This window comes from Vicugna pacos, unplaced genomic scaffold (assembly GCF_048564905.1).
Source record: "Vicugna pacos unplaced genomic scaffold, VicPac4 scaffold_19, whole genome shotgun sequence".
In the NCBI taxonomy this organism is placed as follows: domain Eukaryota; kingdom Metazoa; phylum Chordata; class Mammalia; order Artiodactyla; family Camelidae; genus Vicugna; species Vicugna pacos.
The window spans coordinates 55200904-55322799 of NW_027328740.1; the positions used below are offsets into that span (position 1 = coordinate 55200904).

General features: G+C 38.7%; 1 long non-coding RNA gene across 6 annotated transcripts; it reads right to left on the reverse strand.

Moving 5' to 3' along the window:
• Nucleotides 1-58404: 58404 nt before the first annotated feature.
• LOC140693325 (uncharacterized) lies at nucleotides 58405-121244 on the reverse strand. Of its 6 annotated transcripts, XR_012069046.1 has the most exons (7): nucleotides 119420-121244; nucleotides 117110-117222; nucleotides 110061-110219; nucleotides 80669-80727; nucleotides 60658-60879; nucleotides 59766-59939; nucleotides 58405-58980 (listed from the first exon to the last, which is right to left on the reverse strand). It is a non-coding gene; the product is annotated as an uncharacterized lncRNA (long non-coding RNA). The 6 variants fall into 6 exon arrangements; XR_012069047.1 differs by lacking the exon at nucleotides 60658-60879 and having other exon boundaries at nucleotides 58469-58980; XR_012069048.1 differs by lacking the exons at nucleotides 59766-59939; nucleotides 60658-60879 and having other exon boundaries at nucleotides 58472-58980.
• Nucleotides 121245-121896: the final 652 nt, after the last annotated feature.

A 121896-nucleotide genomic window follows, 5' to 3' on the forward strand; every position in this document is an offset into this window, starting at 1 on the left:
AAAAAGTCTTCTAAATTAAAAGCTATCTCTATTATCCATCCAATAAAGCATCGTGTAAGTTATCATGAAAAATTGAACTAGACATTAGAAAATCAAAGTAAAAGACATCGTCTCCCATTGATCCCAGCTTTCCAACTGTCTGTTCATATCCAAATGTCCTTGCTTTTATGCTTGAAATGATAATTGCTCTTATTCTTTAATCTGCTGCAGTGTGCTTTTCTATCCTACTGAAATTCCCTGCAGAGCATCATTCCTCTCTGGTAGGTCAACTCTAACTACCTTCTCTGGGCCCTTGTGGTTTTGCTTGCCCCTTCCCTAGTATTCGCTCTTTCTCCTTAGCCCAGCTCTTGTGTTCATGATGCTATGCCATACCATGCCATCTGAGTTTCTCTCACCTCTCCTGTCTGTTTCCCTCACTCAGCCTGGCCCTGACATAGGTGTTGCCTTCCCTTCTGGTCCTTAGTGCTCTCTTCTCCTCATACTCTGCTCTCACCCTTTGTGATCTTATTTTCATTCATGTGACCAACAGGGACTTGTAGATGGGAGATGCCAAAATCGAATCTGTGCAGCCTTGAATTCACTTCTAAGGTATTTGCCCATCTCCTTGCTATTCCTTTTCCTTCTGATTGGCCTACAAACATTTCAGATTCAATTTGTCCAAACTGTGTGCCTGTCTCCAGACTGTTCTTGAATTTATGCCTTTCCAAGCTGGAAATCTGACTTATCCATGGCTGTTATCTTTATTCTCTACTTCCAAGGCTTTGCCAAGTCCTGTTGATTCTATTTCTAAAACCTTTTAGGAATCAGTCTGTTTTCCAATTCTATTTCTAAGGTCAGAGTTGAGACTTTTCATCCAAAATTACTGAGCACCTACTCTGTGTCAGGCATTGGGCTAGAAGTACAAATGTAGATAAGGGATCATTCCTGCATCAGGGATGCTAACATCCTAACACCATGGAATAAATGATTCATAGAACTGAGACTAGAGCTCTTTCTGTTTGCAGGGGCCAAGGATATATTCCAGAGTTGGGGGGGGCAGTGTGGGGAGACAGAGAGAGAGAGCACGAGAGAGAAAGGAATTCAGAGGATTTGTGGCAGTATTAAAGAGTCAACCTTGTCTCTAGGCAACCATGACCTTCCAGTTTCCATTAACCCACACTCCTCTGGCCACACTGACTAGGGCTCCTTCTTCCATAATCCTTTCCACCAGGTCTGTTGCTTTCCCATTGGTCTCCAAGTCACCGGAGGACCTGTTCTGTGTCAGGAGATAAAGGTACTTATGGTTCAGGGGCTAGGATGAGACTTGTTCAATTTCAAGAATTGGCAAATACAAATACAATTCTTTAAGGAAAATCAGGTTTCTAATATAATATATTAAGTTACTTTGACATATTTACTATGATTCTTATTCCTAAAGAAACATATAAAAGACTAAATGGAACAAACATTTCAGCTATTGTTTTGTTCATATGATCTTTGAGAGTGTATCCAAGAATATTAATTTGGGGAAAAGTTTCAGTTACCAATTGCATTCAGCGTGGGTTTTATTTACTTATTAACATACTGAAACTCTCAGTTTTCTGTTTTGCCAAAATGTGTAATCCAAAGTGGAAGTTATAATTTCTTAATGTTATACAGTGTTCTAGAGGCTTTCTGGACATAAATAATATTTCAGTGTTATTTTATTTAATTAATAATAGAAAACTATTTTGAAACTATAATATCACCAACAGAGCAAAGGTATTAATCCCAAAATTATTATTCTGCTTTAAGGGTAGGTATATTTTAAAATTTTTATTTGATGAAAACATCACCCTATTCTTCTGTAGAACACAGAAAAAAATTAGGAACTAAAATTTTACTGATAAAAGTTGGTAGTCATCTCAGTACATGGACAAAATACTCACAGTTCTCTTTGAACATTTAAAAGTCTGTTGTATCATGCTCTGGACAAGCTTTTAGGTTTAAAAAAAAGTTGGCTAATTGACCTATTTTAAACTCTTCTCACTATGTCCCCAGTCTGAAGACCAGAGTGCTTTTCTAAAGAGCTGGATTTTTTATGAGGTGTTAAATAAACATTGCCAAATGTGACTTTGTGGAGATCTCTGCACCCTCATAGTAGAGTGATGCAGGCTACTTGATCATTTGTGTATCCTTAATAGCCCACAATTAACCCTTCTTATAAGGAAATGTGTGGGATGGCTTGGTTATATATAAATCATCATGAATAGAATGCATTTGTATTTATGTAGGACCAAGGCCAGGAATTCCTCCATTTATCCATTGATATTTGTTCTGCAGACTTAAAAATGTTGGCAGGACAGACTGCATGCATGGCATCTTGAGTAGTGATGCATTCTTGATACACTGATGAAGAAAAATTGGTAAAGCAGCTTAGGTTTCTTAGATTTTTGCAGGGGGAGGAGAAGGACTTTGTTTCAAGAGTACAGTAATAATCTCTTACCTCCACATAGTCCTTTCCATTTCCCTGTGTGAATTGTCCCATATTCACTGCCATGATCCTCCCAGCTTCCCTGAGAGCTGAGAAGGGCAGGTGAGACTCTCAGTTTGTAGTGGAGGAAACTATACTCAGGAACATTTGCTTGAAAATGTACTGAAAATGGCCCTCAAGTCCATTGTCCTTACTTATCCTTTCATTATAGGAGTCTCAGTGTGGTCTCAGGAAGTTTGAGAAGAAAAAGCTTTTTAAAAACTTTAATCTGTAGCATTTGGTTGCTCAGGCCCTAGACCAAGCTGGTGGTTCATTTTTCTGTAATTGGGAATTTGATGACAGAAATCTAGCCTGAGAATAGTATGGGAATGACTGGCAGAGACAAAGAGGACATTTAGGCATTGATGGAGTTGATGGAAGTGGAGGAGAAAGAGAACTCAAGTAAATATTTTAATGATTCCCAAATGAATTTTAAAAGTTTAGATTCTAAATACATTGAAGACTCATTATAATATTGTTTTTGAGGTTTATGCTTTAGAATGAAATTAGAGGTGAAATCTTGACCCTTTTTGGGTGAAGTCTCAATTTTCTTAATTTAATGAAGAATGTTATAGTCATAGCTTAATAGTAAGGCTATGCCTACTTTTTCAATAAAATAGCATTTCTTCCTTTTGAAAGTGTTTGCTAAATAAAGAAGAATAAATTCTTCTCTTGTTTCTCTGGTTATATCGATGTTTGTGTGTGTGTTGTCCTTCTAATCTAAGCTGTAATTTCTAAAAAAAATGGGAGCTAAATATTATACATACTACTCGTACAATAAATATTTGTCAACTTAAATTACCTGTGCTTTTCAGGCAAATACTTACTATATAATCCATGTGCCTATGCAATTTCTCTTTTGTGCAGTTGAAAATACTTTTTAATAATGGCTTTTAAAATAATGGTTCTAGTTCTCTCATTCATGTATATCTACCTACTTAAAATAGATTTGATCTCAAATTTCATGGCTATTAAATGTTACGCATAGGCACATGCCAGATATAATGATTGCATGGCTTTTTCTAGTATGAAGGTCACTATGGCATCATTTGGTGATTTAATGCTGTACTTAGTTCAGATTTCAGCTCTGGGACATCTTACCTGTGAAACTTTGGGCAAATGACTGCAGTGTCCTCATCTGACAGCACTGAGGATCATTAGAGTGTTGTGAGAACCAAATGAGGCAGGACTTGGCATAGAGTAAATTCTCCTATATTAGATGTTATTAAGATTATCTTGAATTGAGGACATTTACATAAGTGCTTGCTCCAAATAAGATAATTATAAGATAAGTGATATCCTTGAGTGGCAGTTGAATTGCTTTCATAGTTCACTTTTCTGATCTGAGTAAAAATGTTGTGGATTTTATGTTTCAAGATAAAAACAGATATTAGAAAATGTTTGGAAAATTAAATTATATAATCAATTCACATTTCTAATTGATTTTTTTTGTCACAACTCTGGACATCAGGTCTTATTTTAAGTTATTTTTTAAGTAGTAAATATATAGTATGTATTTGCTTCCTTTGATGTGTATAATTCCCTAGTGTGTGGTCTGTTCTCACCACTACACTGTCTTTTCCAAAGATGACAACACCTCCCGCATGTGTCCTTTCATCATCTGAAAACACTGCTGGAGTTACTACAACTCTGAGATGCTAAATCATGCTTTAGTCTTGCCAGGAATCCTTTAGCTATCAAGTGTTTATCAGCCTTTAAGAGGAAAGTACTTCATTATTACATAAAATCACTCATTACATGGTTGGGTGGTTTCATTTGTTTGTGTGGTTTCTGAAAGCTGCAGGAAGGAAAAAAAATGCTACACAGATTTGAGGGACCTCAAATGTAATACACAGTATAGTAGAGATTCCTAACTTTAATCAATTAAAAGTATTTGCTAAACTTACAACTGCCCAGGCCCCTTCCTTGAAGATTCTGAGCAGTAGGTCTGGGGTGGGGTCCTGAATCTGTATTTTTAACAAGTGTGTCAGATGATTCTTCTGATCTGGCCAGTTTGGAAAACACTGCATGTAGAAACCTATGAGAGTACAAGAACAACCACAAGGAAACATTTCTTTATTTTCCTCCCATTTTAGAAATATCAGTAAGCAAAGAGAAAGAGTAGTAAAATAACCTATAATATTATTTCTCAGAATTATTATGGCTGTTAACAAGCATTGCAGGTGGGGGCTCCAGAACCAGACTGTTGGGTTCTAATACTGGGAGGTAGCCAAGTCATGGAGAAGCTGCATGTAGGTGTTCTGGTTGCCAGCCCAAGTCTTTGATTCATCCCAGCCAAGATATGTCAGTGAAGGAGCCTAGAGGTGATTCCAGCCTCCTGCTGTCATCTTTAGCTATCAAGTCTTCCAGCTGAGGTCCCAGACATCATGGAGAAGAGATAAAACATTCCTGCATGCCCTGTCCAAATTCCTAAGTCACACAATCTGTAAGCATAGAAAAGATGGTTGCTGTTTTAAGCCACAAAATTTTGGAGTCTTTTTTTATGTAACAAGAGTCACTGGAACATACATCTTTCCAACTCCATGAATGTAGTAACAGTATGTCTCATTCATGACTTAATCTTTGTCACCTAGCATATAATAGCCCTCAAACATTTGTTGAACAATGTATTATGTTTTAAACAAGACTTCATTGTCAGGAAACTAGATAGTTTTCCATTATACTCTGTGATTCCACTTTAGCCTTGGAGTAAAGACCTGGATGTGGAAATGCTGAGTCATAGAATATGGTAAATGATCTTGATATGGAGATACTGAAACATTCAACTACTGTTATTGCCCATGAATAATCATCCAGAGAGAGCCTGTCAAAGTTAAACCATTGGCATGTAACTTAAAAAACTAACATGTGCCAATTAAATGCACAGGACTGATTTATAAACCAGAGTGATGACTTTTGAACACAATGCAATTTAATTTAAAACAAGAGGTTTGCTAGACTGGTGGTTCTTCACTTGATGTCCAGAAGTCCAAGAAAGTTGTGAAAAGACGTCCATAGGCTATGTCAAATATTTCTTCAAACCTAATTTATCTTACATGTTCTTGAATTAAGGCAAGATGTTAACAAGCATGATGAGTTTCATTTCCTTTGGCCAGACTTATAAGTCATCTCATGTCGCTCAGGCATTCTGATGTTGAAATCATAGGAACGTTGAGGTGTAGTTGCTTTAGCCATATGCTATTAGCAGAGCCACATATTAGATAGTGTCTGAACTGAATGCATCTCACCCATCATTTCACCACCTCTGATAAGATACAGTGGAGGTAGCCAAAATTAAAGTAAACAGTGCTCAAATTTCTAAATCCTTATTTAAATTATTTACTCATCATCATAGCCTTATTAGTGATTTATAATATATAATATTTATATTAGTGATTTCATAATATTACTGTGAGTACTTGCTGATTTTGAATCTTTAGGTAAGACTTAGATTTTGTAACAGAGCACACATTATGTAATATAACCTGTTTGGTCATCAAAAACCTTTCAAATCATGTAACCTATGGGGACAAAATACTATAAAACCATAGGGACAGAAGTTTGAAAAATACAGATGTGTGTACAGGAGTGTCACTGACAGTTGCTCCAACACTGAAGAACATATTAGGTTGTTTATTAACACAAACTTATAAGAAAGGGAAATGGATTAGTTTTTTCATGTCTAGGATAGTTAGAACCCCCCCAATCACTGAAGAGTAAACATAATTGCAAAAACATTGGGATTTGGAGTCAGAGAACAAGGGGGTTAAATTCTAAGCAGATGATCCTGGACAGTTTCTGGACATCTGTGCACCTCATCTGCAATGTTGGGATAATATTAACTCAGGGTTTTGTGGAGAATAAATGAGCTAACATATGAAAGATCCAATCATAATGGATGGCATACTGGTGTTCAGTAAATGTTAGTGGAATTCAGATTTATTTTCTGGGTGTCTGTCACTGACTTTCAGGATTGGGGCATCCTCTGCCTTGGATAGTAATGTAAACATAATAATTCTGGATTTTTTTCCAGCCACAAGATAACTCATGCTTATGCTGATTTGTAATTTTCCCCAACTGTCAGGTGAGTTTACACTTTCTTTATGTTAGTTGCATTACTGATAACCAAGTGGGCACCACATTTGAAACCATTTCATTGCATGAGTTACCAGAAAGATGATGAATGGTATCTGTTTTGTCTTATTTTAATGTCAGGTCCAGAAGGTGACATTTTCTGATTGTTTTTAATCTCTGAAATGGTATCATATATTTTGGAACTTGTAGATAAAAGTCTACAGGCATCCACAGTGCCCATGAATGAAATGTAGTCAAGTTAATATTGGAAGTCAACATAGAATTCACTTGGTTTTGTTATCATTTCCATTGTATTGATTAAGAAATCAAAAAGTACAACTAAGTTAAGAGAATCTAGGAAGCAGAAGAAGCAAACTAAGTAATCATCTAACAAAACTCTCACTTAATGCATTTGGGGGGCTAGACGTTCACTGTGGCGAAGCACAGAGACTCGCTCTTGGGAATCACATTTACTAGTCCAGTGCTTTTCCCAACAAGTCCCTGTGATTTTATAAGTCATGAAATTGATATTACCAAATTAATAACAAAAATGTAGATCCTTAATTTCTAGTTGAGCAAATGCTTCATACAAGGTTTGAATACGGTCCTTATGAAAACACTGGGCAAAACTTAGAGAGTTCCTTTGCTATAAAAGGAATTATAAAATTAAATTGGAATATAAGGTGACTTTATAGTGACAAATCTTCAGGTGATTGCAATAATATTAGTGTCTTTTGTATACTTCTCATTTTGTCTTGAGTTTTAAATCCAAACAAAGTCACTGGAATAACAAAAGAATGAAGCAAGTCCCTGGATAGGTTTGAAGCTCAGTTTGATTTCATATATGGTTAAATTGTATGAAAGCTCACATCTGTCTTTGAACAACAGAAACATAAAAATGTACATTAAATGCTGATAAAAGTTTGATTCATTATTTTTCACAAATAAATATTTGATACTGTTTTGATTCATGGGCCCTGAAAGCAGATAGGTATTTAAACCTACAGAGTTTATATCTCTCTTCCTTTTCTTGGAAGTGAATTATTTTTAAAGATTTTTTTTCTAAGCTCCCCTAATATACCACTATCAGATCAGAGCAACTTGACAGTCAGCTTTTGTCAATTCAGTAACAAGCGCAGACTGGACTATATACACTTACAGCTGAGACTGCACCATGGATTCTAATCAACTGCTTTCTTTAATCATCTCATATTTGTTATTCTGTCTTTTGGTTATAGAAACTTAAAAAAACGAGGGTACATAGATTGTTTTACTCCAGCAGTTCTCATGAATAATTTTTCTAGCTCCCTTCCTTTTTTAAAAAAGTAAATGGGACAAGTACCTCCATTTTTGGAATAGAATTTTAACAACTGTAACTCTGAAAAGGGCAGAGGTAGAAGTGAGAATTTTACAAAGGTGATTAGACACAGTTACATATTTATTCTTTACAGTAAGGGAACTAGAAAAGATAAAAGAAATAGTAGATTATTTGCTAAAAAAAAAAGTTTGTCAGTAGAATAGTGCCCAAGAGCTGTCTGAAATATTGTTTGACTGTTTTGAATCTGTTCCAAGCCTTCTTAGGTTGATCCCACCCTACACCCTGCCACCTCCAAGTCAGGTTACCTATGATGTTTGTTGTTTGTTAATTGCCTGGGAGTGGGGAAGGGGATTGTGAAGAGGGAAAGGAATAGAAATAAAAGTGCTTTCTTTGCAAAATAGGGAGCATCCATTCAACTTTCCCCATTTTACATATCTGAAAGGAAATAAATCAGATGACCATAGTGAGTGATGTCAAGAGTTTGAAAAGGAATCACTGATTATTTCTAATAGAAAAATCCCTATATCTTTTAAATCCTCTGGTAATTGTTTCTTTAGGTGTCCAGGTGTCGGAAGTGAGAATTATTGTCTAGCATCTATTATCCCAAGATAGCAAAGAAAGCTTAACCACCATGTGTTCCTCCTGTTTAAGCCTAAAGTATGTCTACATGATGATGGCAACGTGGGAAGAAGTCAGCAACAAGTCTTTTTGAAAAAAAAAATTTTGTTTTTGCAATATTGTGTCAAATATCCAGTTGGATTTTCTTCAGGCTGGTTATTTGACTGCTGCAGGGTGGAAGGGAGGGGAGAGAGGGAGGGAAGGAGGGAGTGCTGCTGGGAGGTTTGGGTTATTTCATCTCTCTCTGGTGCAACACGTTGGGGTCAAGGCTCACTGACTCCGTATAGCTGAACCATATGAAACTGCTGTTTTTATTGGTCAGAATGGTTGCATATCCGTGAGTTCATATGCTGTAACTTATTAGATAACAGTGAACACCTATGCTTTCATTATCCATTAAGTGAACAAGTAATTATTGGATCCCACCTTATATAAGAGGATGTAAAAAACCAAAAGCTCTTCTATAGCCCCTTGGCTTGAGACTTGCAAGCTCTTATTTCTTTTAAGACTACTTAAGTAGTCAGAATTACTTAGTCTTTACATAAGAGTGACCAATTTGTACATATAATTTTCATCTTAACTTTCTATTTAACATGAGAAAAATATTCCATGTTATAAAATTTTCATAACTCTACTTCAAGGGCTATAAAATGTTCCTTGGTGGATAGTTTATTGGCCATTCCTGTATTTCAGGTACATTTAGGTAGTTGGCTTACTGTCTTTGTGCATATAGTGTTTTTCTGTTATTCAGGTTATTTCCCTAGGATAGAGTCCCCAAAGTGGAATTACTTGGTCAAAGGGTATGAACATATAAAAAATCTCTTGATACACATCAGCTGGAAATAGCTGTATTTTTAATACTGCTTGAAATATGAAGTTTGACTCCTCATCAGTCCCAGGATATGTTAAAAACTGTTTAAAATGACTTGCTTGCATGGTGGTCCAAAACCATATGCAATGACAATGTCACAGTCTGGATAAAGGAAAAGGTTTGGAGTTGCTGGTTTCAAGAGAACCACTAGCTTTTCTCAAAGGGAATGGCCTCTGAGTAAGCTGATACCAAGAAGAAAGACCAAACTCCCGATGCATGCACGATTTCTTAAATTTCTGTTTGTAATTATTTTGCCTTCAGGAAATGAGGGAAAAGGAGACCAAGTTTAAGCCTACATTTGGGGACTTTTCTAAAGAATACATTACAATTTTCACTCCTTGGGAAAGAAGAAGTAAAAGACAGAGTAAGTGTAGGTTTAGATAGTGTGTTTTTGCTTAAAATATGTGATAAACTAGAGGGAATTTAGTATTGGGCAGTAATATCCATTGGAGCATATTTTTAAATCCCTGCGTACTTACAGTAATGTCTCTTCCTCGGTAAGATAAAGCAATTGAACTAATGCTAACTAGACTGTAACTTTGAGTCTGAGGAGAACATAAGCTGATGAAGACTAAGTGTCTACATGTGACATCATAGCACTTGGTGAGAGGGGACCTCGGGGAGAGAGAATGGGATGACTGCTGGGTCAAGGTGTGGCTGCTGTGTGTGTCGGCCATCTTGCTTGTTCAGATGATGCTGTGAGACCAGCTTATCCTAGAATCCAGATATAGGGCCCAGCCATGCCTCACATGGGGTCAACATCCCGTAGATCATAGCCATATCCAGAAAAGGAAAATGCCAGGACCATGAGAATATCCTGCTTTGGGGCCAGGGCAAAGCATCAGGAGGCAGGTCAGGGCCTCTGGAGCCACTTCCATGGGAGGCAGTAAAGCACAGTAGTTTGGAGCATGGATCCAGACAGCTTAGGTTAGAAACTGGGTGCCACTCCTTGCTAGCTGTGTGACCTCAGATGAGTTCTTAACCTCTCTGTGCTTTAGATTACTCATCTGTAAGATTGGGCTTATAATAGCCCCTGCCTCAGGGTGGCTATGAAGATTGAGTTAATACACAGTATGTGCTTAGAATGATCCTTGGCGTTAGTAAGTGCTATGAGTATTTTTTTCTCCCAGTATATTAAAATAAACATCTAAAGAGAGTTACAGAAAGCTTTTGGTTTACCAAATGGGTATATTTAACAAATTCACCTCTTGTACACACAGTATAGTGACTGTAGGACAACTTCATTTGGGGATTAAAGCAAAAGTCTACATCCAATGTGATGTGAGATGTGACAAATGGGCCTCCTGGTGAACCCCAGGCAAGGCCCTGGCAGTCAGGCCACTGCTTCCTTCCTTGATCACTATGCTGATTAAAGAGCTGCCTTTTCCTTTTTTAAGAGTGCTTCCCTCAAGTGAAGCATTTGTTGTGCTAGGGAGCAAATTTGGTATGGTGTCATTGCCTCCTCAGCATCCGCAGCTACCTCAGAGCAGCCATTTTGAGCAGAGAACATACCACCGAGTCTCCTGCATTAGTGCCCCTGAGATCTGGACAGCTACGTGTGTGGAGCACTGTGCTCGGGACCAGGGAGAAAGTCAAACTGGGACATGCATGGAAAATTCATTGTTCTACTGGTGCCTTGACACTGGGTGGTTGAATAGCAGGTTGGATGCTGGTCAGAAGAAATAGTGCAGAACAAGACATAGGATTTCTTTTGTTTCTATTCTGGTCAGAGGAAACCGAAGAATCTAAGACTTACGGTCAGTACCAGCCATGCCACGCTTTGGGAAGCAATCTGGAGTAGTTATGCCTGAAAATGTCTAATTCTGTGTTAAATGTAGGAGATATTACAGATCCTTCTTTGTAATTAGACATTTGAAAGGGCACTGTAGAACATTCATACCTGTCTACAAGATCTTTACTGAGGTCTAGAGGACCTCAAGTCATGGTCAGACTTTCAAAAAGCATTGTGCATTATGAAGAGTGGTACCTGAAATACAGACAAAGGAACCCTAGGCATTTTCAATTTTCCAAAGATCAGATATTATGGAAAGGTGTGTTATTTCATTTCCAAAACACAATCTCACTTAAAGTTTCAACAAAGAATTGCTATTGACTTTAGGTCACTTGTATGTGCCTGTAGTAAAATTAAGACTTTTTGCTTCTTTGAACAATTCCATTTAGCCATTATGGAAACTGTTTTCATGGTTCTTCTCCCTCTTAAATCATTTTTCCTTGTTTCTCAGTATCAGTGTCTCAAAATAAAGCATCTAATTATGAGATGCTCAAAGCATCTTTGATCTTTTGTTTTTCTTTAATATATACTGATATATAGATATATATATAAAGTTTATAAACAGCATTTATTTAAATTATGTTTTTTGACAGTAAAATGGGCTCTCATAGACCTGAAAGATATAATTACTTCAAAAATGACAGGTTAAATGAAATTTAACTGTCTGATTCCAGAGATGTTAGCTATGTGTGAAAAGAAAGACTGCAACATGTGAGTTCAAGTTCAAAGATTCATTAAAATTCATGGCAAATCTCATTGGGAGTGAGTTAAATTGGAAAATATTGTTAAAACTATAGCAGAATATGCATTATACCTCTAGGGGTCACTTAATTGGAATTTTTTCTCACACGTGTGCCATATACCTAGATTTTCATCTGTTCCAAGTGTGGTACTTGAGCTTACACGATGCATGTTAAATCTCCTGCAAAGTGAACTTCTCCCTTGTCCCGCAGAATGATTTCTCCCCTCACCTCACACATGCTCTTGCCAGGTAGTTCTTTCAGCTGTTGAGGTCACTTAGTTGGTGTGCTGCTTTGTGTCTGACAGGAGAGGTAATGAAACAGCCTTGGAGATAAAAACTAGTTGTCAAAGATGCTGGGAAAGATTAAAGACAACCAGAGAATTTGCTGGAGCAGCATGAAAAATAAATTACCTGAGTGAAGTAATGATTAATGAAGCCACTCTTAGGAACCAACTAAAATGGTTAGAGAGTGTTCTTAAATACTTTAAGGGGTGTTTCTCTTTTTTGGTTTGTGCACACAGGGACACATATTGTAACATTACTTAGAATGACTAATTTAGAAATAAAGGGTTTTTAATTAGGTGTTGAGAAATTGGAATATACTTTCTCACCATTGCATAATCCTGACTTCATTCCTCATATCTTGCCAATGGCCTTTTGAAGTATGAAACTTCCATGGTAATAGAATCATTTAATGTATTATCAAGAATTATCCTTGAGGATAATTTAATAGTTAAAATAAATTGGCACATATTAACAACTTTCCTCTGTGGGTTATGCTATTCACACACGTAAGTGCAATCAGCATGTTTTATCAAATGATCAGCAAAAAGCTTTTGTCACAGAAGAATGGGAGCACAAAATCTGCAGGCTAGAAATATTTCAACTTGAGCACATTCATAGAATAACGGAATCCCTGAGACAAAAGCTGTAGATTAATATCATCAATTTTAATTTTGGTGAGGGTGAAGAGAACAGGAAATGGCTAAATTTAAGTATATAGATTGGTGTACATATACTTTCTAGATGGGGGGTGGCAAATAGAGCTTAGGAAAATAAAATACTTTTCCATTTCCAAACACTGTGTTTCATATTAAAGTAATTTATCAAGAAGCTATAAGTTATAAATCTTGAGCTTATGACTACAGCAAGGGCCTCGGCTTGATCCCAAGCTGCATAAACCCTGAGATTCCAGCAGATCTGAAAGGCTTGTCATGTGCTTGTCTGGGGACTATTTGAAAAAAAGTCCAAGAAGCCTCCTGAGGAGGGTGAGTCACCATAAGGCAGAGGAAGGTTTGGGGAACCAAGCCTGTATGAAGTGGGGCGGGGGCAGTTCTGCATGGACATCTCAGCTTTGTCTCCTGTGTGCCACAGTTTTTCCTGGGGATGATGCCAGATCCCAGTGGAGAAGACTCACAGTGAAACCAGTAAGAGAGATTTTCCCCTTTATCACTAAAATGTCTGAGATGCTAGGAAACATAATGCAGCGCCACTTTTGGGACCAGGTAGCAGAGTGTGGAGGAAGCGGGGGCCTCCATATGGAGCTGAGTGGGTTGCCTGCAGTGCACAGATTGGGGTAGGGGTTGGCGGGGCTTGATCACCTGCAGAATCACAGGCAGGAGTCTCAGGAGAGGCATTCTCTCCACTTCAGCAGAGGGGCCTCGGGTAGGGGTGACATCAGGAATGCTTGAGTCTGCTACTACTTAGGCAAGATGCAGCATTGATGGAGGACATGCCTCGGGGTATGGCTGGCTTGGGAGGTTGGCGTGGCTTTGGAGAGTTCATAGTCTCAAGCCCAGTAGGAGGTGTCACTTCTCCCAGTAACAGGAGAAGCTGTAGGAGGAATGCTGAGTGGGATCTGGGAGAAGTCCGGATTTTGAACCTACTGAAGCTGTCCAGCAGCGGCTCCCAGACTGGCAGGGGAAGTCAGACCTGGGGGTAGAGGGTGAAACTAAAGGAGGAACAGTGTTTCATGGCTTGTACTCTTAATTACATGTACCCCTCCAAACTCACGTAGCTTCTGGAAAAGTGGATGTTCTATGCTATATTCATTTTATATTTCTGAAAGTACAAACCAAGAACTCATCATCTGGTAACAAAGAATAGAATTGGCACTGTTTATTGAATGGCCATTAAGTGTTAAGAAATATCAATATCCTCTTAAATGGAGGTGCAGAGACCAACATGCGGATTCATCTTGAAGGCCGATGTGGTGGTGCAGGGACTGCTGAGATTCCCTAAGTGGCCAAAGAGGTCCTTCTTTGTATGGATAGTATTTCAGACAGCTGTGTCCCTTCTGTTCACCCACTTCTGCTCTGTGTGGCCACCTCACTCCCACTTAGATTGCTTTCCAAATCAGAGACTTAGCTAGCTCTCAGAGTTAATGTGTGTCGTTCCTTCCCTCTAATCTGTAACCCTCTGGAATGATTCAGTGAGCATCATTATACCCATCTGATAGATGGCAAACCTGAGGTTCATAAGAGCCAAACAGATTGCTAAAGTGGGCAGAAAATAGAGGTAGAATCTTCATGCAAGCCTAGATCCATGTCTTCTTACAACCAATGATCTGTAAGATGTTCTCTTAGGATAAACTGCTGCACTGTAATTAGGGGTAAAAGACCTTACACATAAAAGATTCACTTTTTAGTGCAATTGTCTCATTTAATGGTAGAATATACTGATAGTGTTTTCCCCAATATAGCAAATATGATTCAGTGAAGGAACAACCACATAACTCAGTTATAAATCTAATTCTCCAATTTGGCAAATCTTTAAGCTGTGATTGAGTCCCTTGACTCGTCCTTATATCTAACTTTGTATAAAAGCTATAATGACAACTCTTTGTTTCTGAAAAAGAACAATGGCCTCTAATTGAGGGCTGTTTCTTTAAGAAGAAAGACTACATGGGATGTACCATAAATATGAAGAAATATGAACCCAAGTTTGGTTTCTTGCTATGTCTATCTATTAGGATAATTGCTTTGGTCTTGATGCTGGGTTTATCTATATACAAATGGAAAAAATTTATAAGAATTATACATGAATATTGTCTGTTGTGCAAACACATCATTAGCAAATTTGTGGGAAAGAAGATTGGGTAAGAACAGAAAGTGATTCATAGTTGGCTTGGAAAAGCTAGAGGTCTAGCACAGAACCAAATACTGCCCTATCTGGTTATTTAGCTATCATGTGTGTGATCTTTACTGTCTAATTAAATTATAGCCTCCTGAAAGCAAAGGCCACAACTTATTCTCTGTTTGTACTCTCTGTAGTGCCCTAGTGCAGGGGCAGGCAGAGAAGACAGCCATAAAATTGTTTCTGTATTAAAATGCAACCTTACAACTAACCTGGATCTCAATTCCTGCAAAGGCATATGTTCTAAAACCACCTCCTCTGCATCCATTTTATTTGACATCCACAGTGACTGTGTGCAAGAAACAAAGTTACTCTCTTAACCTGCAAGGCCCAGACCAAGTGTCAACTTTTCTAGGAAGCCTTGCCAGGCTCCTCACTAGGGGCTACGTGCATTCTTTCTGTGTTCAGTATATACTGAATGTGAGGCATTAATCTCATCTATTAAAATTGATTTAATATATCTGTTTTCCCTTGGGGCCCATGAACTTCTTTCAAGGGCAAGGATCACATTTTTCTCCACACATGCAGCACCTCCCCCAAGTCCCCACTGTCTGATAGGCTGGTCCTCGGAGTCCTTTTTAAAATGATGACCATTTGCATGTGAAAATATACTCATTTGCATATGGAAACATTTATCTTTAAGACGCCAAACCAGCTGTATCCTAATTAGGAATCGCTAAGTTATTAGCTTTGATAAAATGTGAGACAGCTCTTAAAGTGGGAAACATGGAAATTAAATCCAGGTCTTCAGTACCACCACATTACTGGGATATCACATAGTCCCATGACTGCCAGCTTCTTCCCTTCTAGGAGGCAGTGGGAAAAGCTCATGTTCTGTGTGAATGGGAATGACTGAAAAAAGTGAGAAATCAACCGTTCTCTCTGTGATGTGTAAATATGATGTTACTTATTTGAGTCTTATCTGCAGCTTCTGTGTAGAAGGACTATTGCTGTTTGACTTTTCTTTTTATACCTAACTTGAGTAATAAGACTACTTGAACAAATGCATTTCTTCTCTCCCACCCTCCTGCCCAGCAGCCTGGTCTCTCCACATCTGTGGTTTTCCATTGATTGCATGCCACACAGCTTAAGGCTGAGCCTCCCTGAGTCCTTGAAATGTTGATTTTCTCTTCTTCATTTTTAAGATAATAGAAATATATCTATTAATAATACAAACATTAAGACATAATATTTTCTATACAGTTACTTATTTATAAAGGTGGCTTCAAATAGGTCCATTGTTTGGTTCTGTTGTTAACAGTTACAAGATGTTTGATAATGACATTATCCTGGCTCTATTCTCAGGTATCTGAATGTTACCTTTAAATTACCAAAATGGCTTCCTGAATTTGTACACAGTTCTAGCCCTTGGCCTATAAATCTCAATACTGCCATTCCATTTTGGTTCTTGGTGTAAGTAAAATGTGTGTTTCTGTGTCCATATCCTGTGCATTGAGGGAAGAGATTTTTCTTCTCCATTTATAATGGCTAATAATCATAATTGCTAGTATTTTTCTGAAGTTGGGCAATGGGATACGTGATAAAGAGTTGTGCTGGTGCCGCTTGCTGTAACTGAGTTTATGAGTTATAACTCTTACTCCAAATGAAATACAATTTTATTTGAGGTAGATCTGCAAGTGGGAGAATGACTATTAATACTGTAATTCTAAAATAACTAATGTACTTGGTGTGAAGCCAGGTACACTGTGAGTTCTGGAGTTAAGTGCTCTTGTGGGAAATACAGAGAGAGACTTTAACATATGGATTCTCAGAAGAAAATGCAACTGTTCCATACAAGAAATATTGAGTTATTCTTAGTACTTTTTAATGCGTGGTTGACTCTGTATTTTTGAGTGGTGCCATTTTTAACACTTGGCAATGCAAACCAAAGATCTTCATTTCCTGGGGTAATTTTACTAACTCACCCATTCATACAACAAGCATTTAGTGAGGATTGATGGTATAGCCCTGTACTTGATTTGATGAGAAATACAAGGAAAGTGGAAGCAAGATATGTCTTCATTGGATTTATAATATTGTTAGAAAATAAAAAAAATATATGTGTATGCAAGTATCTATACAGATAGGTACACTTAAGTATGTGCACACACACACACACACACACACGTGACAGGTAGAAGGCAAAATGGAACTTCATAGTAATGTATTAAAAATTTACATTGCCTCCCCTCTATGCCATGATCCAGGCAGAGGTTTTAGAGTACCTGCCTTTGAGAAGCTCATCATTGGGTAGAGGGATGGGTGGGCCAGATGGATGGGGTGATAATCAAGGGATGAGCCAACTGCCTTGTGAGACACTGTTGACATGATTCTAAGTTCTGCCTGTGAGAGCAGAGGGAGGCTTCAGAGAAGAAGGGGGGTTTGCATATGTTCTTGGGAGAAAGTGTAGTCACACTTGGTTTTGTGTACATACACACCGAGAGAGGGCAGAGAGGAACAGAGATGCCTGTGAGGTCAGAACCAAGTTACATCTTGCAAGAAGTTTACATAGCACAAGGATAAATATTTATAACTTATATTGTCTGTTATGTGCATGTCGAAGAGGGAAGAGTGGGAAGAGAGCCCAGGTGAGAAAACCCTCACAGGCAAAGGGGGAAGGGGTGGAAATAGTTACACATAAGGAGAGTGGTCCACTGAAGTGGAAGACCTTTCCCTAAAATGAGACCAAATTAGGTGGATTTAGGGATAAACAGCATCTGACTGAGGGCTTGGGTCAAACGAGAAACAAAAGCTGTTTAAAAAGATACAAAACATGATGCAGGTGCAGGTTATTTCAGTATATTGGTTAAACACAGACTGGCTTCAAATCAGGGCTCCATCCATCACCGTCTATCTGTATGATCTTGGGCAAATAATTTATTGTCTCTGTGCCTTAGTGTCCCCATCTATAAAAAAGAGGAAGTAATAGCTTTACCTCACAAGGTTGGTATGAGTATTCAATGAGTCAATGTTTTTAAAAGTTTAGAACAAACCCAGTACATTGAGATAATATATGTATATATGTAACATATATAAAAGGATGTACACTAGGTAGTAGAAAACTATCATGGTTTCTTAAGCAGTGGGTGTTAAAATAAAATGGTGTGTCATGATACACAGGGCAGAGTGAGGGAAGTTCTGGGGGCTGGCCGATGTGATGGGGCAGATTCCATGGATGTCTGGATGAAGACAGTGAGGGCCTGGAGCAGAGCAGAGAAAAACCAAGAGGTTTGAATAGAAGATGTATTTCTTTTTTTGGGGGGTATGTATATAAGTTTTTATTGAAGTATAGTCAGTTTACAATGTTGTGTCAATTTCTGGTGAACAGCATAATGCTTCAGCCATACAGGAAGATACATATATTTGTCTTCATAGTCTTTTTGGCTACAAGTTACTACAGAATATTGAATATAGTTCCCTGTGATATACAGTATAAACTTGTTGTTTATCAGATTTTGTGAGAATCCTCTTATATTTCAAAGCTAAACACTCTGCCAGAGTTCAGTAGGTGTTCTGTGCAATTCAGTGGGTTTGTAGATGTAATTCTTGGTGTATTTGTGGGAGAGGGTGAGCTGTGAGTCTCTTTACTTGCCATCTTGGCACCACCACCCTAGAAAACATATCTCAAAGAAAGAAAGAACTGTTAGAACTTGTGGGAGTGGGGTGGGTATGAGGATGTGAGAAGTTGTAGCCAAAGATGACTCTACTGTCGAGGCTTTGAGAAGCTGGGAAGAGTGGAGATGCCATGGACAACTAATGAGAGAGTTATGCATGAATGGACCTCAAAGCTACATAAATGAAATCTACAGCTCTTAGCCTGAATGTGCTCAAATAATAATAATCACTAGCTAGAATTTCATCTTCCTTTGTGCTTTTCTGCAATTCTTTTGCCATCTTTTCTGGGAACAATTCAGGATGTCAGTGCTTTTTGAACAGAAAGCAAATTCTAAAAGAAGAGATTTCTGATTTAAAAATATGTACTTTCCAAGCATTTATTAACTTACAAAATAAGACAAAGATAAGGAAAAACTTAACTTTCCAATCCCGTGGAGTTTTACAGAATCAAGTTGAAAACTTAGTTCAGTTGGGGATAGAAAAAACACAAACAATGAAGTGCAATAAAACAAAACAAAAACTCGGTTAAGAAATGACCCTGAGGCAGAGTTTTAAATCTTAACGGTCAACAGGTCAGTATACTTTAAAAACTGTAATTATAGCTCTTAACTCTTCCCTGGGCTTACTGTGTCATGTTAGGGTTATTCACTCCCATATACCATAGCCCATATTGTCACTGGAGTTATCCTTGTGGCTTCTCCAGGTATTAAAGAAGCTTGATATGTTTTTGTTTCATTAATCTTTTCTCAGAGGCCAGTGATGAGTTCATCTGACTCTTTTCCATCAAGTTGAAAATTCTTTTCAATTAAAAACTCATCTCTACAGATGGTATTAGCATTAGGAGAGTCCTGTTCTGTCTAAAACAACAAATATTGAAATACTTCAGGAATTGCTCTATAAATCTTTGGAAGTAGAATCAACTAAAGGGTTCAGTTGTGTGTGTGTGTGTGTGTGTGTGTGTGTGTGTGTTTTGTTCTGCTTTATTTTATTTTAAGTGAGTAAAAGTTGAACTGATGAGAATTTGGCCCATATGCTTTATTATTGCTCGAATGGATCAATTTCATCCCAGTGCCTGGACAATTTTGTCGCATGTTAATGTGAAATATTGTGAATATTTTAACCAAACTATCAACTATGAAATACTTTATCCAAAACATTATGATTACAAAGGTGATAAGAGAAACAGCTTAAACAAGGAGAGAATGCTCTGTTGAATAGGATTAAAAAGACCATTTATTGAATAGTATGGATTTCTTCCAAGCCCCTGAGTGCAGAAAGCATGCAACATGTAAATAATTCATCTAGAAATTCTATCATGAATTTGTTTCAGTTTCCACAGTAAAACCTGGACACAGAGGAGGAAAATACATCAACATCTGTGACAAGCTCTATGAAGAGACATTGGCAAAGCCTTTCAGGCACCAGGAGCAAAGCAAAATATAATAAATTCACTTCAGTGTCAAATTTGTGTCGGCTGAATAATGACACCACATGTCTGGGCTGCTATGTCACCGTAGGCTGCTCTGAAAAAACACATGGCTTTATGGAAATGGTTGTCACCCTGGGGAAGAAACCTTGCTGGCTATTGCCCTTCTAACAAAGAAAACACAGGCCATCCAATAAATGCAGCTCTGATGATCAGAAATGACTGGTGTTTGGTTTGGTCTGGTTTGAACTAATTGGCCAGCATCTAGAGAGAGCCTGCTGTTTATATTAGGCCATGAACAGTTACAGCCTGCTTTGGGTGTGTTCCTTTAAATCTCCAAATGAGGAGGAGCAAGGTTTTCAAACTGATCAATTGGCCTACTCTGCGTGGGTCTTAATGAGACACCTGTCTTCATCTAGCTCTTAGCAACTCCCTTCACGGTATTTTATAGGCGTTGTCTCACCAATCCTTAATGGTATCCTTGGGAGGTGTCAAGGACTCAGATTTATTTTCTTCCAGGGCAAACCGAGGCACAGAAAGGGTATGGTCACATTAGCCCTTAGGACGCATGATTCTGGGGACAACTCAACCTTCTTTACTCCAGCTAGTTGGCGTTTAAGCAGGCGTGTCAGACACACTTTATGGGAAGGAGGATGTGTCTTTCTCTCCTGGGCTGCTGCCTTCTTCTTCTGGGGTGCACAGAGCTGGCCAGGCGCCCACTTCAAGGCTGCTTCTCCACTCGAAAGGTGCTGTGCCTGGGTCAGCAGCCATGTGAGTGGGGATTCCACAGTTGTTGTTGGGATGCTGTTACTGGAGTTTTCCTGCTTAGACACAGAGACTCCACTGCATGGTGATTATGTCCTGGGTAACTGCTCTGAACATCCTGGAGCTCTGCAGGGTACATGGTCCCACTGCACACTGGAATCGGCAGCCCCATGTCAGCTGCACACCTCCTGCTTTGTCAGGACATTGGTTTCCATCACAGTTAGTCCAATGGTACTTACAGTAGATTGTGGCCAAAATAAGCGTTTGGAATGGTTTATACTTAATTTTATTCACAAGGGCAGAGGCAGGACCAAGAAAATTGTGTGACTGAATCTGATATAAGGAAAAATACTTTACATATATATGAGTTTTCCACGTAAGAGCCTTTCCCCAAAGAATTTAAAGTTAAAAACTTTTAGACAATGCATTCAGCAAAAGGTTGCATATCTCAATCACTTAGAGTTTTCCTGTGTGTGGGGGGTGTGTGTCTGTGTAACTGATTCACTGGATCCAGAGCACAGCCTGGGATTTTAATAAGCCCTCCCCGGTGAGTCTGATGTGAAGTCAGTGATGCCTCAGAGGGCTGCACATGCCCCAGTTCCTCTAGCCCTGCCACTCAGGAGTATAAAACATCAAGGGCAAAGTGAAACAGATAAAAAGATTTGTGGTTTCCTGACCAGACAGGGGTGTTTCCCATTCAGCAGTGTAATGTAAAGAAATGGAAAGGATATTCTAAAGGCAGCAGTTCAGGCTGAATCTGAAAAATGGACTTTAAGGCATGTAAAGGAAGCCTATGGAGCAAGCACAGTGAGAATTTCTGATGCATTTCTGTGCCCCATCACTATCCTAGTTCCCCATCCCTAGTCATTTGTGATAGTAACCCAGTTCTCTGTTGACTGCCTTTCCCTTTCTTGAAATCGAAGGACAGAGGGTATGCAGAGAAATGATGGCCACAAATTCAGAAAGGATATATTTCTCCATCTTCTTGAGCTTGGGCTGAACCTGTGGTTGATGTAATCAACAAAAACCATTAGAAGGGATGCCATATCCATTCTCAGTCCACATCTTTGAAAGGACTGGCTGCCTATGCTTCTCCTCTCTTACCTCCTTGGCTCAGGGGTTGCTCCCTCTTGAAACCCTACTGCCATCTGGATGTGTAGCCCAGATCACATGAAGAGGCTGCATCCAGACATTTTGTTCAACATTATTACCAAGCTCATGGCCAAGAACCAATATTCATTCTTGGCAAGGAGAGTGAACCATCTTGGGAATTCTAGCCCAGTTGAGCCCCAGATAACTGCAACCTCCATCAGCATCACATGGAGCAGAAGTACCACCCAACTGAGCTTGGTCAACTCATAAAATCCGAAGAATTAACACAACAGTGGGTGTTTTATGCCCACTAAGTGTTGGGGTGGTTTGTTACACAGCAACAAATAACTGAAACAAAGTGTATTTTCCAGTCCATGGCAGTCTGAAGGTGAAGATTTGGATGACAACTACAATTTCAATGTAGTATTTTGGCTGTACCTTCACCTACTTTGTGGTAACTCCATTCCCATCATGTTCTTCCCACATAATTTCTCTAAGGGATATCTAGAACATACAAATGTGGACCAGTCCTTTTGGCCACCATTTGATATTGGCTATTTTAAAATTCTCACTTGGATGACATCTCTGCTCTTAGGTGATGTCTCTTTCCCCTGCTGACACTAAGAGTAGGAGCCCAGCCCCCAGTGTCTCTGAAGCTGCACTGCTGTTGACCATGATGGCTGCTGAAGATGACCATGGGCCTGAAGGTGAGGGCCCAGGGATCTGAAGCAAAGTGCCATCTCTGTTACTATTGCAGCTACTGGTGCCACTGGAACTTTGGGAAATAGCTCATTATTATAATTAGCAACCTATGTGACTATATATTTGTACTAAATAACTGTTTTTTCAATTGAACTAAAGAGTTAAGATGTACTGCTTAGCTGATTCTTCCTCTTCCTCTTCCTCTCCTTCCCCGTCTCCCTCCTCCTTCTTCATGCAAATGTTCTAAGAACCCCGGATCAATGTTGCTGCAGTTGAAACACTTAGCCTACAAAGAGACCAATCAAACTGTTTTAATAGTGTCCAGGTGGGAGGCTTTTAGTCAGGTTTTCCTCAGCAGGAATTCCTGCTTCATTTATGTGGGCTAAAAGTATTTGACTAATTTTTTATTCTCTAAATAATATAAGTAGAAGATGAAATATTGTTCTCTTTTAACATAAATGATAACTTTAAAAACATCACAGCCTAACAAATAGGAAATATTTAAAAAACAAAGATTGGAAATCCAGAGAGCAGATTTTTGTCTCTAATCCACTAATTTGGTAGATCTTTGGTATCACATTTATTACACCAATATCTTGGGATTATTTCTCAGAAATAGTTGTATGTACTTCCTTTTTTTACTGTTCTAAAGGACTAAAGTTGAAGCAGATGGAAAATATTTAAAGTAAAAATCATTGTTTGAAAATATGAGGATACATACAAATTTAATGAGATGGGAAATGAGAGAATAAGAGGAAATAAATACAAAGCAGGAGGGTATCAAGGTGGAATTGTCTTCTGAGCATATGTTATAGAGCAGCTCAATTCTCTTGAATGTGGTTTTGGAAGATTGGAAGGAAGGAGAAAGTCCATGTTTCCTGGGCATTAGGGCATCAAGAGATTAATGGGAAGTTGAAGGGGACCTTCATGCCTGAAACAGAACCCTCTATGATATTCTTCTTTGAGATCCTTAGAGAAATAAGATCAGAAAAGGATTCTACTAACTGATTAGGCTACTTCCTACAGTAATATGGTGATTGGACAATGATTAATCCCCTGTGACATTGGTGCATTTCCAGTGTCAAGAAACATCTTAGAAAAATGGAAACATCAGAAAGAACTGGAAAAATAGATGCTTTCCATACTATTTCACCCCCCACCCAAAAGACTTAAGGGGTCCCTTTTCAGAAAGTTAAATACTAATGTTGGAGAATTATTGTTAAATATTTCTAAAAGCAAATTGAGTTCCTTTGAGCTATGTTAAGCTTGGCAGTTTCCACAGTAGAGTATGAATAGGTCCTTGCTTAGTTAGCTTGGCTGTTTTTCCTCATAATGAACATCTGGTTAAATTCTTACATACAAATGTGAAGTAATTCTGTTTTTTGGAGATGCAGTTCTAGGAGTCCATGTGACACTTGGAACTCTCTTTAACCTGCCAAAAGATGCTCTGATAACTTTCAAATTTTGAGACTCACTTTGTCAGACATGTTGGCAGGAGGCCTTTATTTGAGGAGTAAACCTTTTAGAAGTAGGACCCCTTGGCCGATTTGGAAAACTTTGAATCTTTGTTGGAACAATGAAGTTGAGTTCTAAACCCTTTCACCACATGTTATAAATATTAACAATGGAGGTAATGTGGGTGGTGGAGTTTTTTTTTTTTTTTGAAATGAGGATTTCAGTATTGGCTGAGATGATAATAAAGTCATTCACTGAGAAACAGAACAGGAAGTTGTTCTAATTTTATATTTGCCCACTTTTCATGAAGGAGAAGGGAACAAGAAACAGCTTCAGCATAGTAATCAAGTTCATAGGGTCAATAATAATGGATATAATGTGTTAGGCCAAATTACACAAGTATTTACAGTTTGAAATTTTGAGTAAGCACTTTGCTTAGTAGTTAAGAAGGCAGGTTCTTTGGGGCTTAAGCCCTAGCCCTGATCCTTATAAGCTATGTGAACTTGAGCCATACCAAACTTAAACAATTTGCCTTATTTTCTCATCATCACGCCTGCTAGGTTTAATAATTGGACCTAAATCATTAAATAGTTGTGAAGATGTATTTTAGTTCTTGGTATGATATCTGGAGTGAAGCACTAAATGCTCAATAAATATCAGATGTTGCTTTCAATATTACTAAACAGAAAAAATTGCCCATGAACAAATTTACTCACTTAGGAAGAAAAAGAAAAAGAATTTCTTGTTAGTGTTCCCTGGTATCTTTCAGATATGGGGAAAGAGAGTGGGTGAATTGAGAGAATTTCCACAATGATGCACATGAATTTAAGGAATTATTCCTTACATGAGCGTCTTACTTGTAATGCTTAATATGTCAACTTTAATGGTATTAATTCTTTTGGTACCCTTCCTTAAACATATACTGAGCTAGAACTCTTCTTCTGCCTTGCTGGACATGGAAGATCTCTAGCATCCCCTTCATTTTATTATTGAACCACAATTATGCTTCCATAAAACCAGCCAAGCAGCAGAGGCAAGACACTCTAGCCGCATGGGAGCATGGCACACAGCAGAATGCAGTTCCAAATTCGGAAGCAAGGTCAGAAAATGTCACTTCTGAAGATGAATATCAGAAGAGAAAACATTATAGATTAGTTTGTCATCTTCTCAACTGCAGATGTAAGCCCTCTGGTTGGAGTCTAATTTGTGTGTCGCCCACAAAGCTATTTTGTTTCCAGATTTTTATATTGGAAATGCACAATGTCTCACAAATTCAGTCAAGGGCCCTGGACCTTTTCCCTGGCCCTGTCAAAGTTACTGGGGTCTTTACTTTTTTTTTTCAGAAAAAGAATGTTATAATTTACTCAATCACATTTTTGAAGGAATTATCGCCTTACTGTTTAGGGATGGTAGTGATTTACCTAAATTCTAGAAAAATATTAGAAGACTAGTTTATTGGAGGGTCAGCACTGACCAAAGACTGTCCTCCTGTCCTTTTTGAGAACTGTTCCTAGAAATGGATTGGGTAGCACAGGTTGTCACCCTTTGGTGGTACTTCCTGTGAGCATCACCCAGCTCCTTTTAAATGTAATTTGGATTCCTATGTGACTTTTCCTCTAGAGGAAATAATGGTCTTATTATACTCTAGGGCCACTCTGAGCCTTTGGGAGTTATGTTTATGGCTGTGAATTAATAATTTGGTGTTTCAAGTCAGTGTTACAGGTATTTGGCTCATGTCAAAATCTGGAAGCCCGTCACCCTCAGTTAATAGAAAACCAAAACCCAAAACACAATACATTGCAGAGCTGGACCTAGCAGAGGCTGCAGTGGGCCTTTTCAAGATGCAGCCATGCAGGGCCAGTCTAGGGCAGTCAGCATCCCTGCTGACCTTGCTCACCTGCAACCCTGCAGCGAGGACCTCGAAGCTCAGGAAAATCTAGCCTCCCTTTCCTCCAGCCTTCATCTACAGAGATGTATATTACCACACTCCTGTGAGGCTACGCAGTGTTCTGATTCTTCATAAATTGGCAGAGGGTGGGAAGAAAGTAATTCAATTGACTAAAGAATTAGTGAGGGTAACAGCTGAGATCCTGTGAGGTTTGCTAATCTCAGCTGCAGTTATGACGTCATCGGCACAGCATCAGAGAAGACACTCGATTTGTGCTGCATTTTCTTGGCCCAGATCTAATTCTACTAAAAACTGAAGGTGAGATTTTATTTCTTACATCTCAAGTTCTTGGCAAATATCCAGAGAAGTACAGGATCAAAAAGTAGTGTTTGTTTAAAATCTGTCTTGTTCGAGGGGGTAATAATAAGGCTGATGACTGAGGAAATGTGTCTGAGAACTACAGAAAGGTGAATGCATATAATCAAAATATGGCTAATATTTAAACTCGCCCTCACGTCCACCCATGCCATTGGTTCCTGAACATCTTGGATCTTGATGTGGTTATAAAAACTCTTATCCTAGAAGAAGTAATCTCCTCCCACAGTCATTGAGGCCCAGATAATAAAAAGTTTTAATTAGACATGTCCTGTTTGTTCTCATAAAATCTAAAGAAAATATTGACTATTTTTGCCTGCCCTGTTTAGTTCATGGAGAAATTGTATTCAAGAAAATCCATATGCCTTTTGAGAACCAGTTTGAGATGGGGAATACTTTTCCTGGTTTTATATATATATATATACATATATATATATATAAAGTGCCAACCCAAACACAGCCGTGGCTGACAGCCGCTGCCCTCTGCTTTACCTGTGGGAAGTGGCACAAACGCCAGGAACCTGTGCACAGAATGCCCCAGGCACCAAACCTGCAGTCTTAGAAGCCATAACAAGGTGATTTCTTCTCATGACACTTTGCCAGGAACATAAAGAAGATGGGTTACCTCTTAAACTCCTGGCTACCTCTGCTCCCCCTGCAGTCACAAGTTCTTCATTTATCTTTTCTTTTGGAACCCTGGGAAAAGTATGTCAAAGTGACTGGGTTTGCCAAAATTTGTGCACTTAACAGCTGGTGCTGTGACAAATGCCTGCAGAGAAGAGAAAAGATCCCTGTGTTTCTGAGTGTTATTTTCTCCCTTGAGAGGTTTCCAGAGACTTGAAAGGAGGGCCGTGCCAAGGAACTGATTAAATTTGCTTGTATGAAAATTGAAAGTCGGTGTGAACAACCCATTCTCTCTGCCTCTGCCCCTGGCCCAGCAGCCCAGGTAACCAGGGCTCCTTATCAGAGATGAGGGCTGGAAAATGCCAGCGCAGCCCCCATACCCTAATACAAGTGGCAAGTGGAGGGCTGTTCCCTGTGGTCTCCATTGTTTAGTCTGGTTGAATTTTAAAACATGCTTCAGGAAGACAGTGGTCCAGATTTCCTTGGGGAGTTCCTTCATAGATGAAAACTTGTTCAGCTAATAAGTTGAAGATTTCTTTTGCTTCAGCTCATCCTAGTATTTTGAGACAGTCTTTGCCTCTTCTGTGCTTTGTGGTCTTAGGAAATTATTCAGTTCTCCAGTTTCTCCACATCTGAAGAAGGGGATTGTATCATCATTAAAATACTGCTTGGAGAAGACGGGAGGGAGCCGGAGCCAAAGCAAGTGTTTAAACCATCTGCTCCAGGACTAGTTCCATGTGGCCTCAATATTACTTCAGAAAACTCGAGGTTTTCAGAATCTGAAGAAAGCCCTGGTGAATCTTGCTGTTGGCCTGCTGTGTTGTGGAGATGCAGTGCTCAGGACCGAGAGGAGAATCTGGGCGCTAAGCCTGGTGGGACCTTCTGATATGAAGCCTTGACTGAACTGAAAAGGTCAGTAACATTTTTAGGGAGTGCTGACCACCACACCCGAGGCCTTTCTTCCACTGCCAGGCTCCCCATGTGTTGTTCACATCACTCCAGGGCTCTCCTGTCTGGTACCCTTACCCTCATCCCCATTAAGTGTCACCTTGGAGCTGACCCTGGGGTACCCCTCCTCCCAGCCACCTCAGGGAAGTTACCTTTAACAGCAGAGATTGCCTTTAAATGAAAGGAACATTTTCCAAACTCCTGAATTCCAGGTGCCTGGGACAGAAGTGGCAATTGTGGAACATTTTTTTCCCTTTGATACTGAGGAGCAGGGGTCTTGTCACAACACTTCCAATGTCATGCTATGTAAATAAAAGTATAGACGACATGTGATAGCCTAGTGATATGCTTGTTGAACTTAAACTTGACTTCCGCCTCTGTTAGGCCAGTACCATTGTAGTTCCTAGTCTCTGGATAAGCAAACCAAGTCTTGGGAAGCTTAGGTAACTTGGTCAAGATTCCACAGTAAGAGACAGGATTGGAATTGAACTTAAGAACTCTGCCCCAAATCTATGTTCCTCAATCACCCTCACTTTTGGTAGTGGTGGTGGCTGTGACACTCGCCATGGCAGAGAACGTCTATTGATTGCTTATGCACCAGGCATTGTGATAAGTCCCTCATGGGTATTATCTTATTTAACCCCATTAATCATTCCATAAGGCTGGTAGATTTAAAATATCCTCTTTTTATATACAAAGAAAATCAGGCACAGAGAGGGAAAGGTTGTCTCATTCAAGGGAGTGTTCATGGTTGCCCAGCTAGTAAGCTGCAGAGTTGTGGATTCAAACCCAAGCAAGCTGACTCTGCAGTTTGTGCTCTTCCCACATACCTGCCTTCTGTGAGGACCCAGGCTTTGTCTCCTCAGAGATAGAGGTGGCCCTGCCACGTGGCCATGATGACATGCAGGCCTTCAGATGTTGCTGTAGATACTGGCCCACTTATAACTTACTGTACTTGTTGAGGATGGAGTTGGCACCCAAAGGAGGCAGCAGGATGACAGAGTGGGCCCAGTACCACGTGGTCCATCATCTCTGTGCTTCCTTATGTAAGTACAGCTGTTCCAAGTGGAAGCAACTTCATCTCGCTTTAGTTTCTTGTCGCCCACTACACATGTAAAACATGATCAGAACGCCAACCAAATGCTGTCTTTCAGAAGGCCTCCCAAATTGACACCACATCGACGACACTAGGGAGAAAGAGTTTAGATTCTAAGCTCAAAGTCAGCTGGGATAGAGATGCCAGGTGACTATATCCCAAAGGGCTGAGAAGCCACCCGGGAGAAACACTGGCCTGAGGGAAGGAGGAACTGGGCAAGATGCTCCCCAGAAACAAAGCCTGGTCATCAGTAAGGAAGATGGGAGGAGGATTCTGAGTGTGGCCTGGAATATTTAAGGGGCTGTGGGTAAAATTTTAAAGAATTCTTCTATGCCTAGCTCTGTGGCACTGGAGCATAAGCAACACTGCTTGCTGACTTGCTCTTAGAGATGCAGAAGGCCTTCCCCCGCACTTCTCCCTTCCCCAGGCCTTCAGCCTTCCTGAGGCCCTTGTGTCCCCTGGCCAGAGTAGTTCAGGGATGACCATACAACCCCACTGGAACCAGTCCCTGGTCTTTTACAAAAGCCTTTTTTAGGAAGGAAGGCTTATTTCCTCAGGGATTTAAATCTGGGAGTATATAGCCTGTTGGTGCTGCTGGTGACCATGTTTTCATCACAAGACCCCTGTAAATGAAGCCATCATGGAAGACTGCAGACTTAAGAGAGAGAGACATCATCTGAGCCTTTGGATTAATGTTGCTTCCTGCGTAAACCAGTCTGATTTGGGTTTTCCGACTTTTGGCACCCTGAGTTTCCACAGTGGGGTTGGTGGTGATGGACTGGGTCATTTTTTAGTTAGATTTGATGGGGCAGACCTCTCTGAGCATCTGGGCATCTATAGACCAATGTGCTGATAGTGCACACCATTTCCCAGGGCAGGATTAGGGGTGATTTTTTTGTTAGAAACAATTGTTCCTTTGTTAATAGCAAAATATTGAATATACAATTTCAACTTTTACTAGAATTGTGAGGCAGTCCACTGACCACACTGCTTCTTTGCCTCAGCCCCTCAGTATTGGAGATGGAAAATTTTGTCCTCTCAACTCACAGGGAGGATGATGAGGGAGCTCACAGCTGTGCTTTTGCACACACACACATCTCATTTGTCCTCCTTTAGTAAGGTGAGGTTTTGTCCTCTTTCCTGTAACTTGGTTTAACATCTTTTCTAACCCAACAGGTTTCCAAAATCTCAAATCTTGTGAGGTCAATTGTGGGGTTATTTGTCAAATAAAATCATGAATTTATTATGATATCCTCATATTGGGAGCTGATGGTGACTAATAGCTTCTGGAGGCCAGGTGGTCCTCTTGAAAGGGACTGGAGTGAGGAGAATCCAAGTATGTGACCAGACTTGTTTTCCTGGCATGTGTATCTTCTGCTTGAACACACCCACACGATTCACAGGAGAGGTAAAATGGGAGGCTTTATTTGAATAAAAGCCCTGAAGGTAGGCTAAAGGCTCCACGTAAACCCAAGGTCATCTTTGTCCTCCATCTGGGTAGGAATTAGGAATTGTGCGTGAGGGGGAGACTAAGGGGAGCATGGGGCCCTTAAAATGACTAAATTTACTAGCTCCTCTGAATCAGCTTCCTGTACTCCATCTTGGGGAAAAAAATTCAGAGCAAGTGACAAAAAAGTACTTCCGGGCTTTTTGAATACCCTCAGGGGGGAAGGCTTCTAATCTTTCAGAAATTTTTCAAATTGAAGCTTAAAGAGAATGTGTGTGAGCTCTTGTGTGCTTTCCACACAAATTCTGCTTTTACTGTTAGTTGCATGGGGACTTAACTCTCCTGAAAATGCCTCTTCATGTTTACTGTGGATCATGAGATGAATAATGCTAGCGGTCAAGACCGAACTGTCTGCTGTGCCGTATAGAGTCTCATGTTAACGGGATTACTGGAGTACTGGATTGTATGCTTAAAGGTTTGCTTAGAGGACAAATCTTAAAATGAGTTCTTGTGCCAAAAATATATGTAAATAATAGGGTGAGAGGGAAGTTTGGAGGTGATGTCTGTTTCCTGCGTGTCTATGTACCTCCAAAATCATCAAGTTGTATACATTAATTATGTACAGCTTTTTGTATGTCAAAAATAAAAATCAAACTGGCCCATCTTTCCCAAAATGGAATTCTTCACTTCTTTTTCAATTCTAGTAATAAGGAGAGTTATGGTTGCTCCAAAGATGCTGATCAGTGTGCACTTCCAGCAGCAGAAATTAGAGGGATGGGATGTGCTTCTCTAAACAGATACATGTGTGTCTCTTGCCTTGTGTTCTACTTACATGGGCCATGCATGCATTACTCTGTGGTCATCGTCTGTTAAATAATGTGCTATTAATATTTTGCTTCCAAGATTTTGGTAACTTCATAACATACCCTATTATTTCTTAAAATCTTTTAAAAATTGAAGTATAGTTGATTTATAATGTTGTGTTAGTTTCTGGTGTACAGCCTAGTGAGTCAGTTATACATGCATGTACACACATTCTTTGTCATATTCTTTTTCATTATAGGTTATTATGAGGTATTTAATACAGTTCCCTGTGGCAAATGAACTTAATTACAAAAGAGAAACAGACTCACAGACATTGAAAACAAACTTATGGTTACCAAAAGGGAAAGGGGATGGAAGAGGGATAAATTAGAAGTTTGGGATTAGCAGATATACACTGCTATATATAAGACAGATAAACAACAAGATCCTACTATCTAGCATAGGGAACTATATGCAATACCCTATTATTTTTAATTATGAATTTTTAGACATGTCTTTAGACATAAAATCTTTAGAGATAAGAGTACAGAGAATAGTGTAATGAACTGCCATCTACCTATCACTGAGATTTAATACATATTTGCTTCATTTCTCAAAGTATTTGAAAGTCAATCACAGACCTATACCATTCCACTCCTAATATTTTCTTGTATGTGCATCTCTAAAAGAATTTTTCTATAAAAACACTAGTGTCACCACACCTATAAAAATTAATAATTTTTATTAGTAAACATAAGTAGTAAAGTTTTTTTAACTTTATGTAACAGAGAATGTATTTTACATGTTAAGTTTTTAAGTTTAGACTCAGAATCTTCTTGAAATTTATATCATTATCAACAGACAATAGTTTTGTTTTTTATATTTGGAAGAACCTTGACAGAACATAATGGAATGAAATATTTCTGGTGTTCCATCCTAGAGGTTTTATTGAAAAGCTCGCAGAATAAATCTACATCATTTTTCTCTCACATTCTTTAACATAATGTTTTCTTTTTCAAAATACATGTGCTCTTATCATGAATAATCATTTATTCCTTTATGATTTTTTTTGGTAGGAATTGATGGCTTACTCTGAGAAGAGCTGAATCTCCTCTCAAGCCCTACTTCTGGTGTACATGAGAACAGATGACATATTAAACTGTTTCCATTCTATGGGGTTTAAGTCACTGATATGTTGGATGGTCAGGTGTAAGAATTACCACATTAGACCAACAAAGTTCTCTCTAAGGACCTTATTAGAAACCGTGTATTTTCACAATGTCCATGGATGCTTTATAAGAACAGCTACTAAAAGGTGACCAATACAAAAGCTCATCCTGAACACTAGGAAAGAGCTCTAGAATCCCAATAAAAGTCATGTGTTGAGTTCCAGCTTGCATCTTACCTGCTGCATGAACTTGGATCAGCCAACTGACTTCTCTGAGCCTCAGTTACCTAATTTGTTAAATGGAACAAATCACAAAGTTATGGGGATTAAATGATATATTTTAAAAAAACCAATACTCCATTGATGTAAAATGATAGGGGCTGAGCTATGGACAGACTTCCAACTTCCAGAACCATGAGAACATAGGCCTCTGTTAAGACATAAAACCTGTGGTCTCTTGCCATGGTCACCCAAACTGCCTGATATAGGGTAAAAGGAAAGAATATGTCCTGTGGGTGGTGATCTCCTATTTTAGCTAAAAGATCAGGAAAGTGGGTGTACTTAGTAGTAGCAGGAAAGTAGGTGAAACATCATGTAGAGGAGGAACTCTGGCCTAGAATGACAGCTGGAACTTCTAATCTTGCCTTGGGCCTTGCCTGTCTGAGTGATCCTGGGCAAGTAATAAAAGATGAGAGCTTTTGGGATCTTAGTTTCCTAATTTCCAAAATGAAGACATTTTAACAGCATGTCTTTCAAGGTCTTTCTCCCTCTTAGAAGTTGGTTCAAGTTCCATGATCTTTTCTGCCTTCATCTGATGAAACAGTGAGACACTTGAGAGCTGTCTGGGAGAATTATGGAGGCATGCACCGTATAAGTGAGACTGAACCTCACCTGTCTTGAATAATACCTGCTGTTTACCTGTGAGTAAACATGCTAGTTTCTCTCTGGCATTCTCTCTGGTCACCAAGTTTTCTGGTACCTGGTCTTTGCTTTAAATAGTCTGTAGATAGAAATCATAGATTTTTTTTTAAATTGAAGTATATTTGATTTACAACATTGTGTTAGTTTCTGGTGTACAGCATAGTGGTTCAGTTATGCATATATATATACACGTTCTTTTTCATTATGGGTTATTACAAAGTACTGTATATAGTTCCCTGTGCTATGTAGTAGGACGTTGTTGTTTGTCTTTTATATATATAGTAGTTTTTATCTGCTAATCCCAAACTCCTACTTTATTCTCCCTTCCCCTTTGGTAACCATAAATTTGTTTTCTATGTCTATGAATCTGTTTCTGTTTTGTAAATAAGTTAATTTGTTTCAATTTTTAGATTTCACATATAAGTGATATCATATGACACTTGCCCTTCTCTGTCACATTTACTTCACTTTGGATGACAATCTCCAGGTCTATCCATGTTGCTGTAAATGACATTATTTCATTCTTTTTTGTGACTGAGTAGTATTCTACCATGTATATATACCACAACTTCTTTATCCAGTCATCTGTTGATGGACATTTAAGTTGCATCCATGTCTTGGCTATTGTAAATAGTGCTGCTATGAACATTGTGGTGCATGTATCTTTTTGAACTAGAGTTCCCTCCAGATATATGCCCAGGAGTTGGATGGCTTGAACATATGGTAAGTCTGTTTTTAGTTTTTAAGTTGTCTCCTTACTGTTTTCCATAATGACTGCACTAAATTTCATTCCTACCAACAGTGTAGGAGGGTCCCCTTCTCTCCACAGCCTCTCCAGCATTTCTCCTTTGTGGGCTTTCAAATGATAGTCATTCTGACCAGTGTGAGATGAAACCTCATTGTAGTTTTCATTTGCAAGAAATGATACATTTTTTAATTCAATAGACAGAAGCTGTGGTAGGGTTACTAATCCAGGTAAATGTATGTTAAACCTTAATTTATACCTTGAGAAAGTGTTTCACTTGTTTTGAGCCTGGCCTTGTCACAGTGATTCTAAATACACACACACACAGACATTAAATGGTGGCCCCTCTAAAGCTCTATCACCTCGAACCTGTGAATATGACCTTACTTAGTAAGGACCATGGTATTTGCTGTAATTCATGAAGGATCTTGCAATAACCCTGAATTTCCCAGGTGGGCCTTGAATCCAATGACAAGTGTCTTATAACAGGCAGAAGAGGAGAAGCCACAGAAGAGCAGAAGGCTGGTGGAGACAGAGGCAGAGATTTCAGTGGTGCAGCCACAAGCCAAGGAAAGGATGCCTGGACCCACCAGAAGCTGGAAGATGTGAGAAGGATTCTCCCCTGATGCCTTCAGAGGGAGCAGGGCCCTGATAACACCAATTTCAGACTTCTGGCCTCCAGAACTGTGAGAGAATAAATTTCTGTTGTTTTAAGCCTCCTAGTTAACTCATGGTGAGTTGTTGTGGCAACTCTAGGAAACTAATATACATACCTTTTTCTTGTCTACACTTTCATTTTATACCACTTCCCAATAGATCCACTAACTAGATTGAAACAATTTTGCATCTTACGGAAGACAGGCATGTTTCTGGAGTTAAGTTGTGGATGATTATGGCGCTGAAGGGTGAGTCATTATCAGCACACCAATATGCTTCTGGTTGAATATTGAGGGGGATCTTCCTGGTGATTACTGTCGGCTCAGTTCTGAAAGGCAGAAGGACAGTGGTAATGTTGAGTAAGATGAGGTTTTCAGCATGAACAGAATTTTTCAGCCTCAGTCCCAGTGATGTTTGGGGCCTGGTAATTCTTTATTGTCGGGGGCTGTTCCATGCATTGTAGGGGGTTTAACAGCATCTCTGGACTCCATGCAATAGATGCCAGTAGTCCTCCCTGACAAGTCCCCAGCTGTGACAACTGAAATTTTCTCCACACGTTGTCAAATGTTCCCTGGGGGCAGAATCTTCACACCTCCCCCATTAAGAACTGCTGTTTTAAAAGATGACAGATGTATAGGCTCTGGGATAAGGACAACAGTACAGCAAAAATGGCAGAGGATTTTCAAAGCAGAACCATTTTCTTAACAATCATAAATGACCCTGTAACTTAAAAGTGGATGTACATGAGAAAATATCTGCCATTGCTATGATTATCACCCTGACAGTTTTTAATGTGAAAGAGGATCATCCTGTGACAGAAGAGAGATCTTTTCTCAGAGTGGAAAGTTATATATATATGTCTTTTTATATACATATATATTATACACGTACACACGTATACATATATACACATATTTCTGTACACATACGTATGAATGTATGTATGTGTTTTATACACATATGTAGATATGTGTGTGCACACATGAGTACATGTGTATGGCATGTATATGTGCGTGCATATGTGCAAATGCTTTGTTAATGAAGAGGCCTGCAGGGGTTTCATAGTCTTCATTGTCCTGCTCGGGAATTCTGAAGATATGGAGCATAATGAGTCATTTCTAATGATGACGGAGTAAATGAAAAGCCTTTGAGAAAACTCTTCTTTCAGAACAGGTACAGGGCACATTAGTATAAGCAGGTTGAACTGGAACAATAGTGGTGCTAGTGTTTTCCAAAAGCCCTCATGTCTCTCATGGATCTAAGACTCGTCCAACTAATATGAAAGCAGAATTTTGTTCTTTCATTGTGTTCCCTGCAAAGTGCTTGTTCCCTATTTGGAGTGTTGTAGTCCTCCCCATGCAGTGCTGTGAGCCACCCAGCTGGGAACCGCTCTGCCTGCTCACACACACAGTTGCCCAATGTGTCTCATAAGCCACATATAATTACAGTGAATACATCCTTCTAAGGATACTCTTGTGGTGAGCCCGGGTCCTTCTGGAAGAATGTTCACTTGCGGAGAAAAATGCTCCTTTGACAGTATCTAAAATCTTCTTTTAGTAGAGAAGTGTCTATTTATCTTTACCTTTAAAATACATTTCACAGGGTGCAGGTAGAGGCTGAAATGTGCTAAGGGCTGTTTCCTGGCTTGGCAGTTGGACCGAACTGGCTGATGTAATGGTTCTCTGAGATCTTGTTAGAATGACACCCCTTTCCAGAGACAACAAGAACCATGAGATAAGCTCTGGAAACAAATCAAGGATTTTGTGAGAAAACTCCTGGGGTCCCAGGGAGCAAGGAAAACTGTAGGGAGTGTCTTCTTAAAATTGACTTTTGAAATTGAGTTTCATGAGTCACAAGTGTTCCTCAGATTGTCTACAGATATTTCAGATACTCCAGATGGTAACTGAGACACGGGTAAATTAGCTTAGAAATGAAGGAGAACATCAGGCCGGCAGACAGCTATGGGGTTTTCTTGCACAGGGTTATTGGGGGCAGTTTGAGAATTCTTTTCCTGCTTGCAGCTCATTCTCATGTTTGGAATGACTAGCAGTCTACTGGTGGTGGGAGCAGTGCAGTGCCCTGAGGCTGTAGCCCAGTTTGGAGCCATGTTCCAGGTGCATGTCATCTGGGAAATAGCTTTGTGCCTGAAATAATTAGTAAGATGCCCAGTTCTGGTTATAGAACACACTAGCAGGTTTTTTTTTCAATTGAAGTATAGTTGATTTACAATGTTGTGTTAATTTCTGGTGCACAGCATAGTGATTCAGTTATACATATGTATATATTCTTTTTCATTATAGGTTATTACAAGCTATTGAATATAGTTCCCTATACTATATGGTAAGACCTTGTTGTTTATCTATTTTATATACAGTAGTTTCTGTCTGTTAATCCTAAACACCTAATGTATCCCTCTCCCCTCTTGCCCCTTTGGTAACCATCAGTTGGTTTTCTGTGCCTGTGAGTCTTAGAGATGATCACACTAGCAGACTTTTGAAGAGAACAGCACCTGCTTTCAGCCTGCAGTCCCAGGCCACAGGGTGCGGCCGTTTCAGTGCCAGCGTGTCGACCGCTGTGTGGATGTCGCTGGCGTAGGCTGGGTTTTTCCACTGTTAACTGGACAAGAACTTGTTCCTTACACTTTTGTTTGTAGAAGTGCTGGCTTCTGCCCACACAAGCAACTCCAAACTCCAAACTGTAAGTCTCATTTGTGGTTACTGGGATGGGACCTGATGGAAAATTTGACCATAAAGACAAAAAAAGTCATGTGAAAAAAAAAGTCCTCTGGTACAGAAATCAGGAAAGGATTCAAATAATATATTTGTGTAACCAGCACTTGCTTCCCTAACATTGACAGCAGCCTGCTGGCTACATGAGCCGGGTGGTGACAACACTGCCACCACCACCACTTTATGATCTGAATCCCCACAGCAGGGTCACCGGTCTCTCAAAACTAGCCTTTCCCTGCCAGAGTCTGAGGGTCTCCACCTCTCTCTTTCCCACCTTGGATGCTCTCCTGATGCTGCTCTGCCTCAGAAGTGGGTCTCTGCAGCCTCACCTCAGCTCCAGAAGTGGAGCGCCCCTCGCACCACAGTGTTATAAGTTCTTCTGTCTCTAAAGCAGGAATGACTCGCTCCTGCCCGGTGGATGCATCATGTTAGGCCCCTCAAAACTCTCCTGCTGCCTCCAAGTTATACAGTAATAACAGTAGCAGTCATATTTATATCTGATATAGGAAATGACTGTTTCTCTTATAGATAAGTTATAATATGACCTTACAATAAGATACTGTATCTTAATATTTTAAAAAAAAACTGTGCATGGACTCATCTTTAGAAAATTTCACTCTTTTTATCAAACTAACAAAGTCTAAAGTAAAAACATATCTTTATTTTTGTTTTTTTTAATTGAAGTATAGTCCATTTACAATGTTATGTTAATTTCTGATGTACAGCATAGTGATTCAGTTATACATGTATATATATATATATATATTTCTTTTTATATTCTTTTTCATTATAGGCTATTGCAAAGTACTGAATATAGTTGCCTGTGCTATACACTAGGATCTTGTTGTTTATCTATTTTATATTTTATAGTTAGTATCTGCAAATTCTGACCTCCAAATTTATCCTTCCATATCCCCTTCCCCCTTTGGTAACCATAAATTTGTTTTCTGTGTCTGTGAATCTATTTCTGTTTTGTAAATAAGTTTATTTGTCTCATTTTTTCAGATTCCACATGTAAGCGATATCATATGGTATTTTTCTTTCTCTTTCTGGCTTGCTTCACTTAGTATGATAATCTCTACATCCATACATGTTGATGCAAATAACAGTATTCCATTCTTTTTTATGGCTGAGTAGTATTCCATTGTGTATATACACCATATCTTCTTTCCAGTCATCTGTTGATGAACACTTAGGTTGTTTCCATGTCTTGGCTATTGTGAATAGTGCTGCTGTGAACGCTGAGGTGCATGTATTTTTTCAAATTAGAATTCCTTCCAGATATAGAAAGCATGTCTTTACAATACAAACTCCACATGCCTCAACCCCCCAACCAGGAGGTTTTTCTGGAAAATCCACAACATTTTCTTTCAGGGGGCTAGGTTTGTGTTTGTGTTTTCAGCATCCTGGAAGCCATTCTTTAAGGAAACTTGCGACTGCTTTCCTAGGACCTGGGTCATTGGACAATAAGGGTGTCCCCACCACCTCTACTCTCAATTGATCCTGGGTCTGTCACGCCAAAATTTGCTTCCAATGTCACTCTCCATCTATGCTGCATATGCCACTGCTCTCCATTTTGAGAATAAAAGCTGGCAAATTGTTGCTTCTCTTCCTTTTTTCTTCTTTTCTTTCATACTCTGAAATGGAAATCTCATCCATGGGAGACACAGTGGAGGCACTAAGGGGCTTTAGGGTGAAGCCACGTGGATCTTGAGTGCTGGGGGCTGACTTACTGCTTTGCAAATCTCCATGTTGCACTATAACCACCTTCCACCTGACTTTCCACTGGATCTCTGAGTCTGAGTGGGGAGGAATGTGTTACCTTGTCGTTATGTGGCTAAATTGTTTATTCTCATAAAACATTGAGCGCAGTCAATGTTTGACAGACAGTGTGCCATTGCACCTCACCATCATCATCTCCATCAGAGAGCTGAATTGGCTTTTTGTGCCAAGATGGATAAAGGGCTTTTAAAAGTGGCTGGGGTGGGAAGAGGGGGACCAAGTCAGGAAGCTGCCTCTCTCCCACCCTAGCACATCTTCCCTCTGCTTCTCAGTCTTCCTTGAACTGGAAGGTCTTCCTGAACTTGTCTGTCAGGGGCTATAGTAATGGTTGTAGAGCAGAGTCAATCAGAGGAGAGCAGTTTGTTATTTATGTTTGGAACTGACAGATCCCATAAGATCCCAGAACCATGCCTTGGAGCTGCTTTCATTTTTCTTTTTCTTATCTCTAGGGATACGTGACCTTCAAAATGGAAACTTGAGGAGTTAAAACAAAGTCACCAAATCACTTTATAAAGACTTCTTTTTTCCTTCTAATTTCTTTTATCTCATACAAGTCTTCATGGAAATTCACAAAGCTTTAAAATATGCCTAAAATCCCAACAAGAATCATGTCCATTTGTCTTCTGTCTTACCCACTGCAGAATGGCTCTCTAGGGTTGGCAGTTCTCACAGTAAACTCTTCAGTTTGGGGTCTCCACAGCTATTTTTGAGTACAAATTTAATTTTTCTCTGGATGTGATTATAATTGAGGTAGAACTATTCAAAAGACTTAGAGTCTTAATTAGTTGTTTTCTTAAAACATCAGGTGAATTTTTAAGCAATAACTATAAAAATTAGTGGAAATTTGAGTGGTGGTCAGCTAACGTGCATGCACCCAGCATGGCACCTAACCTCAACCTGTTCTAACTGGGAAATGACCCTCCACGGCACTTTTAAAATTAACATTCTCATTCCTTCCATTGGATAAATGGTTAACTTTAGGAGAAAAGGAATCAGATAGCATTTACTACTAGGTACTTTATATGTTCTACCAGGGAACTTCATGTTTTAAATATTTGAACATGGTAGACTAAAGAAGAGGAGAATGGTACAGAAAATGTCAAATATGCACCTTGTACTTTGTGCATGTGAGGAGTCACCTTGCTGTACTAGGAACCCCACAACCCTCCCTCTCCCCCTCAAAAACCCAGTGGCTGGAATGAATCAGGGGTCATTTTTATCTCATGCAAAGGCAGGGTGGAGATAGGTAGTTTGGGACCAGCATGGTGACTTCATGATCCATCAAGGATTTGGGCTTTGCCTTTGCCATTCTCGAGGAATGTGTCTCTTGTCCTTACGCTCCCAAGATGACAACTGAGCCCAAGCCAACTTGTGCACATATCAGGGAGAAAAGGGAAAGGGGAAAGGACAAAAGAAACATATCCCACCTGCATCAGTAGCCTTTAAAGAGTTTTCAAAGCCCTGTCCAGTCCCTCTGCTTATACATCTCTGTCTATAGCTTGTGACCACCCCTTGCTATAAAGGAGGCTGGAAAACAGAGTCATTTATTTAGTTCTTTGTAACTGAGCACTTGCAACCCTGGAAAAAATTGGGTTCTGCTGGACAAGGAGAGAATGAGTTGACTCTTGGAGAGGCGTCGGCAGCTCTGCACTCTTCTTATCATACAGTGTATAAACATCCCAGTTAAAGAAACACTTTATCGACTAGAGTCAACCCCTGAATCTCCACCAGGACTTTTTAGTTTGTCTTCTGTCTCTCCCCACTGAGGAACATGGCTCTATGGGGTTGGGAGCTCTCACAGAGAACTCTTCAGCTGTGTATATCCACAACTTGTTCTGAAGCATTTTCCACTGTTAGAACCATTTATATTTAAAACCATTTCTACTGGTAGAACAACCCATCTAACAACCCTGAGAATTAAACACCTTAAAACTACTTATATGGTTTACTCTTTAGCTTACAACGTGATTTAAACTATCCTCCCAAAAAGGCAGTCAACCGAGCATAGCCACCTGTTCCCCCCAGCCTCACCCCTACCCTGGCCTTTAGGTAGAAACAGCATCAGCCTCTCAACCACTGCAGGGCTTGCTTTGAAGTCGCAATTTGCTAAGCTGTCCTGGTCAAAGCAGCAACAGTTAAGTCTGTCTTTTTAACTGGAATATTTTTCTGTGAATTTCTAAGTTAATGCATTTTGACACTAACCTGGTTTTTTGATCTTGATTTTCTTCATGTCCAATTTGTGTTCTTAGCACCTCAGAACTTCCTTGAAGTAGTCTTCAACCTAAATGATGCTACCTTTTCATGTAAACCCTGGGCTGTTGTCTTTACTACCCCATTGCCTGAAGAAAAAGGTACCTTACAGTGTTTTTCCTGCCACAACAGCTATAAGGTAAATCACTCCTTTACTCTTACCATTGCTAAATTATCTGCCTGTGGCAAGAGATCACAGAGAAACTACTAACAGGGGTCTAACCACATTGCCTGCAGTCTCACGGGTCTGGCAAGAAACTCTACAATCTCTTCCAGACCTCTCCCTGTTCATGGCGCTCTCTTCTTTAGCAAGTTCCCTCTCGTGATGCTTGCATCCTGAATGTCTCCTTTCTCTCTGCACCCATAACTACATCACTAGCTCTGCACCTCTCCACCCATATCATGACAGTGAAATTATCTTAAATAATGAAGTAAAAGAGAAATGATGAGCAGAGTGTGAGAATGACTTCCCAAAGAAAACCCTGGAATGTTTCTGATGTATTTTAGCCATGTACACCCTTTTTTTTTTTTAAGCTCTTGTATCCATGAATTTGTGGTAGTTCCCCAAATTATATCTTTTTTTTACCAAGTAAATTTAAAGGTCATTAAATTGTCTCAGATTTGATGGAGGACTGAGCTCTGAAACATGATTGTTTAAGTGAGGCATAGATTAGCAAAATGATTTCCTTTTCTCTATGCATGGAAAAGATTATGCCACATTTAGCGAGGACCTACTGGAATTCTTGACTGCAGTTAAATCATGTTAGTATTTTCCTTTGGGTAGAGGCAGAGTGGTTGAGTCTGGTGAATGATTCCATATAGGTGAAAACTTGGCGAGGAGCCTTATAACCTCAGACTGTGAATCTGAGCTGAGCCGTAATTTCCACACATTCCTCCGCATCTCGTAGAATACATATGGGGACTAAGTTTTAAAGAGGTAGTGGAATTATTTCCATTTACTCAAGAACTGAACAGAGCTATTAGGAAGAAATCTTCAACTCTTCTGCGGGATGAAAATAATTCTTCCACTGCTGCAAGACAGTGATGGAAGTTTTGTGAGCCAAGAGGAAGGCAGCTGAAAAGGACGAGAAAAATCATCATGAGTGTTTTCCACTCCTTCAAGTCATTAAAATTGGCTAAAACTATTGAGAGTGATTTTTCATTGAAATGGCTCCTCCTACTGTAACCTGTCAAAATAATGGTTTCCTTTCTTTCTTGGTTTTTAAGTGTTACACTGAAGCAAGGTAAGTTTATTCAGAATCACGACAGTGCCGATGTTTCTAGAAGCATTCACGCTCTCGGGTGTTCCTTTCTCTGGTGGTAGAACTTAAAAGAGAACTTTTTTTTTTAAGTTCAAACAAATAAATACTTAATGAGCATAGGGTTTTTTTTAAAGACAAATTTTTAGAGCAGTTATAAGTTTACAATAAAATTGAGAGGGAGATACAGAGATTAGAGTTTGGACATCCACACACATGAATAGCCTCCTCGTTATCAGCATCACTCACCAGTATGGTCCATTTTTTACTAATGATGAGCCTACACTGACACATCACAATCATCCAAGTCCACAGTTCACCTAAGGGCTCACTCTTGGTGTCATATACTCAGTGGATTTAGACAAATGTGCATGATTGGTTCTTAGTAGTGATAATGTTGAGTCAACAAGAAAGTATACTTTTTATTTGATAATTATTAGCAAATTTCTCTCCAAAAAGGCTGCCCCAATTTTGACTCCCCACTAAAGGCATCTGAGAGTGCTCAATACTCCAAGCCCTGACCAGAGCTGGATATTTTTAAAGTTTTGATTTGGTGGCCCTCTGAGAGGTAAGATCAACTATTATACTGGCAAATCATTAGTACAGGATTTAAACCTAAATGTGTGGGGCAGTTTCCAGGAGCCTCATTCATGAAGTGCTATCTATATTTGAATAACATGACCTACTTTCTTCCTTCAGTTGGCCTGCCCTTCTTCCCACTGTTTAATTGCCAGGTGAAAATACCCTCCTCCTCCCCCCTCCATGTTGTTCCAGGCTTTTGTGGAGTACTGTTTCTTAGCCCAAAGTCGAACAAACAAGGGATGGTCTTGTCATCACAGTCCCTTATTGCCAGAGAAACTTCCCTAGGCTAGTCCTGTCTCAAATCAGCAAAGACTGCAATGCTCAAATTGGAGAAATAAAAGCCAGAGCATTGTGAAAAAGATTTGTGTGGGTTCCTCAGTAGGGTCTCATCCTGTAGAACTAAGATGGTGCCAGAAACTTTGTATTCAATAGCACCATATTTGATGCAGGCAGCCCCAAACCAGACTGTTATAGGAGATGGCCAGCTTTTACCCAACCAGATTCAGGCTCTCTGAAGATGTCTTTATAGTCATGAGTGACCAGTAGGTCCCCAGTATCTGGACTCCCCCAGTCACTGTGTGCTCTTTGCCTTTAGGCTGTAATGAGGCTTTGGGAGGGGCAGCTAAAAAGCCAATACCTGATGGCAGTTAAGAAAGGATTTTATTCACCTGGTGATCACTCAGTCACCTGTAAACAACTCCACTGAAGCTCCTTGGTGCGGCCACATCACCTGCCCTTCCAACTGCTCTCTGCACTTCCTACCACCTGGACCCCTGTAACCTCAACAGAATTGGCAGAACTGTCAGGGGAAGCACCGTAACTGTGGTATGTAATTGTGGCTTGGGAAGGGAAGGAGGGAAAGGGGGCATCCAGAAGTAGCTCTTGTTTGTCTCGGAGTTTTTCAGCTCTCTCATCAAGTTTGTAGATGTTGCTATTAATTTGTCCAGCTGGCCTGGCTCTGCTGGCTTCTGATTCCTTTTGCCAGCTTGATCTGCACTTAGCATGGTTCCCAGCTCATGCATGTAGTCAATACATGTTTATTGAAGGTTCATATGTGCCTGCAGCAGACATCTTTGGAGAGTCTGACTCTGGGCGGGCATTTGGGTCCTAGGGGTATGAAGGCAACCAAGGTGGACCTGGTCCTTGCCCCAGGAGGGTTCACATTCTAATTGTCAAGTCCACTGCAAACTGTAGTTCTACCAAGTGCTACAAAGAAGAATGTACAAGCTATTGTGGGAATGATTAATCTAACTGGGGGATCAAGCTCAGAAAAGTGTTCCTTTGGAGCATTGAAGACCAAAAAGAAATAAAGGGATGAATCTTTTTGGTCAATATTATCATCTGTTTCAGGGTACTTTAAGTCATTCTAATGGAGAGCTTTCCAGGACTGATGGGTTTGTCTTCTAGAGTAGATGTATAATGTATAGGGCTTCTTACTCTGGCTCCCTGGTTCATTCTTAAAGACAAGTAGGTGTCTTTTGCCTTTTTTTTGCCCAATATCAAGGCATGTGCTAAGTCCCCTGTGATCTTTCAAATATCAGAGCTAATTTTAGGCCCCAGATGTGGCTTCTGGCCAGAGTGGTCGTGTGACCAGCTCCTGATGTGCTCCTGGAAGCACAATGACTACTCTCTGGAATGCTGATCAGACTTCTCTGAGCAGTGTGCTTTGTAGACAGATGACCCCATGGATGGATGAATGGTGAACAGCTTGAACATCCTTATGCAGTTGTTTTTCAGATATCTCTTCATCACCACATATAGGGACATCTGCCATTGGGATTCTGTGAAATAAATTAACTTATTATGATTTGATCAGTCTGCACAGATGACCTGGATACTCTGGTTTTCTTTGCTCCTGCTATGCAAATAAGTAGTTACTAATACCTATTAAAGTACTCCAAAAAAAGTATGTGCTGTGGACACAGTGACATAATTAAGAATGCTCTCTGATCCACAGGGAGAAAGCTTTTAATGTGCTTATCATTGGTACCATTATAAGCACGTGAGTCAAGAAGTGGTTGTGGAGTTGCAGAGTGAAACCTCTCTGAGCTAATGTCATATAGAATCTGAAACTCCAGCAGTACTCAAATATGAGAATGCATAAATATTAGAGTGTCTGTAAGGGATTGATGCCCTCTGGCATCATAAGATGAAATATTAAGAAGCAATGGTTTGTGCTTATCAAAATCTGATGATACCCATTTGCTCTTCTGGACAGTGGCCTCAGACTGCTTATAATTCTTGAAGTGACTCAGTGATTGTCCAGGTCAACTCGACATAACTGAGTAAAGACCTATACTGTTCCAGGGAAACTGTGCTGGATGCTGGGAGGTGATAAGAATGAACAAATGTTTCCACCCTCAATATTTCATTTACCCCAGGGAACTTGTGGTATAGAAATCACAGTGCAGTTGACCAATATCAAGACAGTTTACTGTAATACCCCTTGTGACATAGGACAAGGTGGAGTAGGTGTGGCTAGTGACCAGGGGGTGAATAACACAGTAAAACCAGCCTTGATGTAGTGACCAGAGAGCGTCTCATTTTTAAATCTTTCCTAAAATGTTCACATCTAATATAACAGAGCAGTTCCAAACTAAATGAAATCTCTCTTGAAATAATTTTATTGGTCTACTGTTCACTTTATAACATTTAGTGCAGTTGTTGCCTCTCTTGTGTGGCCACCCTGCCTGCCCTCTCACTTTGATTCACACTGTGCCCTCTATCTTCCCACGGCTGAGACAGCTCAAACCGCAAAGAACACTGCCTTCTGAGAATCAGAACTTTGGAGTATTAGAGAACAACTAAAACAATCAATCAAATAAAAAAAAAAATTTCTCTGCATAGCCCATTTGGATCCAGTCAGCTATTGCACTCATTCCCTTAAAAACAGGAATGTACTTTTTGCACCAGGGAAAGGTGGGTGGGGGAGGGGAGTAGGAAGCAGGCATCTCAGTCTTAAATAGGCTGTCCTGGCAGGAGTTTTACGACTGGAGGTGGCTGACACCGAGTCAGTCTGCACTGAAGCCCCATGCTGAAGTGGAATTAGGGTGACTTCTTGCAGGGAAGGAGACAGAGCAGCCTGAACCTGTACTCCTACAAGTGTCCAAACCATTGCTCTGGCTGAACCATAGCTCTTAACCAACTTATTCCAGGAGGCTGTCAACGGTACTCCTGCAGATGCCCAAACACAGCCATGTCCAGAAGGGAGGAAGGCAGGAGGGGCGATTGAGCTCCTCCGCTGAGAAGTTGATGGAGTTAGGAAGTTGGGATGGACAAAGATGGAAGGTTGTTCCAAGTGCTTTTTTGGTGCACTTGGAGAGTTAATAAATGGTTATGTGATTTGAGCTGAGCCTGCCTGGGAATTCAAGTTCCTACTCCCTACATTACACAGCCGGCTAGCATTTGGGGGCTTCTCTGCCTAGGAACCATCATGATCATTCAGTGTCAACTGAATGCTTACATTTTCTGGTTTTAATGAATGAGTATCGTAGTTTCTCATGATGACTTTTCCTGTTTTAGAGTCTGTATTTCATAAAGGGAGTTTGATGTAATGTAAAGGGTGTGGGCTTTGGGGTCAAGTGACTCCAAAGTGGGATTTGTCTTCGAATCCTGGCTAGGGCTTCTGGTAGTGCTATGACTCTGGGGCAAGTTACTGAAACTCCCTGAGCCTTAGTTTCCTCGTCTATTAGATTGTGAGGAAAATGCTCACCTTGTAGGATATAGTGATTAGCAGTGATGTATATAAGGCATTTAACATAATATCTGGCCAAGAGTAGGTGCTGAATAAATTACTGAATCATTTATTTCCTTGAATCTGCCAGCAGGGCTTTGGTATAATCTTCTATAGTCATGGTCAGGGCTCAGCTGTCTAAAATGAGTTATGTATGTGGCAAAGAGTACCTTTCTCTTCTTTCCATGATCCTCTGGGTGAGCCTGGGCAGAATGGATTTCAGAAGTTGCTCTCTTTAGAATCTCCCAAACGGGGGGGGGGGGCGGGGTAGAGGGTGGGAAGGGATAGACTGGGATTTCAAAATTGTAGAACAGATAAACAAGATTACACTGTATAGCACAGGGAAATATACACAAAATGTTATGATAAATCACAGAGAAAAAAATGTGACAATGAGTGTGTATATGTCCATGAATGATTGAAAAATTGTGCTGAACACTGGAATTTGACACAACACTGTAAAATGATTATGAATCAATAAAAATGTAAAAAAAAAAAAAAAAGAATCTCCCAAACAGGGCTGCATCTGGTTGCCTTAGAGGCAGAAAATCACTCTAAGGTTGTGGTCCTATCTGTGAAATGTCAGTCTCCAAACTGTGCCTGAGGATGGTGAAAAGACTTCCTTCCGTAACTGTGCAAGCTGGTCAGATATCTTGGCACCACATGAAGCATGGTTTTATGGGAGCTCACTACTGTACATGTTTTGGCTGTAGAGATGGGAACTCTAGATCTTTTTGTTCAGGATTTTCTATTTTGTTTTTGGAAAAACAGGCAGAAAAGTTATTGGAGTTTGACTGGCAGCAAGTATTAGCACACTGCTTGTCTACCCCTGAGATGCTATTTCCTGTGCGAGATGGCCCCAATTCCGGAGTAAAGGGCACACCCAGTTGCCTGCAAATTATATTGATGCTGAACTCATGCTGGCTGCTTGATTCCTTTCTTCATCTTGTCACCTCGGTATGGATTGGTTACAAAGGGGCCAGATGCTGCAGGGGAGGCAGAGGTGACCACAGGCTCCTCACCTGTGTACGCAGCTTCTGTGGGAGGGCACAAGGGGCATACACCCCAAGTGTGGAAAGAACTACTGTACAAAGTACTGGATGAGAAATGTCTTAGGAGGTGTAACAGCCGAGTGCCATGGAGATTCCAAGGAAGGCAATGCTAAATCCAGGGGTGGAGAGTTGGGACATTTTTGGAGAGGAAAACTCCTTCCTTGTGGTTAGAATATCATGTGTTGGGTAGCAGTAAACCAGGTAAGAGGCAAGTAGGTCTTAAATAAATCCATGCTCTGTTATTGAAAAAGCAGCATTGGACTAATATGACTCTTAGTCACTTTAACATATAAGAACAGAAAAGGGAACCACTAGTGAACTAGGGCTCCCCAAGACACACACTGCAGACTCTTCCAGGAGACAAAAATGGGATTTCTTTTTAGTGCAAGAGATTATAGCTTATTAATTGAAGCTTAAATACATAAATCTAAATAGACCGAGTGCACAGATTTCTGAAGGCCAGTATCTCTCTGGAGGGTAAGTGAATGTTTTTTTAGAAATGTTACCAGTGTTAACAGTGTCAAGGATCCATAAATCCACCATTCTGTGTTTAGTTCATAACATCTTCAATCCTAAAATAAAGCAAGCCTGGGTGTATGACATATTGATAGGGTCTTAACTGGCTTAAAATAAACAAAATTTTTTTTTCTTTAAGAAAAGGACTACTTTTTCTTTCTCAAAACATTGATGGCAGAAACATGGAGAGATGTACCAAATTAAAGGGGGACCCACGTCCCCATTTTATCTGAGTTTTATTGTGGGCCTGGAGTGGCCTTTGTATTTCTCCTCAGGGCTTTGAGTTCTTCTGGCAGGGATGGGATTTTATAATTGAAGATTTTTCCATATGACTTTGGCCCTTCAAGTAAATACTGTATAAGCTTTTCATTTTAAATCATGCTGAGTTTGAAGGGAGTCAAAGCAGATGTGCAGTTCCTGTCTCCACCAGGAGACTCCCCTGCAAGCAATCTCAGCTGCTCCTGGTCTTTATCTGCAGGGGATGAAGATAGACAAAAAAGGGATTTTGTGACTGTGCCATTCAGTGCCTTTTCATGCTGCCCCAGTTACTCACCGTCCACCAGGAACATCTCCCAAAGGATCAGTGCTTAACGCAATTTTCAGCATAAACCCCGAATGGCCCCAGCTCCACGCCTCCCTGCTTTCTCCACTCTCCTGTGCTGTCTTTGTGCTCTGTCTCCTCCCTACTCCTCCCCACCATCCTCTCTGAAACCTGATTTTTTGCTCACTTGCTGCCTGGGATACCCTTTATCCCACTCTCCATGGTAACATTCCAATTGCCTTCCATTCCACAGCCCCATTAAACACCTCTTTTCTCTCTTGTATCCACAATCTTTCCCTCCCCACTGGCTTATCTTTTCCTTCTGCTCATAAACATCTTGTTTTTTTCATGTCTTAACAAACAAAGATTAAAAACAAAGAAACAGCGACAATGAAAAACCTTCCTAGACACGTAATGGTCATTTCTGATTTCTTTGATATCCAGACTTCTGATGAGACGAGGCTGTATTTCTAAGCTGTTACTTATTCCACTAAATGTTGCTTTCCTCTCCAAGCTCTTCAGACAAACTGCTCTTCCGAAGGTTACCTGAGGCTCCCTGAGATCAGATGCATTGCAGTCTCTCCACGCCCATGTGAGCTGACTTTGTACAAACTCTGACATTGTCAACCCTTCCTCCAGCCCCCTCATCCTCCATCCTTTAGATCTTCTCCACTGCTGGCTCCTTGACTCCCATCTGTTCCTCAGAGGCATGTGTTTCCCAGGGTTCGGTGCTGACCTCCTGTTTGCCAGGCTACGTTTTCCCCCGACTTGTCTCATTTAGGCCCAAAGCTTTGACTGTCATGTCAACACAGATGACTCCTAAATCTGGCTTTCTAACCCCAATTTCTCTCCTAATTACAAAGTCTTTCCTGAGACTGTTGAAAAAATCTGTGGATATGCATCCAGGCTTTTTAAACTCAAAGCATATACGTCCAGTTCATCTCCAGTTTATTTTCCCATCTAACCCTGCCTCTCCCCTGGCAGCCCTCATCTTTGGTAGTAGTGTCCATCTCAAAGACAGGCAGGCTGGGCCCTTTTGACCTGGTTGACATGTTCTCCACCTTCACTCTTGTTGTCTGGTCAATCCAAAGTACCCCCAGTCCAGTAGTGGTGGGGTCAGAGAGTTCTGTGTCACTAAAGGGGGCTGGGGTCTGAGGAATATATTTTGGACATCAGACTGTACGTTTTCCCAGAGAAATGTGCAATGAGCAGAGATTGCGGGCACCACGATCCACAGAGGGGCTGTGGGAAAGGGACTCAGATCAGGTTCGGGAGGTGCTTGGAAGACAGTGATTCTCTGATGCCCTCACATGGACTTCTAGAACAGTCTCAGAAAGGCTCTATCCCCTTTCTTATTGTGGTCATTCATTCACCTGCTTGTGCTTTACTTAGGATGACCTGTAATTCTATTAGAAATGTATTTGGCCCTGAGAAGTGACTTTGCATTTTCATTGGTAAGTAATTTTTTTTAATTAAAATTATCCAGTACAGGCTACTTTCAAGCTGTGTTCAGTGCAGTGTTCTTTCAGTGAATGGAGGTGATTCCCATTCTGTAATGTGTGCCCTTCAGTGTTTAATAAAGCTTGTAATAAAAGATGTTTCTAACATCAGCAACAAAAAGTCCTCAAGTGCTAGGGAAGCTATAATTTTTCTGCCTTGTGATATATTGAAAAGCATCCAACATCTGCAGGTTAGTGGTCTTCAGGGTATGTTAGAAGGAAATGTAAAAGATTGTGGTGATTTTGAGTTCATTTGGGAAGTCTTTAACTGTTGGCGAGTCAAAAAATAGACCAAAGAAACAAATGAAATGCTCAAAAGATTATTTTATCCTCAAACTCTTTGAACATCCTAGGTACTAGATTTCTCACGAGATTTTAAAAGTCTGGTAAGATTTGAAATTTTACAAGGGTACAAATTTGAATTAGATATATGATTGAAAAGTTTTAACTTAAAAACACTAAAAATCTTTGTTTCTATGATTTATAAATTCAAATCAATTTATAAAATAATTCCTTTTCAATTTTGTCTTAGTAGAACAACAATGTTTTCCAAACTAAAGAAATTAAATATAGGATGTTGGGAGGTCATAGGATGAATTAAGAATGGGTTAAAATTCAAAATTCTATGACTAACTGAATCAAATCAATGACTACTCTAAATATGGATCATAATTTTATATCTCTATATAAATATGGATGAGAATTTTAAAATAATTTTAACATGTACCATATATAAAATCTGAATGGCAAATTCTTTCTTTATAAGAACAAATTCAAGTTTTTGTGTTCATGATGGCATGTGGCTAGAAGCTTGGGCTCTGGGACCATACTGCTAGAATTCAAATCCTAGATCTGCTGCTCACTAGCTGTGTGGCCTTTGCAAGTTTCTGAACTTCTCAGCCTCAGTTTACCTATCTTTAAAACAGGGATAATCATAATAGTTATCATCTTTTGAGCATTTAATGTCTATCAGCACTATTTCAAATGTTTTACATATATTATAGCAATTAATTTTCATTAATATTCCTATTTTGTTGATGAAAGACACAAAAACACAGAGAGGTTAAGTAACTTGCTTAAGGTCATGCAGCTAGTTAAGGGTGTAACCAGCACCAGCCCTATCTCACTCCAGTATCCATGCTATGCTCTTAAATGCTTAACTACTAGGCTAAACTCTCTGGAAATACATCTTAGGGAATCTGCTCATTGGATTTGTTATTATAATTAAATACAAAGTCCATATAAATGGAATTGTCTCATTAAGTTAGTGTTAGCAGATGAATTATTATTATTATCATCACCATTATCATTAATTGGCTTTTCACTTGGTTGCTGAGATACATTTACCATAAATGGACTCCCAGTTGTCTTTCACATTAACTATCATCATAAGATCTATTCAAAAGTATGCAGCTGTTTCTAAAATAAAAATTCTGGCATTTCCAACCACAGTGTTTTGCAGTAACAGGTATTTTGAGGTATATAGTTTCTAAGCTGTGTCAGCAGAAAGCCGTTCTGGTCAATTTTTTAACATTTGACATCTAGCACGATTTGTTTTTCCATCTTGCAAGGTCCAAAAATGTATTAGGAATGACCAGATCTTAAGAAGCTATGAATTCAGTTTTTAAAATTAATTTGAAGTAGTGTTGATAATAAAAATGTGCATAAATGTAATAGTGTATAAAAGTCTTGTGTCCACCTTAAAGACTGACACATTGAAATTTTTATGTCAATGCTGAATCCTTATTCGGCAACAGCAGTGTCTCATTTAATACATCAGGAACATGAAACTCCACAGGGGGTGAATGTTCCAATACTTTATGTTGCCTCCTCTGCATATCTTTTTCATGTTAGCCCCATGCTGCATAGCAGCCTCCTGTTAAACCTGTCTTAAGAGCCTCAGTTGCTTAAATCAAGATCTCCATTCTCATAAACTTGATTTTGCCTTATCACATGCTTTACTAATACCTTTGCTTGTGAGATTTTGGTAGACTGAGCTTCCCTGTAATACGAAAAACAGCTTTCAAGTTTGGCTGTTTTCCTGTTTCCAAATCCACATCTCCATTCTGAAATATGAGTTTCTTCCTTAGAAAAGCTTTTATTTTTCTTCTTTACAGCTGACTTTCTCTGTTCCACTATCACCACACCTGTGTCATATTATCCTGTAAATGCATATTGAGTGCAAATGTATTTTTCTCTTTGAGGGATATAAAGTAACATGTATTCAGAAATATGAATCCATTTCTACAGAGTATATGTAATCAATCATTGCATGAATGAATGAAACTTTGGTACTAATCTGGTACTTTCAAATAGCTTCTTAATAATTTTAGATATTGATAAATTAGTATGCCATTAACTTGTATGTATATGGCTCCCTTTTGTAACAAGGATGTGTTTTAGAATAGTTTTTACCCAAAAGATTTTAAATGCAATTAGAGAATGAAGTAGGTATGAGTGGATAAATAAATAGCTTAGAATAGTTGGCTACTATGAATAAAAATCAGAAGTGAATTCTACAACTGATAAATATGTTTCCTAAAAGCTGTTCATTCTAGGGACTTAAGAATTTGCCTTCCAAAGATGAACCAGCTGTTTCTCACCTCGGTGAGCAACTAGAAGCATATGGTGAAACTTAATAACTTTAGTATATAGCACCTTTCACTCAGGCATCTCCAAAGACTTAATAGATACTAAGCTTGTGCTAGACACCAACTCAATGGCACTTTTCAGAAAACAAGCCATTCTCTCAACCAACTAAAACTGAAGTAAGATTTTGGTGGTGATAGGTCTGCCAAGGTAGTCTTGGCAATTCCTCATTAGCTATTGTCTAGGGAGGAAGGAGGGTGGGAATGAGCTAAATGCTGCACAAACAGGATCTGGAGGACTGCTACAACATCCCTCAATGTTAGGGGCATGTATATCCCATAGTCAGTTCACTATTGGAAAACCTAAATCCTCTGTCTACATCTGGGCTTAAAAAATTGAGTCATAACCCCACACTCTAAATTCCACCTTAGTTTCCCATTTAAACATAATTAGAGCTTTTTCTGTTTTGTTTTGTTTTTTTCCTTAACTGGCTAAACAGTGCTGCTCCCTGCTATTGAAACCCTTTCTCCCTATTCCTGTTTGCAAGCTATTGTTTAACCACAATTGCTCATTCTCCTCTTGGGAAGTCTACACTGTGCAATTTTTCCACACTTTTTCCATCCTTCTCAGCTACCAAAGACTCAATAGTGCCCATTTCTCAAGGACTTCAGCACCTTCCTTCATTTAATAAATATTTATTGTCTGCCTACCATAACAGGGCCAGAGAAAAGCTGGTAATTTTGTTCCCTGCTCTATTGAAGTGTAGATTGGCAGGCTTGATTGTTCACTCATCCATATCTGTGTTTCTCACGGATTCAGCTGGATATAATTTTCACATGCTCACCCAGCCTATGTACAGGCAACTGTTCCATGTATCATTAAAAAATGAATTTAATTTATAAATGTTGACAGGTCTTGAGTGTTAATAAGAATTGCTTTGGATTTTTGAGTCTGTAACAGGGGCACACATTCGAGAATCTGCTTTTACCTTCTGAAAAGCTATATTAGGTGTCGGCAGCCTTGAGTGAGTAGGCCGTGGGGCCCAGGCCAAAGTTCACAATAGCTTGCACCTGGTAACAGGTAAATGTATGCGTGTGCTAGTAGCATGAGTCAGCATTATGAATAATATGCATGTGCCAGTGCATGAGTCAGCGTTATGAACTCTACACATGTGCCACTAGCATTATAAAAGTATAAGTGCGTGCACCTGAGGCAAGCATGCCACCTGCTTGTACTGCAATAAAGTGCTGTTTTGCTTCATGTCGGCCCCTTGCACCTTCTTCCAGCTGGGCAGCTCACCTCCTCGAATCCCTCTTCAGCCACCCTCGGCTGACATTAGGTTAATGATTTGTTGCTCTTTCAGTCTTTGGACTTTGAAGGATAGTGTTTCAAAAGACATTGCTAATCATGTATTCAATAACGTATAGAAATAAACTAGATGTGTGACTACTTTATTAACTACAAAGATCTTCCAGGGTTGTGTGTGCATTTGTGTGTTTGTCACTGAAAGCATGTCAATAAGTGTTTTCCTGCAAACATCAAGGGCTGTCAACGAAAACCTCAGGGATCAAGAACATGTGCAGGACACCTGACCTAGCCTGAGGATCAGCCCTGGTCCCTGTGGGAGGGAGACTCTAATGGAGATTGGATGGATCTTGATTAGCAGGTCAGATGCAAGCAAGAGTGATTCCGCTGGAGGGAGCAGCACGTCAAAGGGACAGAGGTTGTACTGCAAGAAGGTCAGTGAGAGGTGGCTTCAGAGACCAAGATGGATGGTTTGAGATGAGTCTGAAGAGGTGGGCAGGAGTAGGGTCATCAGGCCTTTAGAGCCACCTTAAGGATTTTGGCCTTTATCATATTGGGTCACCATTTTCCAGTCTCTACCATCTCCCACCATTACTCGTCAGAACCTCAACCTCTCTTTTGTTGATTGTTCTCAATCACTGGCCTCATGATTCCTCAGCACCTCTCACTATTCCTTCACAGCTGGTGTAGATATAGCAGATAGCACAAAAATTGTTAACCTCAGTGCTCGGTGGAGAGCACTAAGGAAGGGACCAACAAGGAAAGGCTCACAGAAAATATGATGTTTGATCATCAGCATTTCTACAGGTAGACATGGGCATTAAAAATCACACCCGGATGCTGCTGTCATTCTGTGAAGACTTAGCATTCAGAGGCTTTAACGCAGGGTGAGGGTGTGATCAGTTTGATCTCTTAGGAAGATAACTCTTAGGGGTAATTTGGAGAAAGGACAGAGCAGGCAGGGACCAGAGACAGCTTCCAGTTAGGAATAGGTCTTGATAGTTTAAATCAGACATAAGGAGGACGCAAAACTCAGGAACTAGTTTGGCGAAAAGAGTGCTAGATAAAAGAGATTTTCAAAGAGAAAGATCTATAGGATTTGAGGACCAAGGAAAGCCAAGATTGACTTACAAGAGTTCTTTCTTTTGGCTAAGAATATGAATAATGAAGGCAATATAAGAAGTGGTGATGACAGAGGGTAGGATATATTTGGTGGTGAAAAAGGATAACTGAATGGGGATGAGGAGGAAGAAAGAATGGGGTGATATTTGAGATAGGTTGGGTTCAGCATCTGTGATTAATAGGAATTTCAGACTATCTTTACTTTCCCAACTTCCATCTCCCCCTCTAATATCTCACCCGTGACTCATGTCAGTTAATTCAAGGACTTCAGTTGGCAAGGCTTCCAGATTCACATTTCTCATTTCAGCCTCTCTTCTGAGCTCCAGGTATGCATGTCTAGGTTCCTGGCACAAATCTATGCCAGATCTGGTGCTCTCAGGGACCTCAGATTCAACATATTTAATTGGCTCTCCACGGCTCTTTCAAAGACCCCTGTCTCAGTTAAAGTGAGATGATGCTTTGAGGCATTATTTTCAATACCTCCTCTATCATGCCTACATCCAAAATCATTGCCAAGTTCAGATGATTACATGTCTCAGACTTGCTAAATCTTGTTTCCCTTCTTCCCTATTTACACTACCCTTGTCTTAGTTTGTGCCTTCAATATGACTCAGCTGTCCTCTCCACCACATGTCTCTCCTACTTCTGTTCCATCCTGCACGTGGATGCCCAACTCATTCTCTCAAAGCTCAGATCATCTAATCATGTTTTTTCTAGGCAAGCAATAACAACACCAACCAACTGACCAAAGACAACAACAAAACCACACACACACAACTTTGATAATTCTCCTTTGCCTAACAAAATGTCCATTTTATTTTCAAAGATGTGTTCTTCATGCTTTGTTTCCAGCCTACTTTTTTCCATTTCCTTCCAGCAGGCAGTTTCCTGCACCCAATGCTCCATTCAATGTAATCCACTTGCTGTTTTTCTCCCTAATTAAACCGCTCACCTCTGTAACCTTTGCAGTGCCTGAAACACTGCTCGGAGCATGGCAGGTACTCAACAGATGCATTTGTATTTGGAAATGAGGTAATGATAACTGTGTCTGAGTGAAGGGAGGATTCCTGTATTTTAGGGGATGGAGCAAAACAGTAACAAAAAAGGTATAAGATTTACTTCCTTTTAAAGATTCATTAACATTTAAAAATAAGTTAAAAAGATACTATTATACATGTGTACCTCATCAGAGTGAAGGAATGTTTTTACCCTGAAACTTGGGTTGAAGTAAAGTAGAGCCCTCAGGTTCTAGACTTCTTCTTGCTTTATAAATAGTTTTATAGATTTGTGCACTTTGTTTGTAGGGGTGATATGGGCAGCTGATGGAATGTATCACTCTGGAATTTACTGTTTGTTAGTCCTTTCTTTTTTTTTTAATTGAAGTACAGTCAATTATAATGTGTCAATTTCTTGTGTACAGTACAATGTCCCAGTAGTTTTTTTCTTCTTCTCCCCTCTTCCTTCTTCTTCCTTCTCCCTCTCCCTGCCTCCTCTCTGCCTCCCTTCTTTTTCTTCTTCTTCCTACATTATGTAGCAATTCATTCCTTTTCTTTCCTGAGAAAGTTAAAATTGTTAATTAGATTATGCCCAATATGTGCTTTGATAACTTCAGAAATGCCATAATTACAATTAAATTTTAAATGTCCCCAAATACACAAGGTAATGATACAGATAAGTGGAGTACTAAATCCCCAAGCCCTATTTTAGGACATTTAGCTTCAACATTCCCCCATACTAAACCTTTCAGGAGTTCTGTTATAAACAGTGGAATGATATGCTTTATGTCTTAAACCCTTCTTTCCTTAGTGTCAGGAAAATATGTAACTATAAAAGAAACTAGAAACAATACCCACAAGAAAAGCCATCAGTGTTCTAAAAGCTGGAAATTCAGATACTGATCAAGTTGACTATAAGTACTAGATTATGTAGAAAAGATGTTCAGACTAATTTTCCTAATTTCCATTGAGATACACCTGTTTAGAATTCAGGAATATTTACGGGTCTTCATTTCATGGCTGCAAGAGTGACCCAGAAAATAGGGTGATTTGTCTGAAACCCCATGTTTACCTGATGGCTTTGGTGGGGTATCATGTGGGCGAGCAGTAATTTCTAGCTTACAGTTGGGGTGACCATTTCTACGACATTTCCCGGAATGTGGAGGAAGCTCACCAAAGGTCACAATGTGTATATTAATGCTGCATAATTGAGATTGCCCTGAAGGCCACGTTTGTACTTTCTTCTCTGGGCCGAGGAGCTGGTGATGGGGGCAAGGATGGTAACAACGGCCATCAGAACTCACTCTCTCCCTGAACTTTCAGAGAACCACTTTTCATATGTTATATGTTTCAGATTATATTTGAAAACTGAAGCTTGGCTGAATATATAAATAGAAGTCTAGGGAGCTTTTGTCTTTTTCTGTCTTCTTAGTGTGGTCAGGTCTTCTCAGTGATCTTATGAACAATAAATAGTTTAAGTTTTTTCTTTTTCTAAGAGTCAGTCTGAGGTGTAGATGAACTTCTTATGTGGCTAAAGCTTGTATATCATTGTAATAAGAGACTGTCATTAAAAACTTTCTAGAAACAAGTTCTTACTGTATACTTGCTGAGGAAAGTAAATTAATCATACATGCCAGCTATTTAATATTGTAATTGGGTGTATTTATAGATGCATCATCGATGTGACACCAACAATTATTGGCAATGGATACATCATTAATGATCATTTATACTCTGAGGATCTTGCTTCAGTCTTATTAATGCTTTATTGTGGAAAGGTGGCAAATTCATTAGACCATATGTATATGCATGTGTGTATATACAATACATGTATTTTTAGGCTAAGATAAATGTTTCTACATTTTCTTTCTTAGCTGTTTTCACAACATAAAATGATGCTCTTTTAGAGCTTTAGAGAGAATAAAGGATGCCATGGGGGAAGAAGTGCATTGTAAGAAGGGAGATGGGGGTCATGTGAGGGAAAGGGGCAGAGGGACAGTGAGAAGGAGAGATCAGCGGAGCTGTGTGTGAGAGACCTGAGTGTGACCTGAGGGGCGTTTGAGGCCCTTGCCTCACCAGTTACCTCTGATCGCTTCTTCGGTATCACTACACAAAGTTCAAAATTAAGTAGAAACCAAGGTCAGACAGGACTAGCAGGAGGCTGTTTTCTTTCCATTACAGTAAGATCTTCTTTCTTCATTCAGCCCTTTATTGCTTTGTTTCATCTTTCCACTGCTTGAAGCTGTTGCTGTGTTATCTGTGGAGTAGAAACAGTATCTCTGATTTTAGAACTAGAACCCTGGTCATATACGAATGAGCACAAAGGTGGTGCTATCCATGCTTTCAAGGGCAATTCATCTATTAGGCTAACACCCATGGACTCATCTTTCCAAAGAAGAAAAGGAAAAAAAAAAACACATTCTATACCATTCTGTAACTTCAGGGTTATTTCACTAACTAGATAAAGCCCTTTAAAATTAGACTTTAAATAAATCTTATTTCATTCCTATTAATTTGAAGAAAAAGCACTGGTTTCTACAGAACTTCTTTCTCCAATAGATTATTTGTGTGCAAAATTTAGAAGAACATATTAAGTTATTTAGGAGCGTGAGTACTTGGTGGGGGATGGGCAGTGTAGCTTCTATTTTGTTATGCTGTTTAGTTTTAATGCCAAATTGTTTTATGAAAATCACATTGTCATGAATCACTCATGCAGAATCTATTTGGTTGTAGGCCATGTAGGTTTACATTAATATTATTTTCATTATTGAATAAATCAGGATATTTTCAGAGGTTTAATAGTCTGTTTTAAGGAAGCTTTTTTCCCAAACATGTCTCAAAGAGCTCATAGGACTGTTTTATTCATGTGTGATAAATTTATCTGTGTTGGTTTGCATGGATATAGCAATGATGTGCATGGGGAAATGAGGAGATGTGTTAAAGCAGCCATCTCTGTTAAGCATGGTAATAAATGTTTTCTTAGATATTTTCCCCCTTAGTTAACATAGATTCTTAACGAAAAACTCAGTGGATAGTCATTACCTTAAATTCTGGGTATGATAATTTCCTGCCATTTTTTTCTCCAAAATCTGTCTGACTGTTAAATTCTCTTCTTCCCAAATTATTCTTATAGAGAGAATCTTCTTGAATATATAAAGGCAAATATAAGATGTCTTTTCTTTGAAGCATAAGGGTAAAGCAGCCCAAATAAGGAATCTGTAAGAATAGAAAATGAATCTTTAAAATTATCTAGGAACAGGAGATAGATCAAATGTTTCCAATTTATCCTGGAATTTGGCATATGGCCTATTTAGAATAAAAGATAATTGGGGTCAAACCCAATGGCCTTGGGGATTCTTTTGACCACCCACCTCACCACATGATGTGTGTGTGTGAGGGGATAGATGTAATTATATATCTTCTGATCTTACTGGAACTACTACTGGCTATGAAGGCAAGAAGAAGTCCCATAGTGATTTGAGGCTGATTAACTTTAGCCCATTTGCTCACATGTTTTGCCCTTGAACCAGCCTCAGTGGTTCTGTTCATCTATATTTAGCTCTGAGAATCGTTGGCTTTGTCATTTTCTAGATACAGGGCTTTTTTTTTTTCCTGAGCTTTGGGGGAATTTATTGAGAGCAGCTTTCTTGTACCAAGATGATGCTGAGCTTTTCCCCATCACTGGCAAGTGTCAAAGCAGGTGGCCTCTTGATTGTCACTAGTATGGGGTGTGAAGATTTCAAGTGAATTAGTTTTGAATAAAGAATCTGAAAGAACAGATCTGATATGATCACAAAGTATCTCATGATTTTGTAAGCTAGTTGCTTTTCCTTTATATTTCAAAGTTTATTGATTCCATGCCTAATAATGAACTTACACGCAGTGTGATTTTTATCAAATGTGGATAAAGATGAAACTCAATGGGAAAATTTACCTGATGTCATTCTTTTCTCCTGTGTACATTTTTATTCATTTAACAAGTATGAAATGAATGTCTGCAAGTGAGATGGAAAAATAGGTGGCATGCATGCTGTACTTTCTCCTCTTGAGCTCAGAGCAGACATCACTAATCAATCATCTGCAGTCTTGCTTGGTGTAGTCTAGTCATGAATTCACAATCTTTCTCTGTGTACTTCTCCCTAGACAGACACTGCCACTAAAGTGGAAATGGGAAATAAGACATTTGTTATTCCTACTTTATTTACTCAGCTCCATTCTAGGCATTGCAGGGAAACATAAGTGTGAGACCTAAATCTTTAAAGAGCTTATAGTCTATTTAAAGAAAAACAAAAACAAATAAAACAATTAGAGAGCAGCATAAGGCTTTAAATTTCAATTTAAAATGAATTGTAATTAGAAGAGGGAAATATTTCAATCATCTGTCATATATTTAATCAACACAGCAATAATGTTTCATTTATTCTGATCCAGTCATTTGAAATTTTATCTGTTCATTTCTTCAATTTATCAATAATTCATGACCTTTGAATAGCTCTTGAAGAACATCTCTGTGTCCTTGAACACAATTTCCTAGATATTTTGAAGACGATTTTGTTTCCTTTGTTCCTCTGTGTTAGCTTCATTTCAGGATTAACTTGGCTAAAGATCAGAAGATAGACAGCCTAGTCAAAAGTTACAATGTATTAATAAATTTCAAGGGCTTCCAATGTTTATGTTCAGAGATGTCTGTGAAGAGCTAATGAAAATCTGAACTTAAAATAAAATATCCTTAAATTGGATTAATTTGGAACTTATGATAATCTGGTCAGGGCCTGGGTAGATGGTGACCAGTCTGTTAAGTATTTGAAAGGACTTAGAAAATGTTAATGCTGCAAATAAAGTTATAAGACAAAGTCCTTAGTGATGTTAGAGTATTGTTTTTAACAACTTTAGAAGCATCTGCTTTAGTTTTTACAGTATAAGTGCATGTAATCAGATGTTTGCCTTTTGAATTCTATTTTGATACAGTAATTATAAAGCCTACTAAATTATGACCTTTTCTAGGCATTGTTTCTTGACCTCGTTCAAATTCCATTGTGTACTTAGAATTAATCATAACATTTCATTAAAGAATTTATAATTCAGAAATTAGGCAAATGTATTGACTTCCCCTTATGTAGTATGAGACACTATCTTGATGCTGGTGGTCTTCTTTACCTTATTTCATTCAAAAAAAATTATTTCCCCAATCATATTTTAAACTCCAAAAAGAGGCATTGGATCTTAAAGGTCCTGGAAACCAGATGGCTTAAAATTAGATGTCTAGATGGCATTAGGGTCCTAGCTCCACCTCCTTCAGGAGTGAGGGAAGCAGTAGAAAAACTAAGAACTTTGATGTCCATCAGACCCAAGGCCAGGTCTCAGGTTGGCCTTGCTCTCTAGGTGTGTAGATGCAGGAACTAAACTCATTTCTTCATTTATGAAATGAGGATAATTCCTGTCATCAAGGGGCTAGTCAGTCATGATTTATTATAATAATTTTTGTAGAGAATTTGGCATAGGACCTGTATATTAGATAATATACTTTTGGTTATAAGAAAAGTAAACCGATTGCAGCTAACTTCACATAAAACCAACTTATTACAGTTTCTCTGTCTCTGTCTCTCTGTTTCTCTCAAATCTGAAGTTATTGCTACGTCTTGGGCAGAGGACATATCAGGGCAGTGTTGGGGTTCTCAGCAGTAGGATTGCATGATTATTTTCTACAGGGGTTTATGTTAATAAAGCTCAGGTTTAGCCAGCCTCTGTTTACATTTCAGAGGGAGAGAATCCCATGAGCTCACCTAGGTCAGATATAGATCAATCAGCTATGGCTGGGAAGTGTGGAAACACTGATGACATAGCTCCTGGGGCCCCACTCTGTGTAAAGTGTGCCTCCCTCAGAGGGGGAGTCAGGCAGCGAACCATTTACTGTGTTCCACCACATAGCTCCTGATGCTCCTGCTCTTGCTCGTGCATATGTATTCACACAAGCCCACCCTACTTTCTCCTATTTTCAGATATAAACTGCTATTTGGTTAGAATTAAACTGATTAATCTAACTTCCCTCTGAAATCTTCCATGGAGTCCAAGCAGAACCTAACTGCTCAAAGGAAAGGAAAACTGGTGGGCCAGCCAGAATCATAGATTAAATTTGAGTCTTAGAACTGATTTTCTGGACCTTCCCATTCAGTTAGTAATCTAGAGTCTGGCCTCTGTAGTGGTACAGTGGAGATTTCTGAATTCCTTTATCTACCTTTAGTCTATCAACAGTGTGGCCACCTCTGAGTGATAGACTTTCTTCTGTAACATAGAGCAAAAGCCCAAGAGAGTTGGAGGATTTAACTCAAGTCCACCCTTTCAGGCCACAGGTATTGTGAGGAGACAGACACTTTTAAGGGAAGCTTGGAATGGAACACAAGTTGCCCAATTTCTCTCTCAGACCGAAGTTCAGAATAAAGGAGACCATCATTTCAGTTGATGGGAATTTGAGGGTAGAGTGGATTTTATCATGTTCATATCTGGGAGTCTAGGAAGAAGTGGCCCTAAGCAGTGGTTCTCAAAGTGTGGTCCCAGGATTACCAGTAATCAGTATCACCTGGGAACTTGGTGGAAATGAAGATTATCATGCCCAACTCTAGACCTACTGAATCTGAAACTCTGTGATGAGGCACGGCAGTCTGTGTTTTAACAACCCCTACAGATGTTCTGATGATTGCCTAAGTCTGAGAACTACAACCCCTCTCCTCCTTCCCTGCCCCATCTCTGCTGCCCCTATTTAGGGAAGAGGAGGCTGGAACCAGAGACAAGTTTGTTCCCCAAAGGCCCTTGAGATTCTGCATGTAAAAGATAATTGTGGTCTTCTGACTCTTTACCGCTAGCATCACGGTACACAGAGGTGCCGTATGGAGGCTCCTCAGGTTTCAACTGTATTCCTCTTACATCCTGTGGGGAAGTAGCAACCATATTTTCCCCATGCTATGAGAAATACTCTAGCAAAACAAAGATCTGTGCCCCCCCTTACCCACAACTCTTGAAACGGCATATGGAAGAATTGCCTTCTAATGCAGTGAAATCATTATTTGTCCCTAGGAAGAAAAATTCCTCTTTTGGGCACTAAAGTCTTCAATCAATAGAGTTTAAAATCTTGGCCATGAAGCAGTTACTTTGCAAATGAATCATTAGGTATGTTGACGAGAAACACCAGCTCCACCTACCCAGACAGCTCCCCAGATTTCTTATATTCTGACCATTAAAGAAATGGCAATATATTTGGGCTGTAGGCCTACAGTATACATTGCATCCCTCAAGACAGTATCCCAGAATCATCACTATAGCTGAGTCATAAGGTCAGTGTCATCTTTCTAAAAAGTCATCTACCTCTGGATGACACTGAAAGTAAGAGGACTATAAATGTCATAGGGATGAGCCCATTACCACACTATGTAAGAAGTCAAAGCAGTGTGTAAGGGATTCAGTAAATCCATGTGCAGAAATGATGGTGGTTTATCAGCCACGCAGCCTACAGCATTCTGTTATAGCAGCCTAAGACAGTAAATAACAAGCAGTGAACCGAGGGGTACAAGTTGGGGACACCAGGGATGACTGTGGAGGAATTCCTCAACCACAAGGCTTCTTATAAGTAAATGGGGGGTTAAGAGGTCAGTATTATCAGGTGTGGCATTCTCTGGCTTGGGGACCTGGTACCAGACATCAGCAAGAATGTAGAACTGAACTCTACTTTGAATAGCATGAACCTAGAAAACCAAAATTATTTGTCCAAGGTTACACAAGTGACTACGGTCAGATTGAGAGCTAGTATTCCTCTCAAACTAGCCATTCATTAGGACATATTCAGCACAGGGAAATATAACCATTATTTTGTAATGGTTTTAAGGGGATATAATCTATAAAAATATTGAATCACTATGCTGTACACCTAAAACTGACATAATATTATAAATCAAGTATGTTTCAATTTTAAAAAAAATAGGCAGCTGGTTTTCACTGATGACCAACATGTTCACAAAAGTCATTCCAAGGTGCAACACAAAAGCAGTGATATCAGCATATAGCAAAATGAAATTCTTTCTGGGATAATTAATTACAGAAATTGTAGTCACACAATGGCTCAAACTTCAGTGATCCCAAAATCTAATTTTCATAATCTCATCAGCAATATCACTTTACATTTCCAATGACCAGTTTAATAGTAAGGAAAGATAGTCAACTATAAAATTACAAGATTTCATTGTTTTTACAAAAAGCAGTAGAAAGCAGTTCCTGGCATGTTACAAAATATCATAATTAAAATATGTCTACTTATTACAATAGCAGGATAGTGATGCCATAGTCTAGTTCTTTATTTCCTTTAGTAACAGTCATTTGTAAAATTCAATAACTTCCAGAAGTTACCTGTTATTAGTACATAATGGAATACCATATATGATTAATGACAAAAGAGAAAATGGGGCAATGACTATATATTTTACTGAAAGACAAAAATTAAAGTTTTCATTTGGGAAAAAACAATTCAGAAATGAATCAATATTTTGCTAGCACTCAGTTGAAGTTTTGGAGACAATTACTGAAGTTCTACTTATGAGTAAATTACAGTTATATTCAACATCGAAATGTTGGTTGAATCTGTCTCTATTATTGAAAATATCAATATGAATTTCAAACATCAAAATTCAAAAACCTTCTCACTTGTTTTAATAGTAGTAGCTTCATTTGAGCAGAGAACATGTAATCCAACCTCGACAAACTGTGTACCAAGAAACTATGATGAATTTGCAAATTATTTTTCCCAACTATGGACAATATCCAGCACTAGATTTTTTTTTTTTAAAGATCACTTGATTTTGGAATTGAATTTGGAATCAGCTTTCCTGGGTTCTTCAGGGTGGTGAAAGAGTTAATGGCACCTTACTGTTTTTCATTGTCTCCTGATGGGAGTGTCTTCCAACAACTAATTGCTCCTATTTTGCCTTCTCCAAGCCACCTAATTTTTATCCATGTCCTTAATTGCTTCAGCCATTGCCACCATATGTGTCAGCCCACAAGTAACAATCTCAGTATCATTTGCTGCAAGATGATCCTCGTTCCAGGTGGTTTCATAGCAAGATGAACAAAGGTGAATGAGAAAGTAATTTATTTTTTAAAAACCAGAATGCCAGTTTACTAATGGACAGTTAGAATTGTAACTGTCACACAGACTAAAATATGCATCAGTAAGAGTTGGGCTGATAGGAATATTCTGGTCTGTGTGACAGTCATGAATTTTATTGTAGCTTACACATTTGTTAGCATGTAGGCTGGTGTATAAAGAAAGCCAACTTTCATCCAAAGAGTGAGTAAAGGAAAATTTTCTATTTGAACATTAGTAGTACCAGGCTGATAAAACCTGGGGCCATAGCCATTTCCAAATGGGGTGAGCCTATTATAATTTTAGAATAGAGTCCTATTGTGCACCTGAAAGTTAAGAGATTGTTATTTAATCACATTATGTCAAAAATAATCCAAATTTTACATGTAGGGGACTATAGCAATAATATTTTGGCATATCTAATTATTTTTTCAAGGATGTAGTTCCTGAAACATAGGATCATTAAAGATTAAAATTAATACCTTGAATCTTGGAAAAGAATAGTCAGCCAACATAGTGTGCAAAGCACTGAATAATCTCAATTCAAGTCATATTTGATGATACATCTCAGAATAAAGAATTTATATTTCACTTATGTGTTGAAAGCAGATATTAGCACTTTGGCATGACAATTGTAGTGCATCCATTTTTGTTTTATTATTTTAATTAACTCAGCAAATTCTTATTTATTTTATAACAAAATCCAGTCTAAACAAATAGTATTTATTAAAATTAACCCAGTATTTACATTAACATTTTATTGTGTACCTGAAAGACCACATGCAAACATATATTAGTAATTTGAATCCATTTGTGAAAATGACTTATATGTTTGACTATATCTAAATAGCCAGCATTTTATCTATGATATTGGTAATGTCTTATTTTCCTAGGTGTTGTGCAACATTCATAAGTGCTGAGAAGTTTGAGGTTACATTTTGAACATGGATGTAATTTTTTGGGAAGCTGATAGAAAGTATTATTGCCCTCCTGTAAAAAACACACACAGACACAGATAAATACACGTAGTTTTTCTGACCATTTTTAAAGACACAGAGAAAGAGTTGATGAGTAAACAAGATGGTAAAATGATTTTGAGTGATACCATGTCCTTTAAAACAAATCACATAAGTTGTGTTAACAAGCAGGAAGTTAGTCCAGTTGACCCTTAAACAACACGGGGGAGGTTAAAGGGGCTGACCCTCTGCATGGTGGAAAATCTGCATATAACTTTTATCGCCCCTCCTTACCTGTGATTCCACATCTGCAGATTAAACCGACCAGCAGATCCTATAGTACTATGATATTTACTACTGAAAAAAATCCATGTATTAGGGGACCTGTGCAGTTTAAATCTGTGTTGTTCAGGGGTCAACTGTGTATTGAAAAAGCAGTGCAACTGACTTCAGATCATCTGTCTTAATTCATCCATTTGTTCATGCCTCCACTCATCTACCAACATACCCTTTCAGGGTCCGTTCAGAGAAAATGAAAATTGGTCCTTTCTGTTGACAAGTGCACAGTCAAGACAGGAAGATTATTTAATCCTTTAAGCAGTGAATATTACTTTAGGTCATTGGTCTTAGCTTGTTCTTATATTATTGTGTAGTGTGATCCTTCCCCCTTTCAACTTAGGTTTCTATTCACTATAGCTCTAATTTTTTGTTTTAATGCTTTGCCTTCCTTCGCTGCATTCATCACTTCTCACTGAATTTCTCTGGATACATTTTCTGATAGGTAATCTGCCCTCTTCTTGGTTTTACTCTTTGATGCTTGTTAATTGTTCTCTTCTGGACCTCATGGCCATCCATTGCTTGGTTACCCACCCTCTCCTAAACTTTCTGCCTCTGATGGGTCTGGCTTCTGTTTTACTGGAAGGTAAACCATGAACCAGAAGGATAGGGACCTGGGTCCAGATAAAGATCGTGACCATGGTTGCAATAACCATCACCATAGGCTGATGTTTCCCTTAGGGGAAGGGCTTTCAGAAGTCATAGTTTTAAAAGATGAGTGGATTAGTTAGTCCCTGCCAAAAACTGTCAAAATGCAGAAAGAGAGGGAGAGGGGTTTGGAGGAGATTGAGAATACTTTGGCAGTTTTCCAGAATGTAACTTTAGGATAAAAATGCTTATAAATTTTCTAAATTTAGTTTTCCTGTATACGATGAGATGTAACATTTTCCTCAGTAAAACTTAAGGCATTCCAGTAGTCTCTGGGACTTTGGAGTTGGTTTTGTTTGGATGGAGCAATGTACTGAGACCAGCCTTAAAGAGAGAAAAGGAGTCTGGTTGTATTCAGGATGACTGTACTGTGGTGCCATCCTGGTCAACTTCGACTTACTCCCTGACGCTGTTCCTGACATGATAAATCATAGTTGCTATTAATAGTTCAAGGAATGACACATTTTTTTCTTGAACATTGGGATCCTTCAGGGTAAATGTTGCTAAACTTCTGATTATGATGTTTAGCAGGGACTTGAAACTGGTGCACATCACAATTATCTACACACCTTTAACAAGATACAGCCTCTAGACAGGGCCACAGACCAGACCCACACAGTCAGCTTCTGCCAGAGGGACCTGCATGTGTGCATTTTCAATAAGTTTCTTAAGTATTTCTGAAGTTCAGGATGGTTTGAAAGCTTTCATGCCTTCCTTTGTCATGACCTCAGGGGCAAGGAATTCTGACCATGTGCTCTGCTTTTGAAAGTAGGAAAAGTGGATGTGGAACTTAGAAGCCTGGATGTATAAGGTGTTGAGGTCATTTTGCTGAGGGTGCAATAGAAAAGGAAAGAAAAGGAAAGCCTAGGAGGAAGTACTGAAGAGTGCACTTAGTGGAGGACCTTGGAGGAGGAGTTTTGTTGGGGAAGAAGACAAAGGCAGACCGTCAAAGATGTCAAGAGCTCTGTCTTACTTCAGGAGGGTGGAATTATTCATCAGGGCTGATGCTCCAGGACAGTGAGAATGCCGCAAAGGCAGGTGGACTTGGTGATCCAGAGGTTTTCAGGGATGTTCAAGGGAGAAAATAGTGTTGGAGGTAGAAATCAGGTCGCAAAAGTTGAAGGCTAGTCCTATCAATCCTGACTGTGCCTCATAATCACTTGTGAAGAATTAAAACCAAAAGAATTTCCGATTTCTAGCCCAGATGTGCTAAACTGGGATTTCCAGAAGAGAGGCCTGAACATTTGTTATCCGGATTTTCAGAAAGCTACACAGGGCATTTGGTACAGAAGCTGAGCCCAGGGGCTGGGGAGGAAGTGGAACATAAGGAGGGCGACAGGAATATAGACCACTCTCTGAAAACAGAGGCAGGGAGGAAGAAAAAGCAGATTGCAGAGAATGAGAGGTAGGTAGAGCAGGTGGAAGGAAACTTCTGTGCTTTTGTGTTTTCTCTGGAAGGAAATGAACATGTTTGAAGGGAAAGAATGGTTGAGACCAAGAGGTTACAACAGCAACTAAGAAAGAGTAGTTGAAGTAAAGTCCTTGAGAAAATTGCATTAAAACCTACCTTGGTGTAAGGGGAAGGTTAGGTCAACAATCAGCTCTCATTTCATTGTTAAAATAGCTGAAGGTCACCCTGAAGAGCCAGAAAAGTAATTGGTTCTTATCTGTGGCTACTGAGGGTTCACCTGTTTGAATGTTGCTTTTCAGTGTAAACCCTTCAACCCACTTCCCAGCTTTGACAATGATGGGCCAATGTCAGGCTTGAACAAGCTAGAATGGACCTGTGGGGGTGATCCTGAAGAAGTTCAGGAAGGCCTGAGAAAGGTGGCTGAATGCTAGGTGTTTCCATAGGTTTATGGAAATGGTAATTAGGCAGAGTTTAAGCTTCTGTAGACTTTCAGGTATATTAACCTGTAACTTGTCTATTAACAAGTTATAAATCTTCTGTATTTCTCCACAAAGATAGCCATTGATTCCGAACAATGATTTTTTCATCACATTTGAGTGCTGAGCAGCACTTATTTCTGCTCTCAAAGAAAGTTACCTTTTGCTCTAAGATGATTGATTTTTTATTTTAGGGGACTTCCTTTCTCCTGCCTTAAACTGTAGGAAATGTGGGGGCGATGGGTATTCAGCACGTATTGCAAGTAAATCATTAGAACTCTTGCAAACACACCTTATAGCTGTCAGCCAGCTTATTCTCAGTGAATGGCTCTTTGGCAAAATGTGTTTAAGCTGGTGACAATGAATACAAAACACGGGGTCGAATTTTAACACATGTCATGCCCAGGCAATAGCTTAGTTCACCCAGCTACTACTTATTTTCCTTTTCTAGGTGCAGCAAACAAAATTTCAAAGAAAATAACCTAACTATTAAATTGTTTTCAATAAAGTCTAGGGCAATGTGGCTGCTGCTTGTCATTGTGTTTATCTATTCCCTTACTTGTTGTGGGGGACAGTCATGCCTACCTCCCCTTTTATTGTATCATGCCCTCTGTTTAGGGATTAAGAAATGCAGGTGAGCTTATTTAAGCTAATGATTTCAGAGTTAGACCTAAGCAGTAAATTTTGTTAGATTCTCTTTTTCATTCAGCTGTTGCATTTTGTAAGATAAAGTTAAAATCCACTGGGCCCTTGAAAAATATGTCAAAGGGATGCATAATCTACTTGTTAACTTTACAGTCTTTTTGAAGCAAGGGCCCAGGATCAAGAACTCACAGAATTTCTCCTGGGTGTTTATATTGCCTGGTGAGAAAGAGGTGAGACTTGTTCCTGGGGCCTCTTGGAGGAGGATTTTCTGTCTAAACTCTAGCAGATGCATATGTTCTATAGTAATGCCACGTGGACCATTTGTGGTTATTTTAGGTGTTACTCTAGTAAGAAATTACTGTTCCCCCAAATTTTGAAGACTTTATTGCTAAATTCTAAATAATTTTTACAAGATCATTTATTTATTCTGCCAGCAAATGGAGTACCTTCTGCTGTGTGCTAGGCACTGAGAGTGGTGTTGAAGTCACAGAAATGGATAAAATGGATCCTGACTGCAAGAAAATCACAATGTGATAGAGCAAGCTGGCTTGTCTGTTACTAATGGTTAGTACTTTAGAAATATTTTAATATTATGCATATTTGAATGAAAACCTGTACTTTCCATGCTGGTGTGACCATTTAAGAGTGGATTGCTAATCCCCAAGAATCAATTAGGAAGCCTGAAATAGTCTTTGAAAGGAAATGCCTTCACCTGCGAAGCAATTGAAAGCCCCACCTCCCCCTCGCCCAAACCAGAGGGCAACCAGGAGGTGCAAGAACGTCAGTCCTCCTTAAGAAGTTACCTCACCTTACTTGACCATCACTTCAGTTCTCTCCCTGTGATAAGTCACTTCAGTTTAAATGGAAGAGGATTTCTGTTGTCAAAAGCCCATGGTAGGATGAGTTCCTTCGGTGAAAACCCAAGCCCCACCAATATTGAAAGTGAAAAGGAAATATACTAAGAGGAGAAATCTATCCAAAGATTGATTTTGTTTCCTTCAACAGCCAAAGTGGGTTTTGAAGATCAATAAGTCCTTTGCAGTGCTGCCAAAAGCCAGCAAATGTGCCAAGTCATAAGCTGTCCGAGGAGTAACTACAGGAAGGCTGCCGGGTCTGAGGCAGCTGCTTCACCGTCTGGCTGCCACTGGCCTCGCCAAGGCATGGAGCCAGAGCTGGAGCCGTAAATCTTCACCTTGTCGCCACCGCGGGGTGACTTAGGCTTACGGGCAGCACGTGGATGTGAGTAATTCAGATCTGGGGAGCCTCTCTGACCTGGTGATTGAGTTCACACACTCATGTAAGAACCTAAATATGAGGAAAAGCAAGTCCCATTCTTCCTTTTAATCTCATTTCCCCAGGAAGAGATGGGCCCCAAACTGTGCCATCCTTTCCAGAAATGCTGGAGCTGGTGTGATGGCTTTTCGGGGTTTTGGAGCATGTACGAGGGGTCCCGGCTAACTGGCAGAGATGTCAAATCCATGGGAGTGATTTGAAGCTTATTTTGCAAGTAGCTCAATATGGGCTTCTATGAAGCAAATGCCATTATTAAAATAAGTTTTCCATGGGTGTTCAGGTGGGGAGGAGAGAAACAAGTGGCTCTCCTGAAAAGACAGTCAACTGTTTCAGTTGTCAGAATGTTCTCTCAAGAAACCAGGATTATTTGCTGGATTTTGATAGAAATCTTAGGAAAGTAGTGGATAACTTATGTTGAAGTAACTGAAACAAATTTTAAAATCGGTTAAGTAACTTCTATGAACAACCGCAAAGAACTATTTTGCAACCAAAAAGGTTGTGTGATGCATGAGTGAAGTGTCTCTGAAACGACATCACTAGATGTGCAGTCGCTGTTCTCGGTTGCATCGCTGCTGGACTAAGGGGAAGTGGTGCAGAATGTGGCAGAACGTGACTTGGGCCCATCTCTCAGCTCTGTTAAATGAACCTTATGGATTGGCACATCAGTGAAATAGATGGGGTCTCCGATTTGCATGATAAAGAATTTGTTTCACTTGCTATGTATTTATTTATTTATTCATTCATTTATACAGTACCTAATTAACTCACCCAGCAAGGGGCTGGGTGAATAAGTCACCATGAAAAATATCGCAGTCTACAACCTTAAGGCACGTAGCACCGAGTTAGTGGGAGAGAGACCTGCAGGTGCCGTTAATGAGGAAGCCAAGCAGAACAAAACTGAAAGCTTACATTTTGTCAGAAGTTATTTACTGAAAGTGAGGTGGAAATGGTTGGCCATTTAAGCAGTGCTGGAAAGATTTGGAAAGGCTAGCAGGTAGCACTAATTTGCCTTGATGAAGCTGAACCATCCTCAAAAGTTGCCCTGTGGCAGATAATGAGGACCAGGAACACATAAGAAAGTCCTGCGGGCTGGAGGCCACTGAGGGTGGTTGTCTCAAAACAGGACACTTCTGTCTTCTTAAGAGATGATAACTCAGGAAGCATGGAGTGGGAAATAATTTCCAGCCTTGCCAAAGGCACATAAGAGGGAAAGGTTAACAGGCAAAAAGTCACTAGTAATGAGTCAACATCATGGGGATCGGGGTGAGAACACAATCTTGCAGTGCACCACTGAGGCAGTGGGGTGTAGCAGAATTACTGCGGCTTTTTGTAACTCTGTTTAACCTTTAGAGGAGCTGACGAAATGTTTCCAAAGTGACTGTTATCCCATTTGATATTTCCACAAGCAATGTATGAGGGATCAAATTTTACCTCATTCTCGTCAACCCTTTTTAATTCTAGCCATTCCAGTGGGTAGGGAGTGGTGTTTTATTGTGCTTTCGATTTGCATTTCCATTACGGCTACTGATGTTGAGCATCTTTTCGTGTTGTTGTTAGCCATTTGTATGTTTTCTTTGAAGAAATGTCTGGATACTCTACCTGGCTTGTCTTTTACTATTGAGCTGTTAGGTGTTCTTTAAGTGGTCTAGGACAGTTGCACATCAGGTAAATGCTTTGCAAATATTTCCTCCCATTCTCAGGTGTTTTTTTTTTTCATTTTCGTGCTTTCCTTTGAAGCACAGATTTAAAATTTTTGATTAGATCCACTTTATTTTTTTTATTATTTGTTTTTGCTTTTGTATCTAAGAAATCCTTGTCTAAACCAAGGTCATGTAAATACTCCTATAGTATGACTTTTGAAATAGGAACTCTTGGATATGGATAGCTGAAATGTGATACATCCAAACAGTGGAATATTAATCTTAAACATAAAGGAATAAAGTACTAATACATGCTACAAACTGGTTGAACTTGGAAAACAGTATTTTAAGGGCAAGTAGCCAGCCACAAAACAGCAAGTGTTATACAAGTCTATTTACATGAAAGGTCCAGCACAGGCAAATCTATAGAGACAGAAAGTAGGTTAGTGGTTGCCTATGGTTGCAAGGTTGGGGATGGGAGGGTGGGGGATGGAAAGGATTGTGGGGAAAAAAGGAGTAATTGCTAATGGAGACAGATTTTTTTTTTGTTTTTGGTGAAGATCTAAAATTTACTGATGGTTGCATAAGTTTGAATATACGAATATACTAAAGGACATGAATTTTATACCTTAAGGGGGGTAAATTGTATGGTATGTGAATTAGCTCAAATTGTTATGTGTATTCTTAAAAAAAAAAGATTCTGTGAGCAAGACCTCTGCCAAGTCTTTCATATTAATTATATTGTTTAATGATTACAGCAGCCCTGTTAGGGGGATTATTATTACCATTTTACAGATGAAAAAACTGAGGCTTAGAGAGGTTAAGTAACTTGTCCCAGGTCATATCCTTTGTAAATAACAGATTAAGGCAGGCAATGTGTTTGCAAAGCCCAAAGCTAACCACGGACCTCTTCTAGCTAAGGAGACTTTTTATTTCAGCTCAGCTGACCTCTGCGGGTCATTTTTTCCATCGTTGGTCATACTTTTTGTATCAGTATAGGGAAAGAAAAATGGAGGCTAAAAGCTATCTAAATAATGTGAGTAGCCTTATAAATTTGTACCTACTAAAGAAGAAGCAGAATGATGGATGCCAGCTACTTAAGATGACAGCTCAACTCTCCATGTGTTTTTTTCTGCATAGACACATTCTTCAAGAGAATTTATGTCTATGAACATTTTTTAAAAAGACTGTTGGAGAGAATGGCTTGTTTATAACACTGATTTGTGCTGCAATGAATTAAGGCAGGGGCATAAGGCTCTATTTTGCTCTTTTAAAACTCTTTTGCCATCTTGTTCTCAGCGTCCCCTCAACATAGTTTTCAGGCTGTGAAATTCTGTACATCTTTGTGAAGCCCAAGACTTGACCTTTGAGAGGGAGAAGTCTTAATTTATTATGCTGACACAACACAGCATAACTCTTATTTTGCTTGGAGATCTCATTCAATGTCATCACCAACATGTGCAACAAGAGATATGTCATGTTTATCGCTAGAATATTCCTTTTATTTCCAGTTACAGTTTTCCCATAAAATTTCTACTGAAAATAATCTCCATGCAGTCATTGAATATTATTGCTTGGAACAGAAATGCTAAAACAATTTGCTTATTTAGGATCCTGAGTATTTCCCAACATTTTGAAGCATCTCAATCTTCCACAAAATATCTTTCCAGCCAGAGCAGTAGTAATATAAGTCTGTGGCTTTTCTTGTCGTGTATTTTATGGGACTATTACCTCTCACGTGTATTTTGTATTCCTCCCACGTGTATTGGAGAACAACGGGGAAATAATTCTATTTGGACTCTTCTAGATATTTTATAGCTATGATTGACATTCTCTCAAGAATTGTTCATTAAAAAATAAAATTTCCCAATGAGATTCTTGGATGGTGAAAGGCAGAGTCTGCACATCATACTGAAATACATCTTCAAAGTTAGACCTTGTTTTCTCCCTATCTTTTTCTATATGTACAAGTTCCCTCTTGACCTGGGTAAGCAAGCTGGGAGGGTGACCTTGCCCCAGGAGGCCAAGGGCAAGAGAAGCAGGGTCCCTGGAGAACCCTGAAGGTCAAGTCCTGGGAACAAAATTCAAAGGGTTGATGAGGGGGGAAGGTTGCATTGGAAGAAGCTGAAAACAAAGGTCAGAGAGGAAGAGCCTGGCAGAACTAGCAGGACACGGGCAGAGGAAGCAGTGATTTGGGTGATTTCCATAAATGGAGGCGAATGTGTAAAACTTGGTACTTGTGATCTGATGCAGTGAAATGACTGTGGTTTTGGAGTTGGATCTGAGTTCAAATCTTGCTTAGTAAACTAGCTCCAAGAAGTGATATTCCCCTCTGCACCTGACCTTATCTATTTGATGAGCGTCTTCATCATCACATCAACATCATTACAACAGCTGTCACTTTTCAAATACCCGTTATATGCTAGTTATATGCTACATAAAAAATTGTGTTTAACCACTCATACAATCCAATGAGGTATTTCTTTTTTATCCTCACTTTGCAGATGGGGGAAATCAAAGCTCAGGGAAATTTTAATTTGCTCAAGGTCCTTTCCAACAGCTGGAAAGTAATAGAACCAGGATTTTAACCCAAGTCTGTTGGACTCTGTAGTCCACTGGACCACTGGCTCAGAATGATCTGGAATACATGTTACCAGAGGCTCCAAGACTCCCCCATGAAACTTCTGTGCTTGCATGTCTGTGGTGGGTCCCAGAAGTGTGCATTTGAACTCAGCTCTCAGGTGACTCTTATGCTCTACATAAAAGTACTTGCTCCTCAAGGTGGGGTCTGTGGTCTAGGGGCAGCAGCCTCAGCACCCACTGGGAGCTTGTTAAAAATGTAAATTCTCAGCCCCTACCCCAGTCCTGCTGAATTAGAGTCTGCATTAGAGCTAACCAGGTCCCAAGGTGATTCATGTGCCCTTAAGTTTTAGGGAGACCTGTTCTACAGCGCTGTTGTGAGGATGAGAGTTACCAAATGTAAAGTATCTACCATACCAAAAGTACCCTTTGTTACCATTCCCTTTTTGATCAAGTAGAAAACGGTGTTCTGGGAGAGCCCACAAGCATAGAGTTAAGGGTAAACACCTGTTCTGCTCTCCCCTTCCTCTGGGATCTATGTCAAGTGCTGTTTTGGGATTTCCCAGTGTATGCCACACCCCCTTCCTTTCCTGAAGGCAGGTTGTGATGTCCTTCCTCCACCAGCACTGGAGTCAGAAGATATGGCTTTGACTCTTGGCTTGGCTAATTATTGTCTGTGTCTTTGGGAAAATTAATTAGCATTTTAATGGCCCTCAGGTTTATCAATTATAGAGAGAAAATGATGATGAAAGTAATAAATTTTATCACACTAAAACTGAGTTAGTCCTCTCTGCCTATAGCATTCTTGGGGGTATCAATTGGAGAAGTAAGCAAGAAACAGAAAAGTCTTAGAATGTCTTTTCTAAATTTTTAACACTTCAGTCCTTTGAATACACTTATTTAAAACAAAGGCCATAAAGAAGGACATTTTATAATGATTAAAGGAGTGATACAAGATGAGGATATTACACTCATTAATATCTATGCATCCAATATAGGAGCACCTAAGTACATAAAACAATTACTAACACAGATAAAGGGGGACATTGATGGGAATACAATCATAGCTGGAGATTTTAACACCACATTAACATCACTAGACAGATCTTCCAGACAGAAAAGAAATAATGCAACAGAGAAGTAATACAATAGGAAAATTAGATTTGGTGAATATTTTCAGAGCATTATACATTCTTTTCAAGTGCACATGGAACATTTTCCAGGACTGATCATGTACTTGGGCACAAAAGAAACCTCAGAAATTTTAGAAGATAGAAAAAATCTCAAGCATCTTTACTGACCACAATGCCATGAAACTACAAATCAACAACAGAGAAACAAAGGAGAACAAAAGGAAAGCATGGAGATTAAACAATATGTTATTAAGAAACCAATGGGTCAATGAAGAAATCAAAGCTGAAATTAAAAAACACCTTGAGACAAATGCAAATGAAAGCACAACCACAAAATTTATGGGACACAGCAAAGGCAGTGCTAAGAGGGAAGTTTATAGTGATACAGGCCTTTCTCAAAAAAGAAGAACAATCTCAAACAATTTAACCCACCAGCTGAATGAACTAGAAAAAGAAGAGCAAAACAACCACAAAAGGCAGCAGAAGGAAGGAAATTATAAAGATCAGGGAGGAAATAAATAAAATACAGATTAAAAAGACCATAGAAAAAATAAATTAAACCAAAAGCTGTTTTTTTGAAAAAGTAAATAAAATTGACAAACCTCTGGCCAAACTCACAAAGAAGAAAAAGGAGGGAGCACAAATAAGCAAAATAAGAAAGGATAATGGAGAAATTACAACAAATAAAATAGAAATACAGAAAATCATACAAGAATATTATGAAAAACTATATGGAACCAAACTAGACAACGTAGAGGAGACAGACAAGTTTCTGGAAACATACTGTCCACCAAGACTGAATCAAGAAGAAACTGGCCACTTGAACAAACTGATCACTAGAGATGAAATAGAAATAGCAATAAAAAACCTCCCCACAAATAAAAGTCCTGGACCAGATGGCTTCACTGGGGAATTCTACAAAATGTACAAAGAAGAACTCATACCAGTCCTTCTCAAACTCTTCCAGAAGATTGAAAAGGAGGGAATACTCCCAAACTCATTCTATGAAGCTACCATCACCCTGATACCAAAACCAGGCAAAGACATTACCAAAAAGAATTATAGGCCAATATCACTGATGAACATAGACGCCAAAATCCTCACCAAAATATTAGCAAATAGAATCCAACAACACATAAAAAAGATTATACATCATGATCAGGTGGGGTTCATCCCAGGACACAAGGGTGGTTCAACATATGCAAATCAATCAATGTAATACGTCACATCAACAAGAGAAAGGACAAAAAACACATGATCATATCAATAGATGCAGAAAAAGCACTTGATAAAATTCAACACCCATTTATGATAAAAACTCTCGACAAAGTGGGTATAGAGGGGACGTATCTCAATATCATAAAAGCTATATATGACAAGCCTACAGCCAAAATAGCACTCAACGGTGAAAAACTCAGAAGCTTCCCACTAAAATCTGGGACAAGACAAGGATGCCCACTATCATCACTGCTATTCAACATAGTCCTGGAAGTCCTAGCCACAGCAATCAGGCAATAGAGAGAAATAAAAGGGATCCAAATTGGAAAAGAAGAGGTGAAATTGTCACCATATGCCAATGACATGTTACTATATCTAGAAAGCCCTAAAAGGTCCACACAAAAACTACTAGAGCTGATTGAAGAATTCAGCAAGGTAGCACATTACAAGATTAACGTTCAAAAATCAGTGGCATTTCTTTACACTAACAATGAATCAACAGAAGAAGAAAGTAAAGAAACAATCCCCTTTAAAATAGCACCCAAAGTAATAAAATACCTAGGAATAAATCTAACCAAGGAGGTGAAAGAATTATACACGCAAAACTATAAACCACTGATGAGAGAAATTAAAGAAGACTTTTAAAAAATGAAAAGATATCCCATGCTCTTGGATTGGAAGAATCAATATTGTTAAAATGGTCACACTGCCCACGGCAATCTACTGATTTAATGCAATCCCTATCAAATTACCCAGGCTATATTTTACAAAACTAAAACAAATCATAATGAAATTTATATGGAACCATCAAAGACCTAGAATTGCCAAAACATTAGTGAAGAAAAAGAAAGAGCCTGGGGGAATAACTCTCCCAGACTTCAGGAAATACTACAGACCTACAGTCATCAGGACAGCATGGTGTTGGTACAAAAACAGACATATAGACCAATGGAACAAAATAGAGAGCCCAGAAATGAACGCACAAATTTTTACTCAACTAATCTTCGACAAAGGAGGCAAGAATATACAATGGAAAAAAGACAGTCTCTTCAGCAAATGGTGTTGGGAAAACTGGACAGCAGCATGTAAAGCAATGAAGCTAGAACACTCCCTTACACCATACACAAAAAATAAACTCAAAATGGATCAAAGACTTAAACACAAGACAAGATACAATAAACCTCCTAGAGGAAATTATAGGCAAAACATTATCTGACATACATCTCAAAAATGTTCTCCTAGAATAGTCTACTCAAACAATAGAAATAAAAGCAAGAATAAACAAATGGGATGTAATGAAACTTAACAAGCTTCTGTACAGCAAAGGAAACCATAAATAAAACAAAAAGACAACCTACGGAATGGGAAAAAAAATTTTTGCAAATGAAACTGACAAAGGCTTGATCTCCATAATATATAAGCAGCTCATACAACTTAATAAGAAACAACCAAACAACCCAATCCAAAAATGGGCAAAAGACCTAAACAAGCAATTCTCCAAGGAAGGCATACCAATGATCAATAGGCACATGAAAAAATGCTCAGTATCACTAATTATCAGAGAAATGCAAATCAAAACTACAATGAGGTATCACCTCACACCAGTCAGAATGGCCGTCATTCAAAAATTCACAAATGACAAATCCTGGAGAGGCTGTGGAGAAAGGGGAACCCTCCTACACTGCTAGTGGGAATGCAGTTTGGTGCAGCCACTATGGAAAACAGTATGGAGATTCCACAAAAGAGTAGGAATAGACTTACTGTATGACCCAGGAATCCCGCTCCTGGGCTTATATCCAGAGGGAACCCTACTTCAGGATGACACCTGCACCCCAATGTTCACAGGAGTACTATTTACAACAGCCAAGACATGGAAACAGCCTAAATGTCCATCAATGGATGACTGGATAAAGAAATGGTATATTTATACAATGGAATATTATTCAGCCATAAAAACTGACAACGTAATGCCATTTGCAGCATCCTGGATGTTCCTGGAGAATGTCATTCTTAGTGAAGTAAGCCAGAAAGAGAAAGAAAAATATCGTATGAGATTGTTCATATGTGGAATCTAAAAACAAAAACAAAAACAAACAAACAAAGCATAAATACAAAACAGAAATAGACTCATAGACAGAATACAAACTTGTGTTTGCCATGGGGGCGAAGGGTGGGAAGGGATAGATGGGATTTCAGAATTGTAGAATAGATAAACAAGATTATACTGTATAGCACAGTGAAATATACACAAGATCTTATGGTAGCTCACAGAAAAAATGTGACAATGAATATATATATGTTCATGTATAACTGAAAAATTATGTTCTACATTGCAATTTGACACATTTTTAGATGATTACAAATCAATAAAAAATTTTTAAAAAAGAAAAGCCCAAAGTTAACAGAACAGAAATTTCATCTTAGTTAGCTGAGCAATTAAACCATAACATGGAAACCATCCCTTCATGGTCAGTGGGCTCACCTTGGGTCCTGTCCATTGTCATCTGAGGAGACATCATCTATATGAACTTGGTCACATTCCTAAAATGGAATTAAAATGATACATGTTAATTTTCAAAAAGCATCTACATTTTGGGGGGAAAAAACAAAAAACAAGAAACCACACACATAGCTATTTTTTACTACAACTGGAGTGTTTTCCAACCATGTCAATCAGTAGGTGGCAGTCTTGTTAAATTCACATTTTTACCTACTTTAGGTCCTTTTTCACTATTAGAAACTAGCATGTCATTAAGAACTACTGTTACTCAGCTTCAGAAAACACAGTTTTGTGCTTAGAAGGGAAAGTGACTGAAAACAATCAGCATATGTATTCCATGAACCTCAGGTACCTGAAGACATTGCGCTGGTCAGAGAGCTGATTCAGTCAGTGCCGAAGCATAACTGAAACCAGACATTTTGGTAAACCTAACATGGTAGAAAAACTAAACCTGCTGCTAACTGCCAATGAAATTATGACCTTTGATTGCTGTCAAGCCACACACCAACACAGCCCGAGGCCAGTGTGCGGAGGAGCCCAGACCAGAAAATCTGTTACTGGTTTGCCATTGATTTGAGAGATGCAGGTTTTATTCTTTGTGTGTGAGCATGTGCGTGTGTGTGTAGGAAAAAAGCATGGAAGATGACTTCATAACCTAAATAAAAATAATCAAACATATTTTATTTATTTTTTACCATTTTTAAAACTTTTTTACTCTTTTTTTCCTACTGTTTCACTATTATTACACATTCATTTAAAATACTGGATTTCTGAGTTGATTAGACAATAATGTGATTTGAACAGACCTGGTTTTTAAATCCCAAACTGCGGGTAAACTATTTAGAATAGAAGGTGTGATTGTGGGCTGAAGCCCCACTGGACAGTTTCATGGTTATGAACATGCGGACACAGAAGCTCCCCATGTCTTACTGGTGTGTCCCAAGCCCTGAGCATCTTTATGGGAAGAGCAGACACTCTATAAATACTCGTTGAACAGACGAATGCATACTAATATGGAGACAAGGTCTCCAGTCCAGAAACAAGTAGCACGCACTTGGCATGCGTGAATATTTTAGTCATGATCCTTCTTTAGGCAGTCAGCCTCCAGACACCCCAGAGGGCTTTATGACAGTTACTTCCATGAAAAGTTTTAGTTAAAAAATATTCGAAGAAATTTGCAAGCCTGCAACCTGTATTGTAAAAGGTTCTTCTGACTAAAGCTCTGGTCATCTTTACTGTGTAGTTCATTTTATAAAATCTAACCTATCCCTTGAGTGCTTTACATGCAACTTGTAACAAAGATAACACAGGTAAAGCACCGCCATAATAAAAGGTGTATTTTTATTTTGTCGGTACCTTCTGAACAAATTATTTTCTCTCCATGGATTTGCGAGGAAGGGAGCAGGAAATAGAAGTGGAAAGAAACTCAAACCAGCTGTTGCTTTAACAGAATTAAAATTGTGACCCCCCCAACCTCTTCTCTAAAGCATCTATTTTCCAGTCAACACTCTCCCAGCAAGCAGCAAGTTCCAAGGAGGAAAAGACTTGGAACTTGAAACCCTCTCCTGCTCTCCTGAGGTCCATAACCCCAGATAAGAAAAAAGGAATAGAAGTCCAGGAGGCCTCACAGGCATTTAAAATACAGGTCATTCCTGGAAAACATGTTTGGGAATTTCTCAGTTATTAATTTAATCATAATTTGGAAGATGAATGATAGCTGTGTCTTTTCAACAATGTACTTCTGGGTTTAAAAAGTTAGTAAATTCCAAGTTTCTACTATAAGCCATTTAACCAGCCAGAAATACAAAAATGGTGCTGTTGGTAAAAGGCTCTTTCAGAGTGCAGGGCTAGTGTACAATGCAAACAAATGCAAAAAAGCGTACCCCCTTCAAAGAAACGAAGCCATAGCACCGTAGTGGAGGAGTTTCCTCTCTTGGGAGAAAGAATAGAGGGGAGGAGGAAGCTGAGGATTTAGAAAAGATACGTTAAAAAGAATTTAATTCAAGGAATCAGAGCTGACTTAAAGTTATGTGGTTAATTCTTGGGGTGGGAAGAATTCTTTGGAAAAACAGGCTTTTCTTAAGCTGATGCAGTCGATAATTTCCATCACTAATAGAGCAGCCTTATCTTCTCAGGGCTGGGGATGACTCCAGTCTTCCTATTGTTGGGCCACATCTTTTATTTGTTTTCTCCTGCCAGCTTTAGTCAAGACTTTTTGTTCCCAGGCTGATGTCCTTATTTGAAGTATTGTTCAGAAGCGTCATTCGCTCTAATTAAGTAAATGTCGACAGTTTCTAGCCTTTACCTGCAGATACCAAACTCACTTCACAGTGATCTGATTAAAGCGAAGTTTGGTGTGATGGCCACAAGGAAATCCTCCCTCCCTCTTTTCAGCAGAATTTTTGTAGAACAATTTATTTAAAAATTTTTTTAAAATTATTTGTAGGTTTATTTTTTGGGGGGTAATTAGGGGTGTGTGTGTGTGTATTTTAATGGAGGTACTGGGGATTGAACCCAGGACCTCGTGCATGCTAAGCACACACTACCACTCAGCTATACCCTCCTCTGCATAGAAACATTTTAATCAAAATAGATTAAAAAATCAAGAGCATTTTAACCCTGGAATTTGACACAACATTGTAAAGGGCCTGAGTAGTGCTTTTAGGAATTAAAAAAATCAATCATTAAAATGTCTATGGAAAATGTACTTTTGGAGTTGGTGTTCACCCAACAATAGACAAGTATTCTGTTGCACAGACTTTGACAAGATACATCCTAAAGCCTCATCACCACTAAGTCTTTGTATGAGTTTACAAATAATGGCAAAAATGTCTTGGGAAATAAGTTGTGTATTTTTTTAAAAAATTAATGAAAAACTAGGATATCATGATTTTGATGATGACCTATTAAAAATTTTAATTCCTCAAAGAATGGAGAATATTAAGATACCAAAATACCATTTCCTGTCCCAGAAGAGCCGTGTGATGTGTGCACCTGTACTAAATGCATCTGCGCCCATGTTAGAATTGGTGGGTCTCTGCATTCTGACTTCCTGGAATTGTTCCCATTGTGGGGCTGAGACCCCCCCACCCCCACCTTCTCCTACTTTTCAGAAGCCATCTAGCTTTTTGTTTGTCTTCCTAAGAGCCTCATTTTAGGTTTTCATTTTTGCTTTCTATAGTTGGTTGTTTTTAGTTTCTGCATTCGTTACAAACCCAGAACTTGAGGGAGGGGGAGCAGAAGGGGCCCCAGACCCATCAGGACAACAGCAGCAGCAAACGTTCAAAGCCCCAGTGGAAGAATCGAGATACTCAGAGGACAAAAATGAAAGCTTTCTACGGTCTCAAGTGCCAAATATATTCCTAAAAACCCTAGTCAGGTGCTTCATGCACAGAGTGTGGAACATACAGGAGTCCACGAGAAAATAAGTTTTTATTTCAGAAAGACTGAATGTGTTGAAAATGTACTTTTGAAAAAAACTTCCAAAAAGTATGTGGTAGGGTTTTAAAGAGTTCAAGTCGTCACCGAATCCAAGTCTCAGCAGAGCACTCACACAGGGTCCACCGCTGCCAGTTCAGCCAGTTCAGCATATTTTATGCAGTAATCTGTCCCGTTGAACCTTGAAATGCCCAAAGGACCCCTAATCCGTTTGGGTGTCAGACTTGGGGCAGAAAGTACTCCTCGTAGATTCTGCACTCAACACCCATCTAAGCTGTTTGATGGGTGCCTTTGCTTAGAAAGGTGGTCATTTACTCATTCATGTGTCTGATTATTTACTAAGGGGCAGCCGTGATCTGGCTACTGTTCTAGATGCTAAGGACACACCATGAACACAAAAATCCTTACCATCTTGGAATTCACATTCTAGTTGGGAGAGATACCCAAGCAAGAGAATATGCAAAATGTACAATCTGTTAGATAGGGGTAAGTGCGAAGGAGAAAAAGACAGCAGGTGAGGGGAATATGCAGGCTGTGAAGGTGTCTGGGAAAGAGCTCTGCAGGCCAAGGGAAGAGCAAGTTCAGAGGCCCTTAGGCAGGAGGGGAGGAATCATGTGGGCCAGCAGGTGACAGTGAGGAGCTGGCTTTGCCTTGAAAGTAGCATCAAGTGATGGTTCCCTGCCCTTAAGACACTTACAGCTTTGCAGGAAAGACAGAAGCTAATTAACTAACCACATGTGTGAGAAATTAATTGCAGTTGTGGGAAATGCCGCAGTCCCTTCCTGGAGCCCAAAGGAATATCCTCTTGCTAAGTAGTGGAAATCTGTTTAGTCCAAGAGGGTTGCAGAGGTCTGGAAAACTGAAATGATAGTTTGCTAGATCAGGAGGGACAGCCCAGCCCACTGTTCATCTTGCTGCCTTTGTGATGAAAGGACTCTAATAGAGATATGCAGTGGAGGACGAGAGATGGTGCACATTCACTGAAGCTGTGGTAATGGAAGCAAAGCATAGCTCTTTGATTCTAGACTCTCAATGCTGGTCCTCTACTTCTGAATGGCTGTGGGTGGGAATGGGGGAAGGTGGTACTTTCCGGGCAAGCCAAACTTCTCTCTAGGAAATACCCGGGCCTTAGAGATGCAAAGGGACTCTGCTCCGTGGCACCACGGGCCACGTCAGCCGGACGCGCACAGGAGAGGCGGCGCGCAGGCCCAGGCGGGCGGCTCAATTGTCAGAAGCAGAGTCCGCTATCAGGCCAGGGCCCACGCAGAGGAAAGCCCAGAGCCCTGCAGGCGGCCGGCGACCGGAAACCCTTGGTGACAGGCACCGAGGAAGACCGTGTCAGCACCTATCTGCTAGGATCTGGGTCTCAGGGGTCAAAGCCGCTTCTCGCTGCACCTGCCCAGCCTCTCTGGCAGCAGGCACTGACCAGGGAACTTCTTACCACCCATGCCTGACCCAGGGCCTCCCCCAATCCTCTCCGCTCCCTCTCTGGCTGCAGACTGGCCCCTCAGGGCCCCTCTCCATCCACACCTGAGGAGTCCTCTGGCTCCGCGCGGGGCGAGCTCACTTCCCCCTCCCTCCCCTGCAGGCTGTCCGGCGAGCCCGCCCTCCGCCAGCGCCGTGGGGTTGGCAAGGGCCCCGCGGGGGTCTCGGGCTCCCAGCCCACTGCCCGCCCTCCCTGCCACCCACTAGGCATCGGCCGGGGACGCCCATCTCCAAGAGGGGCTTCCGCTGAGAAAGGACGCCCCTCGCCGAGAGAGACCCTCAATCCGAGGTCACCAGGCCCTCCGCACCCTCCTCGCCGTGCCATGCAACTCCGCCCCCGAGCCGCCCTTCCTATCTCCATGCAGTACCCCTCGCCCCTCGCTGGGAAGAACGCAGTGATTCCAGCAGCCGTGGTGGCTCTTTGAGCCCAAGGAGCGGGCGGGGCAGCCATTGGCGGAGGCCGCTGCCTCCGGCTGTCAATCCCGGAGCCCGGCCCCGCCCCACCAGCAGAGCTTAGCAGGACGCAGGGCCGCGGGGGCTGTCGGGACGGCTCCAAGATGGCCGGGCGCTTGGATTCCGCATCTGCTGGCGGCCCCGAGCCCCATTCACTGCCGCCGCTGCTGAGCGGAGCCGCCAGTCGGCCCAGCGACTCCTGGGGCTGTCCCTGCGGGACGGAAGGCCGCCATGGCGACCCTGGAAAAGCCGGTGAAGGCCTTGGAGTCCCTCAAGTCCTTCCAGCAACAGCAGAGGCCGCCTCAGCCCCCTCAGCCGGCGCCGCCGCCGCCGCCGCCTCAGCTCACTCAGCCGGAACCGCCGTCGCCTCAGCCCCTCAGCCGGTACCGCCGCCGTCGCCTCAGGCCCCTCAGCCGGTACCGCCGCCGCCTCAGGCCTCTCAGCTGGTACCGTCGCCTCAGCCCCCTCAGCCGGCGCCGCCGCCCGCCGGGCCGTGGCCCAGGAGCCGCTGCACAGACGGTGAGTCCCTGCGGACCCCGACCCCAGGGCCGCAGACCCTGCGCGGGTCTGTGTCCCTCCCTCGGCCTTCCCCAAAAGCCCGGGCGGTCCGGGCCCCAGGCCGCTGCTTTCCCAGCTGCGAAACTCGGGAAGGAGCAGGACTGTGTTGTGAGCCAAGGCCGCGCTTCCCGTTTGGCTTCCTGTGGGCCACTCCCCACCCCTCTCTTCCTGGGTCCAGGTGTAAGATTTTATCTTCCCTTTTCAACCGACGTTTTGAAACAGTGTTTCAGGTAACTGTCAAAACGCTAAGCATGCAAAACCCTAGGTTAACTTGAGGGAGTAGGAGAGAAGAGAAAAGGAGCGAAGTTCACTGGTCACTTGCTGTGGGGGTGGGTTAGATGGTCACAGTGGTGAGCGTTTACTGTCACATGGCTCCATATACTTATCATTATAGTTATTACTGTTACTAACCCCGGACAGCACAGGTGTGGAGGAGGCATGACCACGGAACATGTGCTCATTGAGCTTAATTTTACACAAACAGTAAGATTTCCACAGAATCAAGACAGGCAGTAAATGCCAGCTGCAGAGGACAGCCTGTGCAGGGTTGGGAAACAGCATGGCATGATCAGAACTTTAGCTTGATTGGCTTGAAATGTAGAGGGAAAGGGAAACTTCACACTGATGAATCAGAGAGGATACAGCTGTTTTTATTAAACTAAAATGGTTAAATCAGTCTTGTTGGTTAATGATTTGCCTTAGCTATGTGAATTTGGAGTCTGCAAGTATTTTATAAGTTCTATAAGAGGCTTTTTTTTAATTTCAGAACTCTTAAGATATTAGAAATTCAACTTTATTTTATAAGAATTTTTTTAAAAAAATTTATGTAAGTGCTTATTAAACTCAATTAGAACAGAGTTCCTTTAACATAGGAGACTTTATTATTTCATGTATTAATACCCTCTAGAGGTACACAATGAAAAGTGTAGGCCTTTCTGATTTATAAACAGACACACAGACACAGGGAAAACAAAGAGCATGTAGCTTCAGTAACAGTTCAAGAGAAAACTCAGAAACAGAAATTTTCCCTGGTCAAAATATCAAAAAAAAGCACCTGGGGCTTATATCCCTTAATTGGTTTGAGCTCTAAATGGACAAATACACAAATTTTTTTTTAAATAGCTAAAAACAAGATTCTCTGTCACGTTGAATAATAGAGTATTTTGAAGTTTAAATAAATACCAACAATAGAGGTATGAGGGAGGAAAAATATAAAATACTGATACTTTTTTTTTATTTGACCTTAAGGTGCATTCTTAAGTACATAGGAGAGAAATGTCATGATGTGTGCAGCTCACTTGCATATGGTTCTACATTATTAACAATGATTGAATTTACGTGGTGGGCATATGGGAATTTATCATCCTATTAAACAGTTTTCTGTACTTCTGAGATTTATCATAATAAAACATTGGAAGGAATCTGTTAGACATAATGCTCTATGTGAAGTAATTTGTTTCCTTTGTGAAATTCTAGGAAGATTAAAATGCACGTTCATAACATCAAGAAAATCACAAGCGTTTACGATGTAATCAGAACTATCTGAGGAGCTGTGATACCTGGTGAGTTGGTGAATTTTTTAAAATGTCTTAAAACATTTTGTTTTTACACAGATTACAGGAGTAAGAGAAGATGAATTTTAATCAACTCTTGATATTTTTTTCCTGGTTGATGTGATATAATTAAATGTGAGAAAAAAAAAGGTAAATTCTAAAAGGAGACTCTGCCTTGGTGGTTTTCTATGGAGGAAACTCAAGCAGGAGAAAGTTTAATTTAAAAATATAAATTACTGTTCTTTATAATACATTCTAAGTTGTCATTGTTTTGAATGTCTTCCTTTCCAGACAGGTGTGTTATTCTGGGAGGTCATCAGGACACCTGGCTATTTGGAGGTATTGACCCAACCAGTGGAGTTGCTGGTTTGTAAGAAGTTGTCTAGAATTTTGGAAAACTGATTAGTAGAGGTAAATAATGTTTCCTTGGCAAGTGATGACAGAAAGTGACTCAGTGAATTTTCCTTTGTTTTTAGGCAGGTGTACCTAACCATGTATGTTAACAATGATTACAGGCTGAAGACCAAGAAGAACTACCATGTTTGCCAGCTGGGATGCAGAAGAATTTGGACTTCTGGGTTCCACAAATGGGCTGAGGTAACTAAGATGGAAAACTTCTTATTTTCTTGGTCAACATGTATCTCAGGGTAATCAGATGTGTTCCATTACCTGATATGGTTTTAATTTGTATAAATACTCAAGAAAATTTAAGAAATAGAGTTTGTTTTTGCTTTTACATCAGTTTGGCAAAACAGAACAACCTCTTAATTACTGGGCAAAAGCCAATTTTTTCATTATTGCTAAAATATTTTAGTTTCTATTTGTATTTGTTTTGTGATAAGTAAGTAAAATCTGTAAGCTCAGAAAATAGTCAAACCTAGGAAGCTGCTTCTGACAGGTGAATTAGCTTATCGAAAAGCTGATATAGATCCTTGGCATTAATTTTCAAATTTTTACAGTTTCCTTGGATTTCTTCTGTCTAGGAAAACAACATGCTCTTTTAAGATGACTATACTCTGAGTATAGTCTCTCCCTTATGGATTCCATACTAAATTGTAACCATAGGTGTATTTTACCATTTACAAAAGTGCCTGATTGGGGAGTATAATACAATGATTTTGTAAATTGAATTACTCTAATATTTTAAGGATTTATTTTTAATTCAATTATGATTAATTTTCATTTGTCACTGGCTCTTAATGCTTTATTTTAAAGTGTCTCTCATAGGCTCCCTTCTTTCATCTTCTTCCCTTAGGCTCTCTGTCCAGTAACTCTGAGCTCTTACATGTTCAAGGTAGGCTTGTGTATTTTTTTTAAAGGCAGGTGCACCAAAAATCACTGTCCTTTGACCATCCACTGTTTTGTTCATCATTTATGAGTCCAAATTTTATAGAATTGATTTAAAGAATGTCATATCTTTCTTGCCATTGTGTCTGGTTTTTAAAATACTTTCCTTCTGAATCATTTCCTCATACTTTAAAATAATAATATGAATCAAATAAGTATGGGGATAAAATCACAGTTACTTGTATCACATTTGATTCCATTTATATTGCAAAGTCTTATGTTGGTGTTACGAACTTGCATCTCATAATACACTTATTTAGATGAATCAGATCTTATTCATTAAGGTCATTTACTTTTAGAAATATGTAATTTCTTGTGAATACATGTATACAGAAATACATGTGTCTTTCTATAATCTAAGCAGCTTAAAATATAGGTAAAATAATCCAAGATATAAGATAATATGCCTTGTATTAAATTCATGTGAGTTAAAAGACAACTTGAATATTATTTCCCATTTTCTACTAGCTTCTTGATCATATTCAGCAGTACATTTACTTTCTTTACATATAGTTAAGGAATCTTCTTTATTTCTACTGTAACTCTGTCATAATGGAAACTCTCAGCAGAATCAGCTGTCATCTATCCTGTGTGCAGAGGCGAGAATCCTCATTTGTGGGATGACCACTCACAGCTTTAAATGTTTTTACTGTAACTGTTCTTATAAGGTAGCAAGCTAGAGAGAGAGAAAGAGAAGAAAAGAGTTCTCTCCTCATATTCCCATCTGTGTGTGATGACGTTAGTCTTCCTCTGTTGTATTTTTCTAGAATGTGTGTGCATGTGTGCGTGAGAGAGAAATGTCTTGTCTTTGTCCTAATAGCTACTCTTCTCTCCCTCTAGTTGTTTCTCTATCCTCTCCTTTTTTCTTTTTTCTTTTTTTCTTCATCAGTATCTTCTTCTTCAAAAAATTCTGGATGAATCAAATTTCCAGCTTCCTCACTTTTAATATGGTAAAGTTACTTGGATCCCCAACATCAAGGGATCTCATACTTTAATGTATGTAAGGATTGCCAAGGACACCTTTTAAAAATACAGATTTCCAGGCCTTTGAGCAGTTCTTATCTAGTAGATACAGGGTGAGGTTGAGCATCTCCAAGCCTTCCCCCTTCATATTATGGTGCAGGGGTTCAGGGACAGTTTTCCTCTGCATCTCCCTGCTGTTGCTATGAACAGTGGCTACAGCATCACTAATATTTTCTTTCTTGTTTTAATTGCATTAATATTGTTAACCAGTTAATAGCATTTTCTTAAAATTATGGTCAGAGGCATAGGCATTTGATTTATAATGGTATCTGCAGACCACTCTTTTATTGAATTAATTTGTTTTGTTTCTATTTCCACAATTGTAAATGATGTGAGTTAAGTGACCACTTTACTTCAACTACAGGAGAATGTGAAAACACTCCAGGAGAGAGGGGTTGCATAAATCAATGCAAACTTGTCCACAGAAGGTAAATTTTATTTCAGATTGTCATTAAATAGTATACCAGCATTTAAATCTATCAACTCCAACTCATAAACTAAGATTATCCTCTTTCTATGAGATGCCTCAATAATACCTCCATTTTTCCATTTTACCAGAGAGAAAATTATTATGAATCATAACTAAGCTATTGATCTTGACTTCTTTATTATGTGTAACATTTGCCTATCTTGGATTACTACTTAAAACTTTAGTACTTTTCACATTCTTCCTGTGGAGCTATTTTTAAGTTGGGCTAAAATATTTCATACAGAAATACTTCCTATATGTATTGGAATGACTCTGAAATAAGCACCCACTACAGACTTCCTTTTAACCCTGACATGTGGCATGTGCATCTGTAGGCTTTCATCGTATTACAGTTATTTCTAGGTAAGTGTCACAGGACACATGTTAGTTACTGACATACTCTAATGTCTTGATGTTGAATTGAATGAATGAATAAAAACATGAACATTATGGCCTTACCACTTCCTTTGCCAAAGACCCCTAGGTACTGCTGCCGTAATGAGCAATGACCCTTACTTTTACTGCAGGAGCTGCAGCCTTAGCAGCAGAGTCCGCCTCTGCAGTCTCCTATCCCGAGTGTGTGCTGCAGCCTCTCTGGCTCCTGAAGTTATTTCCATCTTTGTGTTTTAGTTTTACCCAGACTGTCTGTCTGTCTGTCTATGTATCTATCTATTTATCTATGTATATATTCTAAAATTTTATTTATTTGTTTTTACTGAAGTATATTTGACTTGTAAAATTAGTTTCAGGTGTACAGCAAAGTTATTATATATATACATATACATTGTTTTTAGAATCTTTTTCATTATAGGTTATTATAAGATATTGAATGTAATTCCCTGTGCTATACAGTAGGTCCTTGTTGTTTATCTGTTTTATATGTAATAGTGTATATATGTTAATCCCAAACTCCTAATATATCATATATCTCTCCCCTTCCCCCTTTCCCCTTGGGTAACCATAGTTTCTTTTCTATGTCTGTGAGTCTATTTCTGGTTTGTAAATAAGTTCATTTGTATTTTTTTTTTAACATTCCACATATAAGTGATATAATTTGATATTTGCCTTTCTTTGTCTGACATATTTCATTTAATATGATTACTCTCTAGGGTCCACCCTATTTTTTATTCTCCAGGAATGATGCCTTCATTTTGAAGTCTGTTATATCATGTTTATAATTAGAAAATAAAGTTAGAATTAAATATAGGTTTGAAGTCCATTTGGAGGTATTAAAATACTCTCTTATGTAATTTGCAGGCAATTATATTCTCAGAGTGGACTGTACACCACTTCTTTTCCAGTTGGTATATAAACTGACAAAAGAGGTATGTAAATAGATCTGTCATAATGTTTTCTGATGAGTAGATAAATCAATAACTTTTGTTTTCTAAATCACTGATATTTAAACTGGTGACAGACATAGCTGATTTGTATAAATAACAAATCAGAACGAGCTTTAATACACTACTTATGTGACATAACTATGAGAACAGTAGTGCTAGTCTCTGTTCGAATAATAGTTCCTAGTAATTATATACATTTGTTATAATGTGCAGGGTCTATTGTTTAATGGGGCAGAGTCTCTTTGATATAACAGAAAGAATACTGAGCTGGGATGGGGAAGCCTTGGCTGTGAAGATTGCCTTGGCTATTCATTCATTCATTCATTCATTCATTCAGCAAGTATTTATTGTGTGGTTACTATGTATCAGGACCTATGAAATGAAGTCTAGCAGCAACAGTGATAAAAGGACAAGGTTACTGAATCCAAATACTTTGTCATCTAGAGAGGCCACAGACCTGTAAATGAGGACTCATACTTCACTTGAATAGTGGATACTACATACAGTGGAGGACAATTATGGAAGAGAGAAGCTAAGACCCTGGGGTAGCTGGTGAAGTTGGGAAGCATTAGAAGGTGTTTACAGAAGGATTAGTGGTTAGGCTGTAAAATGGAAGGATGTGACAGTCGGGAGAAGGTTTTTCCTCAGAGGACACAGGACCTAATAAAGATGTGGATGTGTGAAAGAACATATTTCCTGACCTCTGGGTAATGCAATATGACCTAAATGTAAGGTGTTGGTGAAAAAACTGGTAAGAAATGGGGCCTGACACATAGGCCTAAATGTTCATAAATCTGGTGATGGAGAAATTAAAGAATCTTTAACAAGGTTGTACATTATCATATTTATTCATTAGAAAGATTATTCTGTATCAGTGCAGTGAATAGGTTAAGCTGTAGTAAGTCTAAAAGCAAAATGGAAGTAATTCCACAAGCTTATTTAGCAAACAGGAATTTATAACTACTAGTTATTGATGTAAAAATTACTCTGAAAACTCTAATGCACTCTGAATCTCTAAAAATTATGTAATCTACTCATTGAGTATATGTGTGCTTCATTTAAATAACCCCCATTATAGAATTTAACTGTAGAAAAGTTTCTTTCAAGTATGTATCACTTAGATGACAGTGGGAAGTAGATGTCACATCTCTGTGGGTTCTGTTTCCCAGTCGCCCTTCGTCTTGCCCTGTCCTTTTCACTATTAGTGTCTTTAACATCTCATCCTCCCAAGTGAGCATCCTCCCATGCCCATCACAACTCCCACCATGCTGGAAAGCTTAGGTCCTTGATCCTTTTATTGAAATGTCCCATAAAAACATCTTATCTAAAAGCATGCTGTAAAGACAGTCCCTGTTGGAGAATCCTTCTCAGGAGATACATTTACACTCTGTCCTATGGAGGAGGCTCCTGCCTTTATAGGAGGGGTAGTAAGAATTTTAGGGCCAAGAAGAAGCTTAGGTCTATCCCCTTTGTACCTTTATTCAATAAGTATTAAATGTGTAAGTGGTTACCATAGTGACAGGATGAATCAAACCTAGATTCTGCTTTTAGGGTGTTAACTGTGTAGCCAGGGGAGACTATGATAAAGAATTTTCAAATCCAAGATAGAGATTAAAATCACCAAAGTGAATACAGATAAAAGCGGTGTGGGAAGCCAGAAAGAAATGTCTCAATTTATCATTTTACACGTTGGAATTAAACAGCCTGCTTAATAGGAAATTGCAAAAATTTTTCCCATTTTAAAGGCTCTTTTATGTTAATTTGAATTTAATTTTCATGCCACTTTAGATATAATGTATTTGTCTTTCAGAGTTTTTGTTTTAGGTTTTTTTTAACAGTTTAACTGGGAAATTTAAATGTATCTTTAGAAGTTACATTATCAGGATGAAGTAACTGTCCAGAAGAGAAGAGTGAAATTTTATAATCTTGTTTGATTTGATTGTCAGTGGAGGAATCAGACATCATTCATCTGGAGAAATGCTATTGGTTGCTGAAGGTTCAATCGCGAACTGGATGATTTGATTTAGAGACATTTGGCCCATTGGTTTCACCACCAATTCGTCCATCTCTGAGTGAAGGTGGGAATCCTTCTATTTTCTACAAATGTTCTTCGCTAAACACGTGAGCCCTGTTCTACCTTTGGAGCCTTGCGTATGTCGGTTTACCTTTCTGCACCTGAATATTCTCATATATAAACTCAATTTGACCAAGACAGTTGTTATGAAACTGCTCCAGTGTGGTGCCTCAGCGTCTGGTGCAGGGGTCAGGGTAATGGACATTGAATAGGCAAAGCTCTAGCTTCCACACATGACCCCACCTCTTCCTCAGCTGAGGAGTCTCTACTGTATTTCTTTTATATAGAAGAAGTTTCCACTGCTGTATCCTTCCCCCACCCTTAAAAAATTAGGAAACCACTGGACTTGACCATCTCTAAGGTCCCCACTTAGCTCTGATCTTTTCACTGCTATATATATATGTTTTTCAAATGAGGTTTACAAAGAGTAGTTGTGGGTGATAATCACAAAAACTGTATTTGAAATCTGAAAGCTTGGGTTCTGCTTCTGATTCAGACCTTTTTTAAAAAACCTATTATTTTTAGCAAGTCAGTTAACTACTTCTTAGCTTCAATTTTCTGCTGTTTGAGGGCACAGAATTAGATTCTTGAAATAATCTGTATTCTTCAGATTTCTAGTGTGTTTTAGAAATACTTGTTAGGGGAGCTAGAACAGACAGGGCTTCTTCAGAAGTGCAGTTGTGTTTTTACCTTTTTAGAATTGGAGATTGAGAAATCATTTCATTTGAAAACAAAATGATTCCATTTATTTTTTATGAAAAATTTAAAAACCACAGGATTAGATTATAAATTGCCCTTTATTTGTGAAATTTAATATATTTATACAGATTAAGTGGTACAATGAAGACTGCAGTACAGAATTTCTTTCTCTTATAGTGTGTTTTCTTTGCTTCATGAAGGAGCTGTATGAAGCTTGTTAATAACACAGTATATGTTTGATAAAGTTCAACTTTTCTTCTTTTTTCCTTTTTCTTCTTAATCTTTCCAAATTAGGATAATTGTGGTCTCTGACTTTTTTCCAGGTAAAATTTTAAAACATATTTTTTTCTTTTTTAAATACTACAATCATTTTTGACTTTTGGAACTAATATAAGATAGAGACAGGTAGGCAGACAAAACCAAACACTGAATGGTAGTATTTTCTTCAAGGAAGTTAAATTTTGGTTATAATTATTGCCAGGAAAAACAAAAAAAAAAACTTCATAAGACAGTGGAAACTACTGTTAACTTAAAAATTAAGTCAGTTTATGGGAGTCATGCCTCCTTTCATAAGCATGCCATTATTAACAGGAGCTTTGTTGGCTGTGATTTATTGTGTGTTTTCCTATTTTACAGGTTTATTTAATGCCTTTGGTGAAAATCATGACAGCCTCATAGATTTTAAGGAGATATTCTGTGGGTTAATAGCCTGTTGCAGAGGGCCTCTGGCTGAAAGACGGAAATGTAAGTGTGTTAAACATCACAAAATTTGGAAACTATACAGGAAAAAAAATTAGCATTCATTCATGTAAAAAACCATTTGATTAAGGCTTGAATTTTCATCACTTTGACAAATAGCAGTCTCTTCCTGAGGTTTTACTGAGGTCAGTGTGAAGATTCAATCATCTATTCTTTTTTACTGTGGAGTAATTTAGGATCTTTGTTATTAATAATGGTTGATTTTCCAGATGAATGTATAATTCATGATAAATGAACGTCAGTCATGATGTGTTTGAAAATGTTAAGCATATAGAAAATATTTTTTAGTAGTCTATATAGAAAATTTGTCTTGCTTAACTTGAATTCCAGCTTATTTTCTATCACTTGTGTGTACTGATATTTTATTAGCAAAATTAAACTTATGATAAAACATTTTTATTAAATACTAAAATTGTCTTTTAAACCTAGCTAAAATGTTATAGTGTAATTTATAAGCATATTACAGTAATAAATCTTAACCGTATTTGGGAAAATGCAGCAGTTTACATTTAATTGGAACCTAATTCTTATATATTCACTAGGATCATTATTTCTGTATCTTTCTAAAATAGAACTTCACAAATACTGCATATTTTGGGTATGATACTTAATATTTTGATATTCTTTAGTGATGTTGTACTGTGATGCACTCAGTTAATTTAATAGTATAATTATTACAGGAGTGTTTGAAGTAGATAATTATTTAATCTTAAAAATTTAGATTTCTTTTTTCTTCCCTGGTAGTATACAATTACTCTAACCTGGCTTTGTGATAGATTATTTGTTCACATTAAAGTTCTGATATTAAAGAGGCTGAAGTCTTTGTTTCTCAGTTGAGGTTAATTATTGCCTTAATTTTTTTTTTATTTATTTTTTCCAGTGTACTAGTGGAAGCTGACCAACTAGACTAACTAGTAATTTTGCTGATATTGATGTTAACTAGCAAAGTGCTGATATTTTGGATTCTTAGCTTGTTGTATATAAACTTCATTGAAGATTTGAAATGGTTCTTTGGCAAAAATATTGGGTGCATGTTAACTACATTGGAGAGCCTCTTTATAGAGTCATCCCTCATTATCTGCTGAGGATTGGTTCTGAGACCCCCTCAGATACCAAATCCATGGATGCTCAAGTCCTTATGTAAAGTGACATAGTATTTGCATATAACATATGCACATCCTCCTGTATACTTTAAATCATCTGTAGGTTACTTATAATACCTAATACAATGTAATTAATTGTAAATATAATGTAAATGATATGTAAATAGTTGTCAGTGCATAGCAAATTCAAGTTTTGCTTTTGAGAAGTTTCTGGGAAAATTTTTTTTTTTTTGATCTGTGGTTGTTTGTAACAGGTACAGAGGGCTAACTGTACCAGCTTTTTGTTGATTCTTAAAGTAGATGGAATATTTTCAGCATTATAAGAATCAACTCTGATCAGTTTTAAATATTATAAATTAATTTAAAGGCTTGAATTACCTTCCTAAAATCTGTGAGATATTGTAGAGTAACTTGCCCCTTCTTTTTCAGTTTGCAAGAAATTTAACTTTAGATTTAGGTGAAGGATAGTGTTCTCTAACCTGGCTAATGACATAAGGAGAGAGACTTGGGAAGTGTATAGGACTTCCTACAAGTTCAAAGGACTTTAATGACACAATCTCCTCCAAATAAGAACTTAATCCAGAATGTAGTTGTTTGAGGAACCAAGTAATTTTACTAGGGCAGCTTCTAATAAAATGCATTATACGTCAGAATATAAAAGTGATTTTCCTCTGTATGAGTCTTTTCTTTAGTTTGCTTCAAGGTATTTGACGTTGACGGTGATGGAGTTCTTTCTAAGGTTGAACTGAGAGACACGTGGTTGCACATTTAGAGGTCTGGATGGACAACAGCACCGATGATATCCTGGTAAAGTCTGATTGTATACATTTTCTTGCATCTAAACTTTCAACAGGAACATAGAGTGAAGAATTTTTCAAAAGAGGTTGAGAAAAAGATTTCTTACTACTTCTAGTTGCTATATTATGCTACTCAAAATATTCATAGCCAAAGATGCAAAATTGGGAAGAGAATTTGCCTTAGAAAATTTAATAAACTAAATGTATTATGTTAAAAAAATGAAACCACAGGAAAATTCTCATAAATTTTTAAGGCAAACAAGCAATCTATTTCTGGTAATTAAAAAATATATATATACTTGACCAAAAATATTTTATAGTTCGGCTACTGGTGAATAAAAATAATAACCTGCTGTTTCCTAACTACTAATTTGGGTGTCTGTTTTTAAAGGAATTACATGTGGATCTATCCAACATTGTAGAAGACACATTGAATGTGCATGACACCACAAAGGTGAGTCTAGCAGAGACTAATTTATTCTTTTCTAAAAATATGTTATATTCTGAATTGGCATATATACCTTACATATACATACTTGAATCTTTTCTACATCATCCCTGCTAAATGCTTATTTGGACCTGTGGTTACAATGCCTCCAAGTTGTCGCAAAGGAAAGCCCATTCCATCTTTAAACAACTCCATTAAGTGTTATTTACATAAAAACATTTACTATATTTTATAAGCTAGCCACTTAATAAAAATTAAGTAGACACAGCCCTTGCAGTCTGTAGTTTATAATCTTTACTTCTCCCGTTTTAATACATTATGGTAAGAATAATTAAACTGTAAATTAGTATGTATTTATGCATGATTGTGCATGTGTGTAGAAGAATTTGTTAATCTGTAATTTGCTCACAAAATCACTCAACTTGGAAAGCAAGCTTCGTATTATAAAAATTACCTTACTCAATTCAGATTCTGCCAAAGGTATGTTTTTAGGTAACCCTACAACTACAGATGCTGAAATATTAATCTTTCCCCAAATCACATTTAAACTGAAATCATAAGAAATTTTTACTGTTGGCTTTGCAGCTATCAGTGACTGTCTAGAAGTGGTCAGACTTTGTTTTCATCCAGTGGTCTTAGTGTCAGGAAGAGCTCCTTTTATTGCTTACCATTTAAATAAGAGTTGGAAAACTCCCAAGTGGAGCTTTTCTAGTGCCATATGACAGCAATCAGAACATGCAGGAATAATCTTGAAGGTTTGATTTGTAACATTGTTTTTACCTGGCTCTTTACTGCCCCCTCTTGATGTTAGAAAATACTCTATTGCAGAATACCTTGGTTAGTAGGGCAAAAGGAAATGAAATGAAGCCCAACCACTTGAGGCTATGAAAGATTCTGTAAGATTTTATGTTTTAAAGAGTTTGAGTGTTAACTCTGCTATCCTTTTAGAATATTGATAATGTGCTACTCATAAAGCACTATTTTGATGATAAAATGATTTCCTCTGTCTTTGGGCCAGCAAGCAAGTTCTAGGAGGAGTTATTTAAAAACCCTGTTTCAACAATGTGAATCCCAGTCTTGTACATCTATTTTGTTTTAATGAAAGACAAAAAATATATAAATAGTCCAGTCATACAGAACACAAATAAACTATATATGGAAACATTTTTGTTCTACTAATACAAAAAATACAGTTTAATCAAATTTACAGTATTCTTTATGTGTATTAAAGAAATGGGGTGTTTTATAGTGATGCCCAATGATAAAGTTTTATGAAAGTAATACACATACATTTCTGGAAATATTGCAAATTGCTGCATTTTGGGTGGCAGTATGACTTTAAAATAGTTAATGACATGAATACTTCTGTACTTTTTTACTTGTAATATCAGTCCTAAGAATTTGTCCTTTCAAAGACCATCATTTTTTATGTATGAAATATGTCAAAGTGAAGAGTTACTGTGTGAGGGTACTAAATTGCAGATAATATTTAAGATTTTTTTCCCCTTAGTTTTGATGTTACTTGTTTTTAAATGACAGGGGATAAAATACCCACAGGAGTCTGAATCTTGGAAGCAGAGCTTGAGAGTCTTCAAAGCCGTGTAATTTAAACCTGTGAATTTCTGTAATCTAACTCAGTATAGGCAGTGAACCTATTGAACAGTTGAGTTTAAAAATAAGTCTCAGAAATTGTTTTAAAATGGCAAGTTTTATTTCTTTTATAATAATCACTTTGTATCTTTTAAAACAACAGGTGGTCAAGAATAACAAGACAGAAACCCCAGAGTTGGAATTATTTCCTCAGTATCTTCTCTTCCTGTGACAGCAGCCTGCCGCTTGGACACAGCAGTCTAACATCTGGATGAATATGGGTATGATGTTCCTGAGAATGTTTCCTCAACATTTACCAAGAGGTAACTTAAGAATGCAGCAAGGATATCATGTGTTTTCTTTAAAAAATATAAAACAAAAGCCTCAAATTCTGGTGCTCAAAATCTGCTGCCACTGTACTAGTAACATATTTCCATCTATTTTCATATGGAATCAATAAATCACTGTGGGGCTTAGATCTGTGGGCATGCACAAGACTAGATGGGATAGAGGCAAAATCTCAGCAGCCCACTGAGAATGGTCCCGTTTTGGTTTGTGAACATACAAAGATAATGAGTAGAAGTAAATTATACATACTTTGTTTCCTTGAGAACAAGCCATTATAAGTTATGTGCTTGACCTAAATTACAGTCTGCCAGTCAATGACTACTCATCTCCACTCTGATTTCTAAGAAGTAGTTTCCTGGGCAGTATCCTCTTTTTTTTTTTTTTAAGCAAAACATGATATATTCCTCATGCTAGGTCCAAGGTGCCTTTAAAAAGACAGATAATACAAAACAAAGAATATATTTTTGAAAATGACACATTTCCTCTGAAAAACATCACACCTATCAAAATGACATATAAATAAGTTCTCATTTTAATGTATTACATGCAAAAATCTCCCTTTTGTTTCTCTGAAGTTAAATTTTATTGATGGCAGGACTTGCTCAATGCTTTTGCCTTGCAAATATTTGAAGTAGTTTTGAGGTCATCCATTTACACAAAAACTTCATCTTACTAGTGCCAGAATGTCATTATAACATAATAGTATGCAAGAACTACCTATGGACCCAAACCACCCCTGTAAGTGGAATCCTTCCTTTGAAATTTAATAGGGTTTGTTTTATGTCTTAAAGGTTATGTTCAGATATTATATGGAGACTCTTTACACTGTTTGGTAAGAGTTACAGGAGAGCAGTAGACTTGGCCTAGCTAAATTTTGTTTTCAGTGAACACATCAAAATCACAGAACAGAGAAGTAAGAATCTCTAAGAAACACTCTTGATTTAATTTTCCATTGAATAATAGCTTTACATTGCTTTCATGTACCCATAGCACATATCTTTTAAAATTCTCTTTGAAAGGTAACATGAGAGGCAAGATGTGTTGTTGCACTTTCAGTTAAGTATCCTTTGTAACTCTTGCTGAGCCTAAATTTTTGCTGCTTCTGTAAATTCCACTAGATTTGTTGGTGCTATTCAGATGTGCAAAATTATGTATAATAAGTGGCTGCCTGCTTAATGAGCGATGCTACAAAAACTGTCTTAGAATTCAAATACATTTCTTATGTGGCTTAGGACAATAGAAATTGGACACTACACTTGCAAATGCTTCTGAATCCTAGAACTGGGTCATTACTATGTTACTGACTTCAAAGATCATCCTGCTCACTGCACAACAGGCCAGTAAATCAGGAGATGAGTTGTTGGGGCAAGAAATAGCGATTTTATTTGGAAAGCCAGCAGACTGAGATGGCAGACTAAGGTTTTGCAGAATCATCCTGCTCCAGTCAGAATATAGGCTCCTTTTATACAAAAAAAAAAAAAAAAGGAGGGGGTATGGTTGGTTGTTGCAAACTTCTTGCTGTTGCGTTTTGTTCTCCATAATGTAGTTTTCATCTTTCTCATTACTCTTATTTATCAACTGTTTACTAGGCTGTTTTATTCCTTTTGAAGTGACAGGTATACAAACCTTGCCACAGTTACATTGACTTAAACATAGCCTTTTCAACCGACAAGGCTGCAAAAGTCATTGTTAGATGATTTTTCAGCCAGTTTTCAGTGAGTTAATTCTTTTTGGAAGCTCTGAAAAAGCAGATGATGCCAATACTTCATTTTTATTTTTTAGTAGGTGAAGACTCAAAGCACATTTAATGGGAGGAAAAAAGCTAAGTCACCATTAAATAGGTGGGAAATTATCTAGAGTGTATAATTGTACCCTAGATGTGTTATATTGATATGTTACATGTGCTTTTGTTTTGGGTTGCTCAGTAAACTATAACCTTCCATAGGTAGAGATGACCATTTTAAGCTACAGCTTTTGTCTCTAGATGTTGGCTGAAACCAAGGTTTAGCAGATTTTCTTAGCAACCTACTTTTGCTTTCCATAATCTGTTGTCATTTCTTCTCCCTTCTCTTTTGAAGGATGTGGTTAGACTTTATATATTCTTCCTTTAGTCTTTACTCATTCCCCATGTTGCAACTCTTTGTTTCCACCTTGAGCCCTTTGAGAGCTCAAGGTCATCTGCTGTCCTTTTATTGGGTGAGCAGGCCATGATTCCCCCAACACACACTACCTTTTAATAGGGCTTTTTTTTTTTTTTTTTTTGTCATGGGAAGCCTTTTGGCTTCATTTTAAAGGTCTATTTGGCCTTTAGAGTCTATGCCAACTTCAAATTTTAGTTAAAATTTCCTGTGTTACCTGTGTTAATTGTACCAGTGTGCCAGGTAATTGGGCCACTTAATGAGAGTGATGGGATTAATAATTCAAAGACAGTTTAAGAAAGCAGATCAGGTAAATCCAATTATCTATCTGAAATTCAAGTCCAGTCCCATTTTAGCTCCCCCATTCTTACACTGAGTTGTGGTTTTGCTGTTGAGTGTGACCCAGCTGAGGGCAGCCAGGACACCAATGCCCACTGACATTTGCCACTTTTCAGGGGATCCAAATACTGCCTTTTGTTTTTGGGCCGTTGTTTCATTGTTCTCCCTTTCAAAGTCTCACTCTTAAGACAATTGAGCCGCTTACCTTCATTCTAAAGTTTTTAAAGTCTCTTTATAAAACTATTAAACCTGTAATTCTCATTTCCCATCATTATTTACTTAAGTGGCCTGGCCTCCATTACTGAGAGGGGTGCTGTCATACTCACATCTGCCCTTTTCATTATGTGGTCACTGTGACAATTGGAAATGTCCCCTCTCCAAGTGCACTGTCAACGCAGGTCTTAGCCTGTACAGGCTGCATTAGTCAAATGCAGACCATCAAGGAAAGTCTTGAATATCTGTCTCAGAGGCTGTGCATCATAGAGGAGGGCATGCACCTGTGGCTTACAGCAGTGAGGTGAGAGGACCTCAGGGTTCTGAAAAGACCTGAGTGTCAAAGCCATGTTTCATGTGTCTGGGGTTTTTGTCTTCAGTAATTATGCTGAAAGCCATATCTAGGATCTCAGTGGAAACTTAAACTTTTAAAGTACTGTATGCACAGTTAGATATTTGTCACCTGAAATTTATTATAAAGTAACAGCAAATATCTTTTTTCAATAGAGTTTATTTTGGATTTATTTTAAAATAACATACACATGTTAAAAAAAAATTTAAGCAATGCAAAAGTATATAGTGAAAATTCTGCCTTCCCATCTTTTGACCCCTATCTTCCATTCTCTTCAGAGGTAGTGCTGTCAGTTGCTTATATTCTTTCTGACACATGCAGTAGGTTTTCATTGCATTGTGAATTTGGATTATACATAGTTTTAACCAATTCTCTAGTCCCTAGTTCTTTCTCTCCTGTACCCTCCTTTGGTCACCGTAGAGAGGCAGTGTAGTGTCGTGAGTTAAGAGCGCAGCTCCTGGAGCCATGCTGCCAAGAATCAAATCCTGGCTCTGACATCTGTTAGTTGAATAACCAAAGGCAAGTCACTTAACTCTCTTGTCACAGTTTTCTTATGAGTAAATGAGAAAAATAATAGTTTCTCCCTTAGGGTCATTTTAAGATTTAAATGAATTAACTTTGTGAGTGCCTTAGACAGGGTGAGCATCAACAAAAATGTATAATTCTATTTGACATTTGGTTTTAATTTTCAGTTCCTAGTAAGCAGTCAAGTTCCATCTTGATCACAAGCACACTTACTGAATTTCATACTACATACTAAAACAATTTTTCTGTAAGCTCTTCAGAAAAATCTAAATCTCAATGAATGTTGGTTTGATACGTGTTAAGTCTTTTCTGATCTCCCCATAATCCTACATAACTGTTTTAGAGACATAAAGTTTGTTTACAAAGTATACATATTCTTTCCATCATTTTACCATCAGAATTACAAGTATTTCTGAATAACAATAATATGCTAAATATGTCACATGAGTTATATAACTACAAGGATATTTTTAGTTGTCATTCATTTTTATATCTGCATTTGTTTCAAGATTAGTAGTTAAATTAACAAACCATTTCCTCCTCCATATACAGAATTGCCTCACTCTTTTGAATGATGCGGATCATAGATTGGAATATCTGAAAATCCAGGATGAGCAGCACCTGGTAATTGAAGGTACAATTGAAGGGGAAGAATTTAAAGGTTTAGTTACTCACTGATAATCCATTTTATAATTTTTCCAATTATTATTAGAACATTATATTCTTCATGGTAGTGAAAACCATGAAACCTTTATGTGATCCTATTGTAATACTATTTAAATTGCTTGAAAAGATAAATATGTCTACATTGATTGGCTGGCAATGGTGGGAACAGGAGTTAAAGACAGGTGAATTCATTTATAAATTCACAAAGCTTTTTAAAAATTTCAAGCTGCCTCTAAGTTAAAGAGACTAGCAAGGAGGGTATAGCTCAGTGATAGAGCACATGCACACACACCCGTACCCCTAACCTTCCCCCACAAAAAATAAGGAGAGTAAATTTGTTGCATAGTTAATGGTGCAGGCTTTCATTAATCAACACTGATCACTCACCAACAGAACTTAACTTGTATAAGCACAGATTTACACACTGGCATGCACATGTCACTAAAAACCTGGTGTGTCTTTTCTTATCAACATTCATGAAGTACTGCTAACAGCCTTTGTATTAAAATGAATAATTACTCTGGCATGTGTCACAAGGTAAGAAAAAATTGTAATAGTTCTAATGTACTAAATTTAAGAGCTTTAATTAGTCCTATAGATGGTTGAGTATAAATTTTTAAAATATTTTCAAAAAAATTTAATGGAGGTACTAGGGGTTGAACCCAGGACCTGCATGCTAAGCATGCGCTCTACCACTGAGCTGTACCCTCCATCATTTAAGTATTTTACTTAAGGTATGTAACTGATGTATTAGCTTACTAATTAATTCTTATCAATGACTATAAAGTCTCCAGTATAAACAATTGAAATGGTTTCAGAGTCAGTTACTAAAATTAACTTGTTTTTTTCTCTAGTTTCTGGTTTAGAAATAAGAACTTTGTTTTTAAAAGTAATTGAGTGGATGTGATTTGAATGGATAAGAAATTAACACTTTGCTATCTCTGTCTTTCCAGTTTGAAATAAAGATATGAGTTGGCCTGATGAAATGTCCTCTATAGCAAACAGTAGTAAAATAGATAGACACAAGTGTAAGTCTCCAGTGTATTCTTCTTAAAGAAATTATCTTAAAGTCATTCTTTTATTTTTTTTTTTCCTTTTCTCACTATTGAGGTGTTAACAACTTGTGGCTTTCTGGATCAAATGTGATTAGGCCTCCTCTTTTCTTTTTCCTGAAGCATCAAATTTCTTTTTAACCTTGCAACAAAATAAGTATACATTTTTTTAAAGATACAATACTAGAAGAGAATTGTTTGAATTTTACAAAACTGTTATAACAGCTAGAATCATTGCTGCTGCTTGATTACAAATAAGCATAGATATTATGATTGCCAATGATGCTCCATGAAAAACATCTACTTTAGCCTTGCAAGACCAGATAGAGAAATGTTAGCTCCATTTAGCTGATTGGAAGAGTTATAAAAATCATTGCACTGAATACAGCTAACTGGTTTAAAACATTTAGCTACAAGTAGCATCAGTTCTCATATTGTTTGTTCCAGTTCTGAAAGAAAAGGGAGCCAAGGGTCTGAGTAACCTGGGAAACACATGCTTCATGGATTCAAGCATCCAGTGTATTAGTTCATACAGCCACTGACACAGTATTTTCTCTCAGGGAGATGTCTTTATGAACTCAACAGGTAATTTTCTTGAGTCATTGACTTCTCAACTGTTGCAACTTTGTTATAAACCCAATATTACCTAAATCTCCTCTTTCTTCACCCTGGGAGAGAAAAGTCTTAATCTTATTGGCTCTATTTAGCATGAAGTAAGGACCAAGAGTTACTACTCTCATTTTGAAAAGATATTTTGATGTGAGAAAACAGATGCTAGGTATTTTTCTGCCCATGTGATTGTAATTTAAAAATCTTTGGCAACAAATTTTCTTCTCAAACTTCTAGGACAAATCCCATTGGTATGAAGGGGCATATGGCTAAATGCTATGGGGATTTAATACAGGATCTTTGGAGTGGAACTCAAAAGAATGTCACCCCATGAAAGCTTCAGATGAGCATGTTAAAGTAATATAAAGGTATTTAAATCCTAGATGGTTAAGTAATTATTTTTCTCTACATGTTTTTTATAGTTCACTTTTTAGTTTTAATGTTTTTGGGTCCTTCACAAGGCATAAACTGGATGCCAGATAATTTTACTTGTTCACATATATGCAAAATACTGCTACAGATGTAGTGGGTAGGAAAAGATCAAAAGTACAGTCTAAATTTAGAATGCCATTGACTTTACTAATTTGTCAAGTGTCTTGTATATACAGGAAACCTTCCTTTCTTAGTCCTTCACTATTACAGTGTTCTAACTGTAAGGTAGACCTCTGAGTCTAATTAATGATTCTCAATCCATTTTCAACATTACTAAGATAATTTTATATATAGGGTAAAATGTAGCAGAAAGAAAGAATGTAATTAATGGATAGAAATTTGACATCAGTATCATATATGGTGACTTTTAGTGAAATTAGCATTATTCTTTATCTTTAAAAGCAAGACAAAAGCTTTTTAGGTCAAAAATTAATAATCATAATAGGTTAAAATTGGTTACTTACAACTTACCAGCCACTATTCTAATTACTTTATGTGTATTAACTAATTTAATCTTCTAAATGACCCTATAATATAAAGTAGTGTTATTATCTTCACCATGTGGCTCAGGAAGCAGGCTTTTAGCAGTTTAAATAGCTTGTCCAAAGCTGCAAGCTAGTATAAGTCCTCACAGGTAAACACAAGGCTATCTTGCCTCTAATAATAAAAGTTAGGATGCAACAAGACCAGAAAAGCTAACTGTAAAAGAAATACTATAAGGGAATCTTTCGGTGTGAGAAAATGCTATTTTAATATTTCTGTCTTAAGTAGCATCTGTGTACCTAAAGAATTGTTTGCTCACATGGTACTAAACTGGAACCCAGTATTGGCCATGATAATTTTTAGGGGGAGAAGAGGGGTCATCTGAGATTAAGATTAGAAAGATTTCATGATTATCCAAAATATGTTTGCTGAAATAGACACAGACTAAATACTATACTATTTACCTTCTTCTAATGCTCGGATTGAATTATGGGCATGTTCATTCTAAATTTTATAGATACATAGATATATACATATATAGAGAGAGATATAGAGATAGCAAGTAATGAGTTTGATTCCTCTTATATTTATAATGGACCATAGCAACATATGCTCCCCGATTTAATGGGTTCCAGCAACAGGACTCCCAGGAACTTCTGGCTTTTCTCTTGGGTGGTCTTCATGAAGATCTCATCTGAGTGCATGAGAAACCATACGTGGAGCTGAAGGGCAGTGATGGCCAACCAGACTGGGGTGTAGCTGCAGAGGTTTGTCAGTATGGAAGAAAAGTTAATTGTTTTCTGGGAAAAAGGCCATTTATGGTCAGTAGTAATCAGGTTTCTGGATGGTAAACAACAGGGAAGGATAACTGATGACCTGCAGCTTGCTGGGATGTAGTGTTGGCTGTTCACATGGAGCAGATATCTGCATGCACATTCAGTACATTCCAAGTTCTAAGTAAGTGACCTTATCATTTACAAACTTGGTTTGTAAAACTCTCTGTAATGCATCCATTTTACAAAGAACATACTTTATTCACATGATGTAAAAATATAGTATGACCAATTTTATTAGAAACAATATGAAATTTTATAAACAGTTTATACGCAATATTGGCAAAGTAAGCTGACAACCCATATCATTAGATTTCATCCTTTTCAAGGAAGGGATGAAAATTGTCACAAAGAACCACTTCAAAAATGTAATTTTTCTCTCATTGTATTTTAACTTTGTAGTTTTTATTAAAAAACCTTTATGTCAGGAAAATACAAACTCCTTAGGAGTTACTATTACTTTTCTTGTACATCTTCTGAGGAGCTGGGCAGGCTACTTTGTTCCTGACTGTGAAATGTTAATTAAATGCCAGTTTGAAATGTTCCATGGAAAACCATGGCCAAAACTTAGCAATATGTCTTGTCTTTATATATTTTTAAAAAATCATAATTTTCTTCCATCTTGTCTAGTTAAAATCTTATTATGAGGACAGACCAGTAACCTAGATCTCTCTTGCTGTCCTGCCTCCTATTTCTAGTAATAAACTAGGAAACCCAGGCACTATGTAAAAGCTCAGGCCCATCAGAAATGTATGACACATTAATACACTTTCCCCCTTCTTCCTGCAGTGTTTATTGCCTTGGATGATGAAACAGTCACCTGTCAGGTGCCTCTGTGTGAAGATCTGAGATGTCTGCTGTCTGGTCCTGATCATCCTTATGCTGCCAACAATCCAAGATCTAAGTATTTTCTTGCCTGGGGAGCTGAGGCATTCACTTCCGGTCAGCATTACTAGGAGGTGGCAGGCTGTGATAACTTGATAATTGGGGTTTGTAATGATTCTCGGACAAGGAAGAATGACATGGTGGTTGACTTGGAGGGAATTTTTCTCCTTTTTTGTATCAAAGAGATCAGTGTTGTCTCTTTACCTCCTCCCCACCATTACCTCAGTATTTACCTCAATATGTCAAAAGGCCTCTCAGCCACATAGGGGTGCTCCTAGATTATGAAGGTGGTGTGGTGAGCTTTGTCAGTGTGGCCAGCAGTTCCCTCATTTGTAGTTTTCTCATGCTCCTCATCTCCTCTGAAGCCTTTTCTTTGCTCGAGACACCCATGATCAGGGGCAAGTGAGAAATCTGACCACAGGCATCAGGAATGTCAATGACTGAGATCACTAAGTTAGTGCCTGCCTGATTTTCTTTAACTTCACCTTCCTTTGTGAAATGTATTGATTTTAAAGGGTTGATATGTTATTGTTTAAATTCCATTCTCTTTAAATAAAAATAATATCTCTTGAAACACTGTGTGATCTTTATTCTATGTCTTGGTATTTCACTTGATTTTGAGGGAGGCTGGAGGTAACAGAAGACCTGGGTGTGCTTCCCCAGCTTAATAGGTTAAGGCAAGAGCACAGGTTTCTTCTCAAGAGCAGACTTGGAATTCTCTTCTCCTTGTTGTGCATCTTATAAATTATGTTCCTTCATCAAGTCTCAGTTTTAAAATCTCCTTCATGGTATTATTGTTAACCTCTGGACTAAATGAGTCCATCTTGTTGTAGGGACTCAGCACATCTTACACATCTCTTTTTTAAAACTCAGAGCCTACTATTGGCCTTTCCATGTAGTTGACTTATTAGAAGAAGGTTTATGTCTACATTATGTACAGATATATTCCAAAGAAATAGCAAAGACCTGCCTGCTGGAAATATATCTTGAGTAAATTAACACATGTACCAGGTCATGAATAAAAACATGCTGTATCACTGTTAAAAAGCTCGTTAAATGTAAGTGTAATCAGATGGGAAAAGGGGGGATACTATAACAGAAATGTGAATTAGGCCACTGCCATGTGATCCCCATCTACCTACGATCCGGCAACATCTCTTCTGGGTATTTGAGAAACCACCACCAACTACGAAAGGTACATGCACCCTAATGTTCACTGCAGTATGATTTCCTGTGCCCCTTTATCCGAAGTTAGGTGGGTATTTTTCCCTGTCCTGTGTTGCAGAGATATGTATTGAAGAACTCTGTGCAGAAATTGCTGGACAAAGCTACCTATGTTCATAAGATTAAATTCACATACTTCTTCAGGTGTGTGGGCTAATTCTCCCCAGGCAGTAGGCAAGAAAGGCCAGGACCTCTGAAAGGCGGACATAGAGCAGACTTGAGAAGAAAAGCAATACCAGCCATGGGGATTCAGAGACGCAGGTCCGAATCAGGCTTCCACACATCACCACGCCACCTGCAACAAAATCATCAGTTTACTTGGGTTTTTTTGCAAAAGTACAATTAGAAGTGTATTTTTTAAATTGTATTTCCATTACATAAATACAACATGTAACCTTGTTCCATATTAGTATATATAGAGAATGTCTTTTAAGCCTCTACTAAATATTGCAATGTATGCATGTAACAGTTTCCTTGACCATTCAATTATTGACAGACTATTTTTAGTAAGATTTTAATCTTATTTAAGAATACTTTTAGATTTATAGAACAGTTGCAAAGATAGTACCAAAAGGATATACTATTCACCAAGTTTTAATTTTCTTTAATGTTATTTTCTTGCATTTTCATGGTTGGTTTATCAAACCTAAGAACCCAGATTGTACATTCTACTCTTGACCTCCAGATATTATTCATATTTCACTTGTTTTTCTATTAATGTCCTATTTCTACTCCAGAATCCAATCCATATGCCACACTGCACAATTGTCATGTCTCCTTACTATCGTTTTGATCTTTCCATGTTTTTCATGAACTTCACAGTTTTGAGAAGTACTGGTCAGGTATTCTGTAACCGTCCTTCAATTATGAACTTTCTTATATTTTTATGACTGAATTGGGCTTATAAACTTTTGGGAGGAAGAGCACAGTGTTGAAGCACCCTACTCTTCACATCAAGTCATAATCCCCACATGACATCACTGGTGACATTAAACTTGATCACTTGGTCATGGACCTCTGTGCCAGATTTCTTCATTGAAAGTTCCATTTCACTTTCCCTACTTTATTCTGTGCACTCAAGTCACTAACTGCAGGCCACCCTCAAAGGAAAGTAGGTGAATATTTATGGTTTGGAATTTCTTCAATAATAAATTCAACAGAATTTTATAGGTTTACTAATAGTTAGCAGCTTTCAAAATGATTAGTAAATATCTTTTACATCCTTCTTTGTATTATATATTGGGTGGGTGATGGGCAGGAGAAGTCACCATGCTGGCCACAGGTGTTCTTACACCGAAATCTTGCTTTAAAATTCAAAAATTCATCAATTAATAAAATTAAGCACTTTCTTCATTACAGAATATATTTAAACAATACCTCAGGAAGCAGATTTCCATGTTTTCAAATACACTTGTTAAACACCTTAACTGATAAAATAACCTTTGCATCCTCTTTGGTAAGTTAAAAATAAAAGTCCTTCATTTTTCACAGAACTAGAATAAATCATAAAATTTATATGGAATCACAAAAGACCTAGAATTGGCAAAGTATTACTGAAGAAAAAGAAAGAGGCTGGAGGAATAACTCTCCCAGACTTCAGAAAATACTACAGAACTGCAGTAATCAAAACAGCATGGTACTGCTACAAAAACAGACATGTAGATCAATGGAACAAAACAGAGAGCCCAGGAGTGAATCCACAGACTTGGTCAATTAATCTTTGACAAAGGAGACAAGAACATACAATGGAATTAAGACAGTTTCTTCAGCAAATGGTGTTGGGAAAACTGGACAGCAGCATATGAATCAATGAAGTTATAATAATCCCTCACACCTTACACAAAAATGAACTCAAAATGGATCAAAGACTTAAACATAAGACAAGAGGCAATAAACCTCCTAGAAGAAAACATAGGCAAAATATTATCTCACATACATTTCAGCAATGTTCTTCTAGGACAGTCTACCCAAGCAATAGAAATAAAAGCAAGAATAAACATGTGGGACCTAATTAAACTTACAAGCTTTTGAACAGCAAAGGAAACCATAAAGAAAACAAAGTGACAACTTAGGGAATGGGAGAAAATATTTGCAGAAGATGAAACCAACAAGGGCTTGATCTCAAAAATATATAAACAGCTTCTATGACTTAGTAAGAAAAAAGAAAACCCAATCCATAAATGAGCAGAAGACCTAAACAAGCATTTCTCCAATGAAGACGTACAAATGACCAATAGGCACATGAAAAAGTGCTCAATATCACTAATTGTAACAGAAGTGCAAATCAAAACTAAAATGAGGTATCACCTCACACCAGTCAGAATGGCCATCATTCAAATGTCCATGAATGATAAATGTTGGGGAGGCTGTGGAGAAAAGGGAACCCTCCTACACTGCTGGTGGGAATGCAGTTTGGTGCAGCCATTGTGGAAAACAGTATGGAGATTCCTCAAAAGACTAAAAATAGACTTACTATATGACCCAGCAATCCCACTCCTGGGCATATATCCAGAAGGAACCCTAATTCAAAAAGACACTTGCACCCCAATGTTCACAGGAGTACTATTTACAATAGCCAAGACATGGAAACAGCCTAAATGTCCATCAACAGATGACTGGGTAAAGAAGTTGTGGTACAGATATGCAATGAAATACTATTCAGCCATAAAAATGACAACATAATGTCAGTTGCAGCAACATGGATATCCCTGGAGAATGTCACTCTAAGTGAAGTTAAGCCAGAAAAAGAAAGAAAACTACCATATATCACTCATATGTGTAATCTAAAAAAAATAGAAGACAAATAAATATAAAACAGAAACAGACATAGAATACAAATTTGTCATTGCCAGTGGGAAGGGGAGTGGGAAGGGACAGACTAAGAGTTTGAGATTTGCAGATAATGACAAGTAAATATAGAATATATAAACAAGTTTACACCGTAGAGCACAGGGAAATTTATTCAAGATCTTCTGGTAGCTCATGGTGAAAAATAATATAAAAATGAATATATGTATATTCATGTATGACTGAAAAATTGTGCTGTAGACCAGAAATTGACACAACACTGTAAACTGACTATAACTCAATAAAAAAAACTTAGAAAGCAATCATATTTTAAATGGCATTAGAAATAAATAAAACATTTAGGAATAAATTAAATTAAGTAGATAAAATATCCATACACCTAAAATGACAAAACGGTAATGAGCAAACTGAGAAAAACAGAAACAATGTTAACAGTTTCCATGGTTATGAATTTGAAGAATAATACTGAAAAATGTCTATATCACTCAAAGCTGTCTATAGATTCAATGCAATCTTTATCAAAACTCATATGACTTTTACACAGAAATAGAGAAAGCAATCCTAAAACTTGTATGGAACCACAAAACACCCCTAATGTCAAGTCAACCTGGTTAAGAACAAATCTAGACATATCACACTCCCTAATTTCAAATTTTATTACAAAGCTATAGTAATCAAAATGGTAGGTAATGGCGAAAAACAGACCAAGTCCAATGAAACAATCAGAGTTCAGAAATAAACCCATCCAAATGCAGTCAACAAATATTTCACAAGGGAGCAAAGAAGAAGTAATGGGGAAAATACAGTCTTTTCAATAAACTGCACGGGAAAAACTGGATAATGACCTACAGATGAACACAACTGGACCCTGTTCTTGCAGCACTCACAAAAGTTAACTCAAAGTGGACTGAAGGCTTAAATGTAAGACTTAAAACTGTAAAACTACTTGAAGAAAACATAAAGATAAAGCTCCTTAGTGTGGTTTTGGCAAATATCTTTTGGATATGACACCAAAGTTACAAGCAACAAAAGCAAAAATAAGCAACTGAAGCTACAGCAAACTTAAAAAAAAAATTCATAGCAAAATAAACAATCAGCAAATGTAGAAGCAGCTGCAGAACAGGAGAACATATACACAAACCATTTTTTCATTTTTTAACCAAAAAAACATTTTGATAAACTATGTAAGTAACTCATAAAATACTAGCAATCAAATAAAAAATTCAAATTAAAAATGGGTTAAAGGACTTGATTAGACTTTCTTTTCCCCAAAAAAAAGACATACAAATCACCAACAGATATTGAAAATATACTAATCATCAGGGAAATGCAAACCCAAACCACAATGAAACAGCACATCACACCTCTTAGAATGACCATTATAAAAAATAAAAAACAAATATTTGTAAGAATATGAAAAAAAGGTAACTCATGCACTTTTTGGGTGGAAATGTAAATTGGTACAGTCGAATGAAAGTAAGAGACTTAAATTGGACTCCATCTTACACTATTCACAAAAATTAACTCACAATAGATTAAAGAGTCAACTGTATGACTTGAAACCATAAAACTCCTAAAAAATCATAGAGGAAATTCTCCTTGACCTTGGTCTTGGGAATAATGATTTTTTGGATATGACTCCACAGGACAGGCAACAAAAGCAAAAGCAAAAAGAAACAAGTGGGACTAAGTCAATGTAAAAATCTTTAGCATAGGAAAAAAATTGAAAAAATTAAAAGGCATCCCATGGAATGGGAGCAACTATTAGCGAACCATCTTTTGATGAATGGTAGTTACTCAAGTATATAAATAAATCATACAACTTAACAACCAAAAAAAAATCTAAGTTAAAAATACTGGCTCTGAATAGACAAATTTTCCAAAGAAGACATACAAATGTACAACATGAAAAGCTGTTCAATGTCATTAATCATCAGGGGAATGCAAATCAAAACCACGAGACCATCTCTCACCTGTTACAATGGATATAGTCAAAAAAGACAAGTGATTACAAGTATTGGCAAGGATGTGGAGAAAAGAAAATCCTCGTGGATTGTTGGTAAAAATGTAAATTACCACACCCACTATGAAAAGCAGTTTGGAGGTTCTGCCAAAAATTAAAAGTAGTATTCAGCTGTCCCAGCACCATCTGTCAAAGAGACTGTCCTTTGGCCGCTGAATGCGCTTTAGTCCCATCTCAAATATCCATTGACATTTTATACCTGTGTTTACTACTGGGTAGTCTGTTCTATTCCTTTGTTAGACTACGTGTGTATTTTAATACCAGCATCATGGTGTCTCATGACTATAGCACTATGATATAGTTTTAAAGCAGAAAGTGTGATGGCTCCCAGTTTATTCCTTCTCAGGCCTGCTTTGGTATTTGGGTCTTTTGTGGTCACATCAAAAAATTTTAAGATGGACTTCTATCTTTGAAAAATATTATTGGAATATTGATAGAAATTGCACTGAACCTAAAAATGCCTTTGGGTAGTATGGACATTTTAGCATTAATTCTTCTGGTCCATTAACCATACATCTGGTCCAGTATATCTTTCTACTTGTTTTGACTTCTTCAATTTTTTCCATAAGAGTCTAATTATAGGTTTTAAAGTACAAATTTTTCACTTCCTCAGTTAAGTTTATTTTTAAGTATTTTATTGGTTTTAAGGCTATTTTGAAAGGGGAAAGTCTAGTGTCTTCAACAAATGATGTTGGTTACACTGGAAAACCACATGCAGAAAAATGAAATTGGACAGCTATCTTCTACCACTCAGAAATATAACTTAAAATGGATTAAAGACTGAGAGGTAAGATCTGACACTACAAAACTCCTAGAGGAAAACATAGAGGAGAAGCTACTTAACACGGGCTTGGGCAATAATTTTGGGATATGACCCCAAAAACACAAGTCAGAAAAGCAAATATCAACAGGTGGGACTACATCAAACTAAAAAGCTCCTGCACAGCAAAAGTAACAATCAGCAAAATATAAAGCCTAATACAGAGTAGGACAGAATCTCTGCAAATCATATATGGGATGAGGAGTTAATATCAAAGCATATGTGGACCTCATACAACACAATAGCAAAAAAAAAAAAAAAAAAAAAGCCAAACATCCAATATAAAAAATGGGCAGTAAAATTAAATCTATATTTTTCCAAAGACACCCAAATACACAAAAGGTACATGAAAAGGTGTGCAACATCACTAACAATTAGGTAAATGCAAATCGAAACTGGAATGAGATATCCCCTCCCTCGTGTCAGAATGATCATCAACAAGAAGACAAGAGACAAGTGCTGGCCAGGACGAGGACAAAAGGAAACCCCTGTGCACTGTCGGTGGGGATGTAACCTGGCTCAGCCATTATGGAAAAGCTACAGAGGTTACCCAAAACTTAAAGACAGAGCTACCATATGCTCCAGCAGTCCTCCTTCCTGGTGAGCATCTGAAGGGAGTGAAAACAGGGTATTGAAAAGATAGCTGCACTTGCATGTTTATTATAATGTTATTCACAACAGCCAAGATATGGAAATGACCTGAGTGTACAACAATGGATGAACAGATAAAGAAGAAGTAGCATTTATACAGAATGGAATATTATTCTGCATTGAGAAAAGGAAATTCTGCCATTTGTAATATTACAGATGGACATTGAGGGCTTTATGCTTGATGAACTAGACAGAGAAAGATAAATGTAAGATACCAGGTATACATGTAAAAAAACAAACAAACTCTTAGAAACAAAGTAGAATGGTGTTGGGGTGGAGGAACTGTGGAGACATTAAAGGGTACAAACTTGCAACCTGAAGATAAATAAGTCATGCAGATCAAATGCACAGCACAGTGATTACAGAAAACAGTGATGTATCAGTCTTCAAAGTTGCTAAGATACTATCTTGTGAATGTTCTTGTCATAAAAAATAAAGAAAATTATACTTGTGAGTCATGTGAGAGGTGTTAGTTAAAGCTGTTTGTGGTCACATTGCTGTATGTAAGTGGATCAAATCAACACACTGCAGACTGTGAAAGAAGAAAAAGTAGAACTGCATGATTTCACTTACACATGTAATCTAAAAAAGCCAAATTCACATAAACAGAGAACAGAGTGGTGGTTGTCAGGGCCTGGGAGTCAGGAAGTGAGAAGATGCTCAAAGAGCACAAATGTCCAGGTTTAAGATGAGTGAGTTCTGGGAAATCTCACGAACAGTACTGTGACTACAGCTAACAATGCTGTATTATTTATCTGAAAGTTGCTGAGAGCAGATCTCAAAAATTCTCACCACAAAAGGGAATTAGGTGAGTTTATGGAAGCAGCCTTACTATGAAAATCACTCACAACATATATGTGTATCAAGTCGCCACATTACTTACTGCTAGGGCTGTGTCCTGGGTCACTGTCTAAGAAGCATTTCACCGGAGATGTCTCTCAGGACTCAGACTTCAGGTAGTCTGTTTCACTTCATGGGTGAACATATTCAAATGGCCTGTGTATAAAATAAAAATATAATGACTAATAGTTCATTGTGAATGGCTCCCAGAATGTGTTTTAAAATTTTTGTTCCCATGCTTACATTTCACACTACTGTAACAAAATCAAATATGAGCCATCACAAATGGCACATTAGAACAATGATAACAGAGTCCTGAACACAAAGATTCAATGTTTCTTTCTGGTGTTTTCTAATCAGAAGTGTTTTTAAAAATATTTGAACTCACCAGTTCCTAGGTGACAGCTGAAAGTGACAAAATCAGAGAACCCAAAATGGCAGATGATCCTGTATGTGATTATAGATGTTGCTACATTTTATGCCAGAAATTAATTATCTATTAGAAAGTTTCATTAAAAACTTGAAGCTCAAACCCTGGAATGCTTCCCAATTTTGTTAAACTCATGTTATTATAATGTCCGTGTCCATTTAGCTGATGAGGTAGGTGAAGATAAAAAGTGATCTGTTCCTCTGTGTTTAGTACAATTAAAATAACTAACAACAATTATACAATGCTTTGAAGAATTCAGGTTAGATCTGGAATACAGATGGAGATATGAAAATGCTTTTCCTTGCTCTATGCATGAGTAGTAGCCCATCATGTACAAATATGTCAGATGACAAGGTATCTTCATGTTAAAAAAAATACCATCACCACAAAGGAAAGCTTTACTGATTGTACTGAAAATAAAAGGAAAAAAATAGAATTGGAAAAAGATCATGTTGACATAAAAATGCTTATGGTCACAGATACTATAGAGGAGCAACTGTGGCAGATGTATGAAGATGTAGAAGCTATCACTCCTCCACTGAATATCATTACACCAAATTGTGACTTAATCATTTCATAAACTTGACAGACATTTCTGCTTCTATAATTTAAAATATAACCTTTAAAATACTGTATAATGAGAAGTGTGATATTCTAATATCTGTTCTAAGAAGTGAGTTAGACACACATAAGAATAGCCAATGCTCAGAAAGATCACATGCAATCAGTTACCACCCCATGCAAATTAATGGCATTTAGCAGATATTCATATATGTGTGCATACATAAAATGTGTATTGGTATATATATAAATCAAGTAGAATATTATATTATAATCTAATGTAAAATTGTATCAGCAAAAGCACTGTGCTGATATGTGTCTTGGTGTAAACAGATTACAATTTTTTATTGAGTTATCATAATGGGATAACATTGTGAACCAAGTAGAAATTGTAAAAAAAGTTATCCAAAAAAAAAAAAACCTGACTACATGAAAAGATGCACAGTTACTATAAGGCCTCTTTCCTTATTTACTATCAGTGTCAGAAAGTCACTTGGAATAGGTTAGGAGAATTAAAAACTCTGACAAGACACAAGAATGCACTCTCTGTTAAAGAAAATAAACCAAAGGAAAAACCGAATGGACAGTTAAGATCCTACAGATAAAAATATCAATTTTATGGGAAATAGGCTTAAAATAAAAAATAAGGAGATTATAGTCTGTCACCTTTTGAATAAAGATATACATTAAGCTGAATACCTTCGTATTTTGCGCTTATGGAGAGTAAATGTATTTGCAATGAAAAAGCAGCTATTGTCCTGCCTTTTCAGTATTCTGAAGGTTTAGGTTTGAATATATTTCATCTTAAATGGTCTTAAGCACTATGCAGTGGTTGGTGTTTTTAAAAATACTACTGTGTTTGGAACTTCTGAAAGTGATTCAAAAAAATTTTAATTATTTTTTTTAATAATTTGGTAGTGGCCTGGATATTATTTTAACAAGACTACTCACCCTGGAATGCTGCAAGTTTTTTTCAATGAGTTTATATTTACACATATTTAAGATTGTCACTATATTTTGAGAAAATGTCAACCGTGGCAGTATTTTGACTTGAAAACGAGATAAGCTGAGAAGTATATTTTACGTATAAAATAAATGATTACATTCCTTTAAAGACAGGAAAGTAAAAGCATAATAAACTCTGACTTCGACACACTTAAAATATACAAGTTAACATAATGTGTTTTTACACACTTCTCTTTAACTCTTTCATTACTTTCTCAGCCCCTTTCTCATTACACCCGCGTCCCCGCTCCTGACCCGCGCTGTACACACCTCCGATCACACGGGGGAGGGGGGACCCGGGCGGCGAGGACCAGGGGCGTGAACACCCCCGCGGCCCGGATGGACACGGACACTCACCCGCTCCCGGAGGGCGATGAGAATAGTCGAAGCGGGCCCGACAGCACACCCGTCCCCTCCTGCCCGGCCGGGGTCCCAGCTCGGTCAGGTCCACACAAACCCCGGCAGGAAGCGGGCTCAGGCCGCGGGAAACCGGCATAACCTCAGACAGTGGGCGGGGAGCGTCCTTCTCCCGCAGACACGCGGGCCGCGCGGTCCCGGAACCGCCATGGCTGTCCCCGCTCCGTCCTGAGGAAAACAAGCTCCGCCCACAGGGAAGACGCTGGCTGCTGACGCTGACTGCGCATGCGCACCACCACTTAAGACCTGCTGACTTCGCGCGCCCCCTGTAGGCCCTCGAGGGCGGTGCAGGATACTCAGCACTCACTGTAGAACACGTGACCCCTCCCAGCTAAGATGCTAAATCACTGGAAATCTCAGTGCCCTGGCCTCTTTGTTGATGGCACTGGTGATGCTGTCATCCAGCCATGCCTGCTCTCTTGCCTGGCACATGCCTCAGTCCTTGGAATCCCGCCTGAATCATATTCTGTTCTGGAGTAAGAACAGGTGCCCAAGAATCTCAAAATACCTGACTTAGAAGATGATCAGGAACCCAAACTCAAATCTGGCAACTGCCTGGGGTCTTCTGAGGAGTGTGGTTTTCTCAGAATCATCTGCCCTGTGTCAGGAGCAGACCAAGCCTCAGGTAGCTTAAAGGGGCTATCATGCAGACAATGTTTTGGACAGTCCTCAGTTCTGACCTGCATGATCTTGAGACGCTTTTGTAACTCCTAACACTCTGTCTTCTCATACCTATAGTGATGGTTATTGACGACTAACTGAGTTATGCTCTTACAATGCGCAGGTGCTATTGTTCCTCAGATAACATAATGTTTTGAACGGATCAACTCTTTATCACTCCCCTCTAATCAAATATATTTTTAAAGCACCAGTTCCTAAGGTGCTGGCAGTTTCTGCTCTGAGCTCCAGATCCTGATCCTGCCAGTGGTCTATGGTGATGCCAGTGTGTACATACCCTTCCTTGTGCACCGGTGTGGAAAGGAGACAGCCCATTCCCCTGCATGAGGCTGCAACATGCTGACACTCAAAGCAGGCACAATGAAGAATCAGCTAGAGTCCCCGGTACCAGCTGTCCCAGGTAGAAACATCACCTCCACCACAGTGTTTCTGTGCTCCTACCAGGCCTTCACTACTCCCAGCAGGCCATGCATGAGCAGTGTGACAGGTGACTGCCTGTCCCAGCACAGCATGGTGGTGATGATCCCACCTTATCTGTTTGTTTTTGGAATGTCCCCACACCTCTCTGAGCTTCACTTTGCTCTTCTCACAGGCAGGGTTGTACAGGCATGAACCTCACAGGGTTATGGTAGGTAGTCACAGTAGCTGCTCACCCAGTGGCAGGCTCTGCCGAGAGGGCTGCTGGGAGTGCTGTGTGTCTTCACACTTGTCCTTCACTCTCCCCAATGAAAACACTCTTGGCCTTTTCCTTCCCTGGCCTGTGGCCTTTCTGTGTTTGCAAAAGAACATGGAAACAATCTGTTTGCAAAGAAGTTTTGAGGTTCTGTCCACCTGGTCCAGGAAATGCTGACTCTGCTACATTTGCGGGTGGGTGGGCTGTCATGGGAGGGGCTGGGGCAGGGCTTCCCTTTGCAATAAGCTGCCCACCCAGGCCTTTCCATGATCCAGACTCCTGGGATCAGGGTGCAAATCCCCAGCTCCCTACTTGTCAACCATGTGACCTGGGCAACTTTCTCAAACCCAAGCCTTCTCTGTCCACCCGATGTCAGCAGAGATGGAGGATAACAGGATGTCCTGCACAGAGTGTCTGTGAAGATTAAGTGAGATAGAACAGATAGAACAGTGGCTTGGGCCTGGCCCATTGGTTGGCAGAAGGGAGCTCACTATGTGCAGCAAGTTCCGCGGGTCACCCAGCAATCTGCCCAGAGGCTTAGCCACTCCATCGCTATCATGCATCTGAAGTCCACTTAACCACATGGGAGAGAAACAAACACATATTCTGAGTGTAGCTGCCACAGGGAAAATTGCATCTGAACGGGGAGTAATACCAGAGGGTGATTAGGATGGTGGAAGATGCCCCCTGGGGTTGAGTAGAGTGGAGCTGCCCTCCGGAGCCTGGGGTTAGTGAGGATGGGCTTGTAGAAATGCCCCTCTCCTTTACCCACCAATGCTGGGTCCTGCGGGTACTGAGTCCCACAATTGGTGTTCTGCTAGTGCCTTCAGCACAGAGGAAAACCCCAGGGATTCCCACAAGGCTCTGTCCACGTCCTGGGCTTGCTGAACTCCCACTCTGATTGGTGACCCCACCTGGGATGCAGAGAGGAGGAGAGGCAGAGGACTGTGTTGTCAACATCACTGCTCTACCCTGGGAATCTGGCACACAGTAGGTGCTAGGTAAGTCATTTTTTAATGAATAGCAATACTGGGTCCAGTTTCTGTAGGTGTCTGTGCCCCCAGAT